General features: G+C 34.7%; 10 protein-coding genes and 3 pseudogenes across 18 annotated transcripts; 5 read left to right on the forward strand and 8 right to left on the reverse strand.

The window, feature by feature from the left end:
• Positions 1-28,332: 28,332 nt before the first annotated feature.
• Positions 28,333-29,421, forward strand: LOC148762880 (F-box/kelch-repeat protein At1g57790-like). Its single transcript, XM_088806656.1, has one exon. It carries the CDS (start codon positions 28,333-28,335, stop codon positions 29,419-29,421), a length of 1,089 nt encoding a protein of 362 aa, XP_088662782.1.
• A 19,173-nt stretch (positions 29,422-48,594) lies between these two features.
• Positions 48,595-55,831, forward strand: LOC18599502 (D-xylose-proton symporter-like 2). The gene is made up of 14 exons (XM_018121635.2): positions 48,595-48,757; positions 49,284-49,381; positions 50,091-50,169; positions 50,323-50,382; positions 50,547-50,613; positions 50,700-50,824; positions 51,202-51,303; positions 51,449-51,817; positions 51,905-51,952; positions 52,060-52,122; positions 52,850-52,930; positions 53,178-53,276; positions 54,122-54,259; positions 55,539-55,831. Exons 1-14 carry the CDS (start codon positions 48,713-48,715, stop codon positions 55,668-55,670), a joined length of 1,506 nt encoding a protein of 501 aa, XP_017977124.2. The 5' UTR covers positions 48,595-48,712; the 3' UTR covers positions 55,671-55,831.
• A 137-nt stretch (positions 55,832-55,968) lies between these two features.
• LOC18599503 (UDP-glycosyltransferase 73C12 pseudogene) lies at positions 55,969-57,626 on the reverse strand (annotated as a pseudogene).
• Positions 57,627-58,041: 415 nt separating this feature from the next.
• Positions 58,042-59,761, reverse strand: LOC108662272 (UDP-glycosyltransferase 73C12-like). Its single transcript, XM_018121636.2, has one exon. It carries the CDS (start codon positions 59,666-59,668, stop codon positions 58,190-58,192), a length of 1,479 nt encoding a protein of 492 aa, XP_017977125.2. The 5' UTR covers positions 59,669-59,761; the 3' UTR covers positions 58,042-58,189.
• Positions 59,762-60,966: 1,205 nt separating this feature from the next.
• On the forward strand, positions 60,967-64,239 carry LOC18599505 (uncharacterized; annotated as a pseudogene).
• A 287-nt stretch (positions 64,240-64,526) lies between these two features.
• LOC18599504 (UDP-glycosyltransferase 73C1 pseudogene) lies at positions 64,527-66,434 on the reverse strand (annotated as a pseudogene).
• A 1,366-nt stretch (positions 66,435-67,800) lies between these two features.
• EMB976 (Tetratricopeptide repeat (TPR)-like superfamily protein) lies at positions 67,801-76,912 on the forward strand. Of its 5 annotated transcripts, none has more exons than XM_007029503.3 (11): positions 67,801-68,459; positions 68,956-70,360; positions 70,523-70,834; positions 71,455-71,559; positions 71,646-71,733; positions 71,817-71,938; positions 72,873-72,937; positions 73,897-74,556; positions 74,823-75,029; positions 76,026-76,137; positions 76,484-76,912. In XM_007029503.3, the coding sequence occupies exons 1-8, from the start codon at positions 67,923-67,925 to the stop codon at positions 74,452-74,454; spliced, it is 3,192 nt and encodes a 1,063-aa protein (XP_007029565.3). In that variant the 5' UTR covers positions 67,801-67,922; the 3' UTR covers positions 74,455-74,556; positions 74,823-75,029; positions 76,026-76,137; positions 76,484-76,912. The 5 variants fall into 5 exon arrangements, with proteins under 5 accessions (XP_007029565.3, XP_088663096.1, XP_007029567.3 ...); XM_088806970.1 differs by having other exon boundaries at positions 74,858-75,029; XM_007029505.3 differs by having other exon boundaries at positions 74,858-75,029; positions 76,026-76,069.
• A 747-nt stretch (positions 76,913-77,659) lies between these two features.
• LOC18599507 (NADH-ubiquinone oxidoreductase-like protein) lies at positions 77,660-79,967 on the forward strand. The gene is made up of 3 exons (XM_007029511.3): positions 77,660-77,849; positions 79,185-79,269; positions 79,602-79,967. Exons 1-3 carry the CDS (start codon positions 77,733-77,735, stop codon positions 79,709-79,711), a joined length of 312 nt encoding a protein of 103 aa, XP_007029573.1. The 5' UTR covers positions 77,660-77,732; the 3' UTR covers positions 79,712-79,967.
• Positions 79,968-80,191: 224 nt separating this feature from the next.
• LOC18599508 (uncharacterized) lies at positions 80,192-85,907 on the reverse strand. Its single transcript, XM_007029512.3, has 8 exons — positions 85,339-85,907; positions 84,917-85,012; positions 84,017-84,127; positions 83,616-83,925; positions 83,119-83,209; positions 82,053-82,386; positions 81,482-81,630; positions 80,192-81,015 (listed from the first exon to the last, which is right to left on the reverse strand). The coding sequence occupies exons 1-8, from the start codon at positions 85,684-85,686 to the stop codon at positions 80,502-80,504; spliced, it is 1,953 nt and encodes a 650-aa protein (XP_007029574.3). The 5' UTR covers positions 85,687-85,907; the 3' UTR covers positions 80,192-80,501.
• A 942-nt stretch (positions 85,908-86,849) lies between these two features.
• On the reverse strand, positions 86,850-92,817 carry LOC18599509 (4-coumarate--CoA ligase 2). The gene is made up of 6 exons (XM_007029513.3): positions 91,559-92,817; positions 88,032-88,230; positions 87,792-87,937; positions 87,645-87,712; positions 87,430-87,532; positions 86,850-87,317 (listed from the first exon to the last, which is right to left on the reverse strand). Exons 1-6 carry the CDS (start codon positions 92,642-92,644, stop codon positions 87,192-87,194), a joined length of 1,728 nt encoding a protein of 575 aa, XP_007029575.3. The 5' UTR covers positions 92,645-92,817; the 3' UTR covers positions 86,850-87,191.
• Positions 92,818-102,041: 9,224 nt separating this feature from the next.
• LOC18599511 (Fasciclin-like arabinogalactan family protein) lies at positions 102,042-102,791 on the reverse strand. Its single transcript, XM_007029515.3, has one exon. The coding sequence runs from the start codon at positions 102,774-102,776 to the stop codon at positions 102,042-102,044; it is 735 nt and encodes a 244-aa protein (XP_007029577.3). The 5' UTR covers positions 102,777-102,791.
• A 433-nt stretch (positions 102,792-103,224) lies between these two features.
• On the reverse strand, positions 103,225-109,314 carry LOC18599512 (cellulose synthase-like protein D3). Of its 3 annotated transcripts, XM_088806813.1 has the most exons (6): positions 108,764-109,314; positions 108,559-108,669; positions 108,247-108,435; positions 107,051-107,960; positions 105,447-106,254; positions 103,225-105,250 (listed from the first exon to the last, which is right to left on the reverse strand). In XM_088806813.1, the coding sequence occupies exons 4-6, from the start codon at positions 107,917-107,919 to the stop codon at positions 103,493-103,495; spliced, it is 3,435 nt and encodes a 1,144-aa protein (XP_088662939.1). In that variant the 5' UTR covers positions 107,920-107,960; positions 108,247-108,435; positions 108,559-108,669; positions 108,764-109,314; the 3' UTR covers positions 103,225-103,492. The 3 variants fall into 3 exon arrangements, with proteins under 3 accessions (XP_088662939.1, XP_088662940.1, XP_017977214.2); XM_088806814.1 differs by lacking the exon at positions 108,247-108,435; XM_018121725.2 differs by lacking the exons at positions 108,247-108,435; positions 108,559-108,669.
• Positions 109,315-114,542: 5,228 nt separating this feature from the next.
• Positions 114,543-121,526, reverse strand: LOC18599513 (exosome complex component RRP45A-like). 3 transcript variants are annotated; one of them, XM_007029517.3, is made up of 10 exons: positions 121,395-121,526; positions 121,111-121,264; positions 120,228-120,437; positions 119,939-120,034; positions 119,709-119,823; positions 118,146-118,226; positions 117,851-118,039; positions 116,669-116,934; positions 115,548-115,606; positions 114,543-114,851 (listed from the first exon to the last, which is right to left on the reverse strand). In XM_007029517.3, the coding sequence occupies exons 2-10, from the start codon at positions 121,245-121,247 to the stop codon at positions 114,643-114,645; spliced, it is 1,362 nt and encodes a 453-aa protein (XP_007029579.3). In that variant the 5' UTR covers positions 121,248-121,264; positions 121,395-121,526; the 3' UTR covers positions 114,543-114,642. The 3 variants fall into 3 exon arrangements, with proteins under 3 accessions (XP_007029579.3, XP_017976069.2, XP_017976068.2); XM_018120580.2 differs by lacking the exon at positions 121,395-121,526 and having other exon boundaries at positions 119,709-119,766; positions 121,111-121,386; XM_018120579.2 differs by lacking the exon at positions 121,395-121,526 and having other exon boundaries at positions 121,111-121,386.
• Positions 121,527-121,896: the final 370 nt, after the last annotated feature.

Here is a 121,896-nt window from a genome sequence, read left to right on the forward strand (position 1 = left end):
CTTGCGCCGGAACTTAAAAAAAGGGTGAGCATAACTACAAGGCAAATTTATTTGTTTGATTAAAATGTTCTTGTGTGCACTTGGGCAGCCCTATAATCGTGAAAAATTCACATCAAGGATTAAAACTAAACTTAATTATTCATCTAGCATGCACATAATGGTTTTGGGGGTTTTTTTTATAAGTAATTTTAATTCCATGAAATTAACAAAAACAATACAGTACAAAGCATAACAAAAATAACGAGTGCAAGTAAGTAAAAGGAAGCCAAACAAGCGGACTCGCCATTAGCAAACCACCCAAGGGGCACCTAAACTCACCCATTCAGCTACTCACCCAAGACACCAGCCCCTGCCCATATCATGTACCTTCAAAAAGTGAACTACAACAGACTTTGCACAAGGAACTAAAATTTCAGTCCTCAGCCCATCTGCTCGTCTCAACGACTCCTCCCAAATTTTTTTTTTTTTAACTGATCAAAGGAAATTGACGATTAGAACAAGCTAAGATATAATGTCGTTCTCTAAAGCAACGATCAAGATCAAGGAGGAAAACAAGAATTATTATTCAATTTCAAAAGACAACGGGAAAGATTTTTAGAGAGAAGGGAGGGCGTTCGGCGCTAGAGAGAGAAACGAAAGAAGGACATTTGGGAAAGAGGAGAGAAATGAAAGCTTATATAGTAGGGCTACAGAGGATAAACGGCGTCGTTTTTCTTAGGTTCCCTTAGCAACTATAATAGCCCCCAACGGCGTCGCTTAAGGAAAAACAAGATCACTTCCTTGGTCATCCAGAACGGTGCGTCTCACGGGAGGGAGGGTTTGAACTCTTGAGGCAGTCTGCGGGCTTTCTGCTGATCCGGTTATCCTTGGGCTAATTTGGGCTCAAGCTTTGGGTAAGTTCCAGACCCTTGATTTATTGGGCTTGTGCTTTGGGTATTGGTGTTGATTGGTTTAATTTCAGAAAATTTTTTTAATACAGTTTTACGAAAGAAATATACATCTAAATGACATAAAAAAAATATAGTCCACAATATACATGTCTATAAAGAAAAATAAAAAAAAAGAAATCTCAAAGAAATAACAAAGAAGATATCAGAAAGTTTAAAAGCAAATATTAAATTGCATAGGCACGTCACGCATGACTATTACATCATTAAATGTTACGACATGCAGATGTTTTATATACATGAGTATAAGCCTTGATGATGGAAGTTTTTGAAAGATCTTGCAAATGCGAGTTTTTTTCGGGGAATTCCTTAGGTGAAGAGATGTCTCTGGGTTTCACCAATACAATGGGAAGGCTCGACGAATATCTTTAATAAGAGTCTTCTGCTCGTAATAGGGGTGCATTCATGAAAATGTTATTTTTTACAAACATGGTGGATTACCCTGAGGATGAGATTTATTTGTTAAATTTGCAAAGGTAAGTTTTTCGGATAATTCTCTAAGTGAGAGAATATCTCCGAATCTCGCCAGTATGATGAGCGGATTTGGAAAATATCCTCAATACAAGGTTGTCATCCGATATTAGTTGTGTTTCATACCACGCATTTCACGAGCGCATCATGTGCACGTCACTTCCTATAAACTCAAATAAAATATTTTAATTTGCTAGTAAAATAGAAGATAAAATAAATAAATGATAATCAAGAGAACATCATCAAATAAACTTGAGAATTAAGGCTTCAAAAGGATAACTTATAATTAAGTGGTACGGTTCATGGAGCGGGCATCGCGGGGGTGTTAATCTTTTTTCGTGTCTAACCATACTCCTGAACTCAATTTTAAAAATCATAGACTAATTTAACGTTCTTCCAACGGACTTAAAATTGATTTAGGATCTCATCAATTATAATCGAGTCAATAGGTGACCAATCACGCAGGTGATCCGGATTCGATCTCCAACAACAATGTGAAAAATTTGTCTATTAAATTTCTACCTACGTAAGTATACATATAGAATAGATAGTTTATAAGCAAGTAGAGTATTGATCCCACAGAAAATTGATATAAAATTTTACTAAGTACTAAAATTAGAATAATTTAATCTTATCCAAACAATCAATATCAAATAACTAAATTAATTAATTAAAAATAATTAACCAAAATTTAAACTAAAAAGAAAAGTCACAATAATAATAACTTGAGTAAAAATCAAATCAAACAAGCCTAGATTACAATTTCCCTCACATTTCATCTAAATCTTAACTCTCTTCCTCAACTTATTCAATGAATTAAATTGCTAATCTAGAATCCTCAATCATTTATAAAGATCTCCTGACTCATCTTATAAAAATATATATTTTAACTAAAACACTATATTCCTATGTGTATTGAAATTAAAACAAACTCATTAAGTTCAGAGACTACATATAGTCTATAGATATATTCCTATTCTATACGCAAATTAATTAATATGATCATATGCTATCTTAATTTTAGTTTACTCTAAACTTCATTTCTCAAGTTTGTTTAGGTTCCTAAATCAATTTAATTTGTGATCAGACAACAAAAAGCATTAAGAACAATTTGGAATAAACAATTCAAATCCCATTAAAAATAAGCAATAAAGAGATTAAAAATTTAGATTATATGTGAGTTCAAGTGAGTCCTAGAAAAATAAATTTAGCTCACAATATCTAATAAAAACTTCATCCAAAGAAAATTAGTCATTAATCCAAGTTGAAGAAAATAAGAAAAACACAAAAGTAGTGAAAGAAAACTAATAGTTGAAGCTTTGTGATATTGATTCTCACTCCAATTCTCTTGCTTTCTTGCTTTGTTTTTGGCTCTTTTTCTCTAGAGAAATTGCTTGCTACCTTTAGAAACCTTTGAAAAAAACCCCTTAAATAGCCTCCAAAAGCCCTAACTTCCAAAATCCAATAAGTTTATTATTTTTAAAAAATACAGTGAGTGCTGCGGCTTTCATTTTCCAAAGCCACAACTCTCAAAGCTATTGTCTCAATTTTGTAGTCTGATGCAGTACTTTCACTTCGACAAACGTTTTGACCACATTTCGATCAGAACTGGCAAAGTGGTAAATATAAAAAATTGTAGCCCTACCTCTTAGTTTTCTAATGGTTTAAAAATCATGTTATTTGGACTTCTGTAGTGGGATATGTGCTTGAAAAACTGAAACTTATGCAAATAGAGCACTAGTCCATTATTCACCTTTCTTCACCAATTGAAATTATTTTTTATCGTACTCCTACAAAAACAAAAAAATAAATATAAATAACATAAAACTAACATTACTAACTTAAAATAAACATTTAAACATAAATTAATTGGGCTTGGTCTATCTTATAAACAACTAAATATGCTTGTTTTAGGTCAATAAAATTCATAAATCACTTTACGTTAAGTATAATTATAAATTTACACTTGAGCATTTGACTTAGTGATTGGTGTATAATCTCCTTAATTAAAGAACAAGATTCGAATTCCCTTTCCACCAAGTCAAAAAAAAAGTATAGTCATAAATATAATAAAAATTAATGATGTTAAGATTGTTGGACTGCACCATATTACAAGCTATTGTTCTTTTTGGGGCCCAGCATGGAAAAATTATCATTTTGAAAAAACAGGCAATTGTGAGGGACCATGTCCTTATTTATAAGTTACAATCTAATTTTTGGCTTTTAAAGACTGTACCTAACTTTTAAAAAAAATGTGAAATCTTTTTCCCTCAACATTAACCCCTGAAACGAGAGTAGATTGTGGTTTCTTTGAGGGTTAGAGTATCGGAGTTGCACAAATAAAGCCATTTGTTAATACTAGAGTTGTTAGACTGTGTTTGATACAAAATATTATCTATTTTGAGTTCAATTATTGTGATTTTGTTCTTTTAAGAAAAGGCACCTCATGGGGAAAAAGCATGCCCTTACTTATAAATCTACCATTATCTAATCCTTGATTCTTAGAAATGTGAGATCTTTCCCCCTTAATAATGACCTCTTCACTTATAATATTGTCCATATTCTTATACATATGATCTTAAGTTACATCTCATAGATGAGATAAAGCACTTTTCTCATCTATTCTCATCCTTTTTCCTGTTATTTGAACTTGAGTCTTCTAAATTGAGTGTCAAATTTCTAATTGTTGGGCATTCTTTTAACATATTAATATTAAATTTAAGTTGGATGCTAAGTCTAAAATTTAATCATTTTTTCGTGCACCAGTCTATTGTATCTATAAGGACTTGATTTATTGTATTTCTAAATTCAATTTATTTATATAGGAATTCTCATAGAACATAATATTTGATTATTAAAATTTTATAATAATGACATATCCATTTCTCGCATCTTTTAGAAAATGGAGATACTTGGAGAGAGATTGAGTAGAAAGTAAATGAAGAGTTACTCCAATTAGACACCAGTGGAAACATAGAACTGCAAATTAACAATTATTTAGAGGAATAAAAAAATGGTTGCTTCCCCTTAGGTTTCCTTGATCACTTTTCTAATGTTTTAGGTTTATTATTCTTTTCTTTCCTTTTATAACTTATAATTAATTCAATATTGCTACAGGTGTTATATGATTATGGGATAATTAACATATTTGATACATATAATTGTGGGTAAAGCCATCATGCCGTCCGGAACAAGGTTTCATTTGTAGTGGCCCGAAGCTTTACCCAACTTATTGGCTATCTAAAATTGGTGGCCTTTCTTTTTGCTTTAGACGAAATTATTTGATTTTTTATCTTGCATTGATATTGTTAACAAGACCAAAGATATTAAGTGGAAATTCCTAAAGCCAAGAACAACATTTAATGGTTTAGTTTATAGAGATTTATGGGTGAATTAGAAGACAGTAATCAAGTGAGTTGTATAGTATGTTCTGAATTATATGAAAAAAGATGTATCATTGATTGCAAATATGAACCATACGACGACTTTCTATGTAAACGCAACTCTGGTTATCAACATTTATAAGATAAAACTATAAGATCTTGTTGACTTTTTCATTTTTTTTATATCACTTATTCATGTTTTGAAGAACTCTTTATAGGATTCAAAGTTTAGACAAATTAAAATAATTATATGTAGAATCTTGTTGGAGCAAACAGGACAATTCATCTACCTTTGTTTGTAATTAAAAGATTCATGTCCTCATATCAATGCAAGAATTGTCAATGATAGCAAAGTTATTTTGTTTTTTGAATTTCATATCTCCTCCATGCTATTATTTCTCTATCTTTTTCCTCTTTTACAGTCTTACCTATTACCATGCCTTTAAAAACTTAGTATTATTTATGACCTACTCAAATCGATAAGCCAAAATAAAAAAGATAATCTAAATCAAATCGTAAATTTAGGTCTCTATTTTAAAAAAAAAAAATCAAATCAAATCATATTATAAGAAAAATCAACTTCAATCAAACTAAAATATAATAATTTAGTTTGGTTAATATGGTTTCTTATTCAATTTTAGAATCTTACAACTACACTCATTTTTTTTTTCACAATTTGAGTATTTTAAATATATTAAAATTTAAAAACTCGTAATTTAAGTCATCAACTACAATTGAAAATAAAGTATCAAGAACATGACAATATTTACTGATCTAATCTTGTTTTCTATATCTATCCTTTTTCATATTTTTGTCTTCATTTTTTTAAAATCATGTAATATCGTATAACAATTTTATCACTTCACATTATATAAATACACAACTCAAGCTCTCAATCTTGATCTTAGTGAGTGCCTAATCATTAAAACTTGTATGCAAACACTTGCCTCCTTCTAGGTCGGGAACCTCAAACCATAGGTTTGCCAACCTGACTCTTAAGTTGGTATTTGGTTTAAAGTTTGCTTAGCCAATTAACTTAAAACATTTCCTATGCTTATATATTATAAATGGTTTATATAAGTACATTATTGGGATCAAGAAAGGAATAGATATAGATAAGAAGTATCGTGAAAGAATCGGACGGATTTAGTGATAGTCTTTGTAAATAATTAATCTACACCAAAGGATTGATTGGGAGTGGCTACAAACAATTTGTGGGAAATATTGGATCATAAAATGCAGGCAAATATTACCCGTTGAGAGGTAGGGGAGAAATCTTTTGAAATAAAGGTAAGAGAATTCCCTTTTTACAATGTTCTTGAATGTCTTAACCGTTCAAAGGCGCAGCAATATTTCTCCAATTCTAGTTCAATGTCAGAAACTCATAAAGAGGTCAATTCGGGGGAAAATCACCAAGAGAAGGTTGCAAGTCATGCAGAAGAACTCAACTCTTATGAGTGGACGAGGAAAATAGAGACTTCTTAGGCACTAGAGAATTTACTGAACATGGTTGCAATGAAGGAAGAAGACAGTCGGGTGCAGAAGGAACAGGAAGCTCACGGATCACCGTTTTGTGGGCTATTGTGCGACAATGTGAGCCTATAGGGGACCACAAGCTGAGCCCAAGTATAGCATTCATGGTTTACAACTAGGTTGGTTGATTATGGATAGGAAGTTTGTGAGATGGGTTTTCATGGATTGAGTGATGTGGGCTTCATCGCATTATTATAAAAATTAATCTTTCAAAAGTCATAAATAATTACTGTAATATAAAAAATAGTATGATTATATGATTAAAATCCTCAATTGAGTTGTAATGGAGATGTTAAAATGCAAATTCAAAGTTATTTAGAGGAATAAAAAAGGATTGAACTTCCCTCAGGTTCCCTTTGACACTTAACACATTAAGTCCAGCCCAGAAGCTTCCACGAGATCAACTTGACACACAGCGCAGAAGATTTCATTTACAGTGTCTTCAAGCTCTAGTTCGAAGATTCGGTGGCTAAACACGCATATCATTCTTTCTTCTAATAGCGATCAACTTGGAAATTGCGAAAGAGATCAAGGAGACAATGTGAACCTATTATAATCGTTTCATTGGGATTTTTAAAACCAATTTATAGGTAAATTTTGTGATGTCATTGACCAGTTGCCAATATTACATGAAAACTAAATACAAAATAATAAAACATACAAAAATAGTTTTAAAAAATTATTAAATACAAAGTCAACATTAAGCTTACATATGGACATGTTGACATTCTTTCGTCAAAATATTTCAAAGACAACATAATCAAATTGGAACCTATGATCTCCTACTCTTTTATTAATTATCATATGAGTAATAAACAATGACTTCTGTTTCAACTGGAGTCAGTTGATTCTACATAAGTTAAATTTGGACAAAAAAATCAGTCACTGATTAATCAAATTTCTGTTTAAGATTGTGAAGAGTAGTTGATAGCAAGTGTAGACACTAGATTAAAAATACAATGAACAAAAAAATGATGGAAAGAAAGGGAGAGAGGTACGACTGGCAGGGTGCGGACGCACCCTGCCAGGCACCTCTCTCACCTGCCAGACGCGAAAAATTCACGTCTGGCAGGTTAGTGGAACTTGCCCCTGGGTGCCCAGGGACAAGGCAGTAGTGGAGCGCCCCCTCCAAAGCCCAGAAATCGGGTATAAATGGGAGGGGGAGAACCTGCAGTAGGGGAGCTTTCAAAAGAATGGAGAGCAACCAAGGAGCTTTCAAAAGAATGGAGAGCAACCAAGGAGCAGAAAAATAGAAGAGGAAGGAGAGCTGGGCAGAAAAATAGAGAAGAGAGGGAGAGGTGTTCTGCTGCCGGCGCAAGAAGAAGGAGCATCGAACGGAGGAAGAGAGAGAGGAGCGGCGGCTGGCGCGGCACCAGAGAGAGAGGAGCGGCGGCTGGCGCGGCACCAGAGAGAAAGGGAGCAGCAGCAGCGAAGATCTGGCGCGAGGGGGAGGAGCACCGAACGGAGGAAGAGAGAGTGGAGCGGCGGCTGGCGCGGCACCAGAGAGGGAGGAGCGACGGCTGGCGCGGCACCAGATCTGCAAGTGACGCAGTACCGGCGACAGTGAAAAATAGAGAAGGAGAAAGGGAGAAGAATGGTGCGTGAAGAAAGAGGGAGGGTCCAAAGATTTAAAATGGCACCGTTTTGACTCACCCCAAGACCCCTTTTGATTACAAAACGACACTGTTTCGGTGTTGGAGGGTGTGGCTATTCATAACAAGGTAAATTTTTCATTTTCATTATAGATATATTGGCTTGATTTTGTGGTGCTAAGTTTGACTTAAAATATATATATGTATATATAAAATAAAAAAAAAAGGAAGCTAATTGGTTTCGTTAGAGTATTAATTTAGCTAAAAAACATATAATATTTAGCGGATTGTTTGTTTTAAAATATATATATATAAATATGGGAAAAGATGAAATGTGGAACATATTTATGAGATTCATAGTCATGAAAATTTATATAGAGATAATAAGAGTGAAAATAAATTAGGGAGAACTAGAATTAAAATATGATGAAACAAAAATGTGGAAAAATCAAATTAGGTAAAAAGGTAGTTCTATATAAACGGAGAAAGAACAAAATAGAAGGAGATAAAGAACTATTTAATATAGATAAGATAACTGCTCAATTTGATGCCGATGATGGGATAATCGATCGGGATGCGAGAAGTCACAATCCCGAGCTTACGTTCCCTAGGCTTGGAATCCGAATCAAGGCCCCACCAGTACGATGGGAGGGTCTCGTTTTTAAGATTCCGAAATCCTTAATAAATAAAGAGCTTGATTATACAACAAAAATTATTACTTGATGAAATTAATTGATAAAAAATAAATAATAAGTAATAAAATAATGATAAAATGATAACAATCCAAATATATATAATAATTAATTCGTGAAAATACAATATATATGACATTAAATAAGTAAATAAATAAATTAATAATAATAAAAAATAATAACTAATTTAAAAGTAAGCATCGAATATTAAATGGCATAAAGAAATGCGAAAATAATAAATAAAGACCTTAAGCATTAGGTTTGAATAAAAATCGCTTATGAAAAATATAATAATAATAAAAATATAAAAATATATATAAAATAGCACGATAAAAAAATATATAATTTTTATTCATTAAAATAACATAGAATTATAAACAATTTGTCTAACTATAAATGAAAAACAAAGAACTTAGGACAAAAAAATGTAAAGTATAAAAAAAATAATAATAATAATAAGAAATAAGGATAGGAAATAGGAAAATAAAATATATAATAAAAATAAAAATAATAAATGATAAAAAATAAAATAATAATAAAATTGTATTAGCATAACATATACATATTGCATCATACATATCATTGCATATCAATATTTTTGGTTTTCGAGCTTAAGCCCCGATAATGGGATCTTTCGGGGATCCTGCGAAGGTGGGTATTTCTCGAAAATTTCCTTAGGTGAAAAGATGTCCTCGGGTCCCACCAGTGTGATGGGAGGGCTCGAGAACCATCTTTAATAAAAGGCTTTTGCTCGAATTAGGTTCATTATGCACAAAATATTATTTTAAAAAGAAAACGTACGATGACCCCGATGACGGGAATTATTCGTCGAATTTGCGAAGGCGAGTTTCTCGGATAATTCCTTAGGTAAGAGAATATCCCGAGTCCCACCAGCATGATGGGCGGATTCGGAAAATATCCTCGATAAAAGGTTATTTGTCCGGCATTTTTATCTCACGCCATGCATTTCATCTCACCACCCATTTGCATTCCATTTTAGGTTAAATAGGAGATAAAATAAAAAAATAATAATTAAGGAAATCTAGTGAAATTAAAAATTAAAGCCCAATAGGATAATCTAAAAATGGTACCGTTCATGGAACGGGCGTCCGAGGGGTGCTAATCCTTCCCCGGGCGTAACCGTACTCCCGAACCTAGATCCAGAAAATTGTAGACCGGTTTAAGGTTCTTTTCGGTGTGCTTAAAATTAATTTAAGTTTGCATCGATTAGAATCGAGTCAATAGGTGGCCAATCACACCTAAAATAAAAAAAAAAAGATTGGTGGCGACTCCTAGTTTGAATTTTTTAGTGAGTTTTCACAGCTCACGTCTAGCGATCGGGTTCCCGGACCCGCACGTTACGACAGTTGGCGACTCCACTGGGAACTTGCCGAGAGTCGAGCCATTAAAAAATAATAATAGGTTATCCAAGGCTTTAAATAAACCACTGTTTCCTTAATATTAATGATTTGTACTGCATATTTTGTTTGGTACATTAGTTTATTTCGCATTTATTACTTTATTGTTTCTAATACTTGTGTGGATTTAGGGTAAAGGGGTGTGAGATTGTTACTTTGAACTCATGATTTCCTTCACACACACAGCACATTTTACATTCATGCATAAACCCTCCACCCGGGTTATGTCCTTTTTAGGAGGGAGTTTAGTAGCTACGCTCTCGTGAGGTGATAACCTCCGCACGGGCTAGTGAAGACTCCCACTCAAATCGAACCTAGTCCGTTTGAAGCCTGTAATGGGTGAGGACCGGGGTGCCTTACTAGTCCGCGTGGACGACAGTGAGGAACGATTTGGGAACCTTAGCTCTGTTCATAAACCCCGCTCAGCATGTAGAGTACCGAGAGCAGCGTAACCTTAGAAAGGGCCATACCCGTGAGAATATACCTTATAAATAGGTACACATGAAGGAATTTCTTCTACTCCCTCTATTTTAAATTATGCCCCGAGATAATAAAGTATCGTGGAGTAGACAATAATACCCATGATATTGTTTGTTATTCTCTCATTATTTTTAACATTCCATTATTTCTTTTTACCATACTAACTTAAGTTTATTTTGTTACATGTTCATTTGCATACATCGTAATTGCATATAGGAGAAATATTGGCTACACAACATTCAACCTAAGAGATCCCAGTTATATCCATGGCATCGTCATCAGTAGGCCCGCTCAACATATACAGAAATGACTATGAGATAGAGTTACAGATGAGGCAGATTCAACAAGAAAAAGGAGACTGTCTGACCCAGGGACATATCTCAATTTTACCCGAGAGAGTTCACTTGGACCTTCAGCAGAATGACTTTACAGAGATGGTAGGAATTTGGGAACAATGGAGACGTGCTCACCGAGACAATTTTCAGAACAAGTATGGACACATTGCTTGGCTCCTATATGTACCAGTCGATGATCAGATGCTCCGAGCCATTGTCCAGTTTTGGGATCCCTCATATCGTTGTTTTGTCTTTAACAAGGTGGACATGACCCCTACTATAGAAGAGTACTCCTCTCTGCTCCGGATAGACCATATGCAGCCTGACAAGATCTATTGGAGGGCCCAGAAGACGGGACACCGACGAAAGTTGGCCAAGTTATTAGGAATGACTACGGTGGAAGTGGATCAGCATTTGAAGAAGAAAGGAGACACAGAATGCCTTCCGTGGAGTTTCTTGAACGGATATATTAAAAAACACATGGAGGATGAACAAGGTCTCTTGGCTTTTGCGATGGCGATTTACGGCTTAGTGGTCTTCCCGAAGGTTCTAGGTCATGTGGAGGTGTCAGTCATAGACTTCTTTGATCAGGTGACAAGGAGCATCAACCCGGCCCCGTCCATCTTAGCTGAAACCTTCAGATCCTTGAATCTCTGTCGACGCAAAGGTGAGGGACGATTCATCGGATGTGCTCAACTCCTAACCATATGGATCAAAAGCCATTTCGAATGCAAAGAGAGCAAATTTCGAAAGCTTTATCTGTCTGCAAGTTGTCCTATCCTTGAGTTCTGCGAAAGTGAATGGCCCGACTACAAAAGGAAAGAAGAGTGGGTCACAAGGCTCCGGAGGTTAATGAGCATTGAAGTGACTTGGAGAGCTCCATGGATGCCACGAATGCAAGTAATGTATAAATGTGGGGATAAGCCGTGGGTACCACTGATGGGACCTTGGGGAGCCATCAGCTATGCCCCAATAATGGTGCGGAGACAGTTCGGATCTGAGCAATTCGTGCCCATGACTCACCAGCTCGACCAGTTAGAGTTTACATATGGAGAGCCAGAAACGCTAAAGAGAATTGAGGAAATTGCTCAAGACTGGAAAAAAACTTGCCGAGTAGATCAGGGAAGGGTTACTGATGAAGTCACCACAGGATATCATACTTGGCATGACCAAAGGGTGAAAAATGTCATACATCCCCCGAAGAACCCATCCAAACATCCCGTAAACCCAGAACCTCAAGACGTCCTGTTGGAAAGTGAGTTAACGAGGAAAAGACTTGAAAAGGAGATGATGAATATGAAGCGTAGACATGAGGATGAGCTAGAAGAAGTGAAGAAAGAAACTGCAAGAAAGGTACGGGTGGCTTTGAAAGAGCGGGATGAGTGGCAAAGCAAGTTTGAGGAAGTGAGCGTGGCAAATTCTTCTCTGTTAGCCCGAATACAAGAACTCCAAAGTGCCAACAACGCTTTGCAGCACGAGGTACAAAGGAAAGAACAAACCATCCAAGAGTTGAAAAATGACTGCGACATGTTGGAAACTGCCATGGAGGGCTATAAGGCACAGTATGAAGCAGTAAGGCAAGAATATTTCCAAATGAGGGAAAGAAACAATTCATGCGCACAAAGCCTTCAAAGGAAAGAAGCTGAAATGCAATGGATACTGAGGCAGATGAGAGAAGTGGCATTTAGAGCTCGAGTAATGGCAGACAAGACTGAAGAACTCAGGCGGGAGATCCTTCCCAAGGATGAATTGAGTGAGCGGTTGATCAGTCACCTCAAGATGGTTAGGGACCAATATGACAAAGTCGGTTTTTCTTTTTGATAGTTATGAATGGTTTTAGACAATGATGTAATTGGATATTTAAGTTTTATGGATGCGGATTTTCTTATGGTAAATGTTGGATAGCCAATATTTTTTCTATTCAAATACATTTCATTTGCATCATAATGCATGATTCAGACAAAAATAATAAATAATAATGCACTCAATATAAAATTCTAACTTATTCCTTGAACTAATAGAACAAAATTCCAGAAAAACAAATTCTCCACAGATACAATACAAGAGCCCGTTCTAAGATCATGGGGGACGAGCATTCAGAGAGGATGGATAAGATTGAGAAGAAGCAAGAAGAAATCATGGGTCAGTTATCAAAAATTTTGGAGTTAATATCTACAGATAAAGGAAAGAAAGTGGCGGGGAGTTTTGGTACACCAGAAGCCGTTCAACAGACAGAAACCAATACAGACCCCGTGTATCCACCAGGATTTACACCTCCACCTGCAAGGAATGCTTCTATTCCCATGCCATCCATGGGTCAATATCCATTTTTTGGGATGCCAATAGGACCACCACCGACTTATACTCAACAAAGGCCAATTGGAGGGGCAAGTCCTTCAGATCCCATCTCTGTGCCTGATTTGGATGATCCAAAGGAACAAGAGAAGCTCAAATGTGGATCCGTTGAATCGAAAGATAATCCCGATACTCATCAAAAATTTGACCTTTTTGAGGAAAGACTGCGCATGGTAGAAGGAATGGGAATGTATTGTTCTATGGATGCAATTGAGCTTTGTCTGGTTCCAGATGTGGTTATACCCCCAAAGTTCAAAGTTCCAGACTTTGAGAAGTATGATGGAACCAAGTGTCCGGTCACACATATCACCATGTATTGTAGAAGAATGGCCGCATATGCTCATGATGACAAACTCTTGATACATTGCTTCCAAGATAGCCTTACTGGTGCTGCAGCAAAATGGTACGTCCAACTGGACCGCAATCGAATCCACACGTGGAAAGACCTTGCTCGGGCGTTTGTAGCTCAGTATAAGCACGTTACAGATATGGCTCCAGATCGCCTTTCTTTACAAAACATGGAGAAGAAAACCACTGAAAGCTTCAAAGAATACGCTCAAAGATGGAGGAAGGTGGCCTCTCAAGTTCAGCCACCATTGACTGAGAAAGAAACCACTGTAATGTTTGTTAACACCTTGCGAGCCCCTTACTATGAACGATTGGTTGGTAGTGCCACCAAGAACTTTGCTGATATGGTGATTTCGGGAGAAATGATAGAAACTGCCATTAAGCAAGGGAAGATAGAAGGAGGTGATATGGCAAACACAAGGAAAGGGGGAACTTTCAAGAGGAAAGAAGGAGAAGCCCAAGCCATTACTTCAGGACAACACCAAGGAGGAACATACAACCCTTACCAGCCATACCTACCATACCCCTATTACCCAGCTGTGCACAACACTTCACAAAGCCCATACCCATACCCGCCTATGCCAAATGCCTTCCCTAACCCGTACCCATATAATCCCATCCAACGGACACCTTACCCGCCTGCTTCCACACCTGTTACAGCTTCAACCACACAACAAACAACACCTTCAAACAACCATACTACCGGTGAATCAAGAGGATGGCGAAACAAGCAAGAGAAAGTGCAGTTTGACCCTATCCCAATCCCTTATGCTGAACTCTTCACTCAGTTGGTTGCAAACCATCTAGTGGCTCCCTTATACATAGAGCCATTAAAACCTCCGTTCCCAAGATGGTATGACACGTCCGCCCATTGTGATTACCATTACGGAATCGAAGGTCACTCGATTGAGAATTGCACGGCATTTAAGCATAAGGTGCAAGGGTTGATCAAGGCAGGAATCCTGAACTTTGAAAAAAAGCCAGAACAGAATGTTAACAACAACCCACTGCCAAATCATGCTGGGGCAGGGGTAAATGCAATCGAAAGGGAGGTGTATGTTAAAAGGAACATTCGGGAAGTGGAAACCTCCATGGAGAAAGTATTTGAAACCTTGGTAAAGGCCGATATGCTCGAGGTGTGGCCTGAATGTCCTAATGTGAATGACTCACGAGATATCCAAAGACTATGTTGCTTGTACCACAAAGGATGTGTGGGACATTCAATCCAGGGTTGTAGTTCTTTCCGGAAGGAAGTGCAAAGAATGATGGACGAATCAAAGATCGAGTTCTATACGGAAGCTTCAGAGTCAGCAGTAAACATGATATCCAAGGAGTCTACTCACCCAATGAAGATAAAACCTTTGACCATTTTCTACGAACCAAAAGGAGAGCTTGTGGAGGACAAAAACCATGCCAAGATGGTCATCGAAGTCCCTAAACCCTTCCCCTACAAAGACAACAAAGCTGTCCCATGGAACTACAACTGCAATGTACAAGTTTCGGAAGCGAAGAAATGGATAGCTGAATCTCAAGATGATGCTGCCAATATAACTGGTGTTGGAGGGATTACCCGCAGCGGACGCTGTTATTCACCGGAAGCATTCGAGAATCTCAAGAATGAGAAGGGAGAGGAAAAAGAGCAAAGTCCTAGAGAAGAAAAGGTACAACCTCCGGAATCGACAGATGGCTCAAAAAGATCGGTGACAGAAAAAGAAGCTGCCGAGTTCCTCAAGTTCATCAAACATAGTGAGTACAATGTAGTTGAGCAATTGAACCGGATGCCCGCTCGTATTTCACTACTATCTTTGCTCCTCAGCTCAGAACCACATAGGAACTCTCTGATGAAGATTCTGAACCAAGCATATGTGGATCATGATATCTCGGTTGAAAATTTGGACTACATTATTGGGAACATTTCGGTGGGTAACATAATATCCTTTAGCGATGAAGAAATCCCTTCTGGAGGTAGAGGAAATTACAAAGCCTTGCACATCACTACCAAGTGTAAAGGTTGTACCGTCGCAAAGGTACTGCTTGACAACGGATCGTCCTTAAATGTGATGCCCATGAGGACCTTGGCCCGTTTACCCATCAACATGTCCTACATGCGAAAGAGTCAGATGATCGTAAGAGCTTTCGATGGAACAAGGAGAGAAGTAGTAGGGGACATTGAGATACCAGTAGAAATTGGCCCATGTACCTTTACCATTGAATTTCAGGTTATGGATATTGCTCCTTCATACAATTATTTGTTGGGAAGACCTTGGATACACATGGCTGGGGCCATACCTTCATCTCTTCATCAGAAGGTCAAGTTCATAGTGGAAGGGAAGATTGTCTGTGTTAACGGGGAAGAGGACTTACTCATAAGCAAGCCAGCAGATACGCCTTACGTGGAAGCGGCGGAAGAAGTGCCTGAATGTTCCTTTCGATCCTTCGAGTTCGTTAACACCACGTATGTGGGAGAAGGAACCACACCGCCTATTCCGAGGCTTTCCAAAACCACCAAGATGATTGTCAGTCAGATATTAGGAAAAGGATACCGAGCGGGGGCAGGATTGGGAAAAGAACTGCAAAGCATTAGAAGTCCCATACATACTACCAAAAATGAAGAAAGGTTTGGCCTGGGGTACAAGCCAACTAAGAAGGAAAGAGAAGAAATGATAGCCGGAAGAAGAAAGGAAAGGTTGGCCCGCTTTAAGGGGCATGAGTTGGAAATCCGAGGAATGACATATCCTCATCTTTACAAGACATTCCGATCTGGAGGTTGCATCTTTCCTGAATCACTCACCGTTGAGAACCAAGAATCAGTGTCAGCTCTAGGAGGGACTTTTTCTGATTTGTCAATATGTGCAACGGAGGAAGGTGAAGAACAGCCAAGAAATGCGGATGAGATTCCTACTACATACCTTGGGCCACCGAACCTAAAGCTGAGCAACTGGACCACCATGAGTTTACCAGTCACTTGTGATTCAATTTCAAAGTAATGCAAACTAAACATCCATGCTTATGCCCAAAAGCATTGGAATTTTATGTATCGGGCTTTTTATCATTTATCATTTTAATAAATTGACATGCGTAGTGCATTTCTCATATCTCCTCTCATAATTAATCATTTCCATTAGTGTCGTTTCATCCTTTTATTTTAACTATTTACCTATACAATAGCTCTACATATTTCAATTCCCTTTACCTTCCAGGATTCCAAATAATGAATGCAAAGATGATAATGACAGTGGTTTTGAAGTTGATTTTGAAAAAGGTACAAGTGTCAGTGAACTTGACAGTACAGAAAACATGGAGGATTATGATTTAACTCCGGACTTATTAAGGCTAGTAGAACAGGAGGGGAGACAAATTGTCCCACATCAAGAGATACTTGAAACAATTAATTTGGGAGATGAAGAAAATAAGAAAGAAGTTAGAATTGGTGTGACGTTGGTGTCAATGGAAAAAGAAAAACTAATAAAGCTACTTCATGAATATGTAGATGTGTTTGCATGGTCTTATCAAGATATGCCAGGACTCAACACAGACATTGTAGCCCATAAACTGCCTTTGAAACCTGAATGCAAACCGATTAAGCAAAAGTTGAGAAGAATGAAACCTGAAATGTTGTTGAAAATTAAAGAAGAAGTAAAAAAGCAGTTCGATGCAGGATTCTTGGAAGTAGCTAAGTACCCTGAATGGGTTGCAAATATTGTCCCAGTTCCCAAGAAAGACGGGAAGGTGAGAATGTGTGTGGATTATCGAGACTTGAATAGAGCTAGCCCAAAAGATAATTTTCCTCTTCCTCACATTGACACCCTTGTTGACAATACTGCCCGCCACTCCATGTTTTCCTTTATGGATGGCTTTTCAGGGTATAACCAAATTAAGATGGCACCAGAGGATAGAGAGAAAACTACCTTCATAACTATGTGGGGGACCTTTTGTTATAAGGTAATGCCATTTGGTTTGAAGAATGCCGGGGCAACTTATCAGCGAGCTATGGTGACTCTCTTCCATGATATGATGCACAAAGAGGTTGAGGTGTATGTGGATGATATGATTGTAAAAGCTCGCAAAACAGAGGACCATGCGACTAATCTTGAAAGATTATTTAAGAGGTTACGGAAGTTCCAGCTCAGATTAAATCCGGCAAAGTGCACTTTTGGAGTCACTTCAGGAAAGCTACTGGGTTTCATCGTCAGTGAAAGAGGAATAGAAGTTGACCCAGATAAGATTCAAGCAATCCGTGATTTGCTCCCTCCCAAGACGCAAAAAGAAGTTAGAGGATTTTTGGGGAGATTAAATTATATAGCCCGGTTCATATCACAACTCACACTCAAATGTGACCCGATCTTCAAACTCCTTCGCAAACACAATCCGGGGGCGTGGAATGAGGAGTGCCAAGTTGCTTTTAACAAAGTTAAAGAATATTTGTTGAGTCCGCCAGTATTGGCACCACCTGTGGTCGGGAGACCCCTCCTCTTATACTTAACGGTAAATGAAGGATCCATGGGATGTGTGTTAGGGCAACATGATGAAACTGGTAAGAAAGAAAGGGCAGTTTACTACTTGAGCAAGAAGTTCACTGAATACGAGTCCAAGTATTCCTCGTTGGAAAAGATGTGTTGTGCTTTAGCATGGACGGCGCATCGACTCAGGCAGTACATGCTATATCATACCACTTGGCTCATTGCAAAGTTAGACCCAATTAAATACATCTTCGAGAAACCTTCCTTATCAGGTAGAGTGGCAAGATGGCAAGTGTTATTGTCTGAATATGATATTGTATATGTGTCCCAGAAAGCTATCAAAGGAAGTGCAATCGCGGATTTTCTTGCAGAAAGGGTGGAAGAGGATTATGAACCAATGGAGTTTGAGTTTCCAGATGAGGACTTGATGTCAATATGTCAAACAAGTGGGGAGGAATCAGAGAAAGAGAATTGGAAGATGTTTTTCGACGGAGCTTCGAATGCCTTGGGGCATGGCATAGGGGTCGTGTTAGTATCACCAGAAGGAGATCATTATCCCGTTATAGCTAAACTCAACTTCTATTGCACCAATAATGTAGCTGAATATGAAGCTTGTGTCATGGGCATTCAAGCAGCAATCGAGAGGAAAATTCACATTTTGGAAGTGTATGGGGACTCTGCTTTGGTTATTTATCAGTTGCGAGGAGAATGGGAGACACGTGACTCAAAGTTAGTTCGGTATCACAAGTATGTATCAAAGCTGATTGAAAATTTTGATGAAATTTGCTTCAATCATTTGCCCCGAGAGGAGAACCAAATGGCCGATGCATTAGCCACGCTGGCAGCAATGTTCAAAGTTGGTACCAATGTCAAGATCCAACCCATCATGATTAATCTTCGAGAGTGTCCCGCGCACTGCTCTAGTGTAGATGAAGAAATAGACGGGAAACCGTGGTATCATGATATTGTGCACTATCTCAAATTTCAGCAGTACCCGGATCAAAGCTCAGAAAATGATAAGAAAACCATTAGAAGGTTGGCAATGAATTTCTTCTTGGATGGGAACATCCTATACAAGAGAAGTAGGGATCAAACACTTTTGAGATGCGTGGATTCAGCCGAAGCTCGGAGAATAGTCGAAGAAGTTCACGAAGGAGTTTGTGGAACACATGCAAGTGGACATAAGTTGGCAAGACAGGTCATGAGGGCGGGGTATTACTGGCTCACGTTGGAAAGGGATTGTATAGACTTCGCTCGAAAGTGTCACAAGTGTCAGATATATGCGGACAGAATCCACACCCCTGCTAATTCACTGCATGTATTGACATCACCATGGCCATTCTCAATGTGGGGCATGGATGTGATTGGGTTGATAACTCCGAAGGCATCAAATGGGCATCGATTTATTCTGGTGGCAATTGACTACTTCACTAAGTGGGTAGAAGCATCATCTTATGCCAATGTGACCCAGAAAGTGGTATGTAAATTCGTCCAAAAAGAAATAATATGCCGCTATGGTCTCCCAGAAAGGATCATCACGGATAACGCTAGTAACCTCAATGGTTCGATGATGAAAGAGGTTTGTGCCAAGTTCAAGATCAAGCATCACAATTCAACACCTTATCGCCCAAAGATGAATGGAGCAGTGGAAGCAGCCAACAAGAACATCAAAAGGATAATTGAAAAGATGACAGATATATACAAAGATTGGCATGAGAAGTTACCTTTTGCTTTGCATGCTTATCGCACAACAGTCCGAACTTCCACGGGAGCTACACCGTTCTCTTTGGTGTATGGGATGGAAGCAGTTTTGCCAATTGAAGTGGAAATTCCTTCCCTTCGGGTCCTTAAAGAAGTACAGTTGGAAGAAGCCGAATGGGTTAATGCTCGTTATGAGCAATTGAATCTCATAGAAGAAAAAAGGTTGACAGCACTTTGCCATGGGCAGTTATATCAAAAGAGAATGATGAGGGCATATGACAAGAAGGCACACTCTCGACAGTTCCGAGAAGGAGAATTAGTATTGAAAAGAATTCTCCCGAACCAGCATGATCTTCGCGGGAAATGGACACCAAATTGGGAAGGACCATTCGTGGTGAAGAAAGCTTTTTCAGGAGGAGCACTAATTTTGGCGGAGATGGACGGAAGGGAGTTTTCCAACCCGGTAAATGCCGATGCTGTCAAGAAATATTTTGCATAAAAAAAAATAATAATAAATAAATAAATAAATAAATAAATAAAAAAAGAGAAAGAAAATTTTCAAGTTGAAAACCTGAAAAGGCAGCTTGAATTTGGGAGATGTGTTTAGGGCGAAAACCTGAAAGGGCGGTCTAGACACGAAAAGGTCCAAATACTACAAAAGCTTAACACAGAAAGGGTGAAGCTCATGATCCGAGATGTTCATACAAAAGGCAAGGGAGCTGACAAATGTGCCTATTTCGGGATAAAATTTTGAGACTACTGTTAATATCTATCGAAACAGTCATTAAGAAAGGACTATATCCCGTTTGTATTAATCAATTTTCCCTTGTTCCTTGTCATTATACTTGATTGTAGAAACTTCACTTTTTTCTAATGAAAAATAGCCTTTCACTCCCAACAATGCCCTCATTTCCATTCTGCCAAAAGATGAGATATGAGTACATTGCATTGCATTTGCCATAAAATTAGAATGATACTTAATAAAGAGCATGATAAAGTAAGAAATGTTTGCAATATGTTGAAAAAAGGATCATAATTGACAGGGAATGAAATGGAGTCTAGGAAGGGAAAGAAAGGAATGGAATTAGCAATAGAATGGAACACAGTTAAAATGTGAAGAGTGATTGGAACATGCATATGATAGAAAAAGAAAACAGTTATGAGCAATGAATTGAGGAAGACGAGAGATCAGAAATGTGATCAATTCATCCCCCATTGATCAAAGAAAAGGCTCTAAAAACACTAAAAAAGGGAAACTAATGAAGATGAATTGACATGTTCAAAATTTTAAAACAATTGAAAAATAGGGAAATTTATCTCTAAAATCATAGGAATTTCAGATGAGGAATTGGTTATTTTTCACCATTTCGGAAAAATGAAAAAGTTTCAGTGCCTCAGTTTTGAGGAGTTCATATAAAAGTTTCGTTGCCTCAGTTTTGAGGAGTTCATATTAAGGTTTCAGTGCCTCAGTTTGGAGAGGTTCATTTTAAAAGTTTCGTTGCCTCATTTTTGGGGAGTTCATTTTTAAAGTTTCGTTGCCTCAGCTTTGAGGAGCTCACTTTTAAAAATTTTCATTGCCTCAGTTTTGAGGAGTTCATCTTAAAAGTCTTGTGACCTCAGTTTTAAGGAATTTATAAAAAAAATAAAATATATATATATATGAATATAAATATAATAATGATAATAATAAATATATATATAATAAAATTTGATAAGAGAATTAAAGAATTTAGTCAAATACAGTGTCTACGTCTTTGCACTATTTCGAATTTTCGAAAAGCTCAAAGAGGGGCAGCTGTAGACACTAGATTAAAAATACAATGAACAAAAAAATGATGGAAAGAAAGGGAGAGAGGTACGACTGGCAGGGTGCGGACGCACCCTGCCAGGCACCTCTCTCACCTGCCAGACGCGAAAAATTCGCGTCTGGCAGGTTAGTGGAACTTGCCCCTGGGTGCCCAGGGACAAGGCAGTAGTGGAGCGCCCCCTCCAAAGCCCAGAAATCGGGTATAAATGGGAGGGGGAGAACCTGCAGTAGGGGAGCTTTCAAAAGAATGGAGAGCAACCAAGGAGCTTTCAAAAGAATGGAGAGCAACCAAGGAGCTTTCAAAAGAATGGAGAGCAACCAAGGAGCTTTCAAAAGAATGGAGAGCAACCAAGGAGCAGAAAAATAGAAGAGGAAGGAGAGCTGGGCAGAAAAATAGAGAAGAGAGGGAGAGGTGTTCTGCTGCCGGCGCAAGAAGAAGGAGCATCGAACGGAGGAAGAGAGAGAGGAGCGGCGGCTGGCGCGGCACCAGAGAGAGAGGAGCGGCGGCTGGCGCGGCACCAGAGAGAAAGGGAGCAGCAGCAGCGAAGATCTGGCGCGAGGGGGAGGAGCACCGAACGGAGGAAGAGAGAGTGGAGCGGCGGCTGGCGCGGCACCAGAGAGGGAGGAGCGACGGCTGGCGCGGCACCAGATCTGCAAGTGACGCAGTACCGGCGACAGTGAAAAATAGAGAAGGAGAAAGGGAGAAGAATGGTGCGTGAAGAAAGAGGGAGGGTCCAAAGATTTAAAATGGCACCGTTTTGACTCACCCCAAGACCCCTTTTGATTACAAAACGACACTGTTTCGGTGTTGGAGGGTGTGGCTATTCATAACAAGGTAAATTTTTCATTTTCATTATAGATATATTGGCTTGATTTTGTGGTGCTAAGTTTGACTTAAAATATATATATGTATATATAAAATAAAAAAAAAAGGAAGCTAATTGGTTTCGTTAGAGTATTAATTTAGCTAAAAAACATATAATATTTAGCGGATTGTTTGTTTTAAAATATATATATATAAATATGGGAAAAGATGAAATGTGGAACATATTTATGAGATTCATAGTCATGAAAATTTATATAGAGATAATAAGAGTGAAAATAAATTAGGGAGAACTAGAATTAAAATATGATGAAACAAAAATGTGGAAAAATCAAATTAGGTAAAAAGGTAGTTCTATATAAACGGAGAAAGAACAAAATAGAAGGAGATAAAGAACTATTTAATATAGATAAGATAACTGCTCAATTTGATGCCGATGATGGGATAATCGATCGGGATGCGAGAAGTCGCAATCCCGAGCTTACGTTCCCTAGGCTTGGAATCCGAATCAAGGCCCCACCAGTACGATGGGAGGGTCTCGTTTTTAAGATTCCGAAATCCTTAATAAATAAAGAGCTTGATTATACAACAAAAATTATTACTTGATGAAATTAATTGATAAAAAATAAATAATAAGTAATAAAATAATGATAAAATGATAACAATCCAAATATATATAATAATTAATTCGTGAAAATACAATATATATGACATTAAATAAGTAAATAAATAAATTAATAATAATAAAAAATAATAACTAATTTAAAAGTAAGCATCGAATATTAAATGGCATAAAGAAATGCGAAAATAATAAATAAAGACCTTAAGCATTAGGTTTGAATAAAAATCGCTTATGAAAAATATAATAATAATAAAAATATAAAAATATATATAAAATAGCACGATAAAAAAATATATAATTTTTATTCATTAAAATAACATAGAATTATAAACAATTTGTCTAACTATAAATGAAAAACAAAGAACTTAGGACAAAAAAATGTAAAGTATAAAAAAAATAATAATAATAATAAGAAATAAGGATAGGAAATAGGAAAATAAAATATATAATAAAAATAAAAATAATAAATGATAAAAAATAAAATAATAATAAAATTGTATTAGCATAACATATACATATTGCATCATACATATCATTGCATATCAATATTTTTGGTTTTCGAGCTTAAGCCCCGATAATGGGATCTTTCGGGAATCCTGCGAAGGTGGGTATTTTTCGAAAATTTCCTTAGGTGAAAAAATGTCCTCGGGTCCCACCAGTGTGATGGGAGGGCTCGAGAACCATCTTTAATAAAAGGCTTTTGCTCGAATTAGGTTCATTATGCACAAAATATTATTTTAAAAAGAAAACGTACGATGACCCCGATGACGGGAATTATTCGTCGAATTTGCGAAGGCGAGTTTCTCGGATAATTCCTTAGGTGAGAGAATATCCCGAGTCCCACCAGCATGATGGGCGGATTCGGAAAATATCCTCGATAAAAGGTTATTTGTCCGGCATTTTTATCTCACGCCATGCATTTCATCTCACCACCCATTTGCATTCCATTTTAGGTTAAATAGGAGATAAAATAAAAAATAATAATTAAGGAAATCTAGTGAAATTAAAAATTAAAGCCCAATAGGATAATCTAAAAATGGTACCGTTCATGGAACGGGCGTCCGAGGGGTGCTAATCCTTCCCCGGGCGTAACCGTACTCCCGAACCTAGATCCAGAAAATTGTAGACCGGTTTAAGGTTCTTTTCGGTGGGCTTAAAATTAATTTAAGTTTGCATCGATTAGAATCGAGTCAATAGGTGGCCAATCACACCTAAAATAAAAAAAAAAGATTGGTGGCGACTCCTAGTTTGAATTTTTTAGTGAGTTTTCACAGCTCACGTCTAGCGATCGGGTTCCCGGACCCGCACGTTACGACAGCAAGTAGAGCAGCTCCAAAAATTTTATGCTTATTGACCGAAAAATTGTTGAAGTAGTACAAGGGGATTTAGGGACTGCCATTTGAGAGGTTTCGTGTTGACCTGCAACAATTTGTTCCATGGGAGGTGGAAGGAAATTGGGTTGGTTTTGGTTTTTTGAATCTGGGTTTTAAAATTCAATATATAGAAGGTTTTTGGACTTTTTTTAAATTTCGATTTAATGTGCTTTGGGCTTTTTGGTTGGATTAAAAAAATTAAAAGTTGATGAGCCATGGGCCACGGCGGATGTTAGTCCTTTTAAGTGGGTCACTTGGATAAACCCAATTATCCAAGCCACCGGCTACCAGACCTAAACTAACTAATAGTCTACTTTTTAATTTTGCAAAATAATAAATAAATAAAATCATTCCAATTCAATATAAAACTAAGTAGTACTAGTACAAAATATGCTTTAATGTGTAAGAGGTATAAGACGTGTAAGAGTGCTGTCTCGTGGACTAAATTGCCTTTGGAAATTTGTACCAGTACTGAAGAGCAATACCCGTAAATCTCCAATGCGGCAAATCGAGCCTAAAGCAGTAAATTTGATCCAAACAGTGACGGATTCATAAAGCCTTTGATTTTCCACACTCATTGGGGCCTTTGATTTTCCACACTCATTGGGGCCCTTTTTCTTCTTCTTTCCTCTTTATAATCGTAGAAACCATTTTTAGCACTTTTTGTAATTTATAATTTATAATTTATAATTTATTTATAATATTAGTAATTTATTTATAATTTAATATTATTATGATTAAAATATTAATAATTTTAATTAATTTTTAAATTTAAAATATTAATTTTTATAATATATAATTAAAAACTTAAACTATTTATTATCTTGAGATTTTTTTTCATCAAAAACAAAAATACCCTTTATATAATTTAGTAAAATTTATACCGAAAGAAAAAATTATGTTAATTTTTTCTTTTTTCATCATTTAATTTTTATTTTCCTTAAAATTTTAATAATTTATTATTAGAATATTAGTATAATTTTTTTATTTTTCATTTTTTTCTCTATTTGCATTTTTCATTTTTTAATTTATATTTTCATTTAATAAGTTAAACATTAATATTTTAAAATATCAATATTTTTATTTTTAATTTAAAATATTAATTTTATAGGTCTTTATAAACTTTTAAAAGTAAATAAGGACCTTTTGATTTTCATGAGAAACAACAAACAGAGAAATCCTCTGACTTTCAAACGCCTCAATCTCAAAGAGAGTGTGAAGAAACTAGGCATCAATCACTTTGAAACAAACATATCTAAACCTTATCGAACTAATTACAGAAAATGTATTAAATGATAGAAATATCCCTCAAAACGTTGATGATAAGGGTACATTAGACCTTTTCTTTAATCCTGTTTTGACTTTTTTTTTAGGGTTCTTTTTAAAAATATCCCTCATATATAAGGTGTTTTTGAGAATAACCATCTTTATAATTTTACTGTTTTTAGTCAAGAAAAATTAATTTTAGACAAAATTACCCTTAATGAAACCAACCCATATGTTTGGGTCCGCGAATCAAATCGACCCATATCTTTTGAGTTTTCCTCGCTAGACCATTCATCTTTAGAGTATTCTTAGTTAGAAAAAAAAAAACCTTTTAGTATTTTGAGCATTTTGGAATTATTTTTGATACACGAAAAAAAAAACTTTTAAGCGTTTTGAGCATTTTGGAGTGATTTTGATATACGATGAAAAAACATTTAGCATTTTGAGCATTCCTTACTAGGTAGGCATATTCGTTGATTATGTTGTTAAATGGAATATAGTGAGTTGTTTAAAGTTGTTGATTTTGTTTAATGAAATTTGACAGTTTTAGTGGTTTTTGAGTCGAATGTTGACAGAGCATGCTTGACTAGTTAGTAGTGCATGCGTGACTGGCTAGAGATTTGGTTTAACGATTTTAGCCATTGCATGACTTAGGTATTGTGTGACTGGTTGATAAAATATTGTGTGACTGATTGATAGGGATTGTGTGACTTAGGCATTGCGTGATTGGTTGATAAGGCATTACGTAACTGGTTGATAGGGCATTACATGACTGGTTTTTAAGTCACGCAATGCCTAAAAACCAATCTCACAATGTCTAAGTCATGCAATGTTTAAAACCCAATCTTGCAATGTTTAAAAATCAATCTCGCAATGCTTAAAAACTAGTGATGCAATGCCTAATAATTAATTGATTTGTTTGCTCGTAGCCAAGTTTAAGTTACTAAAGTCATACAATGTTCTAATTGACAGATATGTCTAATCAATTTCAACTCCTCAATTTTGAGATTCCATGAATACAAATTAATAAATCTAAGAGCCCAAAACATATACCTTGATGTTATCTGTTCTTTGGGATGGCGAGAGAGAGTTGGATAGCGAGATAGACAGTATCTGGCAAGAGAAAGAAATTGGGATTTAATTTTGAAAATTTCATTTGGACAGTAGGATAGAAAAAACTAAAGCCATTTAATGTTTGAAATTGTTTAAAGGATATTATTGTTAAGTTATGTCAAAAATTAAGTAAAAACAGTTAAAATTATAATAAGGAGCATTTTTGAATTGGACTTACTAGTAAGGTTATTTCTTACCATTTCTTCTTTTCTTTATTCAAATTTAAATGTTTCTTTTTTATGCTATGATTTAGAGCATCATATTTGAGCACTTTCTCTGAAATTACTTTTCTATTATGAGATCTTAGTTGGCAATTCGAAACACGAATTGGTAAACAGATAAAAAGGAAGGAAGAAAGAAAAACAACTTTAGCAATGGATAAACCTTGGTTGATATCGGACCCATATCAGTACCATCTTGCTCCAACAATGAAACTGATTTCAAGACTAACAAGAGCTAAATGCCAATGACACTCAGAGAAAAAATGGTCAAATGTTTTGATATAATTATCTCCATGTACAAAAACAGGATCTCGAGATCAGTTATGACTTTGATTAGGAACAGGTGTATTATAATCAATTTCATACATTAATTTTACCATCATTGCATAACTAATTAGTAATTTATGGTTACCAATATAATTGTAATTCTATTATGGAAAGGAGGTTACAATAAATAGGACCTATTGCTATTGTAATTATATTTATAATCCTAATGTGGAAAGGAGTATCAATGATTCCAATACCAACAAGGCAAGGGCAATGCCCATGACAGTTTATTTTCTAATCTTTTCCTTTTTTTTCTGTTCAATTTAATTTAATTAATCATGTAAAAAAATTTTGAAATTTTTCCTAGTGTAATTAAAATTCTGAAATCCAACTTCCAATAAAAAACAACTCTTGAGTTACAAAGACTATATATATTATGCTTTTCATATGAATGTGTTGACAACATAATCTAGGAACCAAAGGAGTGATTGAGGAGTTCCGATATCAACAAGCAATCTTCATACCTGTGAGTTATCAATTAACCCTAATTTTCTTTACTTTTCTTTTCGACTAGATAATTTTCCTCTCTTTTCCTCTTGATTTTTATTGTTGAAAAGTTTTGTTTAATTAAACATTAATGAAACTTAACCAGGATCCGTTGTTCTCTGATAGAAAACTTCAATTAGAATCCCGTATTTCCAACAATGTGTTTTTTTATATATTAGCAAATTTAATTATCAATAATTATATGTTCTGCCTCTTAATTCTAACTGTTATATAGTTACCAACAAACCTATTTCATGAAAATTGATTTTTTTTTTGTTATTGTTCGACATTGTTGGATAGCTTTTATAATAGGTGTAATTATCTATATCATAAGAAAAAAAGAATCAGACAATCTTGATTTACTTGTGCACTGTTAGTTAGCAATAATCGATATATATACCATAAATTTTGTGTTTTCAAATCGGATTTTAATTTCAAACTCTTGCTGATCCTAGTTGGTTTAGTGACAATTAATTTAATTACTACGCATGCAACTTATGGCACAACATCTAAATTACTTAATTAGTTTGTAGCCTGAAGTTTTAATTCAATTGTTTGGAAATCCCCCAGCAAGCATCTATGGAAAACCAAGATTTGACACCACCCGACGAAGAAAAGGTTGAGGATATGTGGAGCAGTCTTCCACCAGATCTTTTAAGTTTGATACCGTCAAATCTCTATGCTGGAGACAATGCGATGTTTCGTGCTGTTTGCAAAACATGGCGATCAATCACAATGGCTCCTCCACTTCCACTTCCTTCCCCATTCGATCATGCTGATTCTCCATTTCCGTGGTTATTCCATATCCCCAAAAGCAATAATGGTAGAGGAAAATTTTTCCACCCCATATCTAATTACACTTGCGAGATAGACCTTCCAGCACAACTAGTAGGTGCTGTAATCCACTTTTCAAAGTATGGGTGGTTGCTAATGGCCCGGCATAGGGTACATCCGTTTCTCTTCAATCCTTTAACAAAAGAGATTATTGAACTTCCTGAGCTACCCTTAGACGGGATTGAATATGTACGATTAATGTTCTTTACTTCTGCACCATCCCCAGATTGTTTGGTTGTCGTAATGAATTGTAGGCCTCAAGGCCACGTTTGGATCCTTAAACTAGGAGAGGGTGAATGGGAGTTTCATTATATCGTTAGAGAAAACTTTGATTGGACTGCATGCAATCCGATTTTACACAAAGGATTATACTATAGTTTGGACTGCGACGGAAACTTGGGAGTATTTGCTTTGGAAGACATAGATAACAGTTGGGTTACCTACGAAATGAAATTTCCATGGAGCCATTTCAATTCAATTGTTCAAGCATTTCTAGTGGAAAATGAAGGAGAATTGTTAGCCATTTTCATTAAAAAGAATGGCCAAAAGATTCATGTTTTCAAGTTGCACCCGACAAGGAACATCTGGGAACCAGTACCAAGTTTAGGAGACAACATGTTGTTCGTGAGTCCAGGTGCGTCCTTCTCCAAAAAGGCCCTCGTGAGAGGCACCAGGAACAAAATTTATGGTCCAAACTTTTGGGACAAAAATGGCCTCTTTTGCTTCTACTCACTCACAACTGCCAAATATCATTCTTTCTTTGATAATCTTTCTAGTAAAGATTCCTATAATACGAAATTCCTTCAAAATTGCTCATGGTTTATTTCAATGTAAGAATCCAATTTGGTTTTATTTCTGTCTAATAATAGCTAGATATGTTTGTTTCGAATCTTTCAAGGTTTTAAAAAAATTTATTTTGTGCATTATAATCATTTACTTAAATCCTTAATATATGACCATCACAGATAATCAAGGTGTTCTCAATTGTTAAGACTACAAACTTTTGCTTAGCGTTATAAGAATTTTGAAAAGAATTTATTACATGTCATTTTTCTTCTTTGCTGAGTATGGTCAGGATAAGAGCTTATATGGCACCACAATTCAGAGCATCTAACTTTGATGCCATTGTATAAAAATTATGTATGCTGCAAACATCGATGAATCTAGCACTCCTAAAACTTTAGGGTTCTTGTGTTTAAATTATGTCACCTCAAAGATCTAAAGAATCACATGCATGACTAGACTTTGATTTTGATCCTATGGTTCCATATGTTATAGACAGAACTTACCTAGGGTCACTCAATTTTTTTTGTTTTAAAAGAACATACCTGGTGTCACCTTATACAGGTAAAATAAAAAGAATAAAAATTAAACAAAATGTTAGGAAGAAAGATAGACAAGAATGTTGTGTTAGTCTATAACATACTTACAAGAAAATCCCAAAGAAACTTCCTCCTCTAGCCACGTGGAGGGCACAGGAAAAAAAGAGAAAAAGGAAAGAAAAAGAGAGGTAAAAAGAGAAAGAAAAAAACAGGTAGAAAGAGGTTCGAATGCAACGCAAGTGCCATAGTCTAGTTATTCCTTGATAACAATAGTATTGGCAACAGTCCCAACGAGAAGAGGTCCCGAAAATGGCAGTATCCATGTGGCAAATATTAAGAATCGAAACAGCCATCCAGGTGATGCAAACCAAAGGAAGAAAATTATCTGCAAACAGATTAAAAAAAAAACACAATTTATGGATAAGAAATCTTTGAATAAAGCATCTGGATCCTAGCACTTCGGAAAGAAATTCATAGACTCATTTTAACCTTGAAAAGATTAAATTTCTAGGCATAACAAATTGAAGAATGAGAGTAATAAACATCCAACCGTAACCAATTAATAATAAGTTAATAATGCTGAAAATCAGTCACCAGTATTGGATGTGTTGTACGTATACCACCTACTAGACAATTGGTTCTATCTGTTACTCCTTCACAGGAGGTCCTTCATCTAATTTGCTCTGTCTTTATGCTTTCGATTTCCCTCCCCCTCTCTCAAACTCCCTCAGCAATGCATATTTCTCCTCTCTATTTCAACCCCTTTACTATTTTGCAACACCATCTCACCCCAATTACCAGCGATAAATGAAAAAAGCAACACCGCAACATGTCTCTCCACATATTGTGCCAAAAAGGTATTTTTATGATCAAAACTAAATTTCTTATATTAAAGTTTCTACATGATAGCATTACCATAGGCTTCCAGACGTATTTGTGGTTGGTTAGACTACAATTCTACGAAAAATTCTTTTTTCCTTTTAATAAGAGTTAAAACCCTAACAATAAACAAGCTAATTAACAAATGTATTGGGATGAAAATGTCAAAGTGTTTCAGGACACACGCCATGCAAACTTTCTTTACCTTTTTGGTCTCGGTCTTCCTAGCCACACTCACCCAATAGAAAAAATATTTATTTGAATTTTTTAAAATAATTCATGAATTTTTTAAAATATTATGTCAAATGTTTATTATATTCTTAAATGATAAGTTACTAAAAAATCAACGTGTTTGAAAAAGAAAAAGAAAACAGATCACCAGTAGCTATAGGTGAGATAAAGTTGTCAAGAGGGAAGAAATTAAGTTAGTCTTTTATATTTATACTTGAAAGATTTTGCAATGTTTCAGCATATAATATAGTGATACGACGGTAAAGATCAAAATTCTTTCACTTGTGGTAGAATGGAAGTTATTATCTTTTTGAGACGGTCAAGCTTAACACAGCAAATACCATCAATAAAGCAGTGATTTGGTATTCATTGGGCGCACGCAAATGACGGAGCAAGATTTCATGTTTGTAGGGCGAACAAAAGGTGGGTCAGTTGTGTGATTTTAGGGTAATAAGGTTTGAGAAATAATTCTGTTGCAAAGAGTTTTGCTTTAGTTCCTAATGACATGTTTGGTTAGTCATTCCCTTTATTTCTCGAAAAATTTTCTCTCTCCGTTTGGTTCGAAAAATAGCCATTTTTTGGAATGAATATGCCTTAAAATCTTGTAAAATTTTAGAATGGCTATGTTCTCTATTCCATAACCACGGAAATAGAGTCCAAAATATTTTGGAACTAAATATCCTTATATTAAAAATTTACAACATAGATATATAAATACTCTTAATTAAAATAAAACATTTAAATTTTTAATTATAAATTATAAGAAATTAATATTTTAAATTTTAAATTTAAAGTTATTAATATTTTAATGTTTTAAACATAATAATGTTTAAATTGCAAATAAAATATTAATATTTTAAAAAAGTTAATTTTTAAATTATTAAATTATTAATATTTTAAATTTTTAATGGAAATAGAAATTAAAAAATAAAAAATGAAAATAGGAAAAAATAGAAAAAATAAAAATTATATTAATATTTTATAAATTATTAAATTTTTAATAAAAATACAAATTAAGAAATTAAAAAAGCAAAAAAATTAAATTAGAGTAAAAGATAATTTTTTCTTTCGCTGTAAAATTTACTAAATTAAATAAAATTTTTTTTTGATGAAAATAAATCTTATTATAATAAAAGGTAATTTTACTATTTTATTAATTATTCTTTAATTATTTCAAAATTATTTTTACTAACCAAACTATATAATAACAATTTTGATATTATTTCGTTCTATAAACCAAACAATATAATAAGTTATGTAACTAGAAATTTCCCCCTTTGCATTTAAAGCGTTGCAAACTAGCACTGAATATACAAGGCATTTTTCATTAAATATACAAGGCATGCTATTATAATCCCCTTTAAAACCAGTGCAATGCCATGTGCAAAGTCAATTCCAGTATATATATATAAATTCCAGCCATGATAAACAGAGTTTATATCAAATTAACCATCATGCTAATCATTTCCTCAATAAAACAGAAACTGTGCTAAAATACTAAAACCTTTGGTAGGTCAAAAGGAAACCAAAACAGTGAGACCTCCCCACAAATTGGAGGAAAAATCATCTACCATCATCAACAGTAGGACCTCTCCACGAAAATGGTAGGAGTATATCATTTACCTTAATTTATAGTGGGACCTCCCCACAAATTGGCAGGGATATAGCACCTACCATAACATCACAGTGGGACCTCCCCGCAAAATGGGTAAGAATATGATCATCTACCATAAAGGTTCCCACGCTAAACAATTATCACTCTAGCTAGAGTTTTAGTCTTTGTGCACAAAGGTTATGCGTACTGCGACAACTACAGAACCTAAACTCAAGATATTCTCCTAAAAGTCTAATTAATAAAACCAGGGGTTTCATAAACACTTTTCAAGATATATAACACTCAAAGCATGTCATAATTTCTAAAACACTTCTGCTAGCAACATTTAACTCAATATATGCATATGTCAATCTCAGTAAACCATGCCATAGAGAATATAGAGATGGAAAGCACAATCATAAATAATTTATTTTACTCAAAACAGAATATGGAACAATGAAAAAAGCCACTGTGTGGCTCATAGGATAGCATTTTCATTTAAAACTAATTTGAGGAACAAAGCAGTTTACGGGCTTGTTTCCCAATATTTAAAACTGTTATATATTAGCATATACTTGTATACATACTTATACTTTCTAAAAACCACTTAAAACCAGCACTTCAAACCATGATTTATTCCAACTTAAAAACCATACTCAACAGCCATGTAGATTGCCAATCCAATGTTCAAACAGCACTTGAAATCATGCTTGACAAATTTTAAAGCATCAACTTTAGCATATGATTCATGCTTATAACTAACCAGCTCTTATAAATCTCAATAAACAATAAAATCAAGCTCAATACTCCCACACTTCTCAAATATACCATTAGGTAAATAAATCATGCTTTAATGTTTATTGGTATAATAAAATATAATTTTGAAATAGACACACCCACTCACTTGTTAGCTACTTACACAGTTACCCAGTTGACAAGAACCCAATTGGATACCCAAGCTCCCTTGTTGTTAGACATGGAGCTCTTATACTACTTAGCATTAAAACAATCAGAAACCTATCAAACCTATTCATTTTCTGCAGGTACATTTCTACCCTGCTGCTATTAGTGCACTTCACCCATATTTTAGCTTTGCCTTGGCTCAATCATCCTCCATTTTCATAATTCATATCATTCCCAATTTAATTTCAGCATAAACTTATCTTGGAGAATTCATTCCAAGAAAACCAGCACCAAAAATCCAGTCACCCGGTGGAAATTCGCATACCCTTTAATGAAACTTGAAATTTCCAAATATCAATTGGTGAATCCAATAAAAACATGCTTATACTTACCTTCACCATTTTAGACTTTGCCAGACCAACAAACTAAGCTCCCTAGCTAAAAAGCTTGAAGCTCCATTGAAATTTGACATTAACCAATGCACACAATTATTGATATGCTTAGTTCACTATCATTTCTCTAACCTAAGGCTACCCACAAATTCTGGTATTCATTATGCCACAGTCCCACTTCAACTTAGCTTAAATACTCTCCTACATACACATTTTAAGCCATCAATAACTCATTCCCAGGCTAGCCTATCTTGGTGAGCTTACTTCAACAAACCAAATGTTGGGATGAGCCCTACAGCTAATTGAGATTGGTTAAGGCTTGATTCCAATCATGCAACAACATTATTCATGTTGAATGATTAACAATTTTCCTTTATCAATAAGACATGAATTATAACAAGTTATAAGTCTAATTGGATGAAGTCCATGAGATTAATATGTCTTGCAAGGGAACTGTAATGGGTTACAGTTATGATATCCTTATGCATCAAAGCGTAATCTCAAAATATTCCTAGTCAATGTATCATTGAGACTGGACATCAATGATACCTAAAGACTGGTATATTTTATGTTCCTTACTTGAGAAGTAAGCAACTGATCTCATAGGTTGAAGTATAGAGATACTTGGAACTAGAATGCAGGTGCTTGCCTAGGAGAGTAGGTTCAATGAACATGACTCACTATGAGAAGTGCATTTGATATTTCACTGAAGTGTTTATGCAATACTTCTCATGTGTCAGTTGTGTAAATACTCCCTAGACTTGAAACACCAGGTTGTTTTATATATGTAGTGCTGTACTTTGATTTCATCTTTACGAGTGCCTAACCAATGATACCAAAACAGGATGCTTTTGACTATAACATGAAGCATGTGAAGGCAAATGAGTGGTGAAAATAAGAATCATCACCCCAAGTAATGCAGGGGACATATCCTAACTATTCTTTGTTGATATTAGCTTATTGAAACCCTTGGCTAAAGCGACTTGAAAATTATGAAAAGAGTTTCATAAGTCTTTATAAAGCTGAAGATCAAACTTTAAGAACGAATATGGAGACCAATAAGAGTAGACACTATGCCATGATCTTATCATCTCCGGAATATATGATGAGGGAATGAATTACACTAAAAGACTGAGCACTGAAAGGTTGAGTCAAACTATCTTGACTCTTCTAACATTTTAGTGGCCATGATGGATTGTTAGATCCCAATCTTGGTCTATGAACTTTAAGTAGTTAACTTGATTGATGATAAATTTAAAGTAGTTTAAATTTATCTAATTTTAAGTTTAATTTAAGAATTATATGTTGAGTTCATTGCCAACATGTTAGAAGCCTAATGGGTCATACACCTAAAATGAGTGTTGAAAATAAAATGGGAGAGGTGATTAAGTTCGACTTAATCAAATTAGAAGTTATGAGTTTCTCAAGCACTTGATTAAAATTGTTTAATTAAGTTGTGCTTAATTAATCAAATTATTTAATTAAGTCATTGGGACTAATTAATTAAATTATTTAATTAAATCATTGGGCCTAATTAATTAAATTAAACAACTAAGTTATTGAGCCTAATTGATTAAATTTGTTTAATTAAATCATTGGGCCTAATTGATTAAAATTGTTTAGTTAAATTGTTGGGCTTAATTAATTAAGTTATTGGGCCTAATTGATTAAATTAAACAATTAAGTTAATTGAGCTTCTTAAGAATTTAATTAAATTGTTTAATCAAATTATTGGATTAATTGGTAATTACAAAATAGTTTTATAATTAGGGTTTAAAATTAATCCAAGGTATAAATACCTTGCTATAGTCTCCAAACAAAATGAGAGAAACGGCTGAAAAAAAAAAAAAGAACAACACATAAGAAATTCTTTTTGTGAAGAAAAATAGTTTTTCATTTACTTGATTTTTTTTGTGTGTTCAGCCCCATAATTTTGTGTGGATTATGAGTTTATGAAACTCATCTTTACTAGCACATTGTCAAGGCATAGCACTCTCAATTTTTAAAGAAGAATTTTCTAATTTATTAGTATGGATCACCATTAGAAGCTGCACAAGAATTCCTTAGATAGTTTTAGTTTGCAACAACCGAACTGAGATGGTTGAACTTTTTTATGGTTGATTTGTTTGTTTAACAAAGGATTTATCAACCTTTGTTATTTAAGTAAACTTGATATGATCATATATATTTTATTTTCAAGAAGATGATGGATTTTTGCTTGCTCAAATTTTGGAATTGATGAATTTTGGCGTAATGTTGTTCGGCTTCTATTATGTTTGGAGAGTTTCTTCTTTTTTTTTTTTTTTGCAGTAAGAAGGGGCAATGAATAAGGGATTTCAAAAGGCTTAACCCCTTGGCGGACACTCCAAGGGGCCTTTAGTGGCTGGCGGGTTCCACAAGGAACTACTAAGATGGGTGGCGGACAACCTTTTAGAATCCACCCACTTTTCTGTCCCCCACTTCAGTTGGCTATCCATTTCTGGTTTCCTTTCAATTAGGCCCTCCTATGCTCTTTTTCTTTTACAATTTCATCTCTCAACTTCACCAATTCATCAATTTCAGCCTCCATATATTCTAATCATCTTCTTTTGTTTCGTTGCTTTATTTATTATTTATTTTCATTCATTTTTTAATTCTCTTTATTTTTCAATTTCATCTTTCAATTTTTTCTTCTTTTTCAATTTGATCCTCTAAACTCTTTATTCTTTTCAATTTAGTCCCTTAACATTTTCTTCTTTTTAATTTAGTCCCTCAATTTTTTTCTTTTTCAATTTTATCCCTCAATATTTTTTTTCAATTTAATCCTTCTCTTATTTAATCATATTGTCATTTAATGAAATTGCATTCTTAATTTTGCAATTACATTATTCCTCCTTCCATTCCATATCCATTATTTTATTTTCTACTTTCTCATCCCTACAATTTGATCCTCATGCATACTTTTCCTTTTAATATAGTACGTTAAAGGTGAAATTAGAATTAATTGGCTTTAAGAACATCATCATCATTATTTTTTTTATCTACCTTAAGCCTTTCTCCTTCATTTTCTACTTAACACATGAGTTAAATATCCTATATTCTTAACTTGAAACCTATATTCTCCCATGAGCCTAGTGGGCAACCTCAATCATTCTAGCATGTCAACGATCGAGATGTTACAGGAATGCCACATGACCTTATTATCATACCATATCAACATACCACATCATCATCCACTATAAAACATCAATATGTCATATCAGTACCATATGATATAAAATAACAAATAATATTTTAATTAATAACAGTTAATTAATTGTTAGTAATAAAGTTCTATTTGATTCAAAATAAAAGTATAAAGTCTTGATTGAACGCAATGAAAAACTAAGAGTTTATGTGAATTTTTTTAAATGGTTTAATTTTTTAAAATGATATATCTATTCTTAATAAATATTTATGATTTTAAAATAATACTTTCGTATATGAACAGTTTGAAGGTATTCATAGGATATTCTTTTTCAATTTTCTAAGGTTGGTGACTACTTCCACTTGCATATTATGGTTTATTCTTAAATAAATCCAAATGGTGATCAATTGCATTGCCAAGTTTTCTACATCTCCAATGAAATTCTTATTTTATGTGGAGAGTATACCGGGGGTTGTGCATTATTTGCCTTTCTCCGATGGCCGAATAAGGCTGCTTTGTAATGTCCCATTTTATGTGCATTACAGCTAGCTTGGAATAAAGTTATCAAGTGGGGATGGAATTAAATTATTCTTTTGTAATTAGAGAAGATAGTCAAGTTAAAAACTGAAAAGAGAATTTAAAAAAAAAAAAAAACTTATTAGTTGACTTGTAACTCTGTACGGTTAATTACTAGTATTATCATTGGATAAAATTAAACTAAACCCACGTTGATAGAATTTAATGTTGAAATCTCATAATTTCAAAATTAGTACTTTTGGTCATTGAGATAAGAATTTATTGGCAAACGAATCAACTTTTTTTAGAATTAACCAAAAAATAATATAACATAAGTTCCCACATATATATACACACGTATAATATTAGTTTCCACATATGCACAAGTAGAATAATCTGGTCATATTTGCTCAGTTTTTAACCACAATAAACCCTTTACTCCAAAATCAATTGATTTTTAATAGAATCATTAAATGCAAAGTCAACATTCAACTTAAATATGAACATGTTGACATTCTTTTGTCAAAATATTTCAAAGACAACATAATCAAATTGAAGAAAAAAATCAACAACTATAGGATGTTTATAAGCATCAACATGATGTCGTTCTTTGACATACATTGTCCCTTCACTAATTATCATGAAATTAGTTTAACGTTAAATTTATAAAATAATCCTCAAAGATGAGGTGTTTTTGAAAATAACCCTCCCTATAATTTTAACTGGTTTTAGTGAAGAGAAAAGATCTTTGGACCACATTTAATGAAATCTGCTCATATTGAAGTGCACGTACCATTTGAAAATAAACTCCTTATATTCAAGCGCACGTGCAATTTGAAAATAAACTCCTCGTACTCAAGCTCATGGGCCATTTGAAGCTAAAAACCATTTGAGATCATTTGAGCAAAACATCGTTTGAACTCCAGGTTTTACATCTTTGACTGAGAGAGAGCATTTGAGCATTTACATCGTTCGATTCTACCTTAAACTCAAAAGCTAGCAAAGCGTTCAAAGAAGTTCAAAGCATTTGAGCATTTACATCATTTGATTTTACCTTAAACTCAAAGCTAGCAAAATGTTCGAACAAGTTCAAAGTAAAGTAAGTCCGTTAATATTGAATTTTTTTTGTTGTGTTTTTGAGAGGGTTTTGTTGTTTGAATGCCATATTGCTTGACAATATAGCTAAATCGAGTGAGTTTTGATATTTGAATGCTATATTTTGTGTCAATGGGGTTACAATGCTTGTTTCTAATTTGAGCTTGTTGATAATATTATGTGTTTTTGGAGGGTGAGAGTAAGATAAGAAAAACCATCTACTATAGCAGTCATATAATGGCATACGCCCTTACAAATCCTGGTGTGAGACCCTTTGAGCTAATTGCATTTTAGTGAGTTTCCTTTTTGGTCAGTTTTAAATCCAGTGGTAGTTTTTGACTAAGTAAACTATGCCTAATGAGTTGAAGCCGAAGCCTCCGTATAACCAGGAGTTGCCCATCTATTCATAAGTGCAAATTCCTTGTTTAGCTTTTGTTTGAAAGCACTGAAGCATAATGTTTTCAAGCAAGAGACATTTATATAGTTGCTTTGATGTTTCAGGGTATAAGTCAAGCAAGCTTGCTACCCAGACTTCCAAGAGAAGAATAAAAAGTAGTCAAAACCTCACCTTAATATCGTGAATAACGTTACGAGCACTCACTCCCATTTTTACCAATCTCTTTAATAAGGAGTAAGGGGCTAACAGTAAGTCCTAAAGGCCTACCTTTTTTTATCTTAGCATGTTTAACAAGCCCTTTGCTCCCTCTGATCCAACTAAGCCAAATGGTCTAAAAAATAGAAGGGCCTTTCCTGTTAATTCATCCAAGCTATCTTTAAGTAAGAGGAAATATCTTTTGGAGTTGAAGTTACAGTCTATGGTATTCCTTCTACCTTTTTAAGGTATGAGTGCGTGGAAGCTGTAGTTCCTTTTGAAACATTCCCATTTTTTCAGTTGGCAAATGTAGGCCATGCCGTGATAATTCCTTACTACTACATTTGCAGTGCTCATGCTTTCGAGGGAGTAAGAGTTCTAAGTATGTGTCGTAACGTGCGGGTCTGAGAACCCGACCGCTTGACATGAGCGAAAATTATATGGTTTGGGAGTCACCACCAATCTTTTTTTTTTTAGGTGTGATCGGCCACCTTATAAGTTTGTTTTATTCAACGAGGTCCTAAATTAACTTGAGAATCGTCAAAAGAACGACACACTGACCTATGTATATTTTTTAGAGTTGGATTCGGGAGTACGATTATGCACAAGGAAGGGTTAGCACCCCCGTGACGCTCGTTCCACGAACGGTACCATTTAATCATATATTATCCTAACCCATTAATTCTATTCTTATGTTTCCTTAATTGTTATTTATTTAATTCGTCTTTTATTCCATTAATCAAGTCAAAATGTTTTACGGGTTTGGCGCATACATGATGCAATCGTGAAATGTATGGCATAAAATCAAGATAATGTCAAATGAAAACCTTTTATTGAGCGTACTTTTCGAATCCGTCCATCATACTAGTGGGATCCGGGAGTATTCTCTCACCTAGAGAATACCTTAGAAACTCACATTCGTAAGCTTGCAAGGTAAATCTCATCATCGGGATAGTCGTTTATGAGTAAAAAAATAGTGCTTTCATGAATGCAAATCCTAATACGGGTCAAAGCCTTTTATTAAAGGTATTTCTCCGGACCCTCCTATCGTACTGGTGGAGTTCAGAGGTATCTTTTCACCTATGGAGTTTACCGATGAAGCTCGCCTTCGCAAGCTTTCTCGAAAAGTCCCATCATCGGGGTTTAGACCCGTATACAGAATATATCTATATGCCATGACATTTAACAATACGACCATGATACATGATGCACTCGTAGGTTATATATTTGTTTCTTATTTTCCACTTTTCTTTGAGCTTACTTATCATGAACAAAATGTTTCACATTTATTTATTGTTTTTATACAACCATTTCTATACTTTGTTTATTTATATTTTAAATCGCGTATTTTGACTATACATAGTTATTACTATTTATACATATGTATTTTATTCATTTTTATTATTATGATTAACGATTTTATTGTTACCATTGATTTCTCATTTTTTATATATTTTTATTAATTGGTGATTAAGTGTATATAATTCTCATTTATTTAAAATTGGAAACATTAGAATACCGAATTAGGACCCTCTCATCGTACTGGTGGAGTCCTAATCGAAATTCTTAACCTAAGGAAATTCTTTTGGAATTGCGACTTCTCGCGTTCCATACAAATATCCTATCATCGGTATTACCTTTACATTTTTTTATCAATAATTAAAATTCAATTAATTATTAATATTAATCTAAGACATAAATTTTATTATTATAATTAGTATATTTTTACCTCACCATTTTAACCTTTATTGACAAACATTTACTTTTTCTTTTACTTTGTTATAGTTTTATTGTACTTGTTTATTTATTAACCATTTACCTACTCTCATGCCTCTTTATTCTTTTCCCTTTTTTATTTATCTTTCCTTCTTTTTATTATTTATTTATTTCTCTGGCTACTAAATCCATTACTACAACTATACTTCATTTAGACATTTAGTTTTTGTTTTATATGTATGTTTCATGTACTAAGGTTTGTATATTTCCAATAAATATTCTCCTAGATTTAAACTTTTCCTATAACTATGCATTTTTTAATATATTTTTAATTTATTATCTTTCTGTTATTATTATTTACATACTTTTCTGTTTATGTTAGTTTCCTAACTCTAAAATATTACCTAGCAATTTTTAAAATATTATACCAAAATAATTTGAATTCAATCTTACACCATTATACAATAATTTTAAAATTAAACAAAATGGACCAGCCCAAGTCATACAGATCTAAAAGTAAATAAATAAATAAATAAATAAATAGATAAAACTTTTACCTAACTTGGGCTTAAGCAGTGACCCAAGAAGACCAGTCCAAGGAATGAGCTCCCCAAGCCCGTTTTATTGGCCCACTAGGTTCCCTTCCAAACGACGCCGTTTAGGTTCCAAGCCTTAGTATATAAACCTCTTTTTTTCTCTCTTATCTTATTTTCCCCTCTTATTTTCTCTCTCTAGCCGATCGAATGCTCTCCTTTCTCTCTAAAATCGACCCTTTTGCCAACCAGATCTCCAACATCATCGGATCTGGTGCGCGACACTGCTTTCACCCTTTTTTCTTTCTCCCTTAAGCAAGCGGCTTCCCCTCTCTCTGGCTAGTAATCGGTGGCCCAAAAGTCCTCCCCGTCGGCCTCTCTCTTCCTCCTCTCGCTTTGTCGTCGGTGACCTAACCGGGTCTCCCTTTTTCTCTCCGTTGGCCTCTCCTAATCGGATATCTCCAAAAAGATCATAAATCCGAACCTAAAAATCCTAAGCCACTGCCTTCTCTTCCATTTTTTTTCTTTTTTGTATATTTTTTGTTGTGATTTCTTATTTGTTGTTAATTATGGTTAGGGCTGCTAGACTGCTGGTTGTTTAGGATTTTATTGATGGTTGGTTTGTGGTTTGATTTTTTTTTTGTTGCTGTTTGAATAAAAAATTTCTAGTTGGATCTAGACTTTTTTTTTTTTGAAATGTTTTCTCTCATCTTTTAATAATCTGCCCCACTCCCTCTTTTAAAAAAATTGGATTGTCTAAAAATTTGGACAATCCAGAGGAGAAATCATGCTCTTCTGAGCATGATTTCACAATACTATGGCAAACAGGATGGGTTGGTAGCTGGAGGTGACCACTCCTCCCCAAATCCGGCAACCTTTCAAGGCATTAATGCCCTATAATGATGGACTGGGGAAGGGGCTAAGCACACGCTCAGTCCTTTCCTGTTCATCCATTTTTTATTATTATTATTTTTTTATTTATTTCTTACTTTTATTTTTTGTTTGTTTGTTTTTTTTTATTATTATATTTTTTTTTTTTGAAATAGGTGTTTACAGTATGTGCATGAATTCCCCTATTATTATGAAGAAAGCTCGGGCATATGTGAATAAAAAGCCATATGATAGGAGATATTGAGTAAAATAGGAAAAAGAATGTAGATATGATTTACGTTACTAGTTTTTGATTCTTTCGATGTTGAAACAAGAATATCTTAAGTGGAAACCAATCTAGCAAGAGGGGTAGGAGCCCTCGTAAAAACACTAATCCTTACCCTTAATAATAGAGTGGCATCTTTTTCTTGTACCATTCTTGTTTCTTGTGAGCCAATTGGATAAAGCTTACATGAAGTTCCATTTCCTTCTATTTGCGAGTGAGTTTGACTTATAGGGGTTTGAGTCCCTAAGTAGCAAGCAAGTAAAGTTATCAAAGCAATATTCAAATCTTAACCCAATCTAAAATCACTCTGTTGAGTCTCATTTAGATTCATAAATTAAGGAAACATAAGGGCACCCTATAGAATGAAGCCCCCTGAGTTGGAAAAGTTAAGGAAACAGATTAGGGAGCTTATTGATGCTGGTTTTGTGAGGCCATCCAAGTCTCCATTTAGTGCTCCAATATTGTTTTAAAAGAAGTATGACTATTCTTTGAGGCTATGCAATGATTATAGGGCTTTGAACATGCTCATCATAAAAACATAAGTATCCAATCCTGCTCATAGTAGACTTGTTTGATCAATTAAAGGATGTTAAATGATTTTTAAAGTTGAACTTGAGGTTTGGGTACTACCAAGTCAAGGTTGCAAAAGGAGACATTACCAAAACAGCTAGGTATGGCTCATATGAATTCTTGGTGATGCTGTTTGGATTGACCAACGCCCTAGCAACTTTCTTCACACTCATGAATAAGGTACTACAACCGTTCTTTGACAAGTTTGTGATAGTATACCTAGACGATACTATTGTTTATAGCCACTCACTTTATGAGTATGTTGAGCATTTTAGGCTGGTATTTGATGCCTTTAAAAAACATGAGTTGTATGTGAAAAAAGAAAATGTTGTTTTGGGTTGCATGAGGTGTCATTCCTAGGGCACATTGTGAGAGATGGTAAGATTCGGATGGACCTTGCTAAGTTTAGTGTTATCCAAGATTAGGAGTTGCTCGCTAAGGTGAAGAAGTTGAGATCTTTTTTATGGTTGACAAACTACTATAGATGGTTCATTAAGGGATATTCAGCCATTGCCGCATCACTTACACACATGTTAATGAAAAGTAGGGTGTAGGCATGGGACTCAGTGTGCCAAAAAACCTTCGACCGATTGAAGCAAGCAATGTGCAAGCAACTTGTGTTAACGTTGCCAGACCACAAGCAACCTTATGAGGTGAACACGGATGCGAGTGACTTTGATATAGACTATGTGTTAATGCAATCCAAGCATCCCATTACTTGCGAAAGCTAGAAGCTCAATGACACGAAATGAAGGTATACGGTTCAAGAGAATGAGATGTTTTTCATGGTCCATTACCTACGGACATGGCAACACTACTTACTAGAAGCTTAATTTGCGATACGGACAAATAATGTGGCCACAACCTATTTTCAAAGCCAAAAGAAAATTAGCTCGAAGCAAGCTAGGTGGCAAGATTTCTTGGTCGAGTTTGACTATGTGAGGGAGTACAAGCCGAGTAAGGCTAATCTAATGGTTGATGCGTTGAGCCGTAAGATAACATTTACCCCAATCAATGAGGTATGCAAGGATCTACTGCTATGCATATTAGAAGGTATGATACATGACCCTATGGCACAATCAATACTAAAGTATGCCAAAGCAAGTAAGACTAGGCATATTTGAGTGAGTGATGGCCTGGTGTATGTTGAGGGTAATAGGCTCTACGTGTCGTAACATGGGGGACTATGAAAGTTGTTGATGAAAGAGTGCCATGACAATCGATGGGCAAGGCATTTTGGAGTGAATTGGACTATAACATTGTTAAGTGCCAAGTACTTCTAGCCTCGGATGACTAATGATGTTGAGGGCTATGTTCGGACTTGCTTGATTTGTCAACAAGATAAGATTGAGCAATAAAGGCCTAAGGGGTTACTCAACCCACTACTAGTGCCAAATAAGCCATGGGACAATGTCAGCATGGACTTCATAATAGGTTTACCCAAGGTTTATGGACTCGACAGTATCATAGTAATGGTGGATCAGTTTTTCAAGTATGCTACATTCATAGCTACTAATAAGGAGTGCCCAAATGAGGAGGCGGCTCAATTGTTCATGAGACATGTGGTCAGATACTAAGGCATGCCGTAGACCATTATTGGTGATAGGATAACCGATTTACAAGGAAGTTTTGAATTGAATTGTTTAGATTATTAGGGTGAGAATTGTGTTTCTCTACCAGTAACCATTTGCAAACCGATGGATAGACCAAACAAGTGAATGCATTATTGGAGTTATACTTGAGACACTTTGTGTGGGGCACTTAGACAAATTGGCTTAAGCGGCTTGACATGACTCAGTTTTCCCATAACCTGCAACGTAATGAGTTTACGAGCAAAAGTTCCTTTTAGACAGTGATGGGGCAACAACTGCACACAATTAGTGCCATAGCAGGGGTTACACTAGATTGGCACCAGTTGCCTACAAGACTACTCAAACATGGGAGGAACAACGTGGGAGGAATAATGTGAATTGGTTAGAGCATTTCTCCTCCAAGCAACTAAAAAGGCTAAGAAGCGGGTAGACAATAATAGAAGCGATTCTCATTTTGATATGGGGCACATGGTGATGGTGAAACTACATCTAGTCTTGAAAAATAAAGGCCTACACAAAGGTTTGGTTCGAAGGTACGAGGGGCCATACCAGGTGGTTAAACGAATAAGGAAAGTGGTCTACAAACTAGACTTACCACTAAAGCCTAAGGTGCACTTTGTGTTCCATGTAAGTATACTTAAACCATATCATGGAGATGATGAAAACCCTAGTGGAGGGGTAAGCCAAGAGCTCCATTGGGTGTCTAAACTACATATGAGAAAGAAGTCGAAGAAATGCTTATGGATAGAGTACTTAGACGGCAACACCACATGCCCCAACACCATACCTTATGAAGTGGAAAACATTACTCGAGAGTGAAGCTAGTTAGGAGTTTGCAAATGACTTGTGGCAATTCCAGGACTAGATTGATGCCTTCCATGCAGCAACAAGAATGTTGCCAAATTAAGTGGGGGAGAATGTCAGGCCTACTTAGTCAAAACCCCTTAATAGAGTGACATATGCGCAATTCATACGATACTACGACATACCAGCACACACATGAGTATGTCTTGTATTTGAAGGGAAATTCTACAGTGAATTCTTTGGAGGGAAACCTTTGGAGGGAATTTCCCCTCCCGTTTTTGTCCTTTAAAATGTGGGGGACCTTTCTATATATATCCCATTCATTTGTATACTTGTACATAAGAAATTCTAGAGAATGAAATTTAGAGTTTTACTCTTCAATTTCAATCTTTTGCTTGAGTGCTTGTGAGTCTTAAGTCTTGCGCTTGAGTGTAAGTATGGCTAATAGGTGTTCAAGGTTGACTTGGGCTCAGTGACCAAGCTAAGGGTGAGTCCAAAGGCAGCATAAGGAGTGGTCTAGAGAACCATCATGTAACATAAGGATTGAGTGGGTATTTTGACCAATTAATTTTCAAATTGACATACAATCCTATGATAATTTTTAATTAAGCATCCTAATCTATAACTAATGTGATAAAATAATAATTATTTAAATAAAATGTTATAAATTTTTCACGTGACAAATGATACCTAATGGAAAGTCATCCTTGAGAATGTATAAAAACAAAGTGAAATTCAAATCAAATGATCATGGTTGGGATAGAGACCAAATAAAAACCCATCCCATTTTTATCTATATAAATAGCCACAAAATTATGGGTTTCATTATATATACTTGGATAAACAACAGCCGAAAACACAAGGCAACATGATATTGCCAGCAGGATTTTAAGTTGTTGGCTTCACTTATGTGCTAGATGACAAAATGGTTGGCTTCTTTTATCCTTTTTCATTCCATGACAACACACACTGTGATTACTGATGTAAAATATATATATATATATATATATATATTTTTTCACCCAATTTTATACTATCCCGAAATCTAGATCTAACATACAGTATTACTATAAGAATCTAGATCTAACATATATAAAAGTATTATAAAGCACTTGAATATTCGATTTTGAAATATATGATTCAAATTTTGAAAATATGTTTTGACCGGCCCATAACTATTGATTGTTGGAACCCCATTGCACCTTTTGCAAATTGGCAATTTACCTCTCCTTACCTCCTCTTTCTCTAGAAATTATACATACAAAATATAAATATATATGATTAAAACAATATCAACCCAAATGGCCAAATCTTTGTGATGGTTCATATAAGCTTCCACGTCAATATAGAATCTCACATTGATTCAATACTTGCAATTGGCAATGAGTACAAAATAAATAATCGAAAGAATTAATTTTGAAAAGACCAAAGGGCTGATGCACACCTCCACCAGGCCAAATAAAGACGACAGAGAAGTGAAAAAAAAAGGAATAGCCACGTTGTTCGGCTCTTGTCCATTCAACAATTTCTAGTATTTTCTTACCATTTTGCTTGTATAATTAATGAATTTTAATTGTACAATTTTGTACAACATATAAGGAATTGAAATTCAAACATTATAAACGAGGAAGATGAGTACAATTCAAACATTATGACGAAATTCCCATCTGTACAATACGTAATGGGCTTTTGGACTTCACGAGGCGAATATCCGAGAAAATTTTGTGTCTGTGGGTCCCATTTCATTATCTCAAAACATGCCATGCACGTGCCTTCACCTCGACTAAAGTTTTCATTGTCACATGCAGCTTCTATAAATATATATATAAATATATATATTTTATTTTGATTAAGAGTGAAAATTTTTAGTACAAAAATCGAGATGAATAAAATAGGTGCTTCCATTTCTTTCTTAATTTTTAATAAAATTTCATAAAACTCAAAAATCATTACAAGTTAAATGTGTCATTCGATATTTTCAAAAGTTTAACACTGAAAATTCAATTTAAAGTGTGTGTTCTTTGTCTTCATTAAAAGGCAAAAAAATTAGAATGTCTAAAACAATAAAATTTTGTAATGCACATTTTCATTGACTTATGATCAAAGAAAAACAAATTAATAAGAAATTTAGTAGATAATTTATATATCTTTTTGAAATGTGTATGCGATTTAATCTTTTAGTTGGAGATGTTTATATCATTTAAATTTTTTAACTTAATAAATTAATATAATTTTAAACATATAAATATAAAGAAATAATAATATAAACAAAAATAAAGAATAACTTAAACAAATTTAATTGTAACTTTTTCTTTGGCACAATCATTTCTTCCTTCTAACTCTCTCTACTTTTTTTTTTCTTGCAATAACCTTTCTCTAATTTTTTTATATATGATTATTATATTTATTGTTGCTATTTTGAGTATAATTATTTTTGTCATCTTCCTCTTAACTACTCCTCCCCATTTTCATTTTCCTCATCTTTCATAATAAATTAATTATCAACATAATTTAATAAAATAAAATGAAAAATTTAATTGCTCACATATGGAAGGCGTGCAAAATAGTTGTAACATTTTATTCTTTGGTCAAAAGAGAAAGGCTAGTTGTGATTATTCTATTACTTTTTCCAGCTAAAATACAGATCCAATGTCAGGCATGGCTCATGGGTTAAATTATTCCATAATTACCAATAATTCTTCTCAAAATAATAATAAAAATAATTTCCCTCCTTTGAAAATTGGAACAAACCCCAAATATAAAAAATAAAAAATAAAACAAAAGCAATGCAGCTTTCAAAGGCTTCTCAAGCCAACTCCCTTCAACCACCACCGCGACACCCAACATTCAAGTTTCTTTTTTTTTCTTTTTCTTTTTCTTCTATCCGATTTCTACCTGGAAAATAAGTACGAAATTTCTTTTAAAAAAATCCCTTATGCTACTGTTCCAAGAAAACAAAAAAAGAAAAAAAACAACTCAATTCTGTTCAAAAATAGTTCTATATACTCATCGGTTGCTTTGCAACTGATAAACTCTTTTACAGTTTCAGAGTTTACAAAAAAGCATGGCATCAGATCATGAGCAACCCGGGCTTTCCTCTTTTGGGAAGGTTTGGCCTCTTCATAACTAAGTCTGGGTTTTCTTTTTCTTTTTCATTTTCTTATCTCTGTGGTTGCCAAGAAAACGCATAAAATTCTGAGAAAATGAAGGGCAAGTATTGGGTATTAGTTGGTATCAAGTTTGAATCAGCTCTTGTTTGCTCCTCAACAGGGCATATGATGAAAATTTCTCTTTAGTTTTCTTGATGTTTACTTCTCAAACAAACAAAGGGTTGTTTTTTCTTTTCTAAAGTGCAAAATAAATAAATAAATTGAATAAAAATATTTGTTCTAAATATTTAGTGAAAAGACTTGGAAATGCCACTTACCATATTTTAACGCATAAATTTGACATAGTTCTTTGAGTTTTTTTTTTTTAATTATTTAAATTTAAAGTAACAGAAGACATAATGATACATATAATTTGTGAATATATCACTTAGTTTACTCTGTTTTTCTCTGTAGTTAACCAAAATCCTTCTTCTTTACCTTCATAAGTTTATCTTAGAGTTGTTTATTGTATTGTGGATTTATTAGGTGGGAAAGTCTTCTGGTGAGATTGGTGCAGAACATGAACCTCTTATTAATGGGATTCACAGTTCTGAAAACTATTCTGCTTCTGCTGCGATCTTTCCGTGAGTTTCTCTTCAAGAATTTTATTTATTTTTTAGTTTTTATCTTGAAATATGCGATGAAAATTATGAAACAACCATGCATTATGTCATTCTTACCATGATTCACCAATATATGGTAATTAGTTGTGCAAATTTGTGCTTTGGCACATATCCAAATTGATTGCTGGTAAAAGATCTGGCCTAGTATGAATTGGAGTTAGGGAAAATTGATTATTATATATTTTCATATATGCTTCATTTTCAGTTAACTGAACTTAAGAAAAAATACTATTGACTTGTATGAACCTGGAAGTGGCTGAAGGAACTAGAAATAGCTTGGCTTCAATTATAAATTGAATTGCAATCCAAGGTTCACGGATGGGATTTGAGCTGTTTTCTTTACTGTAAAGTTATTCCCTCATATTTGGAAACACCTCATGACCTAAACATGTGCTTCAATGGGGTAAAAATGTGCTGCATAAACATAAAAAGGAATAAGCATGTAATTAAATGTATTCTAATAAATACTCTGGACTCTCATCAATAATTGGCATTATTTATCAGAATAGACAATTTAGGGTACAATCCATTGAACTTTTAAAGCTACCAATCTAATTGGAAGTAATATAAGGGCTGATTTTGATCAGCTGATCATTCTTATGATTTAAAGGAACCAAAATGTGTGTGTAATTACTATTTTCTTACTGAACGTATGTCTTAATGATTTCAGGTTTCTGTTCCCAGCTCTTGGAGGACTCCTATATGGTTATGATATTGGTTCTACATCCTGCGCCACAATTTCTATTGAGGTATACTTGTTATGAAGTAGCGAACTATGGTAAAGATTGTTAATTTGGTATCATGCTTGTATCATAGTATTTAGATCTGTAGTGTTTAATTCTTTAAACTTTCTGTTGTCCCATGTTTGTTCATGCTTATCTTATCCTCATATTTTGTTGCAGTCAGCAAGCCTAAGTGGAATGTCATGGTATGACCTGTCTTCTGTCGAAATTGGTCTCATTGTGAGTTGCTGACTTGTTTCTTGTCATTACTCAACATTTATTAGTGCAAGCTTTCTTTGTCTTTTGCTCTTCTCCATTTTCTCTTTTCTTCTTGAAGCACATGTTTGTTAGTAGCAATGCTTAAGAACTTATCATGCAAATACTCTGTCTGTTGCTTTCTGCAGACTAGTGGCTCATTATATGGGGCCTTGATTGGCTCAGTCTTGGCCTTCAATATTGCTGACTTTCTAGGTCAGTTTGTTTTATCTTTCTTTTTTATGATGGGAATCTTTGAATTGGATGATAAGGTTCTTTTCTGATGAATATCTCAATTATAGGACGACGAAGAGAGTTAATTACAGCTGCCATCATGTACCTTGTTGGAGCACTTGTTACAGCATTTGCACCTGACTTAGTAGTTATGGTGATTGGGCGTTTGGTGTATGGCATAGGGATTGGGCTGGTAATATACTAAATGCTCAGGCATTAGCTTATGAATTTTATGGTTGACCATGTCGTAGCATACACCTCTTCCTTTTGGGTATACACCTATATTTAGGTTGAGAACTATGTACATGTATAACCTCTATGCACAAGAACATATAATTTAATAAATTATGTAGCTAAATAGAATTTCTTTTTTCCCCCCACAATGTTCAATACGTTCTTTTAATTTAATATTCTGAGAAACTTCAAATTCCATGATTAGCTGGCAGGGCAATGGACTCAATGGAAAGCAGCATCTGTAACTACAAACAAGAATTTACTTCTTTTTTTTCATTTATAAAAAAATAGTTATTCTTGTGTGAATCAATGAATTTTAAGTTTCTTCACTTCTAGGCAATGCATGCTGCTCCAATGTACATTGCTGAGACAGCTCCAAGTCAGATTCGCGGTCTGCTAATTTCTCTCAAGGAGTTCTTTATAGTTCTTGGGATGGTTGTAAGTGCTTCAACTTTTTCCTGAGGGCTTTTCACTTTTTTGTTTTAAGTCATGCTAGTATGAATTGTGATCGACCGATATCCGCTTTGAATTTTTTCCTCTTTTCTTGAAACATGCAAACAGTAAGCACCTGGATATTGTGCAGGCTGGTTATGGAATTGGCAGCCTCTTAGTTGAAACTGTTGCTGGCTGGCGCTATATGTATGGAGCTAGTACCCCTTTGGCAGTGATCATGGCAATTGGAATGTGGTGGCTTCCAGCATCACCCAGATGGCTGCTATTGTGTGCCATACAGGGAAAAGGCGATATGCAGGAGTTAAGAGAAACTGCAATATGTTGTTTATGCCGGCTCAGGGGTCAATCTATTGGTGACTCAGCTTCTGAGCAGGTAGATGAGATTTTGACTGAGCTTTCTTATGTTGGTGAAGAAAAAGAAGCTACACTAGGGGAAGTGTTCCGTGGAAAATGCTTGAAAGCCCTCATTATTGGTGCAGGTTTAGTTTTGTTTCAACAGGTATTATCATTAACTAAGGAGTTATGCTATGAAGGTATTATCGTGTTTTACTCTTTAACTGACTTATATCTTCAATTTTCATGATAGATCACTGGTCAACCAAGTGTGCTATATTATGCTGCATCAATCTTTCAGGTATCGATTAATTTACTTTTATGGTATTCATTGCAAATTTAAAGTAATTCTTTGATGGATCTTGGAAGAAGACATATACTTCATCCTAACCGATAACAAACTGATAGAGTGCAGGATTTTCTGCAGCATCTGATGCTACCCGAGTCTCTATTCTACTTGGTTTACTGAAGGTAAAATTCTTTTTCTTGATGTATAAATTTGTTCAAAGACATTTCAGAGAAGTGAAAAAACATTTAATTTTTTGGGCATGGAAGTTCCAGTGTGAAATGCAAAGCATTTACTTTATTTAATTTTTGGGCTAGAATGGTTTCCTGTTTTAATCCATATTCTTTTTAAAGCATATGCTATGGACGGCTTCTGTAAATTTCAAATTTCTACCAATTGTTTATGACTCTGAAAATTTGTACTTGCTATCTTATTCTGTTTAATTTTTCATATGTGTGTAATTTATGTTCTGTTGCTTTATGCCTTCCTGTTTAATTTATGATCTTTGCTTTACTTAGTTGCACAAGATGCTTGAGTCTGCTTTTCAACCATAGAGAAGCTTTTCAGTAACATTTTCAAAGTCTATGAGTATCGACTTGTATTTACCAAAAGTGCGATAGGTTTGTTTTGACAAAATACATTCCTTAGTCCTCTGGAAGGTTTTTGGCATATTGTGTTCTTGCATGATTAGCTATCTCTGATTCTCTGATTGTTTAAGCATGCATATGTCACAACACATGTTCCCTGCTACCAAGATAATGTTAGACAAAATGTTTTTGTTTTTGTTTATCATTTTTATGCCTAGACCGTTGTTCCCATTGCTCCTCTGCACGATTGACAAAATCTTCTCCAAAAGGGGACTTAACAGCTGTTTCAACCAGAAAGTCTTGACATTTTATTTTGTTGTTGTAGTTGATCATGACAGGAGCAGCTGTTGTAGTTGTTGATAGGCTTGGGAGGAGACCTTTACTATTGGGTGGTGTTTCTGGCATGGTAAGTCCTTATATCTGTTGTTTGCACTAACGCTGAAATCTTGAGCTGCTGGAGGCAAAAGTTTAAACTTTTTTTTTGAAGCTTGTGACACCATTCTGTTGGATTTAAATTTCTGCTTGCTTGAGTCAATGTTCACTTGCTGTAAGTAAATAAATAAAATATGAGTTACAATTATTTGACTTGAAATACCAGTGAGAATTGAGAAACAATTTCCTGTTATGAAATACGTTCTTTGTCTGTGCAACAGGTTGTTTCTTTGTTCCTTCTTGGATCATATTACCTTTTCCTGGATGATGTGCCAGCTATTGCTGTTGCTGCACTGCTGTTGTATGTTGGCTGTTATCAGGTAATCAATATTATCTTTTCTTTCTTCATGTTAATCATCTTTCCACTATTTGTGATTTTAATATGAAAAAATTCATATATGGTAGAACTCATCTACAATCATTAACTTGGGTTCCTGTACCAGTTGGTTAGACTGAAACAGTATTACATCCAGACTATACATCTATTTGTAATTGTTCTATTTTGTTTGTATGGAAGGCAATTCATTGGAATAATAGTGATAAATTCACATCTTGATAATGCTTGCCTAGCTGTTCTATCAACTTCTGTTCATTAATATATTGCAGTACATTTGTAACCATACTTCAATAACTTTTGTCGTTACTGTGCTCCTAACATAAAATCATAACTCTCATAATTACAGTTCAAATCTAGCATTATAGTTATGTAAGGCTATTCTTTTTTTTCCCTTTATTATGTGTTTGTGTTTCAAGAGAGCTGGAACATTAGCCTGGAAAGCTCATGTCATGTTGATCCTTATCTAATGCTGTTGCTGAAAACATTACAATAGTGATGGACAAACAAGGAGATTTTTAATGAGTTATCTAACCTAGTAGGTTGATGTCTTCTTGCATAGTTACGATGTTCACTGGTTCTGTTGGGTTGATTATTTGATATGGGAAGCCATAGTCTTTCTTGCCATTCAGCCTGGAAAAATATGGATATATGCGATTTATTGTACTATTTTGTTGCAAATGTGTAGAATTTTTGTCTAAAATTTTTTTACGATTATTTTGTTCACAATTGTACTACTTAAATTTTCCCTATTTCTTGGAATAGTGGGTTATAGATTTAGGATTAATTTATATGTATCTTTTGTTGCCTATAATGAAATTTGTTCTGCAGTTATCCTTTGGTCCTATTGGTTGGCTGATGATTTCGGAGGTTTTTCCGCTACGCCACAGAGGGCGAGGACTTAGTATTGCTGTGCTTGTGAATTTTGGAGCAAATGCACTTGTAACGTTTGCATTCTCTCCTTTGGAGGTACTTGAGCGTTTCAAAATATTTACTTTCTCAAACATAATTCCTTTGAAAAGTTTTGTTAATCTCATACCTTCGATGCATGCTATCCTCATAAAGGCAGTGACAGGATCAATTCCTTTGAAAAGTTTTGTTAATTTCATCCCGTAGATGCATGCTATCCTCATGAAGACAGTGACAGGATCATGGAGATAATCAATCTTCATAATTTTATTATAATCACTACACTAACTACTGTCAGTGTCTGGGTTTCTAATTATAGCATTTTCTTTAAGACTATATAATTTGGGTAATTTAGCTTAGTTATCTCGTAAAAACATGGATAATGTGCTCTTGTTTCTCTTATCCTTGTGATGCTTTTTTAAGTAGTGTTAATTGCAGAAAGTAAGTGTATTCGAAAATTGTGCTATCTCATATAAGCATAAATGTTGAAAAGGTTTACATGGTGCATGAAGTTTATAGATGTGGTAGTGGCATAGACTATATTTTTCTCTCTGGAGATTGGGCATTAGCATTTCATAGATATTTTTCTCAGGCATAAATAGCAATGCATAGAAGACGCCATGAACTAACTCCTTAAACTATGTCGATTCCAGTTTTGAATTTTGAATTTGTCTTGATATGCATGTAAGATTGATATCAATAACTATCATTGGCGATGCTCTGAAGTGGAGATAGAAGAGAAAGTAATGACAGAATTATTTTAGTCTTCTTTGGAAAAAAAAAAAAAATTCCTTGAGGACAATCACCTACAAGCCACTGAACTTGAGAGAGCTGCTCCTTGAGCCATCATCTCACCTGACACTAATAAAAGTTAATCATTGTGATGATATAGGAATGGTGGTGAGTTGTTGGAGCATTTTTGTGACTAAATATACTCCCATTTTCTTTGGCTTTCCGAATGTCATATTGAATTTACATCCAAGAAAGTACATGCTATCACTTAGACAAGGACACTGGTTTAATCAAGTTGCAAGACACCAATCATTTAGTATAAATTGCCAATATGTGTAAAATAAGTGTATCATTTCTTAACTGTTCTCTTCGCTTTGTGTTGCCTTTGCTCCTAGATATATTACTGTCTTCATGTCCTGTTTTCCGACTCATAAAGGGTACAATAAATTGTTAACTAACTATTGTTCTTCATCTTTAACTTTTATTGTTTTTTTTTTTTTTTTTGGCTTTAGGTAGATTATGGCACTACTTTTTTTTTTTTTGTTTCAAATTCCATGGCTTTTATGTCAACAGCTGGTAGTTACTATTTATTCTTCTTTGACTATAGGCATGGCTGGGAGCTGGAATTGTATTTTATGTGTTTGGAGTGATAGCTATGTTGTCTCTGCTCTTCATATTCTTCATCGTACCGGAGACAAAGGGGCTAACTCTCGAAGAAATTGAGGCTAAATGCCTATAGGTTTGTTGCTACCTATTATACCATTTAGTGCTATACAGAATATCCCTATGTAATTTCATCTATGCAGGGCAGTTCCTTCTTTTTTTATTTTTTTCCAAAAAAACAAAAACTTGTGCAACTTTTAGGTATAAGAATAATAGTAAAACTTAATTTCTATCTCATGGCGATCCCTTCTCTTTAGAAGACAGTAACACAAATTTTTTATACGTCTTGCTGCTCTGTTCTGATTTATGTTATCTAGTATTTATCTGGTATTTATCTTCATCACTCTTACTATACAATGAACATGCGTATGGAGTTGATGACAAGGAAAATGTGGTATTTTCCAAATTAATCTAAAACGACATTAAAATAGAGATAAGACCTGCTTCTTCATCTCAGGTGCTATCTTGCTTTTTATCACAATCAATTTGCATGATATCTTGGATTAACTGTGTTATGTTGAGGTGAGAAGATCCCCCCGTTTCAACAGCCTTCTCTGCCATTTCTCCAAGTTTCTTGGCTCTCTTTCTTCTCTCTTCTCCTTCCTCTCCTCCATCCATCAACCTCTCTATAGACTCTTCAACATCTCTCTTCTTTACTAGCACTCCAACCTTCTCTTCTTCCGCCCACCTCACAGGCTCCTCGACTCCAACCTTCACACCAGCTTTAAGTATTTGTACTGCCATTTTCTCATTGGCAAACTGGTCTGCAAATAGTGGCCACGTTATCAATGGCACACCGGAAGAGATGCCTTCAATTGTGGAATTCCAGCCACAATGAGTTAGGAACCCTCCAATTGCAGGATGTGACAATATTAGTAACCCTCCAATTGCAGGATGTGACAATATTAGTACCTGTGGAGCCCAACCCCGGATCACAAGGCCTCTTGCTTTTGTTCTTTCCTCAAAACCATCCTCTGAAATCCACTTCTCTACTTCTTTTGACGGATCACTTCCTCTTATAACCCAAAAAAATGGTCTCTTCGATGCCTCTAAACCTAAACCGAGCTCTATTGATTGTGAGGGTATCACATTAGAGAGGCCTCCGAGGCAGGCATAGACTACAGAACCAGGTTTTTGAGAATCAAGCCATCTCAGGCGTCGGTGTTCTTCTACCGAGGCCTTGTTACCTCTCTCAGCCTTATCCGAGGCATCCTTGTTACATAGTGAAACTGGACCAATGCACCATGCTTTGTTTCCTCTTACCTTCCTGTATTCCTTGACATATTCCGGCTCCATCTCTTCAAAAGTATTTATGACTACGCCATAGGATGCTAGATCGGCCTTCCTCCTTTCCTCGGAAAATTCTTTCAGGTTTCCATACATAACTTCCGGAATCTGGGCTTTAGTAAATTCAACTGTGTCAGGCATGTTAGGCACAACAAAGTACTCTGACTCCGAGGTTACACGCTCAAGGATCTTGGAGACGCGTAAATTATGGAGGCAAAGAAGAAGAAAGCAACAAACACCATGGAACACAATCCTTGGAATCTGAAACCGGTTAGCAATGTCGAGTGTATATGACAAGAAGACATCCGATATGATACAACTTGGCCGTGGCATTAGCTCCTCAAACAATTTTTGTACCGGCTTTTTTAGCATGTTGGCTGCTTGGAAGAAATTCAAGGCTAAGCTAAACGAAGGCAGCATATCGAAGTTCTCACACCCTTCGGGCAATCCTGATTCTGCACATGGAAACCGGAATTCAACTAAACGGATAGAGAGCCCTGATTCTATGGCACGATCAAGGATTGACTTGAACCTGGCTGCATTATGAGGAGTTGTAACTATGGTTACGATCACGCCTTGCTGTGCCAATAACCTAGCAATGTCTATCATAGGGGTCATATGGCCTTAAGCCATGAAGGGAAACAGGACAAAGTGAAGCTGCTTGACTTGAGTAGCCATGGCAACTGTTACTACTAAACTATAAGCTTCAATCACTCAACTTTTAACAGAAATTAAGCGTAGACCAAAAATGATATGGAAAAACCATGCTTTAACTTGTGTACATTTTAGTATAAAAGAAACTCTAGGGTTGCTTTCATGGTGACGTAAGAGCATACATAAGCATTTTCGATTATCTGGGAAAAATGAAATTCGGTGGACAATGTTCAGCACATGCGTTTGGAAAAATCTACATGGCATTGTTTGACTCTCTTGGCTCTCCAAAATGGATCACCATGGAAAGAAGATAGAAATCAATTAGCATTCAAATAACACTTTTTGTTGGTTTTTTTTTTCAAAAAAGAAAAAAAAAAACAAAATCTTATGCAACTTTTAGGTATAGGTACAAGAATACAAGTTAATTTGTATCTCATGGCTATCCCTTCTCTTTAGAGGACAGTAACACAAACTTTTTTTGTACATCTTGCAGCTCTGTTCTGATGTATGTTGTCAATTATTTATCTGGTATTTGTATTCATCTCTCTTACTATCCAATGAACATGCATATGGAATTGATGACCAGGAAAAACTGGTATTTTCCAAATTAATCTAAAACAACATTACAATGGAGATAAGTCCTGCTTCTTCATCTCAGGTGCTAGGTTGCTTCCTATCATATGCTCTTTGCATGATATCCTGAATTAACTGTGTAATGTTGAGGTGAGAAGATCCCCCTGTTTCAACAGCCTTCTTTGCCATTTCTCCAAGTTTCTTGGCTCTCTTTCTTCTCTCTTCTCCTTCCTCTCCTCCATCCATCAACCTCTCTATAGCCTTTTTAACATCGTTCTTCTTTACCAACACTCCAACCTTCTCTTCTTCCGCCCACCTCACAGGCTCCTCTACCCCAACCTTCACTCCGATTTCAAGTATTTGTGCTGCCAATTTCTCATTGACAAACTGGTCTGCAAATAGCGGCCAAGTTATCAATGGCACACCAGCAGAGATGCCTTCAATTGTGGAATTCCAGCCACAATGAGTTAGGAACCCTCCAATTGCAGGATGTGACAATATTAGTACTTGTGGAGCCCAACCCCGGATCACAAGGCCTCTTCCTTTTGTTCTTTCCTCAAAACCATTCTCTGAAATCCACTTCTCTACTTCTTTTGATGTATCACTTCCTCTTATAACCCAAATAAATGGTCTATTCGATGCCTCCAAGCCTAAACCGAGCTCTATTGATTGTGAGGGTATCACATTAGATTGGCTTCCGAGACAGGCATAGATTACAGAGCCAGGCTTTTGAGAATCAAGCCATCTGAGGCATTTGTGTTCATCTACCGTGGCCTTGTTACCTCTCTGAGCCTTATCCAAGGCATCATTGTTACATAGGGAAACTGGACCAATGCACCATACTTTGTTTCCTCTTGCCTTCCTGTATTCTTTGACATATTCTGGCTCCATCTCTTCAAAAGTATTTATGACTACGCCATAGGATGCTTGCGCGGTGCTCTTCAGTTGCTCGGAAAAATCTTTCAGGTTTCCATACATAACTTCCGGAATCTGGGCTTTAGTAAATTCAACTCTGTCAGGCATGTTAGGCACAACAAAGTACTCTGACTCCGAGGTTATGCGCTCATAGATCTTGGAGACGAGTAAATTATGGAGGCAAAGAAGAAGAAAGCAACAACCACCATTGAACACAATCCTTGGAATCTGAAACCGGTTAGCAATATCGAGTGTATATGACAACACAACATCAGATATGATACAACTTGGCCGTGGCATTAGCTCCTCAAACAATTTTTGTACCGGCTTTTCTAGCATGTTGGCTGCTTGGAAGAAATTCAAGGCTAAGCTAAACGAAGGCAGCATATCGAAGTTCTCACACCCTTCTGGCAATCCTGCTTCTGCACATGGAAACCGAAATTCAGCTAAACGAATAGAGAGCCCTGATTCTATGGCACGATCAAGGGTTGACTTGAACCGGGCTGCATTATGAGGAGTTGTAACTATGGTTACGATCACGCCTTGCTGTGCCAATAACCTAGCAATGTCTATCATGGGGGTCATATGGCCTTGAGCCATCAAGGGAAACAAGACAAAGTGAAGCTGCTCGACTTGAGTAGCCATGGCAACTGTTACAACTAAACTATAAGCTTCGCTCACTCAACTTTTAACAGGAATTAAGCGTAGACCAAAAATGATAATGGAAAAGCCAAGCTTTAACTTGTGTAAATTTTAATATAAAAGAAATTCTCCGTGGTTGCTTTCATGGTAACGTAAGAGCATACGTAAGCATTTTAAGTTATCTGTAAAAAATGGAATTCGGTGCATAATGTTCAGCCCAAGAGTTTGGAAAAATCTACGTAGTATAGTTTTAATCTCTTGACTCTCCAAGATGGACCACCATGGAAAGAAGATATCTTGATTGAATACTCATGATGTGTCCTGCAAGCAATCAAATGACTAGTTAATGAATTAAGTAACGAGGCCATTGATGATTGTTTAATTGTTGCCAGTTACTTATTGCCTAGAACAAACTAAGGGTGTATTTCAAGCAAAGAGATTCATGGATCAATATAATTAATTTCACTAGATTACAGGCAGATAATTTATAATTTATAGAAAGTAAATCTGTTTTTAAGAGTTGATTTCAAATGATTTTTTTTTTTGAAAAATATTTTCACGAGCTTTGAATGTTTAGAAAGAAAAATATATTTTTTTTTTGTGAAGAATAATGTATCGACGAGAAAAAGATTCGTTATCTTATAAAATAGTTTATGTCCTTAAACAAATAAAAACATAAATGATTAAATATATTAGTATTACGTTGTTCATTTTAAAATCATATAAATATATTATTGTTTTTAATTTTTTTAAAAACAAAATTTATTTTAATATAAAAATATTTATATTACTATCACAGTTGCTTTTTAAGTTTTAATATCTTTAAAATAATATACCGCTCATTAAAAAGTCTTCTTTCACGCAACAAGCTACATGGTTTAGCATTCATTAGGGGAAATGATCATTCAAGGCCAAAATATATTTATTGATGATCATCACCTCGGGGTTATGGCGTTCATGGAACAATATAATATAGTGCTCATTTCTGCCATTGTCCTGGTGTCACCTTCAGTCTGTGAAGCACTAAATCAGGCAAAGGATTACTTGTACAACATAACACAAACATGGTCCAAAATTAAGATAAAAGAAACACTTAATTCTATATTTGGATATGATTTTTGTAATGGGATTGTTATAAAAAGAACAATAATTGTAATTATTGAACTTAATTATAAATCTGCGGTTTCTTTTGATGCCGAAGAACTCAAATAGCCCTGATAAAACCATCCTCTTTGTTATTCTTGAAGTAGCAAACATTGCCAAATACAAATCAATTTCGATTCATTTGTCTCTCTTTCTTGATGAGGTTGTCAGGCAGGCATTTAGAAGCGGCTTGGTCACATAATTTTTCCATTAATGTTGCTGTCATTCTCCTCTTATTATGCTTCAACAAACTTCAAGATCCTTACCAGCTCGGTTCAACAGTTGTAGTTAGCGGAAATGAGTTAAATGATACGGATCGACAAGCATTGCTCGAGTTCAAGGCCAAGATAGTTGGTGATGAGCTCGGAATTCTGCATTCATGGAACAACAGTGTCCATTTCTGCCAGTGGTGTGGTGTTAAGTGTGGTCTTGGACGTCAAAGATTGACCAAGTTGGACTTGCGATCACTCAAACTCATGGGATCGAGTTCACCATATATTGGAAATTTGAGCTTTCTAAAGGTGTTAAATCTTCGAGACAACAGCTTCAGTCAAGAACTGCGACAAGAAATTGGTCGTTTAGGAAGATTGCGAGAACTAGAACTACGTGGAAACTTCTTAGGAGGTGAAATTCCTTCCAATATATCTGGTTGTTCCAAACTCACACGACTTTTACATGGGGCACAACCAGCTAGTTGGAGAAATACCCGCAGCGCTAGGCCACTTGTCAAGTTTAAAAGAATTAGGCTTCAGTGACAACACTTTGACTGGGAGTATCCACCCTCCATTTGGGAACTTGTGATCTTTAGAGATAATTTATCTAACTCTTAATAGATTGACAGAGGTAATCCCTGAATCTCTTGGGCAATTGACAAATCTTACCCTCTTTGCAGCAGGGGTGAATGGACTTTCTGGTATTGTTCCTCCCTCGATTTTCAATCTGTCCATGATCAAAACTCTTGATATCAGCTCAAACCAGTTTCATGGTAGCCTTCCTTCGAAATTGGGAATCACCATGCCAGTTCTTGAAACATTTTATATGTAAGTCATAACCAACTCACTGGACCATTCCCTCTTTCAATATCCAACGCCTCAAATCTCGTAAATCTAGAAGTTTCATTTAACAAACTTAATGGAAACTTGCCTTCCTTTGACAAATTGGACAAGTTACAGTGATTTACATGAACATTATCCGCACCTTGACGAATGCCACCAGCCTAGTGGCCCTGGAGATGAATGTCAACTACTTTGGAGGAATATTACCTAAATGCTTAGGCAATTTGTCGACTAATCTCACGTTTTTGTTTTTTGACAACAATAAAATATCAGGAAGTATCCCAGTGGGGATTGGGAATCTCATCAACTTAGAGATACTATGTGCATGGGGCAATCAAATATCAGGTTCCATTCCCTCTGGTTACTGGAAACCTTCAGAAGCAACAAGAATTGGATCTAGGGATCAATTCTCTCTCTGGGGTTATTCCTCCTTCTCTTGGAAACTTAAAGATGCTGAACCAACTAGGCTTAAACCACAACAATCTCCATGGTACCATTCCTTCAAGTCTAGGCAAGTGTGAAAATTTGGTTGCATTGGATCTCTCAGACAATAACCTTAGTGGTACTATACCCCCTGGAGTAGCTGGACTCTCATCCTTGTCCATGTACCTAGATTTATCTTCCAATCAATTAACTGGTGTGCTTCCTATTGAAATAGGAAACTTGAAAAATCTAGGTCAATTATCTGTTTCTCAAAATAGACTGTCAGGTGTGTTTCCAAGCAGTCTCAGTAGCTGTATAAAACTAGAGAAACTATTGATGAGTTACAATTACTTTCAAGGCTCCATTCCTTCATCTTTCAGTTCATTGAGAGGTCTTGCAGTTGTAGACATTTCCCACAACAATTTCTCCGGTGAAATTCCTGATTTTTTTGCAAGCTTTATATACTTACATTATTTGGATCTTTCTTACAATGATTTTTAAGGCATGGTGCAGACAGATGGAGTGTTTGAGAATGCTAGCGCTACATGGGTCCAGGGAAACAATAAGCTTTGCGGAGGCACACCTGATTTCCAATTGCCAAGTTGTAACTATAAAAGTGCAAAGAGCAGATCAAGCAATTCATATGAAATTAATAATTGCTATTCTTTCTGGGCTTCTAGGACTAGGAGTAATTTTGGTATTCTCCTTTGTCCTTGTTTTTCGGCTTAAAAAGAAAAGAAGCCAGCCTATATCAACTTGAACAGAAAATTCACTTTTAAAATTATCTGACCAAAGCATGCTAAAGCCTACTGATGGATTCTCCTCTGCAAATTTGATAGGTGAAGGTAGCTTTGGTTCTGTATATAAAGGAGTTTTAGAAGAGAATGGAACTGTTATTGCCACCAAAGTGCTTAACCTTTTCAGTCCGGGATCTTCTAGGAGATTCATGGCTGAATGTAAGGCCTTGAGGAATATTAGACATCGAAACCTTGTCAAGATATTAACAGCTTGTTCAGGTTTTGATTACCATGGCAATGATTTCAAGGCTCTAGTTAATGAGTTCATGGTTAATGGGAGTCTAGAGGATTGGTTGCATCCCTCTTTTGATTCGAATGAGTCAGAGGAGTCAGTAAAGAAATTGAACTTTTATCAGAGAACGAATGTGGCTATTGATGTTGCTTGTGCATTAGGTTATCTCCACCATCATTGTGAAACATCAATTGTTCATTGTGATCTCAAACCAAGCAATATTCTACTTGATGATCAATTCATTGGCCATGTAGGTGACTTTGGATTGGCAAAATTCATTTCAGCAAATACACAACATTACTCTACAAGCCAGTCATGCACCTTTGGATTAAGATGAACTATTGGTTATGCTCCACCTGGTACACTTCAAATCATTCCTACCTCTCCATAGTTACTTTTAAATTCATTTTCTTAACAATATGGACTTAAAAGCTACAACTCAAAACAATTACCAAGTTGTTATCCTACAATTACTGCTGTTTTTGATTGATGATTGGCAGAATACGGCATGGGAAGTGAAGTGTCAACAAATGGTGATGTGTACAGCCACAGTATTCTTTCGTTGGAGATGTTTTCTGGAATGAGGCCCACTGATGAAGTGTTTAAAGAAGGTTTAAACCTTCACAACCTTGTCAAGGCAGCTTTGCCAGAATGAGTGGTTGAGATCACTGATCCCACTCTTCTTCAGGAAAGAGTCACAGGAGAAAAAACTGCCAACAGTACTTGCAATGTGAGCAGCCAGAGTGACAGCATACTGGTTCAATGTTTGAATTCAATCTTTGAAATAGAAGTCACTTGTTCTACTGAATTGCCAACCAAGCGAATGAACACGAGTGATGTTGTTGCCAAGCTTTGCTTTATCAGAAATAAGCTTTTTGGCAACTCAGTCACGTCAGGAAAGACCTACTAGAAATGAAGTTCAGGTACCAGGTAATGATATCTTATATCAAAGTTATAAGACTTTCTAATCCATTACATGGTTCAAGGTAAAATTTTACATCCTTTGCAGAGTGCCCTGATCTTAATTTCAGTTTTTCTTTAGCTTTTCTGCATAAAAATTTTACTTGTTTCGTTCTATTGCAGGTGCTTAAGGTTGATGGCTTAAATAGAAGATGCCATAATTATTGACTTGTGTGGCTACAAGCAATCACAGAGCTTAAGCTCACTTCTATAAGCACTCCCCTTGCGAAAGAAAAATAAATAAATGAAGATGATCAGGTCCAATGATGTGCAATTTATTTGTGCTACTGCTTTTTTTTTTTATTTTGTAAATTGAACTTATTACTTAACAACGCCATGTACAATTATAGTAGCAAGAAAAAAGATAAAACTAGTGAAAAAGTCCCCATCACTAGATATGGAATCACAAGTTGCTGCCCTTGCGGTACTGTTGCAGCTTGGACTTGGTTTCTAGAAAGTCCAAAATGTGTTTAGACCGTTAATTCAACAGCAAGATCATGTTGTGCTTGTGCTATATCAAATTGAAGATGGCAATAGTGTAGGTGTGACACGTTACAACCATATATAACTGAGATAGAGTGGCTCTTTTTACCTCATGTGCTAGGCTGCTTCCTGCCATAAGTCCTTTGCATGATATCTTGGATGAATTGTGTAATGTTGAGGTGAGAAGATCCCCCAACTTCAAGAGCCTTGTTTGCCATTTCTCCAAGCTTTTTGGCTCTTTTTCTTCTCTCTTCGCCTTCCTCTCCTATTTCCATCAACTTTTCTACAGCCTTTTTAACATCTTCCTTATACACCAACACCCCAACTTTTGCTTCATCCCCCCACCTCAGAGGCTCCTCCACTCCAATCCTGACTCCAATTTGAAGTATTTGTACAACCAATTTCTCATTGCAAAACTGGTCTCCAAATAATGGCCATGTTATCAATGGCACACCGGTAACAATGGCTTCTATCGTTGAATTCCATCCACAATGAGTTAGGAACCCTCCAATTGCACGGTGTGACAATATTACTACTTGGGCAGCCCAACCACGGATCACAAGGCCTCTTCCTTTTGTTCTTTCCTCAAAACCATCCTCTAATATCCACTTCTCTACTTCTTTTGATGTATCACTTCCTCTCATAACCCAAATAAACGGTCTATTCGATGCCTCTAAGCCTAAACCAAGCTCTATGGATTGTGAGGGTATCACATTAGAGAGGCTTCCCAGACAGGCATAAATTACAGAACCAGGTTCTTGAGAATCAAGCCACCTCTGGCATTGGTTTTCGTCAACTGAGGCCTGGTTACCTCTCTGAGCCTTATCCAAGCGATCCTTGTTGCATAAAGAAACTGGACCAATGCACCACACTTTGCATCCTCTTGCCTTCCTGTATTTCCTGACATATTCTGGCTCCAGCTCTTCAAAAGTATTAATGACCACGCCATAAGATGCTAGATCAGTCTCTCCCGCTTGCTCACAAAATTCTTTCAAGTATTTATTATCCAAAATTACTGGAAGTTGGGATTTAGTAAATTCAACTTTGTCGGGCATGTTAGGCACAGCAAAGTAATGTGAGTCCGTGGTTATGTGCTCAAGAATCTTGGAGAGGTGTAAATTATAGATGCAAAGAAGACAGAAACAACAAACTCCATAGAACACAACCCTTGGAATCTGAAACTGGCTAGCAATGTCGAGGGTATAATGCAACAAAGTGTCAGAGATGATACAGCTTGGCCTTGGCCTCAGCTCCTCAAACAATTTTTGTACTGGCTCTTGTAGCTTGTTGGCTGCTTCTAAAAAATTCAAGGCTAGGCTAAGTGAGGGCAGCATGTCAAAGTTCTCACATCCTTCTGGTAATCCTGATTCTACACATGGAAACTGAAGTTCTACCAAGCGGATAGAGAGCCCTGATTCTTTTGCCCGATCAAGAATTGTCTTGAACCGAGCTGCATTATGAGGAGTTGTAACTATGGTGATGATTATGCCTTGCTGTGCCAACAATCTAGCCGTGTCGACCATGGGTATCATATGGCCTTGAGCCATGAAAGGAAACAAGACAAAGTGAAGCGGCTCGACTTCAGTAGCCATGGCAACTACCCATACGACAAAGCAAACTAGAAAAATATCCAATTAAAGCTTTAACTTGTCTAAAGTTAATATAGAAGAAACTCTTCAGGGTTGTCGGCAAGGGTGCTTTCCTAGTGATGTAAGAGCATACGTCAGGCATATTTGGATTATCTGAAGAAGGGGAGGTTCTCATTTCTCAAAAAAACTGAAATTTGGTGGACAATGTTTAATCCTCATCTGTTTGATTCTACATAGTCATAGTTTGTCTCTCTTCACATATATGTAGACATTGACAAATTGCTCGTAAAGAGTCCCCACGTCAGGAATCAAAAACAAGAGGACCAAGCCAAAGTAAGCAGGATATGCGATTGTTTAAATTATGCTTTGATGGTGCCCAACTAGAAATAGAATAAGCTTATAGGCTGCTGACCAAGCAATTAGATTAATCATATGATGGGTTCACTTGCAAAGCAAGGTTTTGGCAGAGACAAGGATCTCATTGCCTGATTTTAAACAAGGGATATGCTCCTTGTTATCCATAATGTTCCTTTTCACTGCCATTGCTTCTTCTGCTCTTTTAATTTTTCTTTTCTTTCTAATAATGAATTAAAATCTTTCCTGGTCTTTTAAAGGGAAAAAAATGTAACATACACTACAAAAATCAAGCATATAAATGCAAATGACTCATATAAATTAATATGGTTATATAAATTTATATGGTGTGAGATATTAATCAATATCGATATATATGTCAAGACTTTCAAAATGCGAAAAATTATACAAAGATCCAAGTCAATTGAGCACAAATGATAAAAATGTCATAATAAATGTTCAAATTTCAAATTAAATTTTAGTAATTATTTATTCATAATCTAGTTTTCTAAAGTAATTGATACGACATAATAAAATATTACATATAATGTATAAATAAATTTTAATTATATAAGATGACAACCAATTAATGAGCCAAATACTCATGTACTATTCAGATGAAATAGTTTATTTAAGAAAAATACTATTATTTATAGTGTTTTTTAAATCAAGCATGTATGTCGAAATATCTACTTTGACATATTACAAAATATGTGAGATATTTATCCCGAATATTTAATATATCTATGATCTAAAAATATTTTGATATATTGCAAATATTTTGTTTTGATTATATGTTAAGTTTACTTAGGTTGGGTTTAAATTAGTTGCTTTGAGCTCAAATTTGGTCTAAATCTATTATTTTATTAAAAATATTTTTTGAAAAAATTGAATAAAAAATATTTCTTGAAATTTAATTATATGGATATAAAATTTTTAATTAATTCTGTATTATAACTAAAATGAACCCAAACTTACGTCCCCAAAAATTTGGGTCGATAATACCCGGCCCATGGAATTTTCTTGGGTAAGCCCAAAGACGTTTTAAGTTTCTATTTTATCTGCTTCTGACCCTATTTTCAGTTCCCCGTGGCAGCAAACCAGCCTTTGAACCGTCACTCCGGACAGAATCACTTAATTGACTGAACTGCATATTTTCCCTGGAATCAAACAGAAAACAGCATCGCCTCCATTTTCCCTGAAACCAAACTCACTTAACAAATGGACTCCCTCAAGTCTACCTTCCTCTCCAGCACAACCCATCTCTACCCTTCATTTCCCCTCTCAAAACTGCCCACAACGAACCCCAAAATCCCCATACATTCCTCAATCCACCCGGACCCGTTTACCCTCAGCGACGGCAACCCAACACAACCGAAACCCAAATCCAGAAACCCAAAAAAACCCCTCTCCGACGACAACGCGCGTCGAATTATAAACAAAAGGGCCCAATATTTGAGCGTGTTGAGGCGTAACCAAGGGCCACGCGCCATGACTCCGAAATGGATAAAGAGAACCCCTGAGCAGATGGTAAAGTATTTGGAAGATGAGAGGAATGGGGAGTTGTATGGGAAGCATGTCGTGGCGGCGATAAAGGCGGTGAGAGGGATGGGAGAGAGCAGAGAAGGAGAAGTTGATGTGAGGAGGGTGATGGGGAGTTTTGTTGGGAAGTTGAGCTTTAGGGAAATGTGTGTGGTTTTGAAAGAACAGAAGAATTGGAGGCAGGTTAGGGATTTCTTTGCTTGGATGAAGTTGCAGGTTAGTGTTTTGGTAGTTATAGGCTTCCTTGTTAGTATTAGTATATTTTCTTAAGTTTTACCGAAATCATATCTAAATAAAATTAACAATGGAAATGCTAAAACAAAAATCCAACTGGTCTGGATAAGAGACATTAAATCTTTGTACTTGAAGTTTGTATCATTAATTCACGATTTCATTATTAATTGTTTCCTATACAAATAAAATATTGTTCGGATTTGGACCATTTAGTACATTTAGTGAACAAACTAACACACTTTCATATATAATTGTTTCCTATACAAGTAAAATATTGTGTTTTCCTATTAGAAAAGGTTAAACATTTTATTTTTAGTAATTCAAAATGAGTTTAGTGCTTATATTTGCCTCAAAACATAGTATTTTCTTTTTGCTTCTGAAAGTATCATGGCTTTCTTAAAGAGCTGAACAGATTATGTTGTTGTCTTCCAAAATGTGGAGATTAATACATTGTAATTATAGACTTGTGCTTGAACAGTTATGCTATCGCCCGAGTGCTATTGTTTATACAATTGTGTTACGTGCTTATGGGCAAGTTGGGAAAATCAAACTGGCTGAACAGACCTTCCTGGAGATGCTTGAAGCGGGGTGTGAACCTGATGAAGTTGCTTGTGGTACCATGTTGTGTACATATGCTAGATGGGGGCGTCACAAGGCTATGTTGTCCTTTTATTCTGCCGCTCAAGAAAGGGAAATTACACTCTCAACTGCTGTTTACAATTTTATGCTGTCTTCTTTGCAAAAGAAATCACTCCATGAAAAGGTCAAAGATTTATGGAGGCAAATGGTAGATAAAGGGGTGGCACCTAATAGGTTCACTTATACTGTAGTAATCAACTCACTTGTTAAAGGGGGGATTTTTGAAGAGGCTGTCAAGACTTTTGATGAGATGAAGAAACATGACTTTGTCCCTGAGGAAGCAACTTATAGCCTGCTTATTAGTTCACACACTAAAGATGGTAACTGGCAGGATGCACTAAGATTATATGAAGACATGAGATCCAGGGGAATAGTTCCAAGCAATTACACATGTGCATCACTTTTAACTTTGTATTATAAGAATGAAGATTATTCAAAAGCTCTATCTCTTTTTACAGAGATGGAAAGAAATAAAATTGGAGCTGATGAAGTTATATATGGCTTGCTTATTAGAATATATGGAAAACTTGGGCTTTATGAGGATGCCCTGAGAACATTTGAAGAGATTGAGCGGCTTGGCCTACTTAGTGATGAGAAAACATATTTAGCAATGGCACAAGTCCATCTTAATTCAGGAAATGCTGAGAAAGCTCTAGCTGTTATTCAAATAATGAAGTCTAGAAACATTTGGTTCTCAAGATTTGCTTATATTGTTTCATTGCAATGTTATGTCATGAGTGAAGATCTGGATTCTGCTGAAGCTACATTTCTGGCTCTAGCTAAGACTGGACTTCCAGATACTGGTTCTTGCAATGACATGCTCAGATTGTATATAAGACTCAACTTGACTGAAAGGGCCAAGAATTTTATTGTCCAGATAAGGAAAGATCAAGTAGTTTTTGATGAGGAGCTTTATCGGGCAGTTGTAAGAATATATTGCAAGGAGGGAATGCTAGAAGAAATTGAGCAATTGACTAAAGAGATGGGCACTAATGATTCATACAAAGATAACAAGTTTATTCAAACATTTTTTAGAGCTATGTGTGGAGAATACATGGGAAATCAGAAAGTTAAAGTCAATGTGGGCTCCAACCAACTTGATACCACAGCTCTTGGATGCTTACTTAGGCTCTATTTGGAATGTAAGGATTTCGGTAAGATGGAGGAAATATTGAAGTTGTTGCTTGAGACTGCCAATAGCATGTCTGTATTGACTCAACTTGCAAGCAACTTAATGAAAGAAGGTAAATTTTTGGTCATTCTTGTAATAAATATTTTGTTATTAAATTATGGGGACATCTTTTAAAATTTTTTTAAATTGTGTCTATCTGTGCATCCAATATGGTTGAAGCAACAATATAAGGTGTTGTGTTTCAGTTGAGTGATGATATGATCTTCTTAAATAGGTGATATATCCAAAGCAAAAGCTCTTAATGATCAAGTGGTCAAGCTAAGTTGCAGTGGGGATGATGCAACAATGGCGTCTATGATTGGTCTATATGGGAAGGAACAGAAGCTAAAAGAGGCCCGAGATGTCTTCACTGCAGTTGCAGATTCTTCCACTTGCGGGAAATTGATATATAACTCAATGATTGATGCATATGTTAAATGTGGTAAACCTGAGACGGCATATTCACTGTTCAAGGAAGCAAACAAGAAAGGGCATGATCTCGGTGCTGTTGCCATAAGCAAAGTTGTATACTCTTTGACTAATTTTGGTATGAGTTTATGAAACTCCATGAGACCTGCAAGACATGTCTAATGTTTCTTAGGGATCATCAGGTCATAGCATATAGCTTTATATGAGGATCTTCTAAATAATTCACAAATAACTATCCACCATTAAGAATTAGATCTCGTAGCATGGAATCAGTTTGGGTTCAAAATTCATTGCTCATAATGTCTACAAAATTTTAGTGGATTCATATTTAAAAAGCCAGCTATTACTGATAATGCATGATATCAGGTGGTACATGACTTAGATCATATTGAAAAAGCCAGCTATTACTGATAATGCATGATTTCGGATGGTACATCCTTTTTTGAGAAACTTCAATGATTTATCATAGGAGCTAGACTATATGAGTGTCTTTGAAATTTACCATATAAAGTTAAAGGGTGTAACAATGGTTGGGTTTTTTACTTAGAAAAATCCTTTTTGTCTTTTATCCTTTACTCCCAATCGGTTTCAAGAAATTGTAATCTCGTGATACTTTGATGGTGTGCTCATCAAAAATGTAAATGTTAAAGTTGATTATGTTGTTTCTTGGTTTAATATGCTGTTGTCTATGATATACTGAATCATTGTCAATGAGTAACTAGATTAATCTTTCTCCAGGAAAACATCAGGAGGCAGAAGAGTTGATACGTGTCAGTTTTCAGGATAATTTGGGACTTGATACTGTGGCATACAATACATTTATCAAGGCAATGCTAGAAGCAGGTTGCTTAAAACATTCTTGGTTCACTGCATATCCATTTGTGACACTGGTCAAAGATAGCAATAACTAGTTTGTCAGAGCTTTGCAGGTAAATTACGCTTTGCAACCAGCATTTATGAGCGTATGCTTTCCATGGGAGTTGCTCCATCAATTCAGACATATAACACATTGATTAGGTAAGAGGTTGACCAATGAGAAAAAATTTGTCAATGATTCGCTTTTGATGTGACAGTTGCAGCCTGGTCATTTGCTGGTGCAGTGTCTATGGACGAGGTCGTAAGCTGGACAAGGCGGTTGAGACGTTCAACATGGCTCGCAACTTGGGCATAGCTTTGGATGAGAAGGCATATATGAATCTTATTTGCTATTATGGGAAGGCTGGTACTGGTTTATTTCTTATTTGTGAAGACAAATGACAATATCAATTAGCAATATCATACCAATGGCTTTGACTTAATACTCTTTTTCTGAACTTTTAATTTCTAAGAGCATAAACCCTGAAAATTTCAAAAGGTCACAGTGTCATACTTACTGTGAGGATCTATTCAAATGATAAAAAACTGTTGCTTGAAAGAATCAAATAGTAGTTGTGTGAATTTCTCCGGACTTCTTCTTCTTATCTTTCCTTTCTCCCCAAACTTAATTCCTATCTCTTTCTTCCACTGCCTCTGCCCTTTTCCTTCAGTCCTTCTTGCTGCCAGTCTCCAGTCTTTTAACTTCCACCCTCATTCCTCCCAGAGAGGGCCAATATTGTTGCTTATGATAGTTTTATCCAGTTTTTCCTATATGTTGGTAGAATTGTCTTAGATATGTTTTGCTTGATACGTAGGAGCAATATTTGTATGTATGTTTTGTGTTGAAGTAGTAGTCAGATGCAGTGGTGAAGGGGTTAGAGTTCACTGTCATGAACACCTAAAAGCTTTTCTAATGTTCACAAAGTATCTAATTTCATAGCAGACATGCTCATTGCAGACTTTTCAAAAGGCACACATTGCACTTGAAATACATTTATTTCTTTGCTTCTTGCTGATTTACTGCAGTTTTTTATGACATAAAGAAAGTCAATAGGATCATCATCATTTCCAACATATCTGTATACTTTTTAGCAGTTAGTAGAAATATAAATACTTAGAAATCAGGTGCTGAAAATTACTGGCTGTGAAGACTGTAGTGCAAGTGCTAGCCAAATTCATCCCAAATGGCATTTATGATGATTTATGCTTGATTGCTGGCTTATTCTGGTGGATAGTTGGGTCAGCAGTTAGATTTTCACGACTGAGATGTTTCACAGCTTAACTAGTTTAATTTTTAACAGGTAAGAGGGATGAAGCTTCCTCATTGTTCAGTAAAATGCAAGAAGAAGGGATAATCCCAGGAATGGTATGCTTTACTCCCAGTTAAGAAAATAGAAAAGACACCTAGTACAATTTGGTTGCTAATAATGATTGAGGATGATTGTTTTCGATAGCCTTGCTTATGCATTCCTTCCTTTTGCTCTATGGAGACCTGATTGAAGCAAGGGGTGCCACATGAAAATTGTGCAACTATGTCGTTACTGTACTTGTATGTATGCTTTGGTCTTTTGTTGTTAGACGTGATCATTTTAGAAATTGTAGGAACAGCGTCTTTTAACTCAGCATTACATTAGGTAATCCATGTTTATATTCACTTTTCTTGTCAGATTCTCCTGTTGGTTATGATCATATTACAGAAAGATTGATTTTCGCCTGAGATGCTGGTAGTGGCTGTGTGAATTGATATTTGCACATGATGCTAGCCTCTTCTGTCTACTTTCTGACTGTCACATTTGTGCACATTGTTTTGAGGAACTTTAAGCATAAATTTTATATGTTTGATATTGATGTCATGCAGATTTTTGGGAAGTCAGCCTACCTAGGATCTATGTTGGGTTAGGGTTGGCCAATTGGGGATTTTGGGGTTATGGTTATGGTAGTAATTGGAGGAAGGACTTAGGAATCAATAAGGCTCTGTTTGGTTGATGTTTTTGCTTTTTAGTATCGGCCTTATGTTGTGTATTCACTTTTTATTTTTTGCTTTTTGCTTTCTATTCATTTTTTGCAGAAAAAGCAAAAAGCAAATAGTAAAAGTATCAACCAAGCAGAGCCTAAGGGTTTGATTAATTTAGATTTGATCTCAAAACAGGGTAAATTTGAGGGCTTTGGCTGGTTAGAACTTGTATGGAAATAGGACTTTAGAAGGCTGGATATTATGGGCATAGTGTATGAATCTGTTAATTCTTAATTTTAAATAAAAGATTACTACTTGAAGTATTGATCTACTCATTCAGTGCAAACTATTGCCTTTTCTGGGGAATGCAGGCAAGCTACAATATTATGATGAATGTATCTGCCAGTGCTGGACTATGTGATGAAGTTGAGAAACTTTTTGAAGCCATGCAGAGAGATGGTTGCTCGCCTGACTCCTTCACCTATCTTTCCCTTGTTCAGGCTTATACTGAGTGTTTGAAATATGCAGAAGCAGAGCAAACTATAAAATCTATGCAAAAAAGGGGCATCCCCCCAACCTGTGCTCATTTTAATCACTTACTGTATGCTTTTGCAAAAGTAGGGATGACGAGGGAAGCAGAGAGGGTTTATGGGGAGCTAGTAACAGCTGGTCTAAGTCCTGACCTGGCATGTTATCGCACCATGCTGAGAGGTTACATTGACTATGGATTAGTGGAAGAAGGCATAGACTTTTTTGAGCAGATCAGGGATACTGCAGAGCCAGATAGGTTTATCATGAGTGCGGCTGTGCATATTTACAAGTATGTGGGAAAGGAAACTGAAGCTAAAAGTATCCTGGATTCCATGAATAATTTAGGGATCCCATTTTTGGGAAACCTCAAAGTTGGATCCAAGATGAAAGTCCCTTGATCTTTAAGAGTATCATTTTAGCACGACGCATTGGATTCTGATATTCATTTCTCGTTGACACCTAGCTTGATTCTTCTTTAGAAGAAGGCCATTAATTACCAGGTTATATTGCCCTTCTCTGTCTTTTCCTTTTCCTGCATTGGACTTTTTTTTTTTTTTTTTTGCACTTATGCTTCTCCCTAGAAATTGGTTCCTTATGCTTATTTCATGTTGGCAAATAGATTTATTTGACTTTACGAAATCATGATTTTTTATGTTAATTGCCCAAAATTCCTTCTGGTAGTTGCATTCTGCATATTTGCCTGTGCATGGTTATGAATGTTTAAATCCATATGATTGTGTGTGATTTTTATCATTTATCTCAGCAGGAGGGTAATCGAATTTAAAACTGAATTCTTGGCAGTGTGTGATATTTGTCACTGTGCTGACTTAAAGGAATGAATTCTGTCCTGGACATTGTTGCTCAATATCGAGTAAGGAAGTGATATGTGGCTTTGACAAAGTGAGCTAAAAGAATGACTTGGTTGAAGTCGAGATTGCTGCTCAATCATCCCCTCGTCACAAAGCAATCATCGGTATGGACATTGTAGTCTCTGGTTGGTCTAATTTAGTAAACATGTCAAGTTGTTCAGTGGCAAACAATGCATTAGTCAAAATCACTATTTTAATACAATCTGTCTATTCATTTGTTTTAGCTTGCCAATAGACATGGGATATTGTCTAAGCATCTTTTTCTTCTTGAAAACTCTATTGATATCATGTAAATAAAATTTCTTTATCATTAATTGTCAGTTAAAAAAAGAGATCAGTTTCACATAAACTTAAACCTGTCATCTGAAAAATGAACAAAGAAAAATGAACTTTCTTTTTAGTGCCAACAACATCTGGATTAGCTGCAGTAGGGTGTGACTGAAAATTGAAACCCAAAGTTAGAAGTCTAGAAAAGTTGATGGGTGTATAGACTGAACCCCACTTTCCAACCAAACATAAGTTCTTTAATGCAGGATCTCACTAGATATATGCAGTCAGGGGATCTCAAGATAAATGGACAATTTTGGCTTAGATTAGTCTGAGCCATTTGTCGCTCAGTGTAGTTGTAAACATGAGTGAACCTTAGAGAATTTCGAAGCAGGTGGGTTATCTCTACGGCTGAAATCCTCAACTAGACTTTTGGAGTGTTGGTTGGATCTTTCCACCAATTACTTTAACATTATGAATAGAATTAAGGGTGGATATTCTTTTAGAGTGCTAGAAGCCACAGAATGAGCACCCATTCTTGCACACATACACACATCAACAGTTAATTGTCTATTTCGATATCTAGGCTGGTGGTTTTTGTCAGCCCTAAAATGTGATTATTTGAATGTTTCTATTGCTGAGAATATTACTTCATCCTGTTATAAAATGAAGATTTTCTGAATTGTTCATTTGGTCTTATATGCATGTTTGATATTGGACATCACTCTAATTTAATTATCACTTAATTTTTTGTACAAATACCTCAAATTCAGCTCCCAACAGACATATAGGATATAGCAGTTATATCACTTTGGGGTTTCATTTTATTGTAGGCAATTGCAGGTCTCCTTTTACAACTATAGTGGAACAGCATCAGGTTAGCTTCAATAAACAATGTTAATCTGCTCCTTCAAGTTGTCAAGTGTTGTACTTCTTGAACATATGGTGAGGGTGTTATTATATTATGTTTTAAATAAAACAAAATCAAGTTTTTCATGTGCTTGAATGTTTATTTCTTTGAACTCTCAAATTAAATAAAACAATCTCCTTTCAAATTTTTTGTCCCTCTCTCTCTACCCCTTTTCTTCAACAAAAGACAAAGGATCAGGTGGGGGAGTTGGGATTGCCACATCTTTGTTTTTTGTTGCTTTTCAATTGGTTGGTTATCATGAATTTTTCTTATCTGCGGGTTGGTTATCATGAATCTTTGTTTTCTGTTGTTTGTTTACCTCATTTGTTATCCCCTTTCCTGTTATGTTAATGATTGTGCCTTTTGTCCTTCATCTTTCAGGTTTAGGTAGCTGAGTTTATTGATCTATGCTATTTGAGGGTCTTGCTGCTGAATCAAAACACTCAAAAGAAAGCTAAGTGTCTTGCTTCAGTTCATTCTAAGGTCTGATGAAGAAAGATTCTTTGTTGCCTCCTCCACAAACCTCTAGAGGTGAATCAGAGCTGGCAGCCGCCCCTGCTCAATAGAGGGAAGTTCTGGTTGCTGATTTAATAAAGTGAGGGGGAAGGGGTTAAAGTAATAAAGGAAGGGTAATGTATCAAAAAACTAGTTTTGTAAAATGGAACATCATTGTCAATTTGTAAGCTCATATTTGCTCAATAGAAGTTCAAAATGTCTTTCCTTTCGGGGGTTTATCTTTGATTTTGTTATGGCATATACATGTTACTTCATGTGTTGCCTGCTTAATTTAATAAAATTATTTGAGTTTTATCTCTTGCTGAAGAAAGGGATGGTGCTAATGATGCATGAAATTATTGGTAGTACTAGCCGGATTGATACTCTTGCTGACTTATTGCTTTAACTAGTCAAAGAACAAAGGTATTATCTGTTCTAAAAGTAGGTTGAGACAAGTTGACCCACTGTTTCCTTTCCTTGTATTTTGTCAAAACATTTGTTCTTTGGTGCTTCCTATCTTAAGCTGAAGCAGAGAACAAAATGCAGGGAAATTGTTTGAAGTAGGGGAGGATTGTAACTTGAAATTCATTTATCTGCGACTTGCGCATGATAGTATCTGGATTTATGTAAAAAGGTAATTCTTGACAAGTTCTATGCCATCTCAAGAAGTGGAGTCCAAGCTTTTGCTATTGTCTGGTTTGAGGAGCATGTTTAGTAAATAATAGGCTAATGATTCAACAGATACTCCAAAACAGTCCAAATATTTGGGGATGGACATGGTGAATGCGCATCTACTTGACAAGATGCAGAGCAAGTTGGCAGGGTGGATAGGATACATGGCATAACACCACACCACACAACACAACAAAGATGGATCTGAGGAAATCTTATCATTACATCATATGCATTTGCTTATGAAATCATGATATTAATTGCAAAAACGCGTGCAATTGAACTTGGGCTTTGTTTCCGTTTACTGTTTTTTTTAAGTTGGGCCCAACATCAATCCACAGAGACTGAGCCTAACAATCTTTGTCTTAGGCCCTCTATCCCATTTTTGCCCTCTTTCGAATCTCCACCGTCGCGATCTTTTACCGAGAAAAAACCAGAAACTCTAAAGAACTCAAAAAGACAAATGGCGTATTCGTTTCTTCTGAAAACCATAATCAGATCATCAAATTTGGGATCTACGACTCGTAATTTCAGCCTCGTTAGCAGTCAAATCAGCAACCATACTGCCAAATGGATGCAGGTATTTAATTCCAAATTTTTTGCTGAAACTTGTGGAAAATTTAGGTTAATTTTAGGAATTTTATAGGTTTTATTTGAAAGTTCTATAAACAAATAAAATTAGAATAATTACTATTGATATTTTTTATTCTGGCATTTCATATTTTTTCTAGAATTTAACGAATTCAGTTATCAGGGTATTTACTAACTTATGTGTTTGATTTCTTCGATTATTTACTCTTTTTTTTTTTTTGTGGGGGAGGGTGCTAACAAACTTATATTTAATCATCCAAAAGGAGAAAAATGGATTATTTTACCAATTTTTTAAATTTACTATAATGTTGAATTACAGTCTTTGGAATAGAGGGTTACTAATGGATTGTCTTCGCATTTGCTCTGCAATTGCCTTATATTTTGATTTGCTAAAGTCCTTTTTATACATCAAAGCCCTTTTGATTTTTGCCTTAATAGTTACTTGAATAAATTCAAGTTGATGACCTGTGTTGGTTCTCTAGTATTTTACATCCTGTTTGTCGTTCTCAATTTTTGAAGACATGCCGGCAGATTATAGTGATGTATAGGTTGTGTAAAACAATCGAAGCAACACGAAATGGCTTAAGCACTGATTACATGTTTATGAACAAAATAGAATGTTCTGAGGGGGTTTTGTGGAATTACATATTAGATATTTGTTCCCAGTGAGATGCTGGTGAAAGATCTAGTAATTTGATTTTGGAGAAGGCCTTCAAGCTTTGCATAGCCTTGATGTGTTGAATATTGGGGACCTTTGTTTTTTTTTTTTTTTCTTCCCATTAGGATAATGATTTTGGTTGTTCCCTGAAGATTTTGATGAGGCAGTGATGCTCATGATTTTCTTCCAAAGTTTCTTTAGTATTGTTTGGTCGATATAGATATTTCCATACAAATAACCTGTGTTTGGGTTTCATGTTTTCGATATTGTTCCAGTATTTTAAGTTTTGAATAGGTGCATTGCAAAGACAGTTTTTCTGCATTCACGGTTTGATGGCTATATCACTTTATTTACACTGCTTGTTTCTTTAACCATACGCATTACTACCTTGTTACATAGACATGGGCTTGGTTTAGACATGGGTGTTTTTCTCAATATGGGTGCCATATATTTTTGGCAATTTTTCATTAATTTGTCATACCTATAAAAGTTCAAAGTGTCAAACAAACATTGTGTATTTTAGGGTAAAGTCAAGTCTATGTAACATAGTACATGTCAATTAAAGGATTGGCCTTTGCCTCCCAAAATACAATAGGGCAATGAAGTGAAGAAAATGAAATAGAGTGGATGGTTTTGAAAGTTCACCTCTTCTTTTCAAATATGCAGGATACGAGCAAGAAATCTCCAATGGAGTTGATCAATGAAGTTCCTCCTATCAAGGTTGAAGGCAGGATTGTAGCTTGTGAAGGAGGTTGGTTTCTGATTGTTATTTTCCTTAACACATTGTGAACAAGCTGATTAGTAGGTGAATTACGTACTGGCACAATAAGCAACTTAAAACTAAATTTGATAAAAACAAGTAAATGGCTAAGATGTATAATACTAAATGATAGCCTTGAATAAAAGTAAAATCATGTATTTTGATATCCATGAAAGTTAGATTTTTCAAAATATCGTTTGCCAAGTAGTAGAAGTAAAACCGACTAAAGCCTAAGTAAAAGGTTATAGTCTACATAGGTTGCATGTACGTTTTCTGATGCTAACAAGAAGAAGTTTTGCTGGTCTCTCTTCTCCTGGTTGCAGACAGTAATCCTGCTTTAGGACACCCAATTGAATTCATATGCCTTGACTTGAAGGAGCCAGCTGTGTGCAAGTATTGTGGCCTGCGCTATGTTCAGGAGCATCATCACTAGAAGTGTAATGACGTTTTTATCAGGCTCTTGGGGTAATTGTTATCGTGCATTGCCCATGGCACTTTTTTTCAGTCAATGTATTGATAAAACTCTGCGTTTTTATTTTCACATAATAAGTATTTAAAGAGTTCCCATTTATGAACGTATTTCCAAGACCCATATGGTCTAGTTTTCGATTTACGTAACCGGCTGGTTACTATTTCATATGTCCCAACTTTGGTTATTGTCTTCTATAAAGTTCAATTCTTCCTGCGAATCAATATTCTTTTGAGATTGAACGATTAGATACGAATGGCATCTCAAATTTTCATGAGGAAACCACGTTATAAGCTCCCACCGTAATGTTACATTTGCCTCGTAAAGTTAGCAGCTTATGAATCTCTACCTAGCTGAATATGGTTTGACAGAGAAATTTTCATGTGAAGTGGAGGGTTCTTCCCCAATCTAAGAATGTGAATCATTTACTCAACACTTGTATACGATAATCACGGCACTTATGCACCGTCCGAAGGTTGTTTTACGTTAGAATCCGGTTATGGCAGAGGACAACCATGGGATTTGTGGAAACAAATTGAACAAAAACACCTATAAATAACTTCACCTCGCAATGGATGTGCAGAGACCATCCCTACTCTCCCAATCCCAACCCCAACCCCATTTCATGGGGGAAATAATGACAACATTACGCCCTAAGCTCAAAAAATTGGGCCTTATAGATCAAGCTAAAACTAACAGTCACGGCCAATTTTTGCCAACTGATTAAAATTCTGCATGCAATAAATAATATTAATCAAACGCGATCTCCATCTGCAGCAGCCAGTTTTCTTCTCTGTTGATGTTCTGCGACCTTATAATCTACCACTTCACGAAAGAGGCTTGGATCCAGCACACAGTTCTCACTCCCATATACAGCTGCTTGAACACTAGCCATCAGTTTGGCTATTTCCCTTCCAGAAAATCCTACAGTTTTAGCTGCAGCTTCTCTTAAGATATCATCTGTCAGTCCCTTGATCTCAATCATCTGAGTTTGCTTTTTCAAAAGATTTTGAAGCACTCCAGATTTTCTCGAGCCAGCCTGAGCTATGTACTTATCCAGATAGAGCTTTAGCAGTTTGAAGCGTTCCTCTTCCCCAGGCAAAGGGAATTCCAGTACTTCATCAATACGGTCAGCCACAGCTGAATCAAGATCACCGGGACGGTTTGTAGCAAGAGCAAGGACAATGTCCTTGGACTGGTCACCGGTGCGGAAAAGAAGAGCATTAAGTGCACTCCGTTGAGCTTCACTCATGTAGGTTTTGTTCCGTCTGCAAAGTTAGGCCAAAATCAGTATTCAAAGCTAACCTTCCAAATGAATCAATGAAGTTAGTAATGTTTCCACCCTCGGACAGTTACTTTTGTGTGCAATTATTGTTGAGAAAAAAGAAATAGAACAAATCATGAAGACTCTTTCATGAATAAGAAAAAAGAAATAGAACAAATCATTTGAAGGAGCAATTTTCCTTGATTAGACAAGAGATTTATTTTTTACCCTACAAAAAGATATTGAGATGTTTATGCAAAATTAAGCTCCTTGAGATTACATGATCAATGGTGAAACTACCAATCAACAAGTTTGTGATACCTAACCAACAAGAGGAAAGCTAAGAGATACTGGATGATCTTGAAATAAATAATACAGGGAAATATCGTGCCCAAAGGGAAAATCATTAACTTCTTCAAACTAAATGGTGTTTGCCTTAAAAAAAAAAAAACCTACATGGTGTCACTTACTCGCACAAAAATGCATCTGCTTCATCAATAAAAAGCAACAAGCCCTTCTTAGACTTCTTTGCCCAGTCAAATAACTGGTGTATCTTTGTAACTGCCTGTGGTCCCAGTGGAGCAACATCTCCACCCGTCATCAATGCATAATCTAATCCCTGAAAATTGAAAAAATATCAGAAAATGAAAACAAATGAACAAAAAAGCAACCGTTTTCGAACATTTATCATAAACTATTTCAATGTTGTACACAAACATATAAAATCTACAGCAGTCAAATATTGTTCCAGAGAAAGAAAAAAAAAACTTCTCCTATTTAATTTCCTTACTTAATTCACTGTACTTTATATAAATTAAGTTTATAACAGATTGACATGTTTCCAAACTTGCAAAAGTATCCATACACTTGAATGTATACCCAAAATCTAACAGTCTGCTGAGCTGAATCAAGGTGCTCAAAGAATCAAATATGAATTTTTTTAAAGAAACATTCCTTCAAAACAAAGAAATCAACTTTTGCAAAATAGAAGATACATAAGTAAAGCAATAAATGGCATTACGAAGGTGTAAGAGCTCATACAGATTTACGAGCCAATTCTCTTGCGGCCATTGTTTTCCCTGTCCCTGGAGGCCCATAAAAAAGCATGTTCCTAAATGGTGCTTGGTGGGCTTTTGTATTGGCAGTTGCACCAGCTAGCTGCTGAATTCGTTTTTGAAGAGTAGGGTGTAAAACCACATCACCAAACCCAATTCCATTTTTTGAAGAAGATAGTTTATCGCCACTGCGTGATAGAGAGCTCATAGCACGTGAAAAGATGCCAGACCAAGGGTACTTCCCTCTGGAAGATTCTCTAATAAGTGATGGCTGTCCCAGAATTCTATCCACATAGCCCCAAATCACCCTTGCACCTTCTCTGCATCAGAGGGGTGGCAATTGTGTAATCAATTACCCTCACATTGTGATCAATAATATAAAGTGATATTAAAGTGGCAAATTCTGATAAAAGAATAATGATGCAGGGGTATTGAATTTAACTTCATCAAAAGTTTGAATATAGGTCCTTGGTTTCACTAAGTCTACATCTCTTTACCAGAAAATAAAAGGAGAATGGAAAATAATTCTCAAGGAATCTTTATATTAAAAATATTCCCCACATAGTTATCTATAAACTCTTTGGGCAAAAGAATTCTCAAGGAGCTTTACCCCTAAACTCCTTGTAGAGATTTTGTGTGAGATTTCTTGAAAATATCCACAGCCTAAGAGAGAACTCCATAGAGAGGTTACAATACTTGAGAACTTGGTTTCAGTAGCATGAAATTTTTTGAGAGACTTTCAGTTAGACCACAAAAAGCTAATTCCAAAGGTAAAGCAACAGAACATTATCCCACCGCCAGTTACTTTTGTTACAATGCCATGTAAAAAACCAAAAGAAAGTTTTTATGGGTATTGAGCAAAGCAAATAAAAACCACCTTAATTCAGAAACAAGAAATATTCAAGAAGAATAAGCAAATCTACATTGACACAAGAATATTTCAGGCATTTAATCATTTCATTAGCTTCTTTAAGACAACTCACCAACACCTCAAACATATACATGGCAAAAAGACACGGATATGCAATCTTCAAGCAAAATCTATCATTTACCTGGTGGTGTAAATGCCAGCAGCAAGAGCTGTCAACCCTCCAACAGCCACAACCAGCTTGTTTTGATCTGTCAAAATGGCTCGCAAACCACCTAAAAAAGAGAGATGTTGTCACATTAAGCCACACCTTATTAAGCAGTAAATGATAAACAAATGGCACTTAAACAACATATCAAAGTCATCATTGAGCTCGAATTCTCTTTCTGGCCATCAGAATAAAACATTAAAAATATACCACTGTATTTAGTACAGAAACAAAACCATAGAAGCAACAGAATTAATCAGTGCCATAATTTTCATCTACCAGGTAAGATTATATAGAAACTAGAGCAGACAGAAAAATAGCATCTACCTCCCTTCCCTCTGTAACCAATGTACAATATTTTTGAAGTTACAGCTACATTTGAAGAAAATTTTAAAAATGAGAATATGTCATTTTCAGAATCTAGCTGTTTAAAGCTTCCTACACTACTTGAGTGCATAATATTGAATCAATACCTCCAATATGGTCAAAAGTAGTATTTATTGCAGCAACCCACTTCTCTCTTTCTGCATTTGCACGATCTATGAGGATGCGCCTATTAACTTCTTCAGCAAGCTTTGCTTCATGGGCTCTCCCTTCTGCTTCTGCCATAGCTCTCACTCTGATTGTTTCACGTTCGATCTCAGCTTTCTCCCTCTCTGTTTGTCGCCGCTGTGCTTGAATCTGTTCTTCTGTAGCTCGCCGAGCCTGCTCCTGTCTAATTGCTGATTCTTCTTGCTGTTTTACAAGCTCTTGATTCCTTGCTCTTTGGTATTCATTTTCTGCCTACAATAACATAAAATATTTACGTTCTTTCCCATATATGTTTATATAAGGTAACAACTTGGTGAATGCTGAACCACCAATAAATACATGCCTGCATCCTCTTCCTTGCCAATTCATCCTCATAACGAGCCATCTGTGACTTTGTTTGGGCTTGATGCTGAGTTAGCTTCTTCTGTTCATCATATATTACTCTTTGTCTCTCCTGCCAGCAGCAAGGTAGATATTCAAAAACAATAATAATAAGAAAAATTATATAACCATAACAGACAGTTCCAGAGACAACAAAACATTTGGAAGAAAGTTTAGAAAAGAAAAAGGTAAAGTACACAAAATGCAGAATGTTGTGTGCTAATTCTAGAGCCTGGTATAGCTTACTATTGGAATGACCAAAGCCTATACCCCCCAAAATCTATTTAATTTAATAAATTACATTGCTATCTGTAAATAAATAGGGAAAATATAAGGCTACAAATTTCAAAAGGACATGTTCCTGCAGAGACACGTTTACATAGCATGATAGGAGCTTCACATGAAAAAGCCTTAAATTCATTTGAATAACCAAAATTTCACCAAGGATATATGGAGAAGCTCAGAGAAGCTCAAGTAGAAAATCAAGTTCAGGCCTAGCAATATTGACTTAATCACAAATAACAACACAATGTACTACCAAAAAGCTCCACAGCCCAATGAAACTACGGGAATTAAAAACTAGTTGTATCTTACCGGAACCTAAAACTCCTACTAACTAGAGGCATTTCATACGCAATAAGTCAAAGGTGAATAAAAATAGGAAGAGTTGCCTGGTTGGAACTCAAATTTAAAAGGATACAACAAAACTAAGAAAATCACCCCGAAAAAATCCAATCAAGCAGATTAACCTTGATGTTATTCAGGAACAACACTTGCAAATTCAAAATTAACCTTTAAACGACCAACCATTAATTAATTAACCAAGGTACTAACATCAGGAGAATTTCAGAAGGGATCTCACAGTTTCAGCTTGGGCTTGCATTGCCTTAAATTCTGCAGCTTTTTCAGCCAACTCAGCCTGCCTTGTCTCTTCTTGCTTCTTCATAAGTTCAAAAGACTACACCAGCAACAAGCCATTAGCATCAAATTCTCTAGCACTTTAACAAAACGAATAACTAAAATTGCAGAAGATATATAATTACATAAATCAATGCTCCTCATAAACTCGGAAAAAGAAATTCCACAACAATCGACTCAGCAACTAAACATTAAAAAAGCAAAACATTTGCATAAACTTTTGATAAATCCCAAAATCCCTTCAAAACCCTTCTAAAAACTAAAAAACGAAATAAACCCACTTTCAAAAACGCCACAAAAAACCCAAACCAAACCTCTAGAAAAACCATTTAGAAAAAAAGGAAATTTGCTAGCTAAATCTGAAACCTTTTTGGCATTAGGGGAGCTGCTGATTTCCCTCAAGGCCTTAGCCCCTCTCTCCAAAGCCTCAGGATCAAACCCAGCAGACGACGTCCTTGGATTATCATTCCTAACCCTAACACTCCCAGAAGCCTCCTTATCAGCCGTAGACGCCGGTGAAACAGACGGCTGTGACTGCAATTGCCCAGAAGAAGACTGAGGAGAACCTGAAGAAGGAGAAGGAGAAGAAAATAAAGGGAAATTAAAGGGTCCATCGGCAAAAGCAATGTTGTTATTGGTTTGGGATAAAAGAGAAGAAGAAGCAGAGGCTGCTGCCAAAGCTGAGATTAGCCCCATTGCATATGTTTTTGCCATTTCTATTTTGAACAAAAAAAAATTGTTAGATTGGTTTTTTTAAGGGTTTTTTTTCTTCGAACAAGAAAGATTTTGTTTATTTATTGGCTTGAAGAGCAAGAAATTTGAGATAAGTTCTCTCTTTCCATTAAAAAAATAAAACAAAAGAAAAGTTTTGTGGAAAGTGAGAACGAGAGAGGCCAAAACAGAAAAGAAGAGAAGGTTCAGGGTTTTGGTAGGGTTTGTGCTTAGACTGAAATGGCGGTTTTTGACGGCTGGGTTTTACTTTCTTTCTATAAGTTGAACCGGATTCCGGTTGAACCCGGTATAGAACACTCCCAATCTGTAATTCGAGTTCTTTAGGCAAATAAATTCATTTTATTGCCATCAACGGTAACTAATGCCAAATGATCTTATTAATAAGTTGTTAATATGTTTAGATTTTTTTTCAAATAGTAAATGATATGTAGTTAAATGAATTTGAATTATTGTATAATCGTGTCACAATCATTCAATTTCGTATAACTAAAGAATTTTTTTTAAGTATAATTTTCGGTGATGCATCTAATTCGAAAATAATTCATCATTCTTTTTAATTAATTGTGTTAACAAAATCATCAGTATTAACATAATGTACCCAAATTAGTTTACTTAAAATTGTCTATATTCATAAATTAATTGATGAATAGTATTGAAATGGGTTAATATTTTAAAAGAATAAAACAAAAAAGAAAGCTACTTATTTCATATGATACCAAAATTTTGACCTTAATTGGACAATTGACATAAACGATCATGGAAGTTCTTCCCTAAACAGATTAGGTTAAAGTTGAAGATCCTTACATGATTATTTTACTTATATGTTTTTTTTCCTAATTATGATACTTTGTAATAAAGATTTTTTTTTTAATTTCTATAGGGTAATTTGACATTTCAATATTCCACTTAATTATAAGTGAACGGACACCATACTCAAATGGTTGAATGCATATCTCTTTTCTTAAAAAAATAACAATTTTATTTAATATTAAATAGTGTTTTATAATTTTATTTAAATTTTAATATAATTTAAATATCTTACAAATTAATGGAATTTGAGATATGGTATCTCAAAAAAACAAGCATCTATCCATTTACAACTCTAATCACAAAATGTAAAATTTATAAAACTAATAAGGAAGTAATTCAAAGAATAATTTTTTTTCTCTTCTTTTTTCCATACAAAAGAGAAGATTACAATTGGAACTCCCAACTTAAAATGTCTGTCCAAACCTTCCAGTCTTACACAGGCGACGAGAACCGACTTGATTCCCTCTTATTACAAGAATACAACGAAACAAATTACATTACCAGCATGGACCAATTTGAGACACAGAAAAGGAACAACGTAATACAACATAGGACTAATGGCATGGTTGGTGATTTGTTTTTTGCTTGCAACAACTCCTTTTTGAGACATTAAGCCCACCTAGAAAATCACCATGGTTGCCTGACGAAAGCCAAATGAAAAATTACTGGAAGAATTTTCAAGGCAGGGTAGTAGTGGCGGCAGCCAGCTTGGCTCTCAGATCTTTTCTCAGTATCTTTCCTGACGGAGACTTGGGAATTGCATGAACGAAGTGCACCTTATGCAATTTCTTGTAGAAAACCACCTGTTTTGGCACATGATAACAAAGGGGTTTCATTACTTACAACCATGAAAGAGGGAAATGTTTCCTTTCTTTTTTTTTTTTTTCTCTTTGTAAGGAATTAGTGAAACATTACTTGTTTAGCTATGAATTCTTTGACGGCTTCTTCAGTAAGTTCAAACCCATTTGATCGAACCACAAATGCAACAGGAACTTCACCAGCAACTTCATCTTTTTGCCTGTTTGAGTTGCATAAAAACCATCCAAAATTATATCCATATTTAGCAATTAAGAGAAACTATATATATCAGCTGTGAATGAAAGGGAATTAAGCAAGTGGAAAGCACGTACGGAACTACAGCTGCATCTGCAATTGATGGATGGCTTACAAGGAGGGACTCAAGCTCAGCTGGTGGCACCTAAACAACAGGCAAAAGAAATTAATGTTGCTGCTACCAAAAGTTGAACGATAAAGAAATTAGTTCGGGAGAAACATACTTGGAAGCCTTTGAATTTGATGATTTCCTTTACTCTATCAACAATGAAAATCTCATCACCATCATCCACATAACCTATGTCACCTGTATGAAGCCAACCCTCGACATCTATGGTAGTTGCTGTGGCCGAGGTATCATTCAAATAACCTACAATTTGTGCGTGAAAATGTTAAGACGACCAGGATTTTCAGAGACCAATTTTATGTATAGATCAATCAGTTTTGATGATATATTTCTCAACCTTTCATGATTTGGGATCCACGAATGCAAATCTCGCCAGGTTGATTGTAGCCAAGGGAGCAGCCGGTTTCAGGGTCAATGACCTTAAGCTCAGCATTCCTAACCACTGTGCCGCATGAGCCTGACTTGGTTGGGAATGGCTGCTTTGCAAATCCTAGGCACATGGATAGAACTGGTCCAGCCTCTGTCATTCCATACCCCTATGTTTGTGAAAAAAGATTTAGTTAATGCATTGTACACAGTACAGTATATAACCTGCACGATATGATACAAAAAACAAAATTACATTTGCTTCCTAGAAACTGGGAGCAAACCCATGAAAATGGCCATAGATGCTTACTTGATATGCAGATCATTGGGCTTATATAAACTTTTGGGTCGAGACCCAATTAAGTCTGTACTACATGAGGGCCGAACAAATGACTTCTGGATTTGATAGATTGTTGGGACTTGGGACCTCAAATCGGCCCACTGAAATCTCCTCCAAGTTGATGGTAGAGACTAGTGAAGTATTGGTGGAGGAGCTTTTTTTAAAAAAAAAAAAAAACTCTTATATATTTCACTATTGGTAAATTTCCATTAAAGATGTTGGATTTTGTTTAGTAGAAGAGGAATTGTATTTGTAAGCAAAAAAACAATATCATTAGAATTTTAAAATCTAAAATCTCTTTTTACTTTAGGGAATTGGATAAGGTCACAACCTAAATCATACTCTGTTTTCATTCTCTCTTATTTTTTCCCTTCTTAACACAATTACTACGCTATTGCTAGCTTTCCAAAATACCATTCATCATCTGATCTAATAAAAAGTCCTTTTCATGAAGGACACAAATGAAATGAATGCACAAGGACTACAGACCTTTTTGTTTTTTTTTTTTTTAATTCACTTTTCCAGGGTACTTTCCTGATGGTAATTTGGATGTTGAAAGAGAGGGGACCGTACCCACTCTTGGCTCCAAACTCAATACTAGAAATCAACATTTCCTTACGTGGTCAGTAAATGCCCTCAGCATTGATTTGCATTCCTCAGTACTCTGAAGGAAAGACCACTCAATGCCATCCAGATATGACAAAAAAGGCCCTTTTAAATGGGACCTTATGTTTGGTTCAGACTGACCATATTGCCATTTATGCCTTTGTTTTTGGGATCTTGCACATGACTTTGGGGCAGTTTCCTCCTTCATTTTTCCAAAACTTTGGGGCAGTTGTGATCTTTTTATTAGGGATGTTGACGGGTACCCTATCCGGTTACATCGAGTTAGGGTACTCTATAAAAAGGTTCGGGTCGAGTTCGGGTAGTGATTTTACTATCCGAATCGAATTTGGGTAGGGTTCGGATACCACCCCTTGGGTACTCATTACTTGAACTCGATTACTATTTATAAATATTTTATTATTATTTTAATAATTAAATTAAAAATTTATAATTTCTATCAACTTTACAAGTAATTTTTTTGTTAAAAACTAACAAATATATGAAAAGTATGGTTACTCTAATTATTAATATGATGACATTAATATATTTAAATTAAAAAATTATTAGATTGTTAATTATGTTTAAATAATTTGAATATTATATCATATTACAAAAAAATATAATTACTATTATATATATACTTTTAATATACAATATTTACTTTCTATTTTGTGTTAACATTACAAAAATTATGACTTATAAAATTATTAATTATAATATATATATACCATTATTTATATAATCTTATAATATATATACTTAAAGAAAGCTCTTGAGATTAGAATAGTTTTGGAATCTAAATGTTTTTTTTTAATTTCATGAAATTAAGAACAAATCCTTATAATTAATTAAATTAAATTATGAAACTATTATTATTAATTAACTTGTAATGTCTTTTAATATATATAGTTTATATATTATGTTAATTTATAAGAAATATAATTATTATTTTATATATTAAAATATTTTTTATATATGCGTGTGTGTATATATATATGTACTTTAAATATAAATATATTTACTTTTTATTTTGTATTAACATTGTAAAAATTATAACTCATAAAATTATTAATTACGGTATATATACTTTTGTTTATATAAACTTATAACATATAAATCTAAAGAGAAGTTATGAGATTAAAAAAGTTACTGGGGTAATTGGGTACCCATGAAGAAGATTTTAATAATTTTTTTATTTAATCGGGTATTTAAACGGGTTAAGGTAATTATAGGATAGTAGGAATGTGTTAGGGTTAGGGTTAGGATAATAATTTTTAAATTATTCGGGTAGTTAATAAAATTAAGGTAGTTAATTTTTTATAGGGTTAGAATTCGAATACTTCGAAATTATAAGGTACACGACCCGTTGACATTCCTACTTTTTATCCTTGGTCCATCCATCATTATCATCATTATTATTATATTGATTATAACCATAGGCCCTTGTAGTTACCCAACTGCCTAAAAGAACTACAATTTCCTAGTTCTAAAAACCCCTTGAGACTATTTGATGATTTGATTCTTTTTATAAGCTAGAACATTACAATGATATAAATAACAATGTTCCTAAGAAGAAAAAAGATAGTGCCAAGAGTATCAACATAAGAAACTTGAAAACATATAGTTCTTTTTTGTATCAAAATAAGAAAGAAAAATACCATCTACTCTTGTAAGTTTAGCCAAAAGGTAAGTGGGCATAAATCTTCTAAGTTAAAGGGTCTACTTTTCATACACATTAATAGAAGGAAAAGGGGCATTGGACCATTAATATAAGAATAAGACATCCTGTTCCTAAGGCTTGTTTAGTTGTTTAATGGTTTAGTTGCGCCGCACTTTCAAGCAAGAGGATTATCAAACAGGGATTGAAATGTTTTCCCCAACTGTAGTTTAATTGAGGGGCACGTAGACATCACTTGGGGGGCTTCCTCCTATCTCCAAAAAAGGGCAATGAATCAATAGAGTCATGCGACTGACATGAGCTCTCACTATTCTCCAATTTTTTGCTTGTCAACTTTAATTTATTTTGAAATACTTTTTACCATTTGTTTTAATTTATTTAGTCTCATCATTAAATAGAATCGAAATTTGATAAACACAAATGACATTACTTGATTCCAATTATGAATTTTATAACTCATTTAACATATCTTATATGTAATTATTAATTTACAAATAAACCGTGGTTTAAATTTGGCATTAATTTAAAGTAGTGTAGAAAGGCATTTATCATTCTAATTTCTTTTCGTTACATTTCCGTTAACTTTTTAGAGGATAGTTTGATTCCTTAAAAAAAACGTACATTTCCTTTGTCAACTCCTTGTCGTTAATATGTAATTCTTTAATTACCAAAATACCCTCCATTTTCTCCTAAAATATCAAAAAACCTCTACTTCCTTAATCCGCCCAATTCGTTAAAAGGAAAATTGTATATGTAAATAATAAATACATAGAATAAAATAAAACAATTTCGTTCTTAATTTGATGAAATTATCACTCTGTTTTTGCATGAACTTCAGTTAGGAAATGCATTCAAGAAAAAAACAACTACTAACCTGACCCAAAACGGCTTGAGGAACCCTTCCCCTGAGAGCCTCTTCAAGCTCTTTCCCGAGCGGGGCTGCCCCTGAAAGCACCACCCTGATCGAGCTTAAATCATACTGAGCCACCATCGGATTCTTAGCCAACGCCAACACCAACGGCGGCACCACCGCTGCCACCGACACCTTATGCTTCTGTATCAGCTCCAACAATGCACTTATCTCAAACTTCTGCATTAACAGAACGGCAGCTCCAGCTCTCAAGGCACACAAGAGCACGCTGTTGAGTGAGTAAATGTGAAACAAAGGCAAAACACACAGGACAACGTCGTCATGTTTCAAGTACAGATTTGGGTTCTCTCCATCTACTTGCTGAGCCACGCTCGTGATCAAGCTTTTGTGAGTTAAAACGACTCCTTTGGGTAACCCTGTTGTTCCTGAAGAGAATGGTAAAGCTACAGGGTCATCAGGGTCAATGGAAACTTGAGGGATCTCGTTTTCATTTGCCTCTGATAACACTGTGAAATGTAAGCAGTTTTCTGGGGGGTCATCGATGGTGATCACCTTGAAATCTTCGCCTAATTTAGGGAAGTTTTCATTGTTGCTGGTGTCTTTAAGCTTGTCAACGTATTGGGATTGGGTGACTATGAGTTTGGCTTGAGCAACTTTGTATTGCTTGAAGATTTCTGTTGATGTGTAAAAAGGGTTGGCCGTGGTGGAAACTGCTCCTATCATGGAAGCTCCCATGAAAGAGAAAACGAATTCAGCACAGTTTTGGAGGAGAATCATGATGACATCTCCCTTTTTGATGCCTAAATTGGATAAACCAGCTGCTGTCTTCTGTGCAATCAAGTGAGTTTCGGAGAAAGAATAGGTTTTGCCGGAAGATCCAGAGATCAAACATGGTTTATCAGGGAAACTCGAGAGGTTTTCGAAGCAGTAAGTATGGAGAGGGAGGTGGTTTGAGATTGGAATGTCAGGCAACTTCGACCTGAAAATGTGATCACCAGTAGTTTCAGAGGAAGGCTTTGTTGCTGGAGGAGACAAAGAAGGAGAAAGCTCTGGCTTTTGGGGTTCAACAGGATCAGCAATGGTTATCATGGTAATAGGCTCTGATGGGTGTGTGTGTGTGTGTCCGTTTTCTTGTTTTATTTTGTTGGGATAGTTTTTTTTTTGCTTTCGAAAGGCTAATAAGCAGGAGAAATTGGAGAGAGGGAGAGGAGCCCGGAGGTGGGTTAGAGGGAAAGAGAGAGGAAAGGTAAGAGTAATAAATATAAGAGAAGAGAAGAGGAGAGGGAGGTAGGTAGAGCATATGGGTGAGACGGAGTGGGTGGGTTTTAGAGGGTGAGGGAAAGTAGAGTAGTAAAGCATGCCCATCTCACATTCAAATGGACACCAGACGCCCACAGCCTTCTTTCTACGTCAAACCTCTCCCTTTACCCCTACCTACCTCCCTAGTCCCGCCCTTTTGGGCTTTTGGGCCTTGTCTTCCTCTCCAAATATCATGCCTTACGTCGGTTATGCTACTGCCACACCTTTCTTTGTTTGATTACTTCCCACTTTGTAGTAGGTTTTCCTTCACGTGGAACATTTGTCTTGGTTTTGGTGGGTTTTACCACTTGTTCCCCTCTTGGTTTTTTTTTTTCTTTTCCATTTTAGACAAAAATACAGGACCACATCCTAGCAATTAGAATCAGTGGAGAGCTCAGGTTAATTAAGTGGAGACGGGGGACAATATAATATGTACGAAAATAATATTATAATATGTAAAATTAACAATTTTGGGGGTTAACATATGCAATCTTTTGAATTTGGCCTAATTTGCAAGGTTAATATTGTAAGAATTTGACAACTTTAGGGGAAGGACATGCCCTTATGTGGTCCTAACTACTATCCGCCTCAAGTCAGAATTTCAAAATCTAACTTAGACACCTCAAATTAAAGTCTTAAAGTTTGGTATTGGATCTCTAGCATAAGAGGGAGATGCGCCTTCAATTCAGTCTAATTTTGATTTTTTTCAAATAAAATAGTTTCATTTTGACCATTTGGTATTTGGAATAGTATGTTATTAAAAGTAATAATGGTTTGAAGTAATAGAATAAAGTAATAAATGAATTATCACACCATTTCATAAAAACGTCTATACTGATACCTGACCAATTAATCTTTTGTTAGGTCATATATATATATATATTGTCTTTGGTCACAAATTGTCCAAGTCATTTTGTTGAAGACGTATGAATAAAACTCTTAAACTCAAAAATAGATATTAGCCTTTCATCACATAATAATATATCTTTGTTAGATTTTATCGGGAAAGCTTAAGAAAATGCCACAAAAATCTCATAGCATTTAATTTGTCTCGTGGAAAATTAACAACACTAAAATTGAATTGTTGCTAAATAAACAGGAAATTAGTCTTTCTTTTTCTTATTAAAGTTAATGTTAAATTTTATTAAAGTTCAATAAAATATTTTATTCAATTAATCATGAAAACTTTAATATTGACTATCTTGTAATATTTGTATACATTATTATCTATTGGAAGTTTTTAAATTTCACAAGTCAAATAAAAAAAATTGACACATATCACATTAAAATATATTTATTAAAATTAATAGATAAATATATTATTTAAAAATATATAATGACTGTCTAACTTTGCTCATAATATTAAAAATCTTATCATTAACCTACAGGGTAATAATTTATTATGTAGTTGATTTGGTTTTGAGATACGTAAATGTATAAATCTGAAAAAAAATTATTAATTAACTTATAGGGTCGGTTGCTTATATTTCACAAAATAATTTTGTGACAACCCTCTGGTATCAATGCCCTTTAATATATGTCACGAATTTTGTACGTTTACATATACACCCTTTTCTTCTAAGCGTGATCCATTTCTTATTGGTTGAATTAAAAATATATATATTAAAGGTCCAATTTTTAGAAAAAAAAGAAGAAGAAGATATTCCAAATTCAACTCTTTCAATTAGTATTCAATTATTGGAGGAAGATGTATGCCTTTTATTTAAACTAAACTCCACATAAACACTTTGTATTATAGTATTTTCTCATATAATATTAGTTTTTTTTCAAGATTTTATTTGTGAAAAAAATACTCAAAATATTATGTGAGACAATGTCATACTACAATATAGTGATGGAGTCAAAGATTTCATGTTTGGGGGGCAAAAACAAAAAGTTCAATATTTATAGAGGTGAAACTATAAAACTTTTAAAAAATTACAGACAAAATTATAATTTTTTTTAAAAGAAAAAGTTTTATAAAATTTTAAAATTTTGGAGGACGAGGGCTCCTACTAACCCCCTTCCCTCTGGCTCTACCACAATATATGCTTTTTATTTAGGGTAAACTTTACATAGATATCTTGTGCTATGATATTTTCTTATATAATATCGGTTTTTTTAAAAAAAAATTTATGTGTGAAAAAAAAATACCTAGAGTATATGTGAGAAAATATCATAATACAGAAGATTTATGTGAAGTTTATCTTTTTATCTAATTTGGGTGTAATATCCAAATGCATTAAATATTTGACTATCTTGACCGTGTTTAACTAGTACAATTTTTTTCCAAACAAAAATAATACCATCTCGATCATGTCTAATTAGTACAATTTTTTACCAGAAAAGAAAGTGGTATCATTATGACATAATGATGTTACAATCTTATTAATTTAATCAACTTTCCGTTCATGTTGTTAATGTTGAGACTTGACAAAGAAGTTTTTGAAATTTTTGAGATTTTAAATTAAAATCTCTTTATACGCAAGTTTCGTCAAATTTTATACTAAATTTATTGAATTATAAAATGATTAATCAATTTTTTTTTAATTTTTTGTATAAAATTTAATATTTGACTTTAATTATAAATTTCTACTTCTATATATAATTTGGTAATAAAAAAAAAAGAAAAAGAAAGATCCTGCAATCAATCACCATCGTAGAACTAGCGTCCAACTCATTAGCACAAAAATTTGTTGGCTACCTAACTCTACTCTTTTGACCATAGAATCCATTAGAGTTGCTACCTCAACTGTCACGTTGCCCACGAAGTTCTAGGTTTTTAATTCTTTCATAATTTTCCAAATTAATTGTTCAAACCCTTCAACATCTTAATAATCATTGCCACGAGAAGCAAATCAGTATGAATTTTTTAATTAACGAAATAAAAAAAGTTATATTATAAGATTTTAACGTGATTTGATCTATTGATTTGTATCCGTCAAAAAACAATAAATTTAAAAATTCTATATATAGCAATCATTTGTAATTTCTTTTTATATATATTATATAATCACAAAGTATCACTTCATATCACACTTATATTTGAGGTTTATAAATCCTCAATTGAAGTCATATACTCTTCTTGTAAATGGGAGAAAGAATCGAAGAATATTGTAATTGAAATTAAATAGATAAAGTATTTTTTACTACAAATGATAAACATGGCGCATGCTTTTCATAAATACAACATATATATATATAAACATTTGAAGGTTGAGAGAAAGGAGCACAACTCTTTTTTAATTATCAACCATGTGCTATTCATGGGTAACAAATTTATTGATGTTGGGAAATAATTTTAACTAGAGTATGACCCATGTGCAACACACGAGCCCCTTTGCAATCACTCTCTTTGCTTCAACAATAAACTCTGATCTCTTTGCAGTCTTTTTTTTCTCTCTTTTTGCTTCAATGTCTTTTCTCTTTCACTCTCTGTATTCCACTGGTCAATTTTTTTTTTTAAATATATTATAAAAATTACAACTTTTCACATGACAATTTATGAGAATAAAAACGTGATCAAACGTGGAACTAGTTTTGGATCTTCAAATTATATATGTTATAGATAGTAAAGTAACCCCAAGTAAATAAAATTAGGTAAAATTTCATGGCCCAGTAGAAGAAGGTTTATCGTGCTCTAAATTTAATCTTATCGTCTTAGGTTAAACTTTTATTAGTACAAGAGAAATTTGTTCTCACAATTAAAGCTAAGTTTTCTTCTTCTTTTTTTATTCTTTCCTTCATTTTGGGAAGTGCCTAACAGTTAAGATGTATCTTTTTTCCTTTCTGTTTTCTGAATAGCGGATTGTTATTTTTGTTTTTTTTTTCCTCTTTTTGTCTCTTTTCCTTATTTGGTCGAATGAAAGAGTGGAGGAAACAAAAATAAAGACATCGGGTACGTAAATAATATAAAATTCAATGGTAAAGGTTTCACATCTCTTAATTGACTTATTTAGAGTTTAATATTTCTCGATTTGAATTATTCACAATTGAATTTTTATGGTAAATATCTAAGTGGAAATCAATTAGTAATACGTAAAGAGTTTTTATTATATTTATATGACTATGATACTTATAATTTAACGAATATGAGATTTTTTTATCATTAACAAATGTTAGTGTTTCCTCTGATATCATATTAAATTTTAAGATGAATATTTAATTTAAAATTAAATGACAATAAATAAAGAGATTTTTATTATATTTAGGTGTAATACCCAAATAAGCTTTTAAATATTTAAAAATATTCATATAAATTATTATTCTTTTATTGAGTTTAATCAAGTTTTTATATTTTTATTTTAGATTAAATAAACTTTTATAACTAATGATTGACTAATTATCATTAGTAACAATATCACTTGTAATTTTATATTTATATTGTACTAACATGATATTGATATGAAAAATGAAAAATGTCATATGATTATGTTATCATATCAAATTAACATGTCATATCATCATCAATTATGATATATCAGCATATCACATCATAATCAATTATGATATTTTAGCATGTCACATTGTCACTCGACATAGGATAACAAATGATATTTTGATTAAATCAATCATTAGTCATAAAAATTTATTTGACTCAAAATAAAATGTACAAGAGTTTATTTAATTCAAAATAAAGATATTAGAGTTTGATTGAACGTAATAAAAATATAAAAATTTATTTAAATTTATTTAAATAATTTAATAATTTTTTATATATTATACCTTATATTTATAATTTTTTGAATCACTATTTCAATACTCACTCGATAAAATGGAATCCCAGTCAATAGTAGGCCTAGCCCTTTTGAAGTGGCAAAAAAAATAGAATTAATGCCAAGGAAACTGTTATTGACTTGCATCAACTGGCAAAGCCGTTTATTGTCCGTCCGGCAAGCTAAGCAAACTCTAACCCAATCACCAACTTGTTCAACACTACTCAACAGAGAAAATCTTCATTCATAGTTTCTAGCCAACCATAGAGACTTGAAAAGTCACCCAGCTTTCATTTTCGAGTAAATTTTAATTACTTTAAAAAAAATATACTGCCCTTTTCTGCTAAATCACAATTCAAAATTTAGCTCAAAAATTAATATTCCAATATCTTTGTATTTCTACTGTTATAGCTAGTAGCAGTGGTTCGCAAGGTTATACCAACTTGAAATTATTTAAAAAAGGAATTAATTTTGTTAGAATTTGTTGGGTCATTTCGCAATATTTAATTGAAATCTTTACCGGACTCCTCAAATCCTTGTCAAGTGAGCAAACAAGTCGAATGAAGTGAAGTGGTTTAATTTATATGTCAATGTCACTCCAATAGACTAACATTACTTAAGCAAACTGTGAGAGAGACTTTTGTTCATCAGCTTTTTCTTAATTTGTGAAAATGCAATGAATTGCCAGCTTTAAGATGATGAAGAATCTAATACTGCAACTGCTTGGAATATGCTTCATGTGCTTTGAAATGTTTTTATGCATTACATTTAGAATATCTCTTAGCGTTATGCACTTGAAAACATTCTTAGGTGTTACACACTTGAAATGTTTCTATAGTTTAGGCATTTAAAAACGTCTTTGGTCATTATGAATTTGAAATATTCCTATACGTTACGCATAACACTTAAGTGTAATTTTGCCCTTACTTAAAAAATTTATTACTTGGAGATAAAAGGAATTTTTTCAAGGATCAAGTTAGCGTGATAAATTACAAACTCTTATTGGATTGCTACATCATTGCTAGATTGGATTTTTTTAAAAAAAAAAATAAAAATCAATAGCCTTAATTACTAGGACACTTTGAAGAACAATTTTCATTGAAAAATAATAGGACACCAGCATAGGCACAGGTTGTAAAGCAACATGGTAGTAAAAAAACAAAAGAGAACCCTACGTTAAATTGATTAATTGCATATTGACATGGTGTTATAAAGGTAGGATTTGTATTCTAAAATTGATTATTTCGTTGGGCACATAAATCGTGGGGTATACTTCGGATTTATATATCTTACATTTATCTTTCAAGCATAATACATAATAATAATTGAGAATGAGAAGCCTAGAAAGTGGAGATATATGCACAAAAACAATGGGATGTAAAAGGATTTGCTAATAAAATTTTCAAGCATAATTGGAATGTTGTCATCAATAACAAACCTTGCTATGTGAGGTTGTGCAAGCTCACAATGAAGCCTTGTCTCCTCAAACTGACATTCTAGCTTGAATTTTAAATTTTAAAAGAAAGTAAAATGTTTTAGATTTATGGAGCAGTTGCTTCTCCTTCAAATTGACACCTTCTTAGTAAAGTAGATATTGAGTTCTAAGATTATTACATGGGCTTATTTTAGAATTGAACACTTTTCATTTTTTTTAAGCATGCTAATAACAAAATTTAAAATAAACGTAGAAAACATTGAAAGAAGTAGAGATATATATGGAAAAACAAGGAGATGTGGAAAAAGATTTGCTAAGAAAATTTAAAGTGTTAGATTCCTACTGCTAAGAAAATAATTTCTAAAAATCTATAAATAGGGGAGAATAGTTTTGCTAAAAATTACAATAAACCTCTAAGATTTCTCTCTAAAAATTTTTTAACAAGAAAGTCTCTTTACAACAATATCTTTTCTTTTTTATATAGTTTCTTTTCTATTGCTTTGCTACATTAAGAAAGGAAAGAAATTTTTTTTTGTTTACTAATGCAGGGAAGGTTTTTTTTTATGTATATGTTTAAGGATTTGTGTGTATGTATATATTTTCTTATCTATTTTTTGTTTGGCATAAAGATAAAGGTAAACAAACAAACATGGAACATTACTATAATTTAAAGGATGTAATAGTACGTAGGTAAGAATGATAATGCATGAATACTTATCTAGTTGTCTGTTATTCATGCTTATAAGAAATTTACTCTTTCATCTCATGGCCAAGACTTGTTTTACGTCAAAAGTCCACTATGGTGGTGCACCTGGTAAGATTGCTTTTGGAAAGAAAAGAAAAAATACTACTACAGCTTCTCTTTTTAAGAAAATGAAAGTAAGGAGAAATAGTGTAATTCCTCTTGTGCTTGAAAATTGAGATGATTGTGTCATCAGGAAAAAAGGAGAATTGCTTCTAGGAAGTAATGTGTGTAAAACTAGTGGATAGGCATTCATGTGCATCTGTTGATTATTACTAACACCGTACTTATAGTGAAGCCGCTCCAGAGATAAGGTGTTCCATTCTAAGAGCATCAATATTAAAGTTTAGATTTGAATATGGTGAATTCTCACTTTTTGTCACTAAATTTGGATCTAACTCACAATGAATACAAGGTTGGGATGAATGGACAGAGAAAATCCTGTAGTATTCCACCTAGTGACTGCTCTCAACAATGGTAAAGTCCTTAATGCTGTAAGAGTCCCTTATAAACTCCGCCATATTCATATGGAGACTAGAATTGAAGTATGACATGCTATACTTGCAAGATGGAGAACTTTTTTGCATACTATGGTTACTACTTAGAGAAAGTTTACTTTTGCTCTTGAAAATGTGCACATTCTTTTGGAATTTCTTTGTGCAAGGAGAGATGATTTTTGTTCCATCATACGTTTTAGGGAAAAGAAGAGTATCAAGGAGTTCTTTATAGACTTATTTAAGAGCCAAATTAAAGCTTTCAAAATGGTGCGTTTCTCTAACTAGGTAAGGCTCTTCTATAAGAAGTTCAATATTAAAGGCGAGAGTAGTGCTTCTAAATATCCAGATCAATCTTATGAGTTAATGGCTTTGTTTATCACGTGGTTGGCTCAGTATGTCCTTCCAAGTGTTCAGATGATGGAATCTCCTCTTTAGTTATTCCTTATGCAATCAAAAGGAAAACTCATACCTTTAGCAATCTTGATTGCATAAGGAATAACTAAAGAGGAGATTCCATTGTCTGGACAACTTGAGAGGATATATTGAGCCAACCACATGATCAACAAAGCCACTAACTCATGAGCGTGATCTGGATACTTAGGAGGACTACTCTTACTTTTAATATTAAATTTTTTATAAAAAAACCCTATCCAGTTAGAGAAGCGCGTCACTTTGGAAGCTTGAGCTTGGCTTACATCTTCAAGAGTAAAAGTAAACTTTCCTCAAGCAGCAACCATAGTTTACAAAAAAAAATACTCCATCTTGTAAATACAGCATGTCATACTTCAATTTTGGTCTCCCTACGAATACAAGAGTTTAGAGGTGACTTTTATAGCATCAAGGACTCCAGCATTGTCAAGAGTAATCACATAGGCCGAATTCTTCAAGACTTTCTCTATCCATTCATCTTAACCTTGGACACATTGTGAGTTAGATTGGAATTTAGTGACAGATAGTGGGAATTCACCACGTTCACTTCAATACCGATGCTCTTGGGATGGAATACCTTAAATTTAGAGTAGCTTCACTACAAATACAGTGCCAATAATAGCTAGTAGACACACAAGGATGCAGACTTTTGTGGCAAGCAATGAGGAATAAGTAAGGTGGAGAAAGCAACAGAGTACGACAGATGGAAAAGGTTTGAGTATAAAGAATATTTGGGAGAACTTTGAGAAAGTTTTGAGAGTAATTTTTGTTGTATTTCTAATTGCCTCTCAACCTTCCAAACTCTCATATTTATAGCAAATAAAAGTGGTAGTTGGTAGAAAGAGAGTTCTTTTATGAAAACATATTCAATCATCGAAGAACGTGCTTATTATGAAAAGAGCACGTTCACTGTGAGTGACGTTTTAGGAGAAAAGCACATTAAAAAACAATTTATTGGATGTTAAGAGAATGAGCACGTAATTGGGTAGTGAGTATAAGTTTTGAGTATTGGAATAATAACACTGAATAATGCATTACGTGTACTTCAAGGAAATGTTAAAAGAAATCTTCTTAACTACTTCCACATCTAAGTCATCAAACCAAACTCTTTATAACATTCTAAACGTAAAAATAAGTTAGTGAACCATGTTACTCATTTTGAATTACCTTCACTTCCAACATGGTTGTTCTACTCTATTCTCATAATGTAATACAATATTTAAAAGAAAAAATGATTAACTAAAATTGAGCACACCATGCAATTATACACTGAATTTGAGGCTGTAGCATACATGAAAAATCTTACCAACCATCAATAAGCACATTTACAAGTTTAAACATCTAATTTTTTCCAAATTTTCATAAACTTTCACATGGAAACTCCAATTATTGATACTACCAAAAGAGTCCCTGTAAATTTCAACAGTTTGCTATCTGATAGAAACTGTGAAGCTCCTGATTTATTTTGGCTGCTTTCAGCTGGTTGCGGGGCAGGCACAGGAGAATCATCAGAGAAAGGAAGAATTGGAGCTGGTGATGGTGGTGCAGCCACTGGAGAGGGTGATGCTGCAGAACCGGTACTGTTAGAGCAAGTAGACAGGGGTGTGTTACTTCCTGGCAACTTTACTGCAGTCAACACCCCATCAATGCCATGGCACCGGATGGAAGAACTTGCAGTGCATAGATTTGGGCTAATGATTCTCACATTGTTGAGGAAGAAACTCCTCCTGCCACCACCGTTTGAAATCTCGAGCATGTACTGAGGCTCTGAACTGGGAAGAATTGAACCTGTTGGAATGTATTGAAGATTCTCAAAAAGCAAAGGGGAAGGTATTGAATGGCGATATAAGAAGGAAGAAACTGCTGACTCTGGAATTATTGTTTTTGACAACATCCGGTCATTAGGCATCAAGAAAGTGACATTTCCATGAATTTTTGAATCGAGAGGGAACATGTTGATCAGCATGACGAAGGTGAAGTAGTTAGCCTTCTGCATTTCTTCAATGGCGACGCCTAGATCTTGATTCCTTGGAGGAATGTTCGTAGCAGATGTTGATTGGAAGGGTGCCATGAGAAGAACAAAGGTGATGATACAAGTTGCCATCAGCTTGGCGGTTTATGTGGTGCTTGGAAGAGGAAATTTTCTCTTGTTTATTTTCTTGTGTTGTTATAAAGGGAGCACGGTTAGTGGAGGAATCGAGGTTAGATTGGGCATGCTTATGTGCTGCCTCAACCACTGACCTCATACTTCCTGCATGTTGATTTAAGAATTCGTTGTCCAAATAACCCAACATTTTTAAAGATTCGAAAGACACAGGCCTCTGGAAGAGGTGTAGAGCACAAACAACCCATCTCTGTTGCACGTCTGCGAGAATTTAAAAGTTCAAACTTTTGAAGAATAACCACTACAATTTAGAGGTGGTAATTAGACTGGTCAAGTCGGGTCATTTTAAATCGAAAAATAATTGAATTATCTTGGGTTCAGATCGTTGTGCTTTCGAGTTTGACATTTGTATCAAAGGTACAAAATGAATGCATTATAAAGATGGTCATCCAGAAAAAATTGAGGTACCATTGAGTAATCCCAGTAAAAATCATACAGTAAGAACAAAAAAGCAGGGAAACCAGTTCCCAGTCTTTGGATCCCATCCAACCTCACTAAATTGCTGCAAGTTACTGTTTAGGTACATTCCAATGGGCACATGATATACAACATGCCTAGTCTTTTAACGAGCATAATCTGCTCGCATGAAAGAAAAAAAAAAGAATAAATAAAGGAATATCATTGAACTGATTCACCTTAACATAAAGAATGTCCTATCAAGGGAACTGGAATGAGCCTCCAATTTGGTTGGTACCAGATGGGGGGTTGATTGCCACCCAAAGGAGGGATATGGTGATGGCAATAAGACCTGACCACACAAAAACAATGGTAGGTGTCCTCCCTCTTCTTCCCATAAGCCCTTTAGCAAAAGGATAGAGATGAGCCAAAACCCAGAAACTGAAGAAAACTCCACCTAGTAGACGACTCCACTGTGGAATAACACTGTAAATTGTTCGGCTAAACCCGACTGCTATTGCTATTAAGTTGATCATCATGATCGTGATTGGTGGTATCATCAAAGAAGTCCATTTGACAACGTAGAGATCAGCAAACTCATCATCCACATCATCTCCCGCTGATTTTGATGTCAATGTGAAAGAAATCTCAATCCCAGCAATCACTTTCAAGAGCCCCTGAAGCACAGCAGCAAGATGAGCACTTGTCCCGCCAATCAACCAAAACTGCTCATTTCTCCACCATTCTTCTAACTCAATGCCAGACCACTTAATTTCAAGCACAGCTAGCAAACAAAGAGTCACTGTAATGGTGAGGAGGTAAGTAAGGAAAGTGACATTGAGGGTCTGAACAATGAACTGGCCAGAGAAAAGGGAAAGTGCAGGGAGGAAACAGTAGACAATCAGGAAAATGGAGGTGAAGGGATAGATTCCAACATTAAGATACGCAATCCTCTGCAGCAACTTCATTCTTGGGCTAGCAAGGAAGGCATTGTTACGGGAAAAGAAAATCTCAACAGAACCAGTAGCCCAACGCAGGACTTGGTGAAGCCTATCAGTGAGATTGATTGGAGCAGTTCCACGGAAAGCATCTCGCTTGGTCACACAATAAACTGATTTCCATCCTCTGTTGTGCATTCTATACCCAGTGACCACATCCTCAGTAACAGACCCATAAATCCACCCAACACGGTGTCCCCACTCAGTCTTGTCCTCATACCAGCATGAAATGACACTGATTGCCTCTGCAACAGTTGAGGCATCAAGAAGTTCACGAGGAATAGTGAGAGCACCAGGTGGGCGCCCATTCTTCACAGCTGGGTGATCAGCAAGGGGACGACCTTGAAACTCGGCAATTGGAATTGAATCAATGAGAAATGTCGAGTTCCCAAACCTCTTAGGAAGCAGGGAGAGATTCATTTCCTCATCATCAGAATCGCCCATTCTCAGAGCATGGTTTTCCTCAGGAGTGTGTGCCATTGAGGAATGCTTGTTGTTACGACCAAAAAAGCAGCAACTGCAGCAACCAGGATGGTGTTCTTTTGATCGAGGTGGGTCAAAGCCATAAAGGGCAACCCTTCGAAAGAGACATCCAGTTCCAACATAGACAGGGCCCATAAGACCATCGAGGGCTCGCATGTTCACATCAAAGAAAACGGTATTGTGATTGGCATATCGATCAGAAGGGTCAATACCCTCAAACCTCTGAGGGAACTGGACATAACAAATGCGGTCACCTCCTCGATCCATCATAAAGCACATGCCTTCCCTCATTGCCTGAGAGTTGTAGATATAGTGATCACAGTCAAGGTTCAGGATGAATGGGCCATTGGACATAATTGCAGATGCCCGAACCAGGGCATTCATGGCACCTGCCTTCTTATTGTGATCATAGCCTGGGCGCTTCTCACGAGAAACATAAACAAGCAATGGGAGACGAATATCAACATCAGTGAGATCAATGGGCCCATCATCAGCAGTTCCATGTAATGGTTCATCACTGGGAGGTTTCAACATCACCTGTGCAAACAAAAATTAAGAAATGAAAAGGAAAATATCAGCATCACATTGTCAGCTTATCTCGACTTCACTTTTCCCCTAAATGAAGAACCTCTTAAAACTCATTATTACCAATTTAAAGCACAACAAAGGGTGAAAATATGTTCATACAATCTACTAGTTGAAAATGTGAAAATCTTTTAATAATAATAAATACCTGTATTATACCAGCATGGTCACCCCGGGAGTGCTCAGATGCTGCATTCAACCAAGTTCCTGGCCAATGAGTGCCATCAGCCATCCATGTTGCTTTTGGAATCTTCACACTCTCTACAGGTTCATCTTCCCTATTCTGTCTCTGAAGCTTCATTGCCTTGATTTCCTCCCTTGCGTGATAGGCATCGGACCTACGGCGGATGGAGTCTGGCAAACTATTTATACGGACCTTGAATTCATCATACTCACGTTTAACTCGTCGACGGTCCTTGACAAAATCTGGTTTGACTTTATTCTTGTAAGGATCCCTCTTCAGATTGAAGTAAGATTCTGGATTCCTGGGTTCAATACCATGTTTACGGCAAAATGGAACCCAAATATTAGCAAAACTTGCTGCTTCTGCCATGGCCTCGAATGTTAAAAGTGCTCCTCCATCATCAGAAACATAACAAGCAAGTTTTTCAACTGGGTAATCTGCAGCTAGAATCGACAAGATAGTGTTTGCAGTGACAAGAGGTGGTTCTTTCTCTGGATCTGCAGTCGAGACAAAGACATCTATGCCTGGCAGGTCAGATTTTCCAGTAGGGTTGCTAGGGCTTGGTGTTTCGAATTTGTCCTTCAACACATTAAGATCTGTAGCACGATTGATTGGGCAGAGCTTGGGCAGTTGGTCAAGAAGCCATGAAAAAGCAAACCAAATTTCACAAACCACAGACATTCCCCATAGCCAAATTGCATCATTGTTTGGATGGTTGATCCTCCAAGCCAAAAACAATGCAAGAACAACAACTCTCAAAAAAATTAGAAGCCTGAAAGCATACATGACACAGAAATCAAAGTTAGTGAATGATAAAAATCATAATGTTACCAACAACGAAGACATGAATGCATGCAATGCATATGAAAAACTCTTCAGTAGAAATGGAAATGTTCCATGACTTGTTAAAGAAAACTAAGATGAACTATTGCAACAAGTAAAAGGTTCCAATGAACTGGTTGGTATAGTGTCTAGGAAGTCTGTCAGTGACCTGGACTCTATTCTGTTTCTCTAAGCACTACTGCATGATTATACATATGTTGTGCACGAATACGTATTATTAATTCATCTTTTAATTTACAGTTTTGAAGCAGATAAAAGAGATTTTTTTAATTTACAAGCAATTTAATAATAAGAAAATTAGGAAATAAACATAAAGTTAAAAGAATATCATATATTATATAAATTCACTTTTGACAGAATTCTTTTCCATTTACCAGCTATAACTACATAATTTTAACCTCATAAATCAGCAGAGCCACTCATATGCAGGTTTATTTTTAAAAAAATAAAAAACAAAGAAAGGTTAAAGGTAAATGAAACAAAGAGGAGAAACAGGATTAACATAATTTTCACCTTCCTAGGTTTATCAATATGTTGTGCAATCATGTTAAGCTACTGTGCATATGCATGTCATTTAGCAGGGTACTTTCCATTCCTGTCCTAGCTTGGACAGAAATGTGGCAGTACAAAACCTTAAACCTTCAAATGTGTAATTGCCATAGTAAAATCTAAAAACATATAGAAGAAATATAACATTATGAACAATCCAGCAATGAGAACTATACCGATATGGGCTGAGAACAGCTGCCGGTATTTTTAATTTCCTAGTAAGTGGCCTCCATGGTTTGCTTATCAACTCTTGCGGCTCAACAACTTCATCATTGTTTCCATTTCCTAGATTACCATCCTTTGGCCATATAGCATTGCCATAACCATAAGTCCCTCTAGTCTCAAACAGCCAACGATTGTGATCAAAATCTCCCGTTTGACTCCTCATCAGCACTGACTTAGTTGACTTCATTAAGGACAACCTCCTCTCCATTTTGGACATCGTCCCAGGTGGAGGAAGTGGAAGTGGCCTGGCATTATTATCCACAGCTGTTTCATCCAGATCTGTGTTCTTATATGGCTCCTTACATCCAGGGCACATTCCACCCCCTGTTTTAACTGCATCAATATAACAATCCCGACAAATTTTGAAATCACACTCACAAGGGAGAATATCTGCACCACGTTCATCACTCATCACCTTTGCATCACACCCAGGGATTGCACATGAAGATCCTTTTGCACCAGCCATCTGGGGATGGTTCGCTTCAGACTCAATCACCTTGTCCATGAGATGAGCTCTTGTAACACTATTGAATCCACCAGTAAAAAGTGAATTCGATACATATTGCTCTTCAACCTTTTGAGAAATAGAAGGGTCCATGGGTTGGTTGTCAGGGGTGGGTGGTATATGCACTGTATAGTTCATGAAATCACTACTACCAAGTTCACTATCAAGATCATCCCTTGAATAGCTCACATAACGACCCGAGGAAGTTCTCCGGCCAAATGTCACAGTTGGAGGTATTGGAGGCTTATGTGACTCTGCTGCATCAGAGGAAATTGATAAAGATGATCGGCTCCCTTTGAAAGACTTTGATGCCATTTTTGAGCACTACCAGAGAATTATCCTTAGATCCCTTGGTCCTGAATTTCCATAACACAAGAAAATATCATCAGGAGAAGCACTACTAAAGATTTCGCAACAGACAATCAAGCATTGTAAAAGAAATTATATACCGAAAACTACAATCTGATCCTCTATTTGATTGTCAATATCAACAGGAAAGCAAACTTAAAAACCACCAATGATTTGGAGATTTGAACAGTAGATAGTAAAGATATATAAATTATATGACTAACTTCAAATTAGTTCAACATCAGCAAATAAAAAACGAAGAACTCGCTATACAGTAGCAGATCGTTCCTTAACTGTCGAACAAGATTTTTAGCTGCCAAGAAAAAGTAACTACAATAAGGACTTGACTTAGTTGGGTAGACTGTTTTCGCTCAGCACGATAATGCAAGAACTTTCCCTCGGTCTCCTACAGTTTCTTAGCAACCAAACAAAAAATCTTCGCTTTCTTCTACACCACTAAAAACATCTCACACAGCACCAAATCTAATAGACACTCAAAGAAAAAAAGGAAGCAAACAAAGATAAATCAATATACCTCAAAACCAAATCTAAACTTCAACCCCACAAAAAATCCAAGCAAAATACACTAAGTAGACAAAAGGGTACCTCTGAATATTCAAATCAAAAAATACGCTTTGTCCAAAACCTCATATTTTCCCTCTGTTTCTCCCACATTGCCCCATCAACCAAACAAAAGACCCCAGAGACCCAATATACCTTTAAGGAAGAAATGATCAAAACATATCTAAAACAAATCAAAATACAGATCTTAGACTTAGCATTAGAAAAACCACCACAATAAAAAGCTCACCTTTTTGTTCCTGTCTACTTTAAAAACCTGATGAAGTCTTTAAAAGGATTTTTTTTATTAGATCCCTTTGTCCAATATTGACAAAGCCTTGTTTGCGGACCTCTTAGAAATCTGAACAATTCAAATTCCTTTTGCTGGTCTCCAACTGTTGTCTATTAAAACTTGTAAGAAAAGAGAGAGAGACAGAGAGACAGAGAGACTAGGTCGTGAGAAGCAAAAACTACAAGCACTAAGACATCACGATTGTTGGACTTTATAGTTATTTAATGTTATATAAAAAGAAAAACACGCCATGTTTCTGCATATAGCTTTGCTGAGTTGGGTTTTGGAAAGAGAAGTTTCTGTGTAATGGGGTTCTCTGAGAAGTGGTGAAGTGAAGAAGAAGAGAACGTGTGAAAAGTTTAATAAAACTATGAGTTGGTCTTTTGTTGGATGGCCGGCTACTGAAAATATAAAAGACTGCCCCTGACCGGCTCTCTATTTTTATGAGATTGGGATTTGGTTTTCCTTTTTCTTACTTGGGGGCAGGTTTTAGGTGTTGATTTTGGACAAGATGGAGAAAATTTTGGGTTGCTTTCTAATCACCCAAAGCAGAAGAAAAAGACTCATTAGTCATTAAAGAGGATGATTGGCTTTTGGATTAGATTAAGAGGGAAGGGTTTTATGGGAATTTTGAAGCAAGAATGAGAAAGACAAGATTAAAGGGTATCAAAAGAGATGAAAAGTTTTTGTATAACGTGAAGGAATATACAATCCCAAAAGTTCATGTGGCCAAGCTGACATTTCCATCATACTTTGTTTGATTTATTTTGTCATGAGGTCGATTTTGTTTTCTTTTAAGAGAAAAAGGGGAAAACAGAATGTTAAAAGGAGGAGAAGATGAGCATGAATATGGGGTCATAATACATGATTGGGATCATGGTGAAATCAAATGGTACATGAAAAATCTTTTTGGGTTATAATTCTTTGCTTAGTGAAATGACTTTATCCATTGCAGTAACACCAACCTTGGGTGGAACTTGATGATGTAAAAGATTCATGTGACTTCCCATGATGAATTATAATGCAGTGTTTAAGTGCATTAATTTACTTATAAGATATTCAAATTTGACTTCCCTAACCCTAAATATTTGATTTTGACTCAAATTATTGCTAAGTTCAAATAAAATTTGAATAACCCTTAATTTGAGATTAACATGAAAAACCCTACTTCAAAAAAAAAAAAGGAAGTTCTTATGTTGATTTTTATTATTTTAGAAAATTTGCAAACAATATTGTTAATAATTCAATGTTATTTTAGAAAAATTTATAAAATTTGCATACAATATTGTTAATAATTCAATGTCTTTGCTTTATCTTTTGGTTGGCCAATTGGTACTGGCATTAAGGTGTTATTATACTTGGATTAAAATTGGATAATTCCAATGAATTAGACTTGCTATGAAAAATAATTATTAACAAAATGAAGAAGAAGAAGCAGCTGAGTAAACCGTTGAATCGTGGCCTCTTGGTGTAAACGTGTTGACGTGTCAAATGCTAGTTGTTATTTAGCTGTACTCCTTTGCAAGATTTAGCAATCCTCTACGAATGTAAACAATGATACTAACTGCAATCGTTTTCCACTGGCCTCTAAAAAACTGCCAGTTGTTCCCTTTCTGCTTTTATGATTGGTTCTTTATTGGGAAATGTATTTGTAGTTCCTTTGGTACTTTTGGGTTCCTGAAATGCCCTTATGTAATTATTTGGGGTTTAATGATGGATTTCCAAAACAGCCAATGGGTTATGACTGATTTACAGAAGTGCCATTGAAATATCTGAATGCGTAAAGAGCGGAATGATTAGCGAGTGCCCGTCTGTCTCGTCTGCTCTATTCGCTATGGACATTCCTCCCAAGAATGTCAGTTTCACATTCCTTATGGCGCGTATCAACTACTCTCTTTGACTGTCTTAATATTTTTATTTAGTTTTCATGTTCATGGATTATGTAGGATCACGTTCAACCCGATCTAATTAGCCCACCATTTTATACATTTAAAAAAAAAAGTCAGTGTTTATTATGTATTAATTTTTAATTAAATATTTAAATGTTTTTAATTTATTTTAAATAAATTTAAAACACATAAAAATTTATTACTTATTTATATAATAATATTTTAAAGACATAATACTTAAAAAAAACTCTAAACTATTTATTAAAATAAAATTTTATTTTTTATTATTTTTAATTAAATTTTTATATTTTTATTTTAAATTAAATAAACTCTTATAATTGACAGTTGATTAATTATTATTAATTAAATCGTAATGTGTTATTTTCAATCACGTAGTATTAACGTAATATATTAACATATCATAATAGATGATAACGTAACATGTTTATGTATCATAATAGTATCATCACATGGCATATTCACTATTCACATCAACATTATACAAACATAAAAATAACAAGTGATTTTTTATTAATGATAATTTATAAATAATTTTATTTAATCTAAATAAAAATATAAAAAAAATTATAATTAAGAAATAGGAGATTTGAACCTTGCTCTTAAGGTAAGAGATTGTGCACCAACTAATGAGTTAAATATTTCAGTGTAAATAAAAATATAAAAACTTAATTAAATATAATATAAATAAAACTTATTTAAATATTTTTTAAACAATTCAAAAACTTTTTAAAATATTATACTTATTTTAAAATTCAATTTAATCAAGTCAACTCAAATCAATCCACAGGGATTGGTTTAGACAAATGGTCCGACCCTTATAACACCAATATGGCCCAATTTATGAGTTTCTAATTGTTTTGTTTATATAAAAAATATTTGGAAACAGTAACTTAACCTGTTGGTTGTATAGGGCCTCACTGAAATTTATCATGATGTACGAAAGTGAAAACTATATGTATCAAGGGTATTGGGCAAAATACAAATTAAGTATCATAGCTAAGAATAGATTTAGAATATTAATTTAATGAGATATAGTACTTCTAAAATTTATTACTAGTTATTTTCTATAATTTTATAATAAAATACAAAAATAAGTTAAATTAAATTTCATCGATTTTGATTCAAAATACTCATTATATTAACAAAGGTGATTATTTTACTTCTATATGCAATCGTTATAATAATAGCGGTAATACTTTTTTTAACAAATTTACTCATACATTTGTTTTATTTATAAACCTCAAAACTAAAAACAAAATATTAAGAAAAAAGTGAAAATTATTTATTTTTATTAATTTTTTTATTTTTTCTATTAAATAAGTGAAAAACAAATTTTCCTTTCAAGTTCAAATAAAAAAAAAAGTATAAACAAAAAGCATGTGTTGCACTCAATCAATGTTGCCAATTCAACATCATCACATGAGGCCCACAAGTTGAATTAACTTTATTTAAACAGTCTTATTAATCTTAATAAATAATATTATATTAATCTTAATAAATAATATTATATTAATCTTAATAAATAATATTATATTATATAATTTACTGAGTCTGAATTTGAGAAATATAATAAGAATCGATTTGATACGTAAGGTTGGGAATCAATTATGGTCGGTCAATACGTTTCAATTTCGTGTTTGAGCTTGAGCAAAATTTTATTAACTTGTGAAGAAATTAACTGAGCTATTGTTTAATATATAATATAGAATCCGTGTCTATCAACGATTCAGCATTGAAAGTTAAGTATTGAATTTTTAATAATAACATTTTTACAAGTGCTTAATTTGTATTGTAAAAATTATTTGATACATTATATATAGAGACTTACACCACTTTTAGTAAAAAAAATTCAAATGTGACTCAAATTCACGTAATATTATGTAATAAATAAAATACTTAAGTGCAATTAGATAAATAACACGTGATTTACAAAACGAAAATGTATATTTATTTGTGCATAGAGAAAGAGAAAGAAGGGGCATTTGGTGAAATATATGTATGCAATGTGGGTACAGAAAAGCCATCTTACTCATTGTAGAACAATAAAGATAGCACTAATATAAAAGTAGAACACTAAATCAAAGATAAAAAAAGAGACGACCTTGTAATTGATTATACTTTGAATCAGTCATCAAGACCATCATTTTAATGCTGCCCTGGTGGAAGAAATGGCTGCTTCAATGTCCCACTTGCAATCTACGACTGCCATTTTAAATTTGCAAAAGGGGTGTAAGTTGCAACACAAAGTACACAGACCTTATTAATTACAAAAATTTAAACTTTTAATTTCAAAATTTCAAAGTACAAATTACTAAAAAAATTTATATAAGAGGGATTATCGAATTGTGTTAATTTGAATGTGCTCTTTAGTAACTTTCAGTGATGTAATATGTAAATTAATTGCTACAATATATGTATGTGTGAACAAATTAATTGCTATAATATATGTGTGTGAATTTGTTAAGGAAAAGATTGTCAAAAGGGTTGCCATTCTAACTTATGCGGCTGTTAACGTAGGAGACTTAAATTTTCATGTGATCACATTTCTTTGACTTAGGCTGCCTTTTGGCAAAATCATATTTTCCATTTCTTTTCAGATTCTGGCACTGCTATAATAAATAAATGGAAAAGTCTAAAACTTATCACTCTTTATGCACCGGTAATAAAATTTTAAAATCTCTATCTGTGCTTAATCGATTAAAACATGTGTATTTAGTTAAAAAAAAATCTGTCAATATTAAACATAGTTATACAAAAATAATAATCTAAAATATAATTTACCATATTAAATTTTTTTATGTTCCTTAATTTCCAGCAATATTGTTGAAATTATACGATTAAATATATAATTTTTCGATGATGATGGTAACTTTTGAAAGCAACGTGTAATATTTTAGCCTAAAATGAAGAAATCCGTTCAAGATTGGTAGGCGACCCAACTCAAGAGATAGGATAAAAATAATTTTCAATTACATAATCTATGCGAGTTAGTTAAAAGAGAAATTTTTAATGCTCATTCTTAAAGCATTTGTAGGCCACGTACGTCATATATGAAAACATATTGCATATTGAGTTAAAAAAATAAGGAATTGATGTTGTTTTGTTTATTTTTATATTATTGGATTACTCAAAGAACGACATGAAATATAAATTAACAATATTTATGAATAATTCAAGTAATCCAACTGTTGAACATTAACATTTTCTTTTAAAGATACACAAGGATAAGTAACTCTTGATCTTTACAATACAGCATAGGCTATGGTTGAGTAACCAGAGGTAAGCTTTGTATGGTGGAAGAAATTAAAAAAAAAGAATGATGATTGCCGACTGAATTTGAATTGCATTGAATTCATTGCTTGCACGTCCCAGGTTGACCTCAGCTGTGGTCCCCCAACCGCGTTACCTTATATTGCTGTTAGACTACGAACAGATGCACCCCACCGCCACTCCGCTTTTGGCCTTTTCGCCAGTATAAAGGGGAACCTAGTAGTAACGTTTATGCAGTGGCATATGCTTCATCATCAATTCATGTGCAATATTAACGTATTGATTGTTTTATTATTCACTCCTATGTTCATTACCAAATATTGGAGGCCTAAAAGAAGTATTCAAACTCCGGTCCAGGCCGAGAAGTGGATATTCGTTTGGAGTTGCAGGCCTTTCACCATAATGATCTAATGATAGAGGCTCCCCATCTCTCCTTTCACCCCCACTAAAACTCTTGTCAACCATTATTTGAATTATCTAATTATTTCTAAATTATTTATTTCACTCATTTAAACTTATTAACTGTTTTAGCTTTTAGGAACAAAAAATTAACTGAATTTCATGAAGCATCCTCTAAGATTTGCTTTAACTAATAACTTGGCAACTGACATGCAAACATGCGTGAAATGTTAAAGATGTAACAGATATGTTCTCAAATTAAATCATAGAGGATCCCTTCTTTTTCCTCTTGTTCTTAGGTTTTACAGCATCTTTCAATGTTTTCTGCCCTTTAGTCTGCATTTCAGTTTCAGATGCATCAACAGCTGACGATTTTGGATTAACATCTTTATACGGCTCCTCTCTTTCAGCTTCTCCAGGCTTTTCGTCACTACTTGACCCCTTTTTCTTATTGGGAGTTGATAAGCCTACAAATTCCACAGGTGAGAAGACACAGATCAACTTGTGTTTTATGCTAAACTAATGACTTCTTTCCAAGTTCTTCAGATAAAATCGACCCCATTTGCAACCCAGTTGTTCGACAGTAAAGAAGTCTTTCATTCAAAAGAAAGTGTAAATAATTATTCATCAGGTACAACAGTATTCTAGTTTTGCAGGAAATGGACTTTCATAAAGTTGACCTCATTTTATATAAGGTTAGATCCTATTCCTAAACCAAGAGATGTTTAGATACGGTAAAAGTAAAGGACCAACCTAGCAATGGTGGTACTCTAGCAACTTAACTTTTAGATAATTGGTCTTGATTGTTAACAGCATTAGGCTTTTGTCTTTTGAGTTTCTATCCACACATCTAAGACTATGATATAAATCAAAGCCTATATCTTATTAAGATCCCGACTGGACCACTTTTATGTTTATGAGAAACAAAGATTATTCATGGAGAGAATGTACATGCAGTGACTTGGATACCATGAACATGAGGGTAAGTAATAGTTATGTCAACTTGTGCAAAATAAAGCCAGCAGCTGGATCCTAACTTGAAGGTAATGAATGAGACCAAGCACTTAAATGAGGATGGTAAAAGTTCACTAGTAAGAAGTTTGAGAAACACACACTGGCCATTTTTCAGTAGGGGAACCAAAAAAAGGAACAAAAATGCATACCTTTTGAAGCTAGTGAAGCTTTCAAAAATTCTGGATCAACACCTTTTGAGTAAGGATCCCTGAGGAGCAAGAAAAAGTTTTAGCATTAGCTAAAAGAGTTTAATGAATTAAAATGTAAAGACAGAAAGCCTCTGGTTCTTTAACTTCCCACAAAATCATATCTTATCACATAACACAAATAGAACAAAAAAAAAATGCAGCTAAACCTGAAGAAAGGACTTAAACATTCGCAACAAGAAAGACAGGTTGCAGAATACATCCCAAAAATTTATTGAATGGCAGGGAATTCTCCTAGCCATATACTGAAGGAGTGCAAGATTTCTATAAATAAGTTCCAGTCACAAAGCATTATGTGAGAAACTAAAGCTTATTAGATGATACATGCAACAAACATCATCAATGTGGTGCTCACCCTTTTTGCTCTAGTTTCAGTTTAAAATGTCATATCAAGTTTTTCAATGTGGTAAACTTGTCAAATATTCACCACTTAAAGTAAATAGACAGTGTATTTTGGATAAAACCAGCTCAAACAAATTTCATGCATATTTTGAAACTATACTCAAGCTTTGATAGCATAATGAAGTTGTAGCATAAATAATAAACCAGCAAAACAAACAAGAAAAATAATATTGCACTGCATTTGAAAATTTAAAAAGGTATATGCATCCATTGATCTAGTCAAAACAAGGTTCGAATCATACTGAACCCTAAATAGTTGATCCTTGTTGATCAATTCTTCAAAATTCCGTCATATTGTGAAAGAATAGAACAAGAAAAAGATATTAAAACATATAATATGATAATCAAAACATCAGAGATATTTTGGTTAAGGATCAATTCAATAAATCAGATGTGTTCTATCAATTGTAGTCAAAATAAAAAGAGCTGCTTCAATGATTGATTCATCATGGTCATAACTCCATTTCAATTGGGATTATAAAGATTTTAATCTGAAACAAAGGAACACTAAATTGAAATGCATAGAAAAGATAAGGCACTATAAAGGGGCTAAGGTTCTTTTCACAGTTTTGGTTAAAATACAATTCAAAAGTTCCCAGAAACTAAGTAAATATACAAATTATATATAAGTATATAAGAATATTGACAGGCTAAAATCTTACCAACTAAATGGGCCACCGATAAAATTGATACCATTGGCATCTGTCCCACTTCTCAGTGCAGATAATTTTGAATCAGCCTCATCATCATTACTTTGACCTATACAGCTTTCCCTCGATACAAGTTTCAATCTCTCCATATATTGACCTGCCAACTGAACGCCCTTAGTATCAAGGGATTGGTTTTGGCTCTCTTTTATATTAGTACCAACACAACTAGGCTCACACTTGATCTTCAGTAAAGCTCTTTTTGAGTTGTATGCTTCAACCTACATCAATTTATTGGACAAGTATTATTCTAGGCAGACAATAAAAGCTCAATGAGCAAACGCTACTTGAAACAAGTAAGAAGATCGAAGAGGAAGAATTTGTTTCTTTCGCTAGATGCATATTCAACAAATGTTGGAAAAGAGTTTTGTATTGGATAGAAATTACATATATAAGAAAAAAGAAAATCGATTAACCATCTAATTGCTGCACTACTTGATTCCTCAGAAGCTTTCCAATTTTTTTTTTCTGGTTCAGTATTTCTCTGGGTTATGTCAGAAGCAGTTGTGTCCCTTCAATAGTTACAGAGAGATGATGGCAAAGTGGAGTAGGAGTAACACGATCGGAGAACAATCTTATTTCCGAGCTTCGGAAAACAGCATATTTGCCATATTCAAAAGATTTTGCCCCTTCTTTTGGCAGCTTAATCTTATTATGTATAAAAAATAGTACATAAGAACAAGTGGTGTAAATCAACCATATTGAGATGACAAAAGTGCAAAGTTATATGGCAAAATGCATAATGAAATTTGATTAGAAATGAGCAACTGCTTAAGATATTACACCAAAGCAAACATAATTACTCTATATAAAAGTAAAACATGCATGTTGTTAACTATACCAAGTATATTTTTAATTCTTTAACAATATTTTTTGTTTTTTTTAATCCAAATGCACTTCTTACTTTTAGCTTCAGGAACCAAGGAGTATGTGGTATAAATAATAACCAAAAAAAGTCTAATTCAATAGCATATTGCTGCAAATTCTCAAAAGAACGTTTCCTTGACAATTGTCTTCCATAGCTACCAATTAGAATCTATAAACGAATTATTATGGTATGCCAAGGAAATAAACTGAGCAGTTGAGAAGCATTTTCCCTCAAGTTTCAACAGACTATCCTGAAGATAAAATACTTACTGCTTCTTTTATCTGCTTAGTTATAGCCGCAGCCATTGTAATAGCAAGTTGCAAACATTGCATGATAACACTCTGACTGACACCTTCTCCTCCAGCTTTTTGAATTGCACAAATGTCACCATTTGCGTTAACAGTAGCAATCATTCTTCCAGCCATTACAGCCTCCTCATTGTGGGTGGGATCTATCACCTTCATGACATCTCATCACATCAGAAAGAAAGCATACAAACTTTAGCTTTGAACAAGATGTTTCCCTTAAAAGTAGCCTGAAAGTTACAGAAAAAAGTTTACTTACCACAATGCTTTCATCAATAAAAAATCCAAAAGTAATTGCTATTGGAAGATGATGTACTATCAAAGGAAGTGGCTCAATCATCTATCAAAAGAAAAGATATTATTAAGAACTACGTGTTGCAATATACAATTTAGTCAAAAGGCTAAATTAAAACAAAAGAGAAGCATAACAACAACAAATTAGTTATCTTCAACGCATGAACAAAATCATTAAACTCCTGATTTTTTTATGGAGTAAGTTTTGTACATTGTGGATTACACCTGGATGAATAGGAATTTAAGGTTTTTAATAATAGTAAAAAGTGAAGTGCTTGTAGATAGATAGGCTAAGTGGGAAATAGTGGCAGCAAGTAGATCAGAAGAGGGCACATTTGACTTTGAGAGGGATCGAAACAAGCAGAATGACTTGCTCACTTCCGCCAAAGCCAAACAGGTGACTAACTCATATTTTTATGGAACAAGGGCCACAAAGATGCCTTAATGACACAGATTATGATTTCAGATAAGAAATGAACCACTAAACACATTAAAACCATCTCAAACTCCAAAAAACATGTGAGAGCTGAAATATCCAATGACTCTGGATTCCAGTGGATTATCAAAATAATTCTATTTACTTTAGCAGTTTTGGGCAGCAAGATTAAGCCATGTAATTGTGTTGAAATCATCCTAAAGGCTTATTTAGACAGAACTGAATAGCTCAGACCTGCAGCTGGATGGTTTTCTTAGTCCAAATTCAATTGAATTATCATGCTTTTAATGGGCTCAAACTAGCCCCTGTACAAGGGATTAAAACAGTCTGTGGGCAACTAGCACCAACTAAACAACTGCAGCTGAAGAGAGGTAAACCAGGTCAAGTGACTACCAAATGAAAACGCATCAAAGATCACCAACCGTTGAAAACTATTAACTTCTGGAAACAACACATTCTGCAGAATCTACATATAGAACATATATTCATGACTTTTTTTGTCTCTGCAACAGCATTAGACGTTACATGAGAATCATATTTGGATTAAAATGGACCATTGAACATTGCAATAGATATAAATTATGATAGAATGTGTTATCCGCAATGAAGCTTCAACGACAAACTAGACAACAGATTCCAAATTGATTAGAAAAATTAAGACATCTAAATTATACGATGGAAGCGCATATCCTTACTAGTAGATTTATAAGGTATAAGTACAATCCTTACTATAGTATACGTTACCCGCCATCAAGCTTCTGCAGAAAACTAACCAACTGATTTCAAATATGAAAGAAAATAACAAACTCCTGGCTGGTAAGTTAATAAGACATGAGTACAATCAAATAAATGAATTGATTCAAAGAAGGCATTAGAACTTCACAAAACCTTTTTGTTAATTACAGCCTTTCTGATTTGGTGTAATTGCCTTAGTTTTTATTTTCCTTTGGCTGTGTAATTCTTATAAATGCAAAAGCATCAAAATGCAGGTCTAAAAAGTCACTAAATTCTTATCAACTTAAAACATATATTTTTCAACTAGAACAAGAAATGCAGAAAAAAGGTTCAATGCCAAGACATCTGGGAAATCACCTCAGGTGGATGTATTATTACTTCCTGACCATCTTCTCCTCCTAGTGAGCATTCAGGCCTTCGAAAGGTCATAAGAGCAGCCAAAGCAGCAATATTAGCAGCATCAACCAGGTTTCTGTTTCCATAAAGGCATATTGGTAAAAGATAATGTAAACATTTAACATTAGGGGAGAGAAAACATGTTAAATAATGATATTTGGCAAAACGCATAAGATGGACTTTGGTCATACCCCCCATTATCTAGGATGTGGAGATCAATACGGATGCCCCATACTAACTTGCCAGCAACAATGCAAAGTGATTCAGTATCTACAGCCCTACTTTCCCTGCAAGAGTGCTCTAAACCTTCAACTACATATACAAGTTTACACTGTAATGAGCCACAATATAGATGCCACAACATTCCCAATAGCTTGTAAATTTTGCTATAATCTAAAAGAAACATCCATAATTAGCAAAATAGAATTAATAACAAGTACTTGAGAATGATCTCTGTGACATTAATAAAAGAAAGATCACCTTAGACCACGATCTACTATACGTCCCAACTCAACAGCAGATTCTCCAGGACGGCCTGTCTCAAATGATGGATCAGCCATTGGTGAAAACTCCGTATAGATTGTAAGTGTTCCTTCATTAGGCCGGTCTTGATAAGGCTGAACCAATTTAGCCGTCACAACGCCCATAACACGAGTCTGGCCCAGCTGCACCTCTGCCAACCCATCTTCACTGCGAAATACAACATAACAACAAAGAACCAATTTAGCATAACAACAAAGACTTGGTCTACCAGTTCTTACCCTTATTTGAAAGGTTGAGGTCTAAGGTTTAAATTCCCTTTCCTCCCGTACACTTCAGCAAATGTACCTACTAAACTAAGGTACCCTTTGGTTGTTGCTTTTTGCTTACATTAGGATTCATAAGCAAATATATTATTTGGATAATTAAAATTTAAAATTGTAGCTTCTTTTGGAGAACAAAATGCATGATTTTACTTTTATATAGAATAATTACATTAGAATTGTTGTTGCATTTTAATTACTTGTTCATTTTAATCAAGTAAAACGATTTACTTTCTACTGCTAATTCTCGCATTTTAGAAATTGTTTACAAAGCAAAAACAAATGGCAAAAAAATTATAATTAACAAAAGTAACAAATAAACAGAGCCTAATTTTCATTAGCATATATTCTAAACAATCATAGAGAAATATAATTCGCCGTTTCTTCACTTGAACTCTTGAAAAAAAGTACCCAAAAAAATCTTTTAATTGAGTTCTAAAATTGAATACCCGCATTGTTAAACCAAACAGAACAGTTATAAACATCAAAGCTGAAAAAACAAAAGGAACCCAGGAAATTTTACTAGCAAATAACATAAATAAAAGTAAGACTGAACTTGCCTGCCAAAGTTGATGATGATATTACGAAATTCAAAGGGTTTTCGACCATCTATTCTTACTTCAGAAAGTAAAGCTGTTTTGATGAAATTCTTCTCATTCACTGTCAAACGCCAAGTGTTGGCCAACTTAGTATCCATCTTTCCTTCTCAATCTTCTGCAACGAATCGGCCGGGATATATTAGTAACTCAAAAATGTTAAAACAGAGCAGCCCATTTTTTTTTTGAGACAATTCATCAAACAGTTGTAAAGGTTTGAAATGAACTTTTAACGAGGGATTGAATACCCAGTGATGCAGTACGTTCAGCAGGTAGCCTTATAATCTAATTAGAGGGGCCGAAATAAAATTTGGTATTTATAATCAAAATGATTTGTCCAAAAAAATTCTAAGTAAAAGTGAAAATAATGTGCACAAACACTAAATTTGTGTGCAATTATTGTATTTATAACAGTTTATAAATTCCTTTTTTTGAATAAAAAATTTAATTACAAATATAATAATTCATATTCCATATAAAAAGAATTGAAAATTTTTTTTATTTTAATGTAAAAAATTAAAAGGGGCTTAAGATAATACTTTTTTAAGAAAAGTTGAATGCAAAATTAATTTTTTTGTAAAGATTCAATTTTTTTTTTGAAAAGTGAATATTTTATGATTTAACCGCGTTTACTTGTTTAGCACAGAAGAAAACTGGTTTGCACAATAATTAATTAATAATAATTTATATATTTGATTAAGTGAAAGAAAGGCTCTTAATTTAAGGAATTAAAAGATCACATGTAATCAT

This window comes from Theobroma cacao, chromosome 5, assembly GCF_053813885.1.
Source record: "Theobroma cacao isolate CCN51 chromosome 5, ASM5381388v1, whole genome shotgun sequence".
Taxonomy (NCBI): domain Eukaryota; kingdom Viridiplantae; phylum Streptophyta; class Magnoliopsida; order Malvales; family Malvaceae; genus Theobroma; species Theobroma cacao.

Excerpts from the sequence above, each read along its gene's own strand:
- LOC148762880 (XM_088806656.1), top strand. The coding sequence starts at position 28,333 with ATGGAAAACCAAGATTTGACACCACCCGACGAAGAAAAGGTTGAGGAT.
- LOC18599502 (XM_018121635.2), top strand. The coding sequence starts at position 48,713 with ATGGCATCAGATCATGAGCAACCCGGGCTTTCCTCTTTTGGGAAG. Across the intron at positions 49,382-50,090 it reads GCTTCTGCTGCGATCTTTCC|GTTTCTGTTCCCAGCTCTTG; the intron begins GTGAGTTTCTCT and ends TAATGATTTCAG. Across the intron at positions 50,383-50,546 it reads CTGTCGAAATTGGTCTCATT|ACTAGTGGCTCATTATATGG; the intron begins GTGAGTTGCTGA and ends TGCTTTCTGCAG.
- LOC108662272 (XM_018121636.2), bottom strand. The coding sequence starts at position 59,668 with ATGGCTACTCAAGTCGAGCAGCTTCACTTTGTCTTGTTTCCCTTGATG.
- EMB976 (XM_007029503.3), top strand. The coding sequence starts at position 67,923 with ATGGACTCCCTCAAGTCTACCTTCCTCTCCAGCACAACCCATCTCTAC. Across the intron at positions 71,734-71,816 it reads ACATATAACACATTGATTAG|TGTCTATGGACGAGGTCGTA; the intron begins GTAAGAGGTTGA and ends TTGCTGGTGCAG. Across the intron at positions 71,939-72,872 it reads TTGCTATTATGGGAAGGCTG|GTAAGAGGGATGAAGCTTCC; the intron begins GTACTGGTTTAT and ends AATTTTTAACAG.
- LOC18599507 (XM_007029511.3), top strand. The coding sequence starts at position 77,733 with ATGGCGTATTCGTTTCTTCTGAAAACCATAATCAGATCATCAAATTTG. Across the intron at positions 77,850-79,184 it reads ATACTGCCAAATGGATGCAG|GATACGAGCAAGAAATCTCC; the intron begins GTATTTAATTCC and ends TCAAATATGCAG. Across the intron at positions 79,270-79,601 it reads GATTGTAGCTTGTGAAGGAG|ACAGTAATCCTGCTTTAGGA; the intron begins GTTGGTTTCTGA and ends TCCTGGTTGCAG.
- LOC18599508 (XM_007029512.3), bottom strand. The coding sequence starts at position 85,686 with ATGGCAAAAACATATGCAATGGGGCTAATCTCAGCTTTGGCAGCAGCC. Across the intron at positions 84,128-84,916 it reads TGCAAGCCCAAGCTGAAACT|GAGAGACAAAGAGTAATATA; the intron begins GTGAGATCCCTT and ends TGCTGCTGGCAG. Across the intron at positions 81,631-82,052 it reads GAGAATTGGCTCGTAAATCT|GGATTAGATTATGCATTGAT; the intron begins GTATGAGCTCTT and ends TTCAATTTTCAG.
- LOC18599509 (XM_007029513.3), bottom strand. The coding sequence starts at position 92,644 with ATGATAACCATTGCTGATCCTGTTGAACCCCAAAAGCCAGAGCTTTCT. Across the intron at positions 87,713-87,791 it reads TCAAATTCAAAGGCTTCCAA|GTGCCACCAGCTGAGCTTGA; the intron begins GTATGTTTCTCC and ends CCTGTTGTTTAG. Across the intron at positions 87,533-87,644 it reads GCAGATGCAGCTGTAGTTCC|GCAAAAAGATGAAGTTGCTG; the intron begins GTACGTGCTTTC and ends CAACTCAAACAG.
- LOC18599511 (XM_007029515.3), bottom strand. The coding sequence starts at position 102,776 with ATGGCAACTTGTATCATCACCTTTGTTCTTCTCATGGCACCCTTCCAA.
- LOC18599512 (XM_018121725.2), bottom strand. The coding sequence starts at position 107,919 with ATGGCATCAAAGTCTTTCAAAGGGAGCCGATCATCTTTATCAATTTCC. Across the intron at positions 106,255-107,050 it reads GCTGTTCTCAGCCCATATCG|GCTTCTAATTTTTTTGAGAG; the intron begins GTATAGTTCTCA and ends GTATGCTTTCAG. Across the intron at positions 105,251-105,446 it reads ACCATGCTGGTATAATACAG|GTGATGTTGAAACCTCCCAG; the intron begins GTATTTATTATT and ends TTGTTTGCACAG.
- LOC18599513 (XM_007029517.3), bottom strand. The coding sequence starts at position 121,247 with ATGGATACTAAGTTGGCCAACACTTGGCGTTTGACAGTGAATGAGAAG. Across the intron at positions 120,035-120,227 it reads ATAGTAGATCGTGGTCTAAG|GGAAAGTAGGGCTGTAGATA; the intron begins GTGATCTTTCTT and ends GCACTCTTGCAG. Across the intron at positions 115,607-116,668 it reads ATCGGTGGCCCATTTAGTTG|GGATCCTTACTCAAAAGGTG; the intron begins GTAAGATTTTAG and ends CTTGCTCCTCAG.